General features: G+C 40.4%; 9 protein-coding genes across 14 annotated transcripts; 7 read left to right on the forward strand and 2 right to left on the reverse strand.

Moving 5' to 3' along the window:
- Positions 1-1,532: 1,532 nt before the first annotated feature.
- Positions 1,533-6,356, forward strand: LOC146655877 (visual pigment-like receptor peropsin). The gene is made up of 6 exons (XM_085428064.1): positions 1,533-1,671; positions 2,280-2,485; positions 4,292-4,391; positions 5,272-5,376; positions 5,462-5,685; positions 5,857-6,356. The coding sequence occupies exons 1-6, from the start codon at positions 1,533-1,535 to the stop codon at positions 6,313-6,315; spliced, it is 1,233 nt and encodes a 410-aa protein (XP_085284190.1). The 3' UTR covers positions 6,316-6,356.
- Positions 6,357-7,657: 1,301 nt separating this feature from the next.
- Positions 7,658-30,581, forward strand: vit (vitrin). Of its 3 annotated transcripts, XM_085428566.1 has the most exons (23): positions 7,660-7,949; positions 12,996-13,076; positions 13,286-13,351; positions 13,747-13,903; positions 13,988-14,121; positions 14,198-14,275; positions 15,950-16,126; positions 16,628-16,672; positions 17,038-17,076; positions 17,168-17,218; positions 18,029-18,091; positions 18,611-18,673; positions 20,674-20,748; positions 22,666-22,731; positions 23,165-23,227; positions 23,718-23,771; positions 24,757-24,804; positions 25,257-25,322; positions 26,840-26,987; positions 27,069-27,172; positions 27,936-28,162; positions 28,254-28,767; positions 28,931-30,581. In XM_085428566.1, the coding sequence occupies exons 2-23, from the start codon at positions 13,043-13,045 to the stop codon at positions 29,107-29,109; spliced, it is 2,451 nt and encodes an 816-aa protein (XP_085284692.1). In that variant the 5' UTR covers positions 7,660-7,949; positions 12,996-13,042; the 3' UTR covers positions 29,110-30,581. The 3 variants fall into 3 exon arrangements, with proteins under 3 accessions (XP_085284694.1, XP_085284693.1, XP_085284692.1); XM_085428568.1 differs by lacking the exon at positions 18,029-18,091 and having other exon boundaries at positions 7,658-7,949; XM_085428567.1 differs by lacking the exon at positions 23,165-23,227 and having other exon boundaries at positions 7,659-7,949.
- A 1,633-nt stretch (positions 30,582-32,214) lies between these two features.
- Positions 32,215-60,166, reverse strand: LOC146655879 (striatin-like). Of its 2 annotated transcripts, XM_085428571.1 has the most exons (17): positions 59,818-60,165; positions 46,465-46,568; positions 44,181-44,254; positions 42,292-42,370; positions 41,118-41,282; positions 40,819-40,954; positions 40,558-40,720; positions 39,720-39,830; positions 37,673-37,816; positions 37,425-37,561; positions 36,673-36,848; positions 36,139-36,186; positions 35,930-36,051; positions 35,670-35,837; positions 35,441-35,581; positions 34,737-34,925; positions 32,215-33,781 (listed from the first exon to the last, which is right to left on the reverse strand). In XM_085428571.1, exons 1-17 carry the CDS (start codon positions 60,028-60,030, stop codon positions 33,612-33,614), a joined length of 2,340 nt encoding a protein of 779 aa, XP_085284697.1. In that variant the 5' UTR covers positions 60,031-60,165; the 3' UTR covers positions 32,215-33,611. The 2 variants fall into 2 exon arrangements, with proteins under 2 accessions (XP_085284697.1, XP_085284699.1); XM_085428573.1 differs by lacking the exon at positions 39,720-39,830 and having other exon boundaries at positions 59,818-60,166.
- Positions 60,167-60,345: 179 nt separating this feature from the next.
- Positions 60,346-80,349, reverse strand: heatr5b (HEAT repeat containing 5B). 2 transcript variants are annotated; one of them, XM_085428570.1, is made up of 36 exons: positions 80,199-80,349; positions 77,742-77,906; positions 77,437-77,648; positions 76,686-76,794; positions 76,429-76,578; positions 75,683-75,854; positions 75,435-75,592; positions 75,095-75,344; positions 72,840-72,995; positions 72,449-72,699; positions 72,256-72,367; positions 72,005-72,157; positions 71,820-71,919; positions 71,592-71,701; positions 71,351-71,514; positions 71,028-71,203; positions 70,744-70,849; positions 70,459-70,649; positions 69,495-69,654; positions 69,121-69,310; positions 68,805-68,974; positions 68,563-68,710; positions 68,288-68,467; positions 67,955-68,209; positions 67,101-67,282; positions 66,948-67,016; positions 65,998-66,177; positions 65,662-65,902; positions 65,026-65,262; positions 64,684-64,811; positions 63,715-63,859; positions 63,320-63,592; positions 62,883-63,107; positions 62,586-62,737; positions 61,995-62,208; positions 60,346-61,635 (listed from the first exon to the last, which is right to left on the reverse strand). In XM_085428570.1, the coding sequence occupies exons 2-36, from the start codon at positions 77,865-77,867 to the stop codon at positions 61,328-61,330; spliced, it is 6,153 nt and encodes a 2,050-aa protein (XP_085284696.1). In that variant the 5' UTR covers positions 77,868-77,906; positions 80,199-80,349; the 3' UTR covers positions 60,346-61,327. The 2 variants fall into 2 exon arrangements, with proteins under 2 accessions (XP_085284696.1, XP_085284695.1); XM_085428569.1 differs by having other exon boundaries at positions 75,050-75,344.
- A 91-nt stretch (positions 80,350-80,440) lies between these two features.
- On the forward strand, positions 80,441-83,242 carry gpatch11 (G patch domain containing 11). Its single transcript, XM_085428574.1, has 8 exons — positions 80,441-80,602; positions 80,805-81,031; positions 81,112-81,153; positions 81,241-81,361; positions 81,448-81,538; positions 81,702-81,812; positions 82,612-82,693; positions 82,800-83,242. Exons 1-8 carry the CDS (start codon positions 80,553-80,555, stop codon positions 82,853-82,855), a joined length of 780 nt encoding a protein of 259 aa, XP_085284700.1. The 5' UTR covers positions 80,441-80,552; the 3' UTR covers positions 82,856-83,242.
- A 598-nt stretch (positions 83,243-83,840) lies between these two features.
- On the forward strand, positions 83,841-97,172 carry LOC146655882 (interferon-induced, double-stranded RNA-activated protein kinase-like). Of its 2 annotated transcripts, XM_085428576.1 has the most exons (24): positions 83,842-84,083; positions 84,595-84,721; positions 84,806-84,960; positions 85,046-85,163; positions 85,277-85,350; positions 85,470-85,619; positions 85,731-85,863; positions 87,159-87,226; positions 87,306-87,396; positions 87,529-87,602; positions 87,696-87,845; positions 87,977-88,109; positions 89,772-89,839; positions 89,927-90,017; positions 91,607-91,638; positions 91,724-91,766; positions 91,855-91,937; positions 92,067-92,186; positions 94,703-94,831; positions 95,156-95,372; positions 95,462-95,605; positions 95,961-96,062; positions 96,257-96,319; positions 96,587-97,172. In XM_085428576.1, the coding sequence occupies exons 1-24, from the start codon at positions 83,983-83,985 to the stop codon at positions 96,722-96,724; spliced, it is 2,604 nt and encodes an 867-aa protein (XP_085284702.1). In that variant the 5' UTR covers positions 83,842-83,982; the 3' UTR covers positions 96,725-97,172. The 2 variants fall into 2 exon arrangements, with proteins under 2 accessions (XP_085284701.1, XP_085284702.1); XM_085428575.1 differs by having other exon boundaries at positions 83,841-84,083; positions 84,595-84,960.
- Positions 97,173-97,904: 732 nt separating this feature from the next.
- LOC146655883 (interferon-induced, double-stranded RNA-activated protein kinase-like) lies at positions 97,905-104,835 on the forward strand. Its single transcript, XM_085428577.1, has 17 exons — positions 97,905-98,168; positions 98,698-98,798; positions 98,919-99,064; positions 99,161-99,391; positions 99,489-99,621; positions 99,815-99,882; positions 99,969-100,050; positions 100,327-100,388; positions 100,485-100,575; positions 101,589-101,647; positions 101,769-101,888; positions 102,028-102,156; positions 102,258-102,462; positions 102,929-103,072; positions 103,570-103,671; positions 103,861-103,923; positions 104,445-104,835. The coding sequence occupies exons 2-17, from the start codon at positions 98,766-98,768 to the stop codon at positions 104,577-104,579; spliced, it is 1,803 nt and encodes a 600-aa protein (XP_085284703.1). The 5' UTR covers positions 97,905-98,168; positions 98,698-98,765; the 3' UTR covers positions 104,580-104,835.
- Positions 104,836-105,265: 430 nt separating this feature from the next.
- Positions 105,266-115,403, forward strand: LOC146655884 (interferon-induced, double-stranded RNA-activated protein kinase-like). The gene is made up of 15 exons (XM_085428608.1): positions 105,266-105,583; positions 106,150-106,279; positions 106,365-106,504; positions 106,588-106,711; positions 106,815-106,888; positions 106,971-107,120; positions 107,230-107,353; positions 107,572-107,630; positions 112,406-112,525; positions 112,619-112,753; positions 112,859-113,063; positions 113,381-113,509; positions 113,825-113,926; positions 114,130-114,192; positions 114,418-115,403. The coding sequence occupies exons 1-15, from the start codon at positions 105,474-105,476 to the stop codon at positions 114,553-114,555; spliced, it is 1,803 nt and encodes a 600-aa protein (XP_085284734.1). The 5' UTR covers positions 105,266-105,473; the 3' UTR covers positions 114,556-115,403.
- Positions 115,404-124,566: 9,163 nt separating this feature from the next.
- LOC146655885 (uncharacterized) lies at positions 124,567-132,845 on the forward strand. Its single transcript, XM_085427319.1, has 19 exons — positions 124,567-124,610; positions 124,716-124,854; positions 124,943-125,085; positions 125,209-125,341; positions 125,426-125,493; positions 125,581-125,623; positions 127,008-127,171; positions 127,295-127,427; positions 127,512-127,579; positions 127,667-127,709; positions 129,094-129,257; positions 129,381-129,513; positions 129,598-129,665; positions 129,753-129,795; positions 131,180-131,343; positions 131,467-131,599; positions 131,684-131,751; positions 131,855-131,950; positions 132,177-132,845. Exons 1-18 carry the CDS (start codon positions 124,567-124,569, stop codon positions 131,934-131,936), a joined length of 1,833 nt encoding a protein of 610 aa, XP_085283445.1. The 3' UTR covers positions 131,937-131,950; positions 132,177-132,845.
- The last annotated feature ends 8,576 nt before the right edge of the window (positions 132,846-141,421 follow it).

Here is a 141,421-nt window from a genome sequence, read left to right on the forward strand (position 1 = left end):
AAAGGAGGAGATAAGGAACTACGGGCAGCTTTTAACAACCTTGCTCCGACTCTACAGCCGGTCCTGATGACTAAAAGAATCCATTTCAAATTCAATCCCCCGCATGCACCCCATTTCGGTGGAGCCTGGGAGAGGGAGATACGTTCTGTGAAGAATGCTCTGAAGAGAACCATTGGTGCACAGATGGTCACTGAAGAGGTCTTAAGAACAGTCCTAATTGAGATTGAAGGCATTCTTAACTCAAAACCCCTAGGCTATGTATCCTCAGACATTGCGGACATTGACCCCGTAACCCCAAACCTTCTCCTTATGGGCCGACATGATTCATCACTCCCCCTGGTATCCTATTCTGATTCTGACCTCCTAGGCCGACGACGATGGCGACATGCACAAATATTGGCAGATCACTTCTGGCGACACTTCATAAGAGACTATCTACCATCCCTCCAAAGAAGACCCAAATGGCAGAAGGAAAAACCAGATCTCACATTGAACTCTGTCGTCATGATTATGGATTCACACCTTCCACGAGCCCTTTGGCCTGTAGGAAGAGTGACGCGCTTGCTGAAAAGCCCAGATGACCACATCAGAACTGTGGAGGTCTTAGTACAGGATAAAACCTATATCCGCCCTGTCTCCTGTCTGATCCCCCTGCCCTCGCTTCCTGAAGAAGACTGATCCTGATCATATCAACATATTTCTCACTAGACATATGGGGGCGGCTGTTGTAGAGACCCACCTTTTAGCACATCCCAGCACACCCACTCACTTCACCAGATGCACCTTGTTTAGTTCTCTCACCTTTGATTGGGTGTGGTGCTTGTCCTTGATTGCACTCACCTGTCACACATTATATGTCACACAGTACATAAGGACTGCATTCACTTTTGGCTCACTCTTTCCTCACTTCCACACGGGGCGGCAGCTGAGCATTGGCAGTCCATGTGTGTCTTTGTTTCCTTCCTTTTTTGCCTTATTTATTTGAGAATAAAAGGAGTACCCTGAAAATAATTCTGCATTAGATGGCTGCTTTTCTTATTCTAACCGGATGAGCCCATGAAGCTGATTGCTTCAGCCCTGAACCTTCCTCCCTTCAAAACAATTCCTGTTTGGCATTCACACAAACCTGCAGGACACAATTCAAAGAAAATGCACAAGATGGCGTTTGAAATTGTTCAGCACCGCTTTGATCTCTGCTGAGGGCTTTAAGATAGCTTTGCTTGAGACGAGACCTTTGTCTTTAAGCTTTACGAAGCCACTCTGAAAATTAGACCACTGAACCTTTCCCTGTTGCCTCAAATTTCCACCCAAAACCTCTATCTTCTTAGTTGTTAAGCAGTAGATAGGATTACAGCTGCAGTCATTTGGACAGTTAGTAGTGAGGTATTAGTGACTGTGTCTAAGCTGGATTTAAAATGAACTGACCGGTCATCCCTGCTCGTGTGTCACTGCAGTGTCTACTGAAAGCAGAGGAGAGCAGGGATTTTGAAGAGGACAGAAAGAATTCATGCATAGGCATCGAAATTCAGGCCATGGAGCTGACGCTGAAGGCTTTCACTCTGAAGGTGGTGAATATTCCATGGAGGAATAATAACCTGAGCACCCTGCATACAGACCCTCCTCTGTCTGATCAAGGACAGACCATCATTGGAGTCTACCTGTTAGTGCTGGGTAAGTAAACCACCATACGCTAGAATGCAATGTTTATTTTTTGCATTATGTGTATTGTTTGCAGATGAAATATGTTTACTTGGATTGTACGTTATGCTACTGTGTCAGTATTGCTTGATATACTGTATTTCCTACATTCGCATGAAAGAGTCACACATTATTCAAGTGTCAAGAACAAAACCGACTCTTGTTTCCAAAGGCCAGTCCACAGCTGACACCCACAGTTTGGTTTGGACCGTGCCAGCTAAGATAGTCGAGAGATTTTGTGTAACACAGAGTCTGAGATATAAAAAGAAAGGGACCCTGTTGGCTTGTTATCTGACTACAGAGTAAAAGGGTTTAACTCTGAGCTTCACGGGTTATTCACACTATTGGAGTCACTTCAGGATGAGATCCAGAACTAACAGCAATGATACATGCGTACATGTTCCTATACTGTATGTAACATATTATCTAATAGTACTATACTACTACATATGATACAATATGATAAAATATAATAAAATAAAACACCATACAATGTCATATGCTACCATAAGATTTAGTATCCTATGCTATGTGGTTAATTAGGTATCCCCTGAATATTCTGTGTGCTTCCCTCCCTGCAGGATGGCTGTCCTGGTTTGGAAACAGTTTAGTGATGTTTGTCCTGTACAGGCAGCGGGCCACACTTCAATCAACCGATTTGCTCACCTTAAACCTCGCAATCTCTGATGCCAGCATTTCAATATTCGGCTACTCCCGGGGAATCCTAGAAATATTCAATATCTTCAAGGATGATGGATATTTGATCACCTGGATCTGGACCTGCCAGGTAAAAGCCAAACTCGAACAAGACTTCAAAATACTGACATTTGGAACAACAAGTCTTATCGCAGGAGCTATGACTGTGCAGAGTCACCAAAAAACCATCCGTGTGCATCTGCTGTCTTTGGCCAGCCCTCAGTTAATAAAGTACATTAAAAGAATCTGTGGAAGTGTAACAGTAAGGTGTATATGCGTGTGGGTGTGTGTACGTGAAAGGGATTATTCTAGTAGACATGTGGGCTGGAGGTTAAATCGTGATAAGATTACCATTGTGGAGGCCTTTCTTCTAGCAGTAGGGCACCTGTCAACAACCAAACAGTGAACGGTTAAGAGCTGCTTTGGTGGCTATTTGTTGAATTTTATACCTACATGCACTTATATTGCAGGATCTTATATTTAACCATTCATTTCTGTGTTTTTCTCTTCCTACAGCCTCAGCTTGAAAAGAAATATTTGTCATACTTTAGCTTGGAATTCATCCAGGATATTTTCTTGCTCGAAGCCAGGCGTGGTAGAAATTGTGATTTCCGTGCTGCAGCGAGTGAAGTCTCTGAGGAGTCATACAAAAACAAGCCGGTGTAACCAGAATATATTTTAGTCTGGAGAACGTAAACTTTAAAAATCTAAGTGAAAGAGATACTGTAACTCAAGCTCTGCTGCTCTTAGGCTTCCCTACAGTCACAGAGATGATCTCATATCTCAGTCATCCAATCTCCGGTGAAAGAGAAATATTGGGAAGGGAAGTACCCCACCTCTCTTATTTCACCTTCCCCCAAGAGAAGTGGGCTAAGGCAGGGAGCCTCAGACGTAAATAAGGGAATCAGGTAAAAAGTGACAGAAATAGTGGAGAAAAAGAATAGAAAGGTGAAGGAGACAGGCATGTGAGAAGCACATTACTGCATGGAGCGTGATGGGACATGAGCGAGCTGCAAGCTGGGCCTCATCCCCGTGTTTCACACTCGGTGGGGCAGGACATTATTAGATATGAAAGAGCCTCTCAGGATCATGTGACATTACAGAAGGAAAGTTCGGAGGAAGAAATGATGCAGCAGTGTAAAAGGTCTATGAAAGTTTACATCACCTTCTTGAGAGCCAAATAAAGACAGATTAGTTGCACTAAACTGCACTAAACCACTATTTTTATTGCAAAGGGTCCTGAAATTTTATAAGAACTAAAATGAAACATAAGATTAACGCTTAATAAAAACCATACCAATGTTAGTAAGATAGTTTTCTGCCAAATGAGGGTGAAAAAACGTGATGCTTGGAAGTAATAGGATTACATTTAAGGAAGATCAAGAAAGTAATCAGACCTCAACTGATCCCCATCACCTGGAAATGGCACAGCAGGAGCTGGGTGTTACATAGTTGGGGCCAGACTGAAACACAGTAGCATCATTTCCTTTAAGAAGAGCTGTGATTAAAAGATTCCCAAACATTGGGCTGACTGCAACAAAGCTCCATGTGTTGCCATATTTGAGAGTCAAATCAAATTTTCCTGTGATATAAGTTAATATCTACAAATTAGCAGACGCAGTAAAGATTTTCCATTTTAGCATCCTCTTATTGAACCTGTACAGCTTACATCAGAGGAAAGGCTCTGTGTCTGGAGCATATTGACCAAAAGGGAGGAAGAGCTCTTTATCTGAAGCATCTCTATCTGATAAAATCTAAAGCAAACTCGGCAGACAAAGGTCTGACATTAGACAGGCACTGGCTCTCTACCCCGAGGCGTCACTGACCACTCACAGATATTTTGAAGACGTGACATCAGAAACTACCAGTCCATCTTTCTCTCTCTCTTTCCATCCAGGTGGACGGCTTCTTCACGCTGCTCTTCGGCCTCGCGAGCATCAACACCTTGACGGTGATCAGCATCACCAGATACATAAAGGGATGCCATCCAAACAAAGGTTTACAGCTTTAGCCCAGCCTTTTGGCCTTCCTCGCATTCCAGCAGCAGTCTCTTATCTGACAGGAGAGTGTGGTGTTTTTAGTGCTAATGAAAGCTCATTACAGGCTTCAGCTGTGGAAATAACGACCACTCGTCTCCAGCAGTTTCATTTTTATTTCTCAAAGACATTATTAACTTATTTTGAAGTGAGATTTGCTATTTTGGGGGTTGCAACTGATGTTAAAAAATGCCTTAATTATGCTGGAAATTTAGTTGAGCAACTGCTTCTGCTGTCGGCGAGGGATAAAGGATTTTATTGTTTGTGGCTGCTCATGTTAACCTGAGTGTTTTTACATTTGCCGTTAAACTATGGACATTAGTGGTAAATGTGGTGTGGCACCAGCTGCGTTTGCTAAAACCTTCGCTCTTATACTAAATCTAAATCTGAAAAAACCCCACTGCATGTGTTTTTGTGTGCAAATGAGTTAGGAGAATGAAATGTGCAGGTAAACCAGTGCAGATAATACGCAAAATACAGCTCAGTATTAAAATCACTGAAATCCTTGAAAACTGCTCTGCACGTATAATATGGGATATTTAAATTAGACGTTTGCTCGTTGCCTGGAAATAGAACAAACTATTATTTTCTTCCCTTGAACACTTTATCAACAGAGGCCCTTTTCAGTCGCAGATGTCAGCAAAGGCTGTTAAAAAAGAAAAGACTTCATTGTTCAACAAAAATTCATAGCAAGTCAAAAATTCTGCATCTAACTTTTTCTGTTGCCAAAATCATGACCTTTAAACTGTTTTTAAACTGCAAACAATCCTGCAGTCAGTTCCACGGTGTGAGAATAGCAGGCTGTACTCATGTTACTTGTCCTTGCTCTGTCTTCTCGCAGCTCATTGTATCAACATCAACACGATTGCTGTGTCACTAATCTGCATTTGGACTGGAGGGATTTTTTGGTCTGTTGCTCCACTCCTGGGCTGGGGCAGCTACACAGGTCTGTTTTATGCATCGGACTTAACGGTGCTTCATGCAACATGACAACAGAGCCGTGATCTGACCTTGTATCTCGTGTTTCTTAGATCGAGGTTATGGAACTTGTGAAGTGGACTGGTCCAAAGCCAATTACTCCACTATTTACAAGTCCTACATCATATCCATCCTGATCTTCTGCTTTTTCATCCCGGTGATGATCATGCTCTTCTCCTACATCTCCATTATCAACACAGTGAAAACCACGAATGCTATGTCAGCTGACGGTTACCTCACCGCCCGCCAAAGGAAAATGGAGCGGGACGTCACAAGGGTAGGACAAAAGGAAAATAGTCGAGTCTAGTTGTGGAAGGTTTATTGAAAGGCTTGATTAGAAATGTAAAAAGGGACTCTTAAAAGGTCTACTTAAAAGCGCCCGCTCGGTCATAAACCTCCTTTCACGTTACTCAAGTGCTGACAATAGTTTCCTTATGTCTCTTTTCAGATTTCCATTGTAATCTGCACTGCTTTCATCCTGGCCTGGTCACCATATGCAGTGGTGTCTATGTGGTCAGCCTGGGGCTTCCACGTGCCAAGCACAACCAGTATCATCACCCGCCTCTTTGCCAAGTCTGCCAGTTTTTACAACCCGCTCATCTACTTCGGCATGAGCTCCAAATTTCGCAAGGATATTTTGGTACTTCTGCCGTGCGCGCAAGAGCACAGCGAGGTGGTGCACTTGCAAAACATCACGCCAAAAGCCGAGGCCCCGCCCCCGCCTGAATCACTTCCAGGCCAGAAGCTGGAAGTGAAAAGTGCAGCTGCAGAGCTGAACCAATCTGAGCACGACAGTGATTCGGGGGTCAACAGCCCTCCTCAGACTCCTCCGTCTGACCCACAGGTCTTCCACATCGACGTGCCCTCTTACACTGAAACATCAGAGTACTGGTGTGACAGGCTCTGAAGACTGTTTCCATTTCACCTCAACCAATACTTGAATTCTATGGGGAGACTGGGAGTATTTATTTATTTATTTTTTTGTATGTTATGGTCTTATCCATCTTAATAAATTGTATGTGCAACCAGTGTTAATAAATTATTTTAAGTTTCATCCCTGCTGCAAAGAGTATTTATTTCCAGGTCCTGTTAGGAGTGTTTTAACAATCACTCAAACCAAACTGGAACAATGCATGTGTTTTTTTAAAAGGTGCCCAGCTCATGAAATCTGCAGTCAGTAAAATAGCGAGACAAGAGATGCACAACAACATCTGGAAACACTGAAGTGTCCTTAACTCAACCGAAGCAATGTGATGGCACAGTATCCTACTATTTCCCCCGTGTCCCCTGAGGGCATTCATACCCTCAGATCTACCTTATATCCTGCAGTCCACACTCTGTTGAGAAACAGCGTTTTATTTCTCAGTGTGTTTACGCATCACTCACAAGGAAATGGTTTTATTTTAAAGGGGCCGATTCCTTCTCATTTCCAACTCCAAATTCTCTTCTAGAGTAGCTTTGCGTGCTTTATTATCTCATCCTCAGCCTTGCTACAGCCCCTGAATCACCCACTGTCTAAGCTGATTTAGTGCATCTTTCTTTAAGGCCACTCTCCTCTTAAACCAGCTTTCTTCTGATTTGCTGCCCCTGGCAAACAAAAGGCTTGAACGGCAGATGGATTAGGCTGCTGTCCTCACAGCCAGAGGTCTGTAGGAGCTACAGTAAATGTAGAAAAAGCTGTCTGAGAACGCTTGACTTTTTTAAAAATAATACTGAATATAATATAAGCATTCACCGCTGTAACAGTACATGCATGACAGAAAAGAAGGAAAACTTAAAAGATCAGCTTAATCAAAAGATGAGTGTTTTGTTTTGGTTTTTTAGGACAACTTTTTGTTTCTGCACGGTAATGACATGAAGGACATTTACACCAGACATTAAGAGCTAAACGGCCTCGGGCTCATTAGAGCCACCCATACCTACTGTGCTTGTAGTAAAAGTCTGTGTAGTCTGCAGTCAGTGTGTGTGTGTGTGTGTTTGTACATGAGCTGTAGGGTACACCGCAACTGCATGTCAAAAGCCGCAAACCCCCAAAGTGACAGTGGATTTAACTTTGAAGTGTTTCCCAAACAGGTGTTGATCGGTTTATTTGTGGAGGAATGATTGCTCTGGTGAGAGATGACACACTCATCTTAGGTGGTTCATTTGTCAGCCAGGTAATCGGGATGAATGAGTTTTAGAACATATAGTCAGAATCATAGTTTGTTTTTTCCCTCAGTGGGCTTACTAAGGCAGTGCGTCATTTGATTCAGAGAGAGAGAGAGAAAACACTTGTCTGCGCGCTGTCTCGATGGCCCCGGGTTACTTCTTCTGCTTGGGTGAAGAGCTGCAAGCCTGAAGTGGGACGGGCAAATAGGAGAAACTTCGCCCCCGTCCCGTTCTCCACTTTTAATGAGCGCTGCGCTCAGGCAGGAGAAAAACTCCAGGTGGAAGAGCGCTCGCACACGCGTTAAACTGCTTTTCAATGAAAGAGTAAGGATCCAGGAAACCTGCGCTGGGAATCACCCCTTTAAACCTCGGAGGATTATTATACCTAATCAGGTAAGCACACATCATTACTCAGCGAGGATGGGAATTTTGAACGCAGAGCTAACAAGCAGCTCCACATAGGAATTATTTAAACGACGCGCGTAATTGGCTTCCAACGCGTTTTAGTCCTATTTTTTTCTGTCGGGGATTTTAAATCAACATCGCATGTTATTTGATTTGATTCGATTTTTGATTTTCATGTTATTTCATGAGAAAGTTGCATTAACAAGTTGCTTGAATAAACCTAGTGCTGCTTAAATTATTTTTTTAAAGTTCTTTATTTTTTCTTTTTAAATAAAATAAAACACAAGGATCTAAGTTACCCAAGCTTTTATCCTGAAAGGAATCATTCTGCCAGAGCTTTAAATTATTGCAGCTGCAAGAATTTTTCAGCTATTGAATTACTTTCTTGTACGTTATCTTCTTATGTGTTGTGTCTTTCTGTTCTGTTTGGTTTGAAACATACTGATTAAGGGCAGGTGGTCTCTATACAGTATGTCCAGCAGCAGAACATAAACAGGCTCTGGCTTGCACTGAAGCCAGTGCCAAGAATTAAAGTAATTCAGCCTGTGCTGTGCTGGATAAACAAATAGTCAGCAGCAGCAGCAGCACAGCCCAAAAGGCTACAGAAATGACCTTGTAGAGACATGTTGGCTTTCCTTGGTGTCTGATTTTGATCTCTCTCTTATGGTTCCTTAGTTGGCTTGTTACTACAACACTTGGCACATCCAGCATGCTTACAGTACAATTCTGACACCTGTGAAGGGTGGGATTTAACACTGCCTGGCACGGGTGTGCGTGTAAATACTTTCTCGCTCTGGGCATGCAATCACCCAGGAACTTGGTGAAAGCAAGTTCTCAGCTGGTCGTGATATTTAAATAAGCCTCAGTCCCCTTTAGTGTGTACCCTTGTTGCATTTGCACAGGTCACTCCAGCCTAGAAATGTGGCACTGCTGAAATGCAGAAGTACCTTTTACTTGGCAGAAGCTGCATTAGAGGAAAAAAACAACAACTGTGTGCTTTCAGTTCAAAAAAAGCACTCTGAAGACTCAGATGCACCAGTTATAAGTGTTTGTGGTCTGTACCTATGCTTCCAAAACCTATTATGTGCTGGTCTTTGAAGTACCCACAGACAGCCACTGTTTACATTACATCCACTGTATACCTGTGCTGCTCCTGCAAAATGTGATTTTTTTTTCCTGCTTTATGCATTGTGAAAGTTTTCACAGCAGCTGAATTTTTTTTAATTTCACTAGCAACATCAGATTAGCTGGTTTCGTGCAAAACAGCTCGGCACTGTGTAATCTTGGTGAAGACTGTTCGGTGCAGGTAATCCACATTGTAGTGACAGTGTTAGTTGAAATGGACTTTAATGCCTTAAACTATGTGAGCTGTCTGAGCTGCTTTGCTTTCTACAAAGTGACTAAGGCTCATGCACAGAGCCTTTGTAGTGGCTGTGAAAATCACTTTGGTCTTTCTGTAGCTTTTTTCATACTTGTTACCATGTCAATGGTTTGTTTGATTTGTATCCCCACCCAGCTGAAATTAGATGCTGGAGATCCCAATGAACACCGAGAATATAGCTGATGCAACCTCAGAGGCAAAGCTAGGCTATTTAAATTACACATGTTTTATCTAAAGTTTAGGCGAACGCAAACTATAGGGCACTTCAGCAGTATGTAGGACAATGTGTTTGTGATTTGTCTCGATGCTAAATGTCTGAAAGTCCTTAAATAAGCATTCTCCAAAGCTATCTGAGCATGTGATAAGTTATCCCAAATCTTTGTTTATTTTAGCTTCTTTAGTAGAGAGTGTGTTTGCGTGTGTGTGCATGTGCATGTCAGCATGCAAGACTGTGTCTCTGCAAGTCTCTGAGGATTCACTATCTACTGTACAGGAAACTCCCCTAAGTGTTTGTCAAAGGATATCATTTGCCCACCATTTCATTGCCATGAAAAGGAGGCATTTAGACGCTCACACTAAGAACACAAATTCCAAATTATCATCATTTTTGTTTGTCATTCATTTTTTCCACTATGATGTCATCCTTTTTCTCAGTGAAGCATAGACATTAAATTACGTTTTTGCTTTGTTTGATTGTTTTTTTAATTTGTCGCTCTAAATTTGTAAAATTGGGAGATTGCTGCCTTACACCTGATCTGTTTGATCAGCAGTTCACTTCATTTATGAAAGCGCACTTACTCACCTCTCCTCTTACTGCAGATCTGACTCCTGCACTGTAGATGCACATATCTGTCCCAGCTTGTTTCCAGCTTCGTTTTTCTTCACTCGGGAGGAAAAATTGTAGTCCCAACTGTGCATCAGTGATCTGCCTACCTGTCAAAGCACAGCACTGTGGAAAAACCATGTCAGTGCTCATGAATGCACTAAGGAAAGATTTGGTGATCTTAGTTTTTATTCAACAAGCTACACTGTTTTGTGCCGCAACCTTTGTAGAGAGTTAATAGAGAGCTATGGAAGAGAATGGCTTGCGGTATCTTAGTACTCCAAGACTGTTGCAAGGATATTTACACAGCATACCTAAGTTTGCCTGACAAGCACATCTTTCTTTAAACATGTGATGGAAATGCAGCATAGGATGGTGCTGAAGCAGTTGATAATTCACTCTTGAGTCTGTAAGAAATATTTTAGCATTCTGGGAAAATGTTTTCTCTTTTTGTAGGACTGAGATTAAAACATTGATATCACTTTACTGCAGCATAGTCAACATCCAACAATAATTTGGACTGAAGCTGGAAGGGAAATGGGTAAGGGCAGGTTGCCTGTATATTCATATAATTTAGTAACAGCAGTTTTCTGCATAATTAGATGATCAAACATATTATATTCTGCTTATTTTGAGTATAAGCTATCTCTTATTCTTGCTGTTTTTGTCTCTGGAAAAAGGGGGGGAAAGCCTTATATTCACACTTTGTCTTTTTTGATATGAAGTTGAAATCGCATGTCATATGACTGAAAGCTTTCTATGCCGATATAATTATCTTACTTTTATGATCAGAGCATATATGGGCATATAAGTCTGTATGTATCCTATTTAATCCTTAAGAGGTGGGCCAGCCTCAACAAAGCTTTGCACAAACATTGTCACACATATAGCAATCTTTAATAATTTATGTTTTTAAAAAACATTTTGTATAAATCCCAATACTTTTGATTTTTGTATTCATCCCCCTGTGAGTGTAAAATTGTGTTCTCTGTTTGTATTTGTTTCACATGGCACATTAAACATACATAACCTAAAGATCACCAAAATTTGTATCTGTGGCAGAATTTTGTTCAAGTTATACTAAAGAAGGAATGAAGAATTTGAAAAACCACCCCAGGGCTGGCAAAAACTGCCTATAGGGTGGGTTTTTGCTGGTAAATATAAGGCTTGAGTCAACAACCAGTTAGCTTAGCATAACCACTAGAAAGAGATGGACTTAGCTAGCTAAACAAAACCCAAATTAAGTCCAGTGATAACAAGAAAATAAGGTTTAAAGACTCTGAAACTTTGCTATCACTTTAGGATAGTTAAAAAACCAGCCTGACTAAGTTCTGTGGTTCTGAGTTAACACACACACATGTTAAGCTATGCTACGTTAACCAGTAGCTAGTTCAGGCTTCATCAATTTTCATGTCTAACCTCTAATAGCAGATAACTTTCCCATGTATCAAACTGATCTTGTAGCAATAATTAAAATGTGGTTATAAAAAAATCTTTAATCAAACAAGCCCATTACCATGAAAAGGAAGAAAGCCAGAGTTTATTTCCCCGGTTCTCTACTCACAGGAATACCACCGAAGCCAAAGTCTTCTTTCTCACAGAAGCCATTTTTCACGTGGAATAGGTAAACACAGGCGTTCCTAATGACATTAAAGAAGGTTCTGTTATATTCAGGTACAGAGGCTCATTATTAAATGTCATGGCTAACACACGTGTTTACACACTATTTCATGTGAAAAATGACACCACTGAAAAAGGGTCTTTTCAGAAATGCTCTGTGAACCTGTGTGCTCAGTGTGGCCACAGTTTGACATGTTGTCAATGATACCTCAGTACGTGACCTGAGGTAGTAGCAATCATCAACCAGAGTCAGGTGTATTTTTAAACACGTTCTCATGTAATAGTAAAGTTCTGCTAATATGCAGCACTTCACTTTAAATAACATAGTTTTGACCCTGCTTTCAGAGGTCAGACATGGTGCCACCCCTGTTAAGAGGTACATTATTCCTTTGTTAAGAGGGAGACTTCAGTATGTAGTGCTGTCCCAAAGCTCTTGTACACTGCATGAACTGGAATGTTGTGCATCCTAAAGAATCTCAGTGGTGGTCCATTTTATTTTAGACCTTGTTGTTGTAGTTACCACCAGTGCGATCTTTACTTTACAGCTGACACGCAAAGTGCAGAATATCACCTTGCTTGGCGGTCCTCATCTGATCTTGTTAACGCAGGCTTCAACTTATGTCTTTACTTTGGACAGAATGACAGACACTGAAAGAAATTTTCTTCTTACTGTAAACAGACAGTGTTCCAGACAAAGATCCAGCTTGATGTGGTTGCGGCTGTCAAACAAAGCCATCTGACTGAACATATCCCCCCATTCCTATCGCATTAAATTATGTCCGTGTGCGCTCTCTAATAGAGTCTGCCTCCACGGACTTTTACATGCAGTTTTTTTTGACTGTGCGCAGATGTTTGCTGTAAATCTTGAGACTTTTCCAACTGGAGAAACTAGAAAGAAATACTGACTTTAACTAATGTAAAGTGTCTGAGTTGACTGAGACCGTGCAATGTTCATCTGGCCACCTTGACTTTACAGGCAGTAGATGAGATACTCAGCTGTTTGTGTAGTGCCACTCCATAATCGGCCTGCTGTTTATCAAAAATGTTTGAGAGGGTGTGCCTCAGTAGCATGCATTTTCTCTGCTTTGTTCTTAGCAGACACAGCATTTGTCATTCTCAGGCCTGTTGAGTGAAAGGTCCAAAGTTGCTTTCAGCAGGTAAACGTAAAGTTTCAGTTTGACTTCCTTCTTCTCCTTCTGCCCTTGCAAAGGTTATACAAGAACGTCTGACTAACGTGCTGAAACATCACTGTCCATCATGATCAGAGCATCACTCACTGCCATCTGCCTTGGTGAGCAACCCATTTCTGTGTCTGCAGGCTATACTGTTTTCAAATACATCAAGGTTGACTACTATAATATCTCCATCAGGCTTTCTGCACATTAACACCATCAAACAGCAGTCTCCTCTGTCATTGAGGTCTTGTGTGTACAGTAAACATACTGATGATTATGATCATTTGTCTGCTGTTACATGAAACTCCCTCTGCCTCACCCTCAGCGCTCCTCCTGTCGTACCAATGCTGGGCCAAGCCTAACGGACCAAAGAATAAGAAACCAAAGCAAGGTAGGCATCGTTGCCGAACAAGCCTCAGTGTCCTGCTTCAGTTAGGGGTCACTAAACAAGCAAAAATAAACCCATAATATTAAAGAATATTGTATGACTGCATTGGTTTGCAGGCAAAAAGCTGTGTGTATAGCAGCTGAGGTTAAAATTGGGCTGAAGTTGGCTTAAAAATGTGGGTTTTTACGCCAAACGTTTGTTTCTACAGCTTCTTACTCTATATATGTTAACGGTCTGAATTACATGTTGAAGTATAATCAACAAATACTTTCAAGGGACAATTTTATTCTTGATTAATCAATAAAATGTAAGTAAATGTTATGAAAGAAGCAAAACTGTCTGGAAATGAAATCTAAAAACATTATGATCCTGTCTTCCTTTTCTTCTTTCATTGACAGTGATTCCAGCTGTAGAGTGCGATGTCAGAGCAGGAAAGGTCAATCTCCCAGAGTTCATAGTAAAATGTCCCCCACGCTGTAGGGAAACCAGACAGCAAGTCTATGGGACAGGAGTGTTTGCCTCCATCTCCAGCATCTGCAATGCAGCCATCCACAGGTTAGCATTGGAGTGATGACTCTAAAAAAAATGAATGGGTGAAATCAAAACTATCATTTAACAGTAAAAAATTGGTTTCCACAGTGGCGTAATCACCAACTCAGGAGGAAAGGTGATAGTGAGGAAGATGGCTGGACAGAATGTCTACAAAGGCAGCAACTCCAACGGCGTGCGCTCTCTGTCTCTGCCTAAATGGAGGGAATCATTCGTTGTCTCGGGTATAAAGTCAACAAGGTTAAATACAGTTCTTTAGAAGTCACTCTCCAGCTAAATGCCAACTTTGTTGTGTTTCAGTGGGCAAGCCTAAGAAGGGAGTCATCTACCCATCTACTCTGGATTACGTCCCTTCAAGACCGACCTATGTGAAAACAAGTGAGAGGAGGTTATTTTTACCCTCATAGCAAGTTTTTATGTGAATTCATGTTTTCAGTGCATAAGCTGAGAGAGTTTCAGATATAGAGTACCAGAAAAAAAGGATTGGTACCATGCATTTTTTTCTGATAATTTTATTAAGGAAACTTAAATGTTTTTTGGGTAAACTTCAAAGGTTCATACACTATATTACCAAAAGTATTCACTTGTCTGCCTTCACACACATATGAACTTGAGTGACACCCCATTCTTAATTCATAGGGTTTAGTATGATGTCAGTCTACCCTTTGCAGCTATAACAGCTTCAAGCTTTCTGGGAAGGCTTTCCATAAGGTTTAGGAGTGTGTTTACGGGAGTTTTTGAACATTCTTCCAGAAGCTCATCTTTAAGGTTAGACACTGATGGTGAGGAGAAGGTGTGGCTCACAGTCTTCGCTCTAATTCATCCCAAAGGTTTTCAGGACTCTGTGCAGGCCAGTCAAGTTCTACTAAGAGTTCCTGTCACTGGAACTAAGGGGGTCGAGTCCAACTCCTGAAAAACAACCCCACACCAAAATTCCCCCCCACCAAACTTTACACTTGGCCTAACCCAGACTCATCCATTGGATTGCCACATGGAGAAGCGTGACTCGTCACTCCAGAGAGCACAACTCCGCTGACAGTGGCAGGATGCTTTTCACCAACGCTTTGCATTGTACATGGTGATAGAAGACTTGGATGCAGCTGCTTGGCCATGGAAACCAATTATATAAGGCTCTCTACAAACTGTTCTTGAGCTAATCTGAAGGCCACGTGACGTTTGGAGGTCTGTAACAACTGACTCTGCAGAAAGTTGGCGGCCTCTGCGCGCTATACGCCTCAGCATCCATTGACTCCGCTCTGTGATGCTACACGGCCTACTACTGCTTGGCTCAGTTGCTGTAATTTCCAATCACCTCTACTTTGTTATAATTCTACTAACAGCTGACTGTGAAATATTTAGTTCATGAGTGGACTTGTTGCACAGGTGTGATCCTATCACAGGACCATGCTCGAGTCATTGAGCTCCTGAGAGCGACCTGTTCTTTTACAAATGTTTGTAGAACAAGTCTGCATACTTAGGTGCTGGATTTTATATACCTGTAGCCATTGAGGTGATTGAAATGCCTGAGTTCAATGATTTGGATGGGTCAGTTAATACTTCTGGCAATATAGTGTATCACCATGTGCGATAGATGGCTGGTCAGAACAATTTAACATGAGAACTTAAAAGATTCTCAAACAAGCAGTGAAGGTACTAAATTTCTAAAGATAGATATTTTCATCTTTATTGTTATCTAATAGTGGTGCATAGCATAAATTATCTGGTAATTGTGTTTACATTTAAATACTATTTAACTACCAAAATGATATTAAAATAAAGCATGTAGAACTTTTGCTTTCCAACCAAGTCTTGCTCAGTGTTAACCCTGGTATCAAAGCATCTGTTGGCACCAGATCAATGCTTTCTGGGGACAAAAGGTTAGTAGATAGACATCCCGGCGCTTGACTTTGGCATGATGAGCTTTGCTCAGGCTGAGTGCTGCAGGCTGGTGAAGAATGTTAAGAATGCATTACAACACAGAAGTTACTGTAGACCTTCTTCCTCTCTATCCATCTTCATCGTGCACCACTGCCTTTGTCTGTTTTCTTTCAGATCAAAAGGAGACCACGATGCTTCCTCCAACATCAACAGCACCTGAACCCACCACAACAACTCCTGAACCAACCACGACCACTACCACCACACCGACTCCCACCACTGCTTCCACCACTACACCTCCACCCCCTACTACCAAGGCTCGACCCGTTGTACATAAAGTGAGGGAAGCAGGTGAATGAAGCAAACACTTAAATGACTTCTGTACCAAGAGTGAAATCGTTTGTGCGCTGCCAAGTTGACATTAACTAATAACATTAGCAGTAACTACAAATACCAGAACAAGCATTCATTAGTGTGCAGCTGACTAATAAAGTTGGATGATTGCAGATGGTAATTGCAAGCGACAACTGCAATTAAGACAAATTATATCTGCTCTGCGATGAAGTTAATATGATGCTGTTCAGTTACTAACAGCATATATGATCAGCAGACCTTTCATCACTCTCATTAAATGAAAAGATTATCAGACAGTAATCACTGAGTCATCTGCCCCGTTTTGGATAGAAATACAGCGATAGTGAGTAGACAATGCTACAGTATCATAAGGTATGTGTGCAAATTACATGGGCTATGTGCCAGACAACCTTCCAGCTATTTCTCTCCCTTTCATTTTCTGTAACATTATCTCTCTTCACTCCATATCGGCACTCCATTTGTCTTTCTTCCATCCAGGCAGCATTCACCCATACCTTGCCCATGCGGCAGCTTCAAATTCAAGTAAGTAAAAGGAAGCAAAGAGGGACTGACAATATTTGTCTTTGTGGTGTGAGGGTTTCTGGTGGTGTTGCTTAAAGCTGCTTTAAGGTACGCAGGAATAAATATTCACATAAATATTGTCTCTTGAAGCCATCAGTGGTCATGCATTCAAACCAAGTTTGTCACTGTCAGTGGCAAACTTGTGTAGTGAAGTTCAGATCAGCTAACTTGTTTTAAGTAGAAAACTTAAAACAGGAATGTTATGACTGGGGCTACTGGGTTATAGTCCATTCAAAATAATAAACAGTTCACTAATCTTTTTGGTAACTTACATGTAAACATAGATTTATGTCTAAATTTGCCCACATTGTGTCATATTGTGTTAGGACAGTCACAGAGTGGTCAAAGAAAGAGTCCCAGCCAAGGTATGTGAACACTCTCACTCAGTGTGCAGCTCATGGAAAGTCTTTCAAGCAAGCAATTCAAATGTAACTAAACCATGGCATTTCTTCAAAGTATTCAGAGGAGGTTCCTATTCACATCGAGTTCCACAACGTGCCAGTGCAGGTAAACAGATTTTTAATTTTGATGTCTTCTATCTTATTCTACCTACATCCACATTTCCTCTGTCTTCCTTTACTTTGTTTTTTCCTGTTTCCTGTTTCCACATATGTTTTCAATAATTTTCTAACAACATCCAGACCGGATTCTGCTGTCCTGTTCAAGTAATGAACTATTTGAACTGCTACTATATTCAAAGTATATTGTGTTGGAAACTATTTAGTAGATTTAAAGGACTCTTGTTTAATATGTTTACTCGCTTCATATTAATTTCACCTTGTGTTTATTGGCAAAATCCACTGGCTATCCTGACTGAGCCCCCAAATATTTTACAAGCTGTAAACTGATGGCTCAGAGGAGCCTGCCGAATAAGATGGCACAAGACTGATGCAGGTCAGCAAATGTTTTGTGGAAATTAGTGCTGTCAGCGTTAATCTCGTTAAAATGACATAACTGCATTAACGCGGCAAATCTCCGTTAGCGATTTGCCACGTTAATGCGGTTATGGCATTAACGTCATTTTAACAGCACTAGTGGAAATAAAATTATTTGCAAAGATGGACTACACAGAAAAGGGAAAAGGGGGACCCTGAACCAACCACAGAGTGGGGCATAAGATTCAGGCCTCTTTTCTAAACTAACATTAGTAAGATAAACTAATAAAACCAAACCAAAACCAGGTAACTCCGAAGATGATAGATGCCCTGAGGGGATGCGTTACAAACCTATCATATCATGAATAACATACAAATGTGGTGTCATTTTATTATATTCATGCTTTCTTGTTATATGTTTCTTTCTTCATTGTGGTCTCAGGTATACACAAACAAGAGCCAGGGTCGCCTGTCCGGAGGCAGCCATCCTCACCAGTTGGTGCAGGTCAGCCTTGTCATTAGCACCCACATAGACACATGTACAGAGCTACAAACAGGTAGGCTTGATGGAGCTGGTGGGGCTGGGGTCAAGAGAAACAGGGGTTACTGATGTCTTTGTTGGAAAAAGAATCCAGGAGAAGTATGAATGGTGTAAGTTTGACCCTGGTGTTGACACTCATAAGCTCCTGTGATCTTCACCCCAGGGTCACCACTAATCCGCTCTATCAAGCATCTCAGCTAACATTCCTTTCACCATAACTGCTGTTCTCTGCCCTCAGGCACATCCTCTTACTCATATTTTCATTTTCCAACATGAAAAGAGGCAAACGAGGAATAGTTACACCCAGCATATATCTTATTGTTTTCGATATCATGCTGTGGGCAAGCTTCAGCTTCACTCAAAGCAAAGCAGCTGGGCTGTATTTGTAGATGAAGCCCCAGAACTGAAGCGCTCTTCTTTCCCCTTTTCCCCCTTCCTTTTCCTCTCTCTCTCGTTCTGCCTGTTTCTCATTGCTACAAATAGGTTTTAACAGGGTTCAGCCTGCCCAGCCTGAGCGAACTCCAACCATGAGCCAGTCCAACCCTGGTAAGTATCTCCAGATCCAGAGTGGTAGTCCACAAAGTGCTCATGCACTGACGTAGTACATATACAGGTCAGATCAAACAGGGGAAGAACTATGGAAGTAAAACCCTGTTTGAAATGTTTTATAAAGCAGCACTAATGTTTACCGTCTGTGGGACGCTATGGTTCAATGCATGAGCCTGCTTTCTTTAAAAGAGGTGTGGAAATCAAAGATGCTCAACTTTCACCGTACCCAGCAGTAAAGAATGAAGTTTATATACCTTAAAGGTGAGAGATGATATAATATCACTGCCATGCCATATTTATGCCATATTTTCACAAAGTCCAGAATAACTTTCAGTTTGAACTAAGACCAGGATGAGAAATGTGCTCTGTCAGTACAGTAATAACAATGTATGACAGATCCCATCTGGTCTGGGGTCTTCCCCTCCCTTGTAAATACTTTGAGAAAGGGAGGGAGAGATGAAAGCAGTAGCACCAAGTGGCCTTGTGCTGCTCCCAGAGAGACGTCTGATCCAGTCCACAGTACTGCAGGACCTGGGTCCGCTGAGTAGCTTGTCAAGAATAGAAAGCTCTTTGCCATTCAAACCAGGCGAGGTTTGGCTCACTGAGCAATGTGCTTCTGTTTTTCTTCCGAGGAATGCAAAACCATGGATCCCTAAAATTATACACATTTTCCTAAAGTCCAGTTTAAATGATGTCTGATCATAAGGTTTGATGATCTGAGGTCAAACCTAAACCCACTGAGATGTTGATCAATGCAGAAAAGAGGTGTTAAGTTGGGCATTTGGTGAGAATAATGCAATTTTTAAATTTATTGAATCCCTGAGGGGAAATTCTTTGAGCTGGAAGAGGTCAGAGGTGAGGATCGGCCTCACAGCAGACCCCCTGGAGATGGCAGGGATTCACTGTCTTTCTCAAGGACACACTTGAAAGGTAGATGCTTGCTGACTTTGACATTTCGGACTATGATTTATGAGCTGAAGGATTTTCTCCGCAGTCGCTTTGCCACCCCGCTGCTTCAAACAGATGTTTGAATTTATCGGTCACACAAGTGAAAAAGTTTTGATCCAGCTGAGCCTTGTATGTGTCGGCTTTCACACCCACAAAGATCCATTCTGTCCAATGGGCCTCTTCCAACAAGTCTCATGCAGACATGTTAGTAATGCTTCAGGCATACCATACAATACCCAAAGTGAGACTGAGTGACCCCCGGGCCCGTGGTGACCGTCTGCCCGTGGTGATCGCTGAGGTGGCTATGATCTAGAGAGTTAAACTCAATCCTTATAAAGCACCTGCTTCATTAGAAAAAAATGACACTGCTGTCTGCTGTATAGCGCTGGGCCTTTGACCAGCACCAGATTAGCCTAATCTCTGCGTCCTACTATCTACACTGACCCTAGTTTGACACCAACTTTAGAATAATACTCCCACGCTTCACTGGACGGCATGCTGGGCTCTCCCAGCCTGTCCTGGTCAACAAAGGCCCTGCTTACTGGCTGCCACTGGATGGGAACCTCAAAGCCCAGTCTGTGTGTTTGTGTAAGCTGCCCATCCACCACAGAGAGGGGTTAGCTGAAGTGTGTTGTCATGGCTCAGTCAGTATAAACAGATGAAATGCACTGTTATGGTTTTGCTCCTCTGTAAGGGATTCTGGCAATGAAGCCTATTTCAATTAACCTTATGAGGCTAGTTAACCTGATCAGTGTTGTTAGCTGCTCTCTAAGTAGAAACCTTGTGTGAATGCAGAAGATCCAAACATTTTTTTTATCTTCCTTTTTCTCTTTTCCCTTAAGGAAGAAAGAAAAATTGCTAAACTTTCCTAAAGCAGGCTTTGGTCACTCAGTCTGTGTCTGAGTGGCTCCTTCATGTTTACTGTCTGACTCAAGGCTAAACATCTTGTCCAACCTCCACAAATAAAGTGGTTTGTGGAGTCACAAGTATGCGCCTCCCCGATGCTTGTCCTGAATGCAGCTTTCTAATCTTCTCACCCCTCCGTACAGCTTTACCCAGAAGGGATTGGCCACTCCCCTCTTTTCCTCATCCCGATTGGTTCCCTGGAGCTCGCCGACCAGCAGGTACCAAGCACAAAGGCAAACAGATAGATCAGGCTACATGTGGAAATCATAAATATTTTCTAAACTGACTAAACACTGGTTAGTGTTCAAAGTAATCAAGCAACTCCATCCTTTAAAGATCTCTTTAAAAAAATGTTAATAAAACCTGAAAAATCTATGAAGCACATGAATCCACTGGCTGCTATGAAAACCTTTACGTATAATGAATTTTTAAAATGATCACATTAGGTTAAAACGATTTTAGAGGTGATGATTTATAGAAAAACTGCAAAAACATGAAAGCTGTTATATTTCTGGTGGTTCACTTTGCCAAATCATACTGTTAGAATAATGAAAATCAAATCATCCGTAGTTTTATTACAAGTAATGTCACTAATTATTTGATGTAGATAGGCTCACACCTATAAATTTACCTTTTTGACTTCTTAAACATGAGTTACATTTTATGCATAAAGATATGTTTAGCCATCCATTGTTTTTCAAGTAGGCAAGTTTTTCCTTTCCTTAAAAACTAATACAGTTTTAACCTTAAAGAGTACACTGAATACAGGGAACAGCATGTTTACTTGTATGTTGCATGGACCTACAAACAATTCTATTCAGACTTAAAAACCAATTAAATGTGTTGGAGAGTAACATACTTTACTTAATTCCAAGACACTTTTACTTTGAGTATATTCATTTTATGACACTTTTACTATGACAAAGGGAAATGTACTTTTTACTCTGCTTCATTTATCTGACAGATCTACTCACTGGTTGTTTTATAGCAGATCAGGACTTTAAAATATGTTGTGATAATAATAATGGTAATAATATGGACATTTACTGCATAGAGGAAATTTTTCCAGTGCCATAAATGTCACCTGACCGTATACGGGATGGTCCACCTGCAATATTTCATCATGAGTAAAAACAGTGTATGATATAAAGATAAAACCTGATAGAGCCCAGATGTTTTGAAGGAAGGAAGGTTCAGGGCTGAAGCAATCAGCTTCATGGGCTCATCCGGTTAGAATAAGAAAAGCAGCCATCTAATGCAGAATTATTTTCAGGGTACTCCTTTTATTCTCAAATAAATAAGGCAAAAAAGGAAGGAAACAAAGACACACATGGACTGCCAATGCTGAAAGAAAACAGATTCAAGTTACTCATTACCTTAACATTACATAAAATAAAAACCCAAACAGAACCTCACCTCAGCTGCCGCCCCGTGTGGAAGTGCGGAAAGAGTCAGCCAAAAGTGAATGCAGTCCTTATATACTGTGTGACATATAATGTGTGACAGGTGAGTGCAATCAAGGACAAGCACCACACCCAATCAAAGGTGAGAGAACTAAACAAGGTGCATCTGGTGAAGTGAGTGGGTGTGCTGGGATGTGCTAAAAGGTGGGTCTCTACAACACCAGAGATCAGAGTTTTCCAGAAACATTGACATTAAGCAAGAGTAAAATGGCTTTATGCAATAATGTCATGACCAATAACTCAGTGCAGATGCCCTATTAACACACCTTTATTGATTTATTGAGACAAATTTTACATGCAGAAGGCATTTGTATCATTACCAGGAGCACCTGTTGGTGCAGGAACAGGTTGCTGTTACTCATCATGGTGCAGACTGTCATCCAGCAGTGTTCTGTGCTCTTTTAAATGCAGTCGAAGCTTATGTAAAGCTGTTACATCACCTGATGCTTCTCTTACTTATACAATGTAGTTGCATTCAATGAAACTTGCACATCAGAGTTTCAGTTGAATGACCTCGATCAACTAACTGTCAGATCTGGGGTGCCCACATGGGGTAGAATTAAGGCTGCAAATGTTCACTCTAATTAGCTAATGAGAAGATAATTATTCTGAGCAGCTTGTATGTAGCTCTTTTTTCTGCTCATGCCTCCACCTTCTCTGCTGTACATTCAGATGTAAGTTATGCAGCTCCAGACTCAGGATACGCTTGGAGTGAGACCGGCACACCTGAGGTTACAGGTAAGTCGGCTTTCTTTCTGTCTTTATTGGCCTCTTTACTGCAGGCTACTACACATTGTATGCATTTGTGTTGCATGTGCTAACGCAGCATGCTCATGTGACTGATACAGTTTGGTATCTGCTGACCATGTATGTGTTGAAATTGACTCCATGTGTAAGTACCTGCAATGTGTCTCTCGGGACATTATGTTTACATGCCATCTGCCTGCCATATGGGAGACTCTTTGAAGTGCAAAAGAGAAGAGAGCAGGGCAGGTTTATTGTGCATGTGAGAGCGAAATAATGTGAGGTGATAATTCTGCATAAAGCCATTGTTTTCACTGGTCTGGGATCGGTTGGGGAGAACATACCAACCAATCACAACCATGAAAATGTGTGCTTCTCCCTCTGAAGTTCTGTCCATACTAACGGGTCTCAAAACATCCTCCTCTAGCTCGGGATTACAGGCCTGATATCTCAGAATATGAGCGCTGGTATTATAACCTTGGACAATACCGTAAGTGTTTTCCTTTTATTTCATTTTTGGGAACTAACAAGCCTTCCGGTTTGATGTTGTTAAATGAGTGGGTTGGGATCATGTAAAAGCTGTTTTTACATGTACGGAAGTAGCTTTGTATGCAGAGCGCAGCATATTTCACAAAAATGTTGAACTTTTCATTGAAATGCTTTGAAGAACGAACACATTTTATTTGTTTTCTTTCACACTAAAAATACACTTACAATACGGCCCAGTGACAAAACACAAAAGGGCGTGCAAAAAGATTACTGCCCTGGTTCCGTCTGTTTGAAGACACAGCCGAGCATCCGAATCCAGAGGGATATGGTTTGGAAAACCGAGTGGCTTAGCCATTTTCAGGGTGTACCACAAAAATAGCACCACACATCCAACCAAATGAAACATGGCGCCAGTAAGGACAGGCTGTAATGCTATGGTGTGGTTTTGTCTTGTGTGTCATGGTTCACCATCACTGACAATTTACTTTCAGTGCAGCGACCTGCTGACTCGGATCGTAAAATAATGGATACGGCCAACACTAAAGGTGAGGAGGGGTTAGTATGACTGCAGCTGTTTGCATCCAGAAAGACATGTATCCATCCATCTATCTTTAAAAAAAAACACTTTAAAATAGGGCTGTGCGATATGACCAAAATCTCATATCCCGATATAAGAATTCTATCGTGCGATAACGATATAAATCACAAAAATGTAACATTTTCTGTAAATTCTGTGAATCTCGGGCAGCTCGACTTGCGTGAAGTGTTTCCAGCTGCGCGTCATGTAGCTGGAGTCGAGTCTTTTAACAGATGCATGAAACGATACATTTTTAGACATAAGTTGTAAAGGCGGCCGTTTTCTTTGTGAGTATTTATTACACAGGGTGCTGCGGGGAAAAGCCTGTTCTAACGTTTGAGTCTAAGGTTTATTTTTTAGCACCTGACGGCTCTTTTTTACTTCTCATCCGTAAATAGTCTACTCTTTCACGTAATTCAGTTTATTTTGAAAAGTCTCAACAGGATCTTGAGCTTTATTGTGAAAGGTTTACGTGGTACATAAACAAGCGGACACGCGACTGTGTTACCGTCTTTGTTGCTAACCACAAACAGGCGCTTGTCCGTCTGTAGTGTGGTTATATTAAATATAAGAGAAAGAGAGAACTTTAAGAAATTAATATAGCCACTACAGTGACCATCAAATGAAAAAATATTGCCGTAAACAGTTTATTTTGCGACACCACGAAACAAACGATAGCGTAAAATGAAACGATAGACGTTTTTATATCGTCATCCGATATATATCGTTATATCGAACAGCCCTACTTTAAAAAACAGAAAGTGACACAAAGTGCTGTATATTGAAACTAAATAATAAAAATACATAAGATATGTCATTAGCTCAAGTTAAAAGATGTTTCTGACTTCTGCTGTTTTCTATATGGGATTTGTGTTGAGTGTTGTGAAATTGTTACCTGCTGCTCTGCGATAAAAGCGCGCTAACGCTGAGCTTGTGTGATGTCATCTGTGCAGTGGAGCCGGTGGACGCCTGGAATCCAGAAGCGCCACCTTATGAATTAGGTAAAACAGTCGCTTTGCCAGTAAATCCCGAGTTCTCACTGTAAATACAAACCACTGTGACGCCATCCACGGAAGAGCATCTGGATTTCTGCTCAGCCTGTAATTGAAGGAGTCGAATGGTGTGGTTGTTTGAGGGTAAAATCGGTTGCTGTTTGGCTCAATATTTGCCACAACAAATACTGGCCAACATTTGGCGACTCCAGAAAATGGGCAGCTGGAAATTTTTACCAAACAAACTACTGGGTTTATTCTACAAAAGCAGACATGTGCTCTCACTCCATTACAAAGCATGAATGCATTGCCTTGGATCTTATAAATATTATTGGACTAAAAAGGACGGGTTTAGTTATGCACTCAATTATTTTTTTGTCACATTTCTTCTTTCCTGGAATAAAAGAATATAGAACATTTGTTTATTAGCTAAAATGTTCCCTTTGTTTCTTGATTTCCAGGCTTCAGTGTGAGGGAGCAAGAACCTCTCCGCAAAGCTCCTGAGCCTGTGTCACAGGGAAACCCAGGTATGGTCCCCATACTGCTTCAACGAAACTGTAGCGAGAAGTGTTTGTGTTTTTCACTGTATGCACTCTGTGTGTTTGTATTATTGAGGGATAACACACATGTTAAAGAGACATCTTTCCTCATAAAACCCCATAAAACCCTAACCCCAACTTAAATACATGTAAATGCATCAATTTTATACATTTGTGAAGTCTCCTATCCATAAAATCCAGAGCTTGTTTAATTTGGCCTTACAGTTGTGGTGCTAAATTTGGGTGTCCTTTGGGGCAGATAGTTGAAAATACAGCCCACACTTTCAGTTGCATTTTCTGTATAAACTAAGTGGCCACTTTGTTAGGTACACGTGTCCAAGTGCATATTAATGCAAAGATCTAAGCAGCCAGTCACAGCACAGAACTGCTGAGCTGAGCGCTGATAATCTATTTTCAACATTGCATAAAGTCTCTTGATCCACTGCTTCGATAGAAACACCTGCTTAGCTGCTCATTACTATAAAGATTAAATCAGCCAATCACACAGCAGCAATTCAGTGCATCTAGGCATGAAGATAAGGGCAAGACCACCTGCTAAACTGATCAGACCGAACATCAGAATGGGAGAGAGTGATTTTAAACATTGCATGGATTTTGGCATCAGATGGGCTGGTCTGAGTGTTTCAGATGATCTACTGAGATTTTCCTACACAATCTTCTCTGAGGTTTACAGAGAATGGTACAAAAGAGAGAAAATATCGAGTGAGCAGTGGTTCTCTGGGGGAAAATGTCTTGTTTATGTCAGAGGTCAGAAGAGAATGGCGAGACTGCTTTGAACTGACAAGAAGGCAGCCTAAATGCACAAAGACTCAAACCTTGAAGCAGATGGGCTACAACAGCAGAAGACCACACCAGGTGCCACTCCTGTAGGCTCAGAGCAAGAAAACGGAGGCTATAATTTGCACAAGCTCGCCAAAATTGGATAATAGAAGATGGGAAAACTGCTGATTTCTTCCTGACATTTAGATAGCAGAGCTGTATTTGGTATACAGGATATGAAAGCATGGATCCATCCCGCTACATGTCAGAAGATCAGGCTGCTGGTGGTGTAATAGTGGTGGTGGTGGTGAGGGGCACTTAGTACCAACTAGCAATCACTTAAACACAACAGTCTACCTGAGTGTTGTTGCTTACCATGTCTGTCCTTTTATGACCACAGTGTACTCATCCTCTAACACACAACATAACACACAGTGTCACAAAGCTCTAACATGAACATGACAGTGAGTTCACTGTACTCAAATGGCCTCCACAGTCACCATATGTCAATCCAATAAAGCAGCTTTGAGATGTGTTGGTGCAGGAGATTCACATCATGGATGTGCAGCAACTGTGTGATGCTGCCGTGTCAATAAGGACCGAAATGTCTGGAATATTTCTAGCTCCTTCTTGAATCTGTGTCATGAAGAATTAAGGCCGTTCTGAGTGTATAGTTGTAGCTACCTCATGATATTTGGATCTAATAACATGAATTTGTGTAACAGATTGTAAGGTGGATCTGGCCTTTCTGATGGATGGGAGCTGGAGCATTGGAAAGCGGCGTTTTAAGATCCAGAAAGACTTCCTAACTGAGGTGGCTCAGACCATCAATGCGGGTGTGGCAGGCCCCATGATGGGCATCATCCAATACGGGTAACCTCTTTGTTCTTTTTGTGTTATCTTGTACTTTGGATGACAAAAAATAGTGAAACTGCTGGTTGTCTTGTCTCGAAGAGATGACCCTGTGACAGAGATCAGTCTGAAGACTCACTCCAGCTCCAGAGAGCTGAAAGCAGCCATAGATAAGATTGTGCAGAAAGGAGGCCTCTCCAATGTGGGTAAGCGACCCTCTGCGTCAGCTGCCAGCCTACACAGCACATGCCTACAAACACAAGTGTGAAAGGGAAAGGGGTGCAATTATCGAATGGTTTACTAGCCAGGCACATTTTCACATGCAAGTATAGAATTAAATCTAAATTTGCTGCGAGACAGTGTTAGCAAAATTACAGTCCTGATCCTGTAGGCCGTGTTTTTCCTCTGCTCTGACCAAAATGGGCTCGGTTTTAGCAGCCCAGTTAAGGGGCAGCTTTCAGAGAGCATTTGCGGTTTTTCTGCTTTGGTTGGTGCGTCAGCATGCATCCACTGCCACATGTGCCTTTATGACTTGCTAAATTTTGCATCCCGATCCAAATAGTGTTGTTTGCATTTGCCCAGAAGTGCTCTCTAATCATATAACAGTGTGAGTGGCTGTAAAACTTTCTAGTCTCCAGCAGAGCCATTGTTAAGACCACCGACGAGACTGTAATAGACTAAATGATAGGTATCCACATTTTTGTGATTATGCACAGTTTGAGCTATGCATCCCATAGAGAAGCAAAATATATGTACTTTACTATGTAAAGTTTTTATATGGCATTCAGTATTTTCTGTATAAAAGTCAATTTTGTGTCATTTTATATTCTAGCCTATTATTCACATAAAGGATGAGTTTAAGCTTTGTGATGAAATGACTGTTTTTATACTCCTCAGCTTTCTGTCCCAGACTTGCATATACAATAAAACCATTAAGAATCTCCCCGTTGCCCCCTGGTGTCTTGACAGGAAAAGCCCTCCACTACATCAACAAGCACTACTTCAGTGATGCCAATGGAAACCGAGGAGGAGCTCCAAACGTGGCTGTGATACTAGTGGACGGTTGGCCCACAGACAAGGTGGAAGAGGCGTCTCGACTCGCACGCGAGTCCGGCATCAACATCTTCTTCGTCACCATCGAGGGTCCCGACGACAATGAGAAGCAGAACCTTGTCGAGGCCAACTTTGTTGACAAGGTAGGTGACACACGCCGTCTCAGAAGTGTGCCTGTGCTTCGTGATAGAAATCAAAGCAGTTTAAAGCACGGTGTGTTGTTTTGTCCCGCAGGCCGTGTGCCGGACAAACGGTTTCTTCTCGCTTCCTGTGAACAGCTGGTTTGCCCTGAGGAAAGCCGTGCAACCCCTGGTGAAGAGAGTGTGCGACACAGACCGCCTGGTGTGCAGCAAAACCTGCCTCAACGCCAACGACATCGCCTTTGTCATAGACGGCTCCAGCAGCGTGGGGACGGGCAACTTCCGCACGGTGCTGCAGTTTGTGGCCAACATCACGCGGGAGTTCGAGATCTCAGACACGGACACGCGGGTCGGCGCTGTGCAGTACACCTACGAGCAGAGGCTGGAGTTTGCCTTCGGCCAGTACAACAACAAAGCCGAGCTGCTGAACGCCATCAAGCGCATCAACTACTGGAGCGGCGGGACCAGCACCGGTGCTGCCATCACCTACGCGGCAGAGCAGCTTTTCAGCAAATCCAAACCCAACAAACGCAAGATCATGATTGTCATCACGGATGGACGCTCTTATGATGATGTCAGGGCCCCGGCACTGGCGGTCCATCGCCAAGGTCAGACATCATCTGTAACAGAATCTGAAAAATAAGGCTGAAGTTAAGGATCAGTGATGCAAACAGTTGTTTTCTCTGTTGTGTGTCAGTCGACAGTTTGGTGTCAATTACTGTCTGATGTGAAAAACAGTGTGTGTGTAATCTGCTCTCCCTTCTCATCTAGGTGTGATTGCTTACTCCATCGGCATCGCCTGGGCAGCCCAGGATGAGCTGGAGTACATCGCCACAGACCCCGACAAGGAGCACTCCTTCTTCGTGGATGAGTTTGACAACCTCTACAAATTTGTACCCAAGATCATCCACAACATCTGCCAGGAGTTCAACTCTCAGCCCAGAAACTGAGGACGTACGTGCCGAGAGGCCTGTCCGGATCCGAGGCTTTAGTAACAGAGCACTGCTGGTAAATTTACTCTGTCGCCCAGATGGCAGTGCTAGATTGGCTGCAGTGCCCCATATTTGAAGAGGGAGGGGTTTGAATGTAGGTGGGGGCAAAAATACATGAAAAATAATTTTTATCCCAAATACTCAGATGGTGCTAATGTTAAAGGATTGGCACGCAGTGTGACAAACTGACATCACAGCTGTGGTGTGGTGCCAGTTGTTTTCTGTCTGGAGACAAGTTTTTAACAGTTGGAATAGCACCAGTAAGTCACCCATTATAAAGGCTTTATAAGTTGCTACTTGTCTTATTAATGCTAGAAAATTTACTAATGCTTTACAGAACGCCTAATCTTTCATACTTGGTATGCAAGAAATCTGTTTGCAAGCAAGCATGGCTTCAGGGTACATTTTAATCCATCTACGTGCAAGTACAGCAAGACGGTTGAAAACGTGAAGTGCGACGCCCCAGTTGTATGCATACTACATGCAAAAGTAGCAAGTGGGCAAGCACAGACAGCGAGCCAAGCTGGAAAGAACAAGCCAGCATTTGGGTTGCCAGGTTGTGATATTTCCTCCTAGATGGCGCTTTATCTCCTTTAGCATGAAACCTTTGTCAAACGAGAAAAAAGCTGCACAACAAACGCTTCAATTAGCGAGTTCTCCATGTTAAGTAAATATTTAATAATCTAAAATTGTGACCTCAAACTTATAAAAGGCATAAAAGGATATTAAAAGACCATTTCCACTGCTTGTCAGGCCTAATGTTATGTTTAAAACTGGGCATTAGTACATTATTCATTAACATTAGTGTAGCGCTTTTTGTGTGACTTGTAGTGCCTTTTTGAAGGGTGACTTAGTGGGAAATAAACATACTGTAAGACTGTCTTTCTGGGGTATGGTGCTTGCAGAGAAATATAGATTTAAAGCATGCCTAGCACTTCATCTTATGGCTTAAAAACCTTCATAAACCTAATAGCGCGGTGCTTTTTACAATTCTCTGTAAAGAGAAAATACTGTATTAGAGTTGGTGCATTTTAATCTTCCTAATAGGAGAGATTTGATCGTAGGAACATTGTTTGGGTTCCTAAGAGACTAAGGTGCTGAGATGATTTTTACATGCAACCAAAAAGTGGAGGTGAAAGGCAAAGCAACAACACGGATGTGGACTTGTGTGAAAAGTAAGCTTGTTTATCTTTGTAAAGAGTGACGGCAGATCCCAAATCTGCTTCTTATCAGGAATAAAAGCAACTCATGTTAATCTTTATTTTCTAACAGTGCTCGCTTCTAATATTGCAGTTTTGTTGGAAGAGTATTTATGATTTTATCATTCTTATGCCCTGTTTGTACATATGCATATTCAAGAAGCCTATCACTAATAATGTTCAGATAATTAATCGGTATTTTTTGGGCAATTTTTAATAAAATAAAGAAAATGAAGAGAACCTAAAGTGCCTTTTTATTGCAGTGTGTTAAAACTTCACTTTTCAGTTTTTATTCATTGAAAACAAACCTCATGAAGTCATAGTGAAAAAGAACCTCTGAGGTTTTGTCACGGACATAATAAGTCATCTGATCCTCAGAAAATCTGAAAATTGTTTAAATAAACCTCAGATGAATTACAAAACAGGACATATTATTCTATGCCATTATTTATTTTGTCAAAATACAGACGTACTGTTGGAAAAAAAATTAAGTGCACTCCTGCTCCTTCTACAGGAATTAAAAGGAGAAGTAGGTGCTGCTAATCAAACGGTCATCAGCAAGTGTGAGCATCTCTGTGAAAGCAGAGGTTTGGGCAGTTTGCTGGTCTGGAGCATTCAGATGTGCACACAGTGCCACAATAGGAACGACATCAGAAATTAGTTTAAAGAAGCAATTGTTGCCCAACCTGGGATTTAATATATCCCAGATTGATGGGAATATATTATAGGCCTTTCCCAAGAAATTTCTAGTTAATCATTCTACAGTAAGAAAAGCTATTCACAAGTCGAAAACATGGGATGGCTGTGGCTCAAGAAGCAGCGCAGGTTATCTGCTAATTAGAAGTTTGGTGGTTCGATCCCTGCGTGCTCTCGTTTGCATGCCACAGTATCCAAAATTGCTCTCCAATCCATTCATCATACTGTGAATGTGTGTGACTGCTAGATAGAAAACACTTAGGTGTAAGGAAAAAAAAGTGTTCGCATGAGTGGGTGTGAATGAGGCATGTTGTGTAAAGCTGTCAATCTTCCCAGAATTGGATGTCTCAACAAATTCACCCCAGGGTCAGAGAGAGAAACTGCCAAAGAAGCTTTATGTCAGGCTCTACAGGCCTCAGTTAGCATGTTAAATGTTAGCGTTCCTGACAGTATGATTAGAAAACAGCAGGGCAAGTATTGGTTGTTTGTAAGGGTTGCCAGGAGCAAGCCTCTTCTCTTCTGAAAAGAATGTGGCAGCTTGGCCTTTCAAAATTCTGCAGAGTCAACCAAAAAACACAGTTGGTAAAAATCTCAATCAGCACTTCACACCAAGTGTCAAGCACGGTGGAGGGGTGATGAACTGTGGTTGTTGCAGGTACAGGACCAGAGCACCTTGTAGTCAAAGAGTCAATTAGGAGCTCCTCTATATACCCAAGTATGCTAGAGTTTAATGTGAGGCCATTAAACTGCTTGAGTAGGTTTTTCCTTCAGTACAAAAGAAATCCAAGCCTGCTTTAAATAAAACCGTATAGTACAGGGGTGGGCAATCTCAGTCCACGAGGGCCGGTGTCCCTGCAGGTTTTAGATGTGTCCTCAAACCAACACAGCTGATTTAAATGGCTAATTTAGCTCCTCAACATGTCCTGAAGTTCTCCAGAGGCCTGGTAACGAACTAATCATGTGATTCAGGTGTGTTGACCCAAGGTGAGATCTAAAACCTGCAGGGACACCGGCCCTCGTGGACTGAGATTATACTATACCAGGGGTGGGCAAAGTAAAAATTGAGGCTCAAGTTGAAGCTCACAGGATAACTGTGGGTATATGGAAGCTGTCTTGGATGGCTCGGGGGAGAGAAAAAAAGTCTGCAAAAAGACCAGCCTCAGCCAAATTAACATTTTACAGCAGGTTTTATTTTGAACATACTTTCATATACAAACCAGTGACTGAGAAAATGGCTCATTTGAAGCTGTACTCTACTCGTACAACATCGTAACTTTGCTTATTACCCTCCTCAGTTTACAGTAAACTGGAATTGCAGGACATTTCTCTTCCCTTGGTGTCGGATGGTCAACTCATTTCAAATAGTCCTAAAGTACTGCACTAATTTCCTGCTAAACACTGGACTACTGTAAATATCTGGACATGATACATCACATTGTAGTTAAGCATGTCCACACGACTGGGGAAAATTACATACAGTACAAGCCATTCACTTCAAACATGAGCAAACTGGCCAAAAATCAGTTAATTATGCCTAACGTTGACATCTAGAACCAAGTTTGAATTGTAATTATATAACCAAGATGGTTTACTTTGGACACATATGTTGGTAATCTTACTTCTGAAGTGTACAATTACTTGAATCTAACAAACAGGCAATATAATTAATGGTTTTTATCACTCTACCAGCTTTGAAATGCACAAAACTGATTCCCCAACCACACTTATCAAAAAGGAGCACTCAAACTCACGCTGCACAGTAAATTTTAAGACTGAATATATATTTTGTTTATTATAAGCATTTGTAATTTTACATCCAATGTTAAAATCAACAACTTTGTGACAACCAGCTCCGATTCGCCGCCACCCCCCTCCCTCCCTGTTCCCCGAAAACAAGCTTGTTAAAATAACGTTTTCAAGACCTTTTTAAAGCAAAGGCACATTTGTCAATACGTGTTTTTAAAAAGGAAAATAAAGGCAGGCCAGCAAGCAGAGTCAGTCTGGGAAGCAGACAAAGAGGAAGTGAGAGGCTTCCGTGACAGCTCCAGCGGACCTTCGGTACCCCACGTTTCTGGAACACAACAACAAAACCTGACTTGGAGTAAAGGGCCCGGACCTGGTTTTGTCTCAGAGGGAAGGTCGAGGGCCTGAGGGATCCGGGGTGAGCGTGAAACCACACGGGCAGAAGAAGAAGACAGGGCTTGAGACTTCATTTCTCCACTTCACGCTCTAACACTTGTCCTGAGCCTCCGAGCTTTCGAGGTTAAATTTGAGTCTGTATGCAGGGGCGCTGTGGCCGGTCACACCCAGGCCTGCCTGGATGGTAGATGGGGGACCAGAAGGGCAGTTCCCCTCCCGACTGGCCTCCCTGCTGACCCTTTCTATGGACAGTCACAGCCCTGCTAGTGGCTACATAGTCTGCAAGTCCGACAGGAGACCAGTGGGCTGGGTGAGGTGGGATTGGATCCCTGCCTGAAGGTCCTTCCTCTGCTGTGTCGCCATTGGTCCCTGATCACGGGAAGATGAGTCAGAGAGTGGGGCTGTGGGGGGAGACGCAGCTCCGCGTCATACAAACACCTTGGCGAGAGCGTCTGCTCCAGCACTAGCAATGTAGCATTTTGACGGATGGAACGCCACATCGTGGATCGATTCCTCAAACTTCTTTCTGTGAGCCGTGAACTCCTGGATGCAGGTTTTACTCTCCAGGTTCCACAGACGGATAGAGCAGTCGTGACCTGTGGAGAAGATGATGGGTGAGAAGAGTTGCAGAAGTGAATTTGCGCGAGTATGAACAGCTTTATGAATAGGGATGGGTACCAGTATCTGGTGCCATTATGGCACGGTAGTAACTGTAGTAACCAGACTTACTGAGATGTCATACACTTTGGATTCTAGCCAATCATTTTACCTTTGCAAGCGTAGTAGGCGGGCCCAGGTACGTATGTTCTTTTAGAGCAGAGCTACAGATTAAAAATGCCCTGGCTGTACTTCACAGCAAAAGATGCAAACTCAGCAGCAACAAGTGCTTTAAGGTGATACTGTGCAAAGGAGGTAACACCTCGAATCTGATGAAACACCTGGCGACGCATTGAGTTTTTTTAAAAGCCGAGAAATGCACTGTATTTGATAGCTTGATGCAAGACCTCACACCACATCTACTGCGGGTGTGGGTGCCTGTTATCGGACCCGGAGTTAGCAACATCCCCCAAGAACCCGAAGAGGAGAGTCCTGGCCCCTAGCCCTGCCAGTGTAGCAGAAATGATGACGGATGATGATGGCAGCAGCAGCTGTTCTTCTCTGCGTGAGTAGCTTAATGTTGTTCATGTGTAATTTACGTTCTGTGTTCTCCATTCTTTAAGCACCGGTTCGAGCACCGGCACAGTTTCAAAAGTACCGGTTTGGTACTGGTATCGGAAAACGTAAACGATACCCATCCCTATTTATGAACACTCTTATAAGTAACCCATAACAGTGTTATAGAGAATAATCCTTTAATTGTCCCACAAGGGGAAATTTGGTGAATATTTTGAGAATTCTAAACACTGTATATTTTCTTCTAACTTCAGACGCATCTAAAATGTTTCCAAGTAAATTCAGCCGACACACTGTTGGGCGAATCCACCTAATAAACCAGAAAATGTTAGTTTTGGTAAATTAAATCTAGGATAGGGAGATTCATAAGGTACTTACTGCCTGACATAAGATAAAGTCCATTAGGGTCCACTGCTAAGCTGGTGACAGCATCCAGATGGGCCACCATGGAGTGAATCAGCTTCCCACTGTTGTTGTCAAAGAACTTGATGTGTCTGTCCTCCTGCGCAGTGATGGTGATGGGTAGAGTGGGATGGCTGAGGACCTTGTTGATGTGAGAGGGAGTGCCTGTTGAAAACAGATGAGCACAATGGACTTTAAAACAGCAGCTATGAGACAGCAGAATAACTAAAGGGATGATCGGTCGGGGGGGGAAAAAAAAAAAAAAAAAAATCTCTTTTCAAAAATTTACAAAATCAGGGTTCTTGGCATAAATATAAATTATGGATTTAAATGCACATGTACAATACAATTTTAGTTTTGTAGACCTCTCATAAGTTTTTTTGATGCTGAAATGCATATTTAGTGTTGTAAAACACATATTACAAATACTAAACATTAACATCTATCTCCAGATCTTTCTAAAATTAAACTAGTTTGGACAACAAGCAACAGCAGCGTTTTATTTACTTCAGCCACCACTAGATGTTAGTAAAGACCCTTTATTATGGCCTTAACATGTCTTCAAAAATAGCTTCAACCCCTGAAAACTTTTACTGGTGATAAGCTTTTAAGGTTTTTCCTCCACCGCTATCACACTGTGCTAGTGTTGGTGTGTTAGTGACCAACAGCTCCAAACCTACCTGGCTCCAAATTGGACTCCAGACTGAGAACCAGCTGACGGGTCTCCATGTTGAAGAGGCCGATTTGCCCGTTTGTGAAAGATGTGACCAGATGAGCTGGATCACTGCACACCAGATCTACCGAGGAGGGAATTCCCAGCTCTGGTACAGGAAAAACACAAATTATTTTACCTGCTCAGTTGACAAAATGTTGAAAAACGAGGATAAGCAAGACGAGTAAAGTCAGTACTTTTGTTTTCGTTGAATACTGCGAGGGCAGGTGAGGTGGTGTTGGCGTCCCACAGTCTCACCGTCCCATCCGCGGAGCAGGAGAGAAGGCGCTGGTGTGCGCTGCTGTACACCAAACCCCAAACAGAGTCCGTGTGTCCGCTCAGGGCTCCTCGCAGCACAGATGGATCTGTGAGAGAAATAATGAAGAAGAACTCCATTCAGACATCGTGATCTGATTAGAAAACCCTCAAATTACAACAAAACCCACGAGGCTGTTACCGTATGAGTCGTAGGGGTCGATGTTGGGATTGGGGGTGTTCCAGCACTGAATAGTCCCGTCGACACCGCCGCTGAAACACTGCTCCCCTGTACTGCTCATCGCCACACTCAGTACAGCACCCCTGTGGTGTAAATCATGAATCATCTATTAAACCAGCACTAACACAAAGTTTTATTCACGCCGTGTTTTGTTTTTGTTGTTTTTTTACCTGTGAGCCCTGAAAGTGTAGATCGGTTCCACATCTAAGGACGTACTTCTGCAGACAAACAATTTGCATTTTATTATGACATACAGAACTAACCAGCAGAGAATAAATGTCAAAGACTTGATTAAATGCTTTAATGTGCCGTTGCACCACTGAGCTGACATCACACTGTTTAATTGTCTTATTCACAGTAACTGTTCCCCTTAAAAATGACTTCAGCTTCCTAAAATCCAAATCACTACCAGACTGTGTGTGGGCTGCAGAGTTGTGACACGGCAATAACAAGTCTTGGGAAGCAGTGTCGTCAGCTCTTTGTCACACATGGGATCGGTTTCCTGTGACTGTATCATGTGACGGCACGGCAACAGAGACAAGCTCACTCCTTACGGGCTTCCAGTCAAACAGACGAGCTTTTCTCTTTAATCAGCGTCGCTCTGCTGCTACAGCACGACACGCTGAGCTCAGAGCGTCTGTGCGTTTAATTATTAAAAAACAAAAACAAAGGATGAGGTGATGTCTGAGTAAAGGCATTCGTACTTTTTGGCAGGAGCGGTCTTTTGGAGGTTCCACATCTTGAGCGTGTGGTCTTCTGAAGCGGTGATCAGGACGGGCTCCACGGGATGGAAGGTCAGAGCCCGAATCCCATCAAAATGACTCCTCAGAGTGAATTTGGGGTTCCATGTTTTTCTCATGGCGTCTTTGTTGTTTCCAATCTGAAGAGAAGATGGCAGAACTCAGCATCCAATCAGCAGAATGAACAGCTTCATAAAGTATAAGCAGCAGCTCAGAGCAGAGCCACAGTTGGATGCGAAGGATTTTGTTTATTTATTAGCAGCATAAAGTAACAGTTTCATAGATTTATATATAAAAAAAAGAAGTATGATTAAAAAAAACCCTCAAAGGCAGCATAACTGTCACTATTTACTGCCTGTCATGAAAACAACTTAACATCTTTGTTAATTTTTCAGTACTTTGATAAACATCCTTTTTTTGCATAAAATAAACATCAGCCCATCTTAACACAACAAAAAAAACAAAAACTTTTGGAGCCACGTGACTTATATTATTGCAGTAAATGTGATCTAAAAAGATCTTTTATCTTTATTACATTTTGTTGGCAACAGTTTATAAAAACAGCTTTTTGATGTGTTTTTCCCCTGTGACTTAGACAATGTTGTTGCGATCAGAGAAAGAAAGCAGGATGCCACATAAGCTAACATAAGGAAGTAGTTTTCTCTGAAGAAGTGGTCCTGTGAGTCTTTGAATGATTTCTGTGTTTTCCTACTCACATCGTAGGCGAGACTGTCGGCCTCGTTGGCCACAGTGAGTCCAGCCAGCTCCCCCAGGCCCAGCTCACTCTCCATGGCCTCGTCCGTGCTCATTATGAAAGACTTCCCTGAGGTGGGCGGGAAGGTCAGCGACTCAACTGGGAAAAGAACAAACAATTAAATAAACATGCAACCCGATAACTTTGTGGGCAATTTTAGCTGATCTATTGTTTGACTTCTACATCCTGCTGGTATTTTTTCTGGAGCACCTTCATCCGTTCGGTTTGCATCGTGCTCGTTGAATCGGGGTACGTTGGGCCGGGATTGAGGGGCGGGTGCAGGCTGGATGTGGGATAAGTCCTCTGCATCTCGAAGGTTAGCCAGCATGTCCTGCAGCTTGGATCGATTGGGTCCTGTTTAGCAAGTCAGGTTAAGAGTTAAAACAAAAAACACACACATAAAAATATTTTGTCAAAAAGCTGCAACTACAGGCTGAAAGAAAGAATGCAGATAAAGACGGAAGGAAGGCAGCATTAAAAGGCAAGAAAATAAATTATAAACTCTGATTGTAAAGGAAGGAAAATGAAGAGAAGCCACCAGAAAAAACCTCGTAAAATGAGAAAAAGAGAAGTTGCTGAGGCGCATTCATCACCAAAGGGTGTGCTGTGTGGAGAGGGTAACTTCAGACAGAGCTGCGTTTTGAGGCGTGATAAATGAATATATAAATGTATATGTAGTGTTTACTGTGCAGGACTACAGGGCTGCATGCATTTCCTAACAGAATTAAACCTGATTGTTCAAGTAAGTCGTTTGACTGTTTTTAAAAGTCTCCTTGTGACAGAAAGCAAGACTGCAGGCATCAGCTTAGCTTAGCATACAGTCCGGAAAGAAGGGCAATAGTTGAGCTCAGAGCAGCTGCCAGGGAACCTGCAGAGACTTGAGGTAGTCCCTGGGGATGTGTACGACACGCAAACATGGAAGTGGACTTTATCTTCTAATCTATTTGCCTTTATACTGGGTGTAAAATATGTTATACATTGTATATATGAGGTTTCAGCAGGCCATGGGCTTGTCTATTCATTTGGGAATTGAGCCCATTTTTCAGGGTTTCTGGAATAAACAAAAGGCAATTAACAGCTAGAGCTAAATGTAATCCCTCTTTTGTTTCAACACATGTTCTGCGAGCAACCGGAGCCTGCTCAAACCAGATGGTCAATAATGAATATGCAGATATCTGTTTATATTAAAAAGATTGCCAATGGGAGGAAAGCTCTGTTGACTCTTACCTGTTGTTTTCATATAATGGTCTCTGAATGGGTCAAACTAACAAAACATAACAGACTAATTAGCTTCAGAGGTGGATGTAGCTCAGTTTCCTTACATTACCGTAGAGGAAGGGCAGCTGTTATGCTGCTTATAGCCAACAGATGGATAACAGAGTATATTGATCGTACAATTGAATTCTCAGCCCAGTAGAAATATTTCTCCCCCCCCAAATGTCAAACTACTTCTTAAAGTGCCAGATGATCTCCTCCACACAGGCACCAAAGTGATAAAGCTCCAACACAGCAGGAAAAAAAGCCAACTGTGTAAAGTGGTGTTACAGTCAAGAGCAGAAGAAAGTGAAGCAAACTTGTTGTTGATCTCATGATTCAATCACAACAGCAGGAAAGCAGAGCGTGGGTCTCAAAACAAATGTGAAATCTAAGAGCTCTCAGTGGCTGAATGGGTCTGAAGTGGGCTGCCATTATGAGAGCTGTAGTATTCAGCTGAGTCACTTCACTGAGTCACTGAAAAAAATAGCGTTTAATTGCCATCAATTTATGGCAGCGGCAAAATTACTCGTTACTGTTGCATCAACATGGCTGACAGATGAGGGTAAAGATGGTGAGGATTATGTTATTATGACTGGAGAAGATACAGAAACAGATGACTGAGGGTACTATTGCTGGCCCAGATGGGACACAGATGGACCTATCGTCACGGCTAACTCATTAATCTTATATTTGACAGTGTAGAGGAGAAGATGAATACGGCTAAAAAAAAAATAATAAAAAAAAAATGCTTAAATGGGATAAACATGCATTGAGCATAACAATGAGTTTGGACAGGAAAATGATCACCAGAAGACAGAAGAGACATCAGTTTGAAAAGACGAAGAAGACGAGAGACAAAAAGATAAATGAAACTGAGGAGCAGCCAGAGACGGAAATGAAATTTTGTTTTTGATTTTAGGCTTTTTGGCTTAGCTCAGGAAAAGTCAGGCTCTACAAAGAGAGGAGAGGGAGGGAGGCAGCATCGCCCGACAGGACTTACTCTTCACCCCCTTTTTCCCCTTGCGCTCCTTTTTGTACTGCTCCTTGAGTTTGGTTATCAGGCCCGGGTCCACGTCCCAGGCCTCAGAAATGGGAACCTGCTCGTCCTTTTCTACACAGGGAGAACAAAACCAGACCGAGAGGCTGTTGAGGAACTGGCCTGGTCGAGGCCCGATTTGCCTCGCAGGGCCAAGGCTCATGCTCTCCTGGAGGCTTCCCTCAGGAGAGCAGAAGGTCTGAGGTGAGCACCTTTGACATTACATAACTGGGAGCAGCATTTTCAGGCATCTCTTTTAATCTGCTCACGATTTCTTTTCCAGTCTATGTAAAAGTAATGGCAGGGTTGTTAATGTCATGTGGCGGGTTCTCAGTGCTAAATCTGACCAGAAAAATCATCCCATGCATAGTCTAGTGTACTGACTTTAGGTTTACAGATGACTCAACACTAAGATCTGTGGTCAGAGTCAAAGAAAACACCTCAGCATGACATTAAGCCCATTTTTTTTGATCAGTGAGATACACCGGGAACACACAAACAGGAGTGGGATGCACATTGTGGTCACAGGTTGGCTGGCTATGGGAACACACGGCGGAAAGGATAAGAAACTATGATTAAACATAAACTCCCAACATCATGACTAATGACCACAGCATGATATGTGAATGACAAGTACTCCATGAACGGTCACCAAACTGAAAACAAGATCTTTACATTTACTCACAGATAATACAAAAAGGAAACATTTTGATATCATAACTGCTCTAATTGTATCTAGTGTCTGGCTAATAGTGTCATCCACTCCAAACTCTGATCTGTTGGTGATTAACGTGTGACTCACCCCAGTCTGTGCCGTCCCCGGTGCCTCTAGTCTCTGGCGAGGTGTCCATCTCGTCAGGACTAGACAGGAAGTCGAAGCCCTTCATCACTTCCTCTGTGTCAGGGTCCTCAGTGGTGTCCATACTGGCGGGCGACGTAGACGATGCAGGCTTCTTCCTGATGATCTGCAGGGAAATCATTGCCGGCCTTTGTTAATAGTATAGTAACAACTTCTGCAAAAACACGTGAGAACAGAAGGTGGGAAGGTCGACTGGTTTCTTACCGTCCTCGATTCCACGTTAGTCCTGTCTTTCCCCTCGCTCTCCTCTTCCTCGTCTTCATCGCTGAACTCAGCAGCTGCATTCTCAATGAACTTGAAGGCTTCCAGTACAGCGCTGGTGTCAGAGAGCTCCGTTTTCCTGTTGAGTGAGAATGATTCATGCATTAAACACACAGCTGCACTAACTATGCTTTTAAAGCAAGCCTTTCAATTCCATTATATCAGCTTTATTTGACTTTCATTTTCAGTCATTCTGTGATATACAAGGAGTGTATAGACACCCTTAAAGGGTGTATGCTCACCCTCTGGTGCCCTTTGTTGTTGCGTCTGTCCCGTTGACCAAAGGCTCGGTGCTCGTGCGTTCCCCTGTCCTTCCAGCTCCATCCCCGGCTAGTCCTAGCAGTGCTCGGACTCGCTGGGACTTTACATCTAAGATGGTGTCTGTGTAGCCCACCTCCTGTAGGTACCTGGAACAAAGTAAGAGGATTTAAATATGGATGCATATGGTTTCCCCCAAGTTTTTAAGTAATATTTGTGCAGCAGTAAAGTCCTGCAGTGACGCAAAGAAAGACAAAATTAACCCGGCTGCGTTACTTTTACTGTCTTGACCTCACCATGAAAGACACAAAAGCACTTCTCGCTGTTAAAAATGTCTCTAACAGTCAACAGTCTCACCACGACAAGCTACTCATCAGATATTACACCTGCCCTGTGGGGACGCAGAAGAAGCTTTAGCAATCTGAGCGGGCGACTGAATGAAAGGGAGGGGTGTTTTAGCACATTATTGATCTGTCCCATGAAACGAACTCGTGAATAAATTGGCTGCATCATCAGGCGGCATGTTGGGGCAGATGATGTGTGAGGCTGCCTGATGGTGTCTGGTTTATTTACAATGACAGACTAGAGAGCAGGATGATAGGATAACCACACTCTTGAGTGTGCTGGGTGCACCAGAGGAAAGGAAACACACGGAGCAGGTAATGATGGCTGCTGGCCATGTGAGGGAGCCCTTTCCCACACTTTCTTTTTTGGCCCATAGTAAGTAGACTGACACAAGGGACAAATATCTCAGAGAAATGTAAGCAGAGGTTGGAAATTGATTAAACTTGATTCAAACCAACGCTTTCTGCTTATTGGGCCCATTCTACGTGTTTCTACAAAAGGGTTTCAGTTTTCTCGGTTCTGAGTTTGAACACAGTGAAGAAACAGCAGAAAAAAGGTGTGCATGTGACTCAGGGAAAGGCTGTCATGAGTTTGACGTAACTGATTTGCAATGTGCAACTGCCAGGGAAAAAAAATTGCCTCCAGCAATGATTAAGCAATTAATAAGCTTGGAAGCACACCATTCCAGTGATTTGGACATTTCAGTTCTCAACAGAAGACGTCGATTTCAGTGCAGTTAATTTTAGCGAGTTTAGTAGGTTTCTGGGTTGAAGACAGTTTTTTTGATCGAGGTTTAAAAGCGCGTGCACTCACTGTCTGAGGAGCTGACGGCCTTGTTTCCAGGACAGCTGATTGTTGAGCGATCCAGAAGTGTCGTTCTCATTGGCCTCGTCTGGAGAGAGACGAGGAGGACACAAATCAGGGCAGCGCAAACAGACATTATTTCCACTCTGTAAACACGACCGAGACATTCCTAAATCACAGCAACCATACACTCGTGTACTCAGTTTCTTTCAGTCTATAAAAGGTTAAACACACTTATAGAGAAAAGAGTATGGTTTCTCTTTGAATCGTTCCAGTGAAAACGAGTTGATTTATTAATAAACTCACTTAAAAAACAAACAAAACAAAACAGCTTTAAACAAAAATATTTACATCCTTTAAAAATTTTTGTTCATTTGACAAACTGGATTTTGATGCTGCTTTGACTTTAAAGTGGATTTTCAAAAACTCACTGTCACCAGCTTTTTCCGTGACGTTAAAGCAAAAACATTTGATGTCGTGTGATGAATTCTAACACCGCTGAAACGACTCGTCTCTGCCCCACCCGTCTCATGACATACTAGAAAGATCAACAACGTGTGCTGGTGCTTCCAGCATCCAGCCCGACACGCTCCGTCTTTCTATGACAAACAATGAAGGTTTTCAAAGCTCACTTTGATACTTTAAGTCAACAGTCCGTTGGCGAGTCAGCTGGGAATTTTGCATGGAGCACAGAGACGCGTTAATGAGGTTTAGACTGGGTGGGAGAGTGTGCGTATTTATGTGCGTTGCAGGGTGGAATTGGCAGGGCAGAGAGATGAGAGTGCCTTAAAAACTGGGTCATGCCTAATTCAAGAGGGTGATGAGCGGGCAGGTGTGCCACCACACCAGCAACACCTCCCACTTCTCGTCTCTCACTCCCCCCACCCGCCCCCATCAACCAACACCTCTCCCCTTCACCTCCTCTCATTCATCAACACTTCAAGGGCTCGGGTGCTTTGAAGAGCTCTGATGAATAGAGATGAGGAGAGGAAATATCCCAATCTGACTTAACGATGGCAGTGGACCCAAACATGAGAGGCCAATTAAACTATAATAATATAACAAGAAACAGGTAGCATGCAGATTTCAGAGTGATGCTGCTGTTAAATAAGGTAAAGGAAAACACGCTAGAGATGGAGAACTGATGCCCAGCATCAAAGATTAATTTGTGCGAATTCTTCTAACTTGGTTTTAGTCATGCAAAGAGATTTGGTTGCATTTCCCAGAATTCTTGGATGTACATTCCCAAGCATCGAGCTCATTTTCCAACAACTGTGTAGCTGCTTTCCATCAGCAGGTTGAACTAGAAATGGCTACATTTTCACATTTCTACGCTCTTAAGGACTTCTTATCTATGTTGAGCTGAGAGGGAGTTGCACCCCTCACTTCAACACTAGTAGCTTTCATTGTGTGGACTGTTTCTGTTTTGATTGTTGTTCTCACAGCATTAAAGAAAAGCAGTCATTTTCATTACAGCTTACCAAGCAGATTAACAAATAAGTTAACAGGAAAAGGAGCACATTCTCGCAGTTGTGAGGCTACGGCAAGGTAATACTTGTGCTGTTTGAAAACTCATTACTGATTTACTGTTTCAGCTCCAATTACATTGTTTCTAGAAATCGGTTTTCCAGAAACAATGTCACTGTCACCCTGAATAATCCTAACCATTTCTCAGGAACTGGTTTCTATGAAAAACCTCTAAATGCTCTAGAATGAAATATTTGTACTATGGCAACGAAACCTAATCTTTCACTATTCAGGAACTTCTGAACAGATCTATCGAGACAAACAAGATTCAACACGATCGCAGGAGCTTCACCAGAGGTATGTGAACTCAACAATCACAGTGATTTAGTGTGAGGAGGTGGAGCTGGCCGTTTGGGTCTCCATGGACTTACCCGAGTCGTAGCTTGGAGGCTTCATGTCACCTTGGTTTAACTCTGTCCCATATTTTAACTTGTGGTACTTGGCTCTGGGAGTAAAAGAGAGAAAGGAGAAAAAAGGGGGACAGAGGCAAATAAGTAAACAGGATTGATCAGAAACGGCCCAAAAAAGCTATTTAAAAAACTCATTATGCACAATATTTGCATAATAAGCTCCCAAAGTCAGCCCAGCTGCAACTTGTTCTACTTCTCACAGACCGGTTAGCTTAAACAAGAGGCACACTTGTAATAGGAACGTAAGACAGCGTGTACCGAATCATTAAATAGCATATTTCTGACAGTATATAAAACAGGACTGCTTTGAACTCGAATTTCCAGCATTTATCGGCTCATCGTAGTCTCCTGTATACGAGTGAACATATTCAAATTAAATTATTTGAATGTTTAGAGACAAATAAGGAAACAGGTAAATATTCACATTTGAGCAGCTGAAACTAGTAAATCTGTCTTTTTTTTTTTTTAAACCAAAAAAGACGACTTAATCAGTTTTCTGTTAACAAACAATTAAGTGACTAATGTTTTTTTCAGCTGTGGGGGATAATATATGCCAACTGACATAATAACCTTTTACTCTACAAGCCTTTAGGTTACAGTCGCTGAAATTTGATTTAATTTGTTTGACATTTCCAGTTGCTGTTCAAAACGGATAAACATTAATGCAGTTTACACATACAGTGATGACATCACAGTTTCAGGTGATTCAGCTTTCGCAATAATGACGTGAAGTTTCTTCCAGTGGCTTCACACGCATCCACAACAGTGGAGTCCACACAAGGAGAGCTTGTGTTCACTCATGTCTGTGATGCAGAGGAACCATCACATGAGAGCGGTGTGAAGCAACCCCCATCAAAATCTAATTCATTTTAAATTGGGTACACCCTACATTCAGAAAGCCATTCCTGATATTGCTTTGAGATACCCTCGGAGACATGACCGGTTGCTTAGCAACCAGGCATAGTGGTAGTAATTCTGGGTTAAGTGTTGCTCCAGAGGCAACGTCTGTAGTGATCTCACTGGAGAAAAGTAGACAAATACATGCTGCAAACAGCCAGAAGAAGATCTGACGCTCAAACCCAGAACGATGCTCCTCGCAGAGCGCATGGAGGCAAAATATAACTAACCTCTGAGGTGACCGGAGGAACGAGAAAGTGCTAACCCATTCTGACACCTGTCTAACTCAGTTGTGTTAAGGCCCTCATTAGCCTACACAATCTCCCTGCTCCCAGATCTAATTATGATACCTGCAGCCAGCCATTTCATTTGTTACCTACCCCAGTTTTCACTTTCTTGTGTTTAACCTTTACTTATCCAGGGAGGACTCTGCTCACTGTCTTGGTTCAGCAATGCTTCTTCAGCTCACAGGCTTCAAACACAATCAGAGCCTTCGACTGTCAGCCACAGAGCAGTTACATACATCCTGTGTGGTTGCTGAGACAGTGATCCGAGTGCCTGGCTACATAAAGAATGCACTAAATCACACTTACAAAAATCCAGAGGCCTATTTTATCAGTTTAAAGACTGTTAATTCTTCAAGCCCCGCTGGGGTAATGTGCTCGGTGGCTTAGAGACACTTTAATAGAGATGTGTAGACATCACTGACATCTCTGTTCCAGTGTGCAGCCATGCTTCAAAGAGAAAGGGAAATGCAAAGTGTTGTCACCACCACTACTACTGCATCGCCCTTTCGTCTTGGAAAGAACGTGCCAACGGTGACCTCGCCTTTGGTAGAGAGAGGACTCCTACTCCTTCCAATTCTGTCCTCCTGCTGGGGACCGTGCAGCCATGAGCATCTGACAGCATACAAAGCGTTCATGCCAACACTTGCTCTCAACTGGAGACATAACACCAGCTGGACTCGGGGGAATCTCTCTAGCACTCTGCTTCTGCTGACACCAGCTGAGACATCAGACTGGGACAGAGAAAATAAGAGGAAATTTTGGGGGGGGAGGCAAAGAAAGCCCACTACTCTTTAAGCATCAGTTTAGCTCCGTGGCTGAGCAGGCGACACGGCATATGGCTGAAACACAGCGGTTCGAATCTTTATCAACAAATCCAACGTGATGCTTTGTTGACTAGTGAGAATCTGACACAGCTACGGTACCCCTTAAAACAGTCTCAGTGGCAGGAACCTTTTTTTTTTTTATTATAAAACCTGAAAACACTGCATTTGTTGGAGACTTGCTGAGGTATGTGTGTGCTGTGGGTGGGCTGCAGAAGAAGTGGGTGGTAGGGCACTCACCTCTCTTGCTTCAGCGCATACTCGAGCATTTTGATCCTTCTGACAAGGTCTTTCTTCAAGTTCTCCTGGCCTTTCCTTTCCCCCTGCAGGAAGGCGATTTGGGCCTGAAAACACAAAAATAGGACTGTCAGTAAATAGCTGAGAGAGTCACAGTGGTTGCTTTTATAAATAGAGCTGACGTCTCAGAGGTTTTGCCATCTTAGATATTAGTTAACGACGTCAAAGAGATTTTCAGATGTTGCCTCACATCTGAAAAACAACTTCTTTTGTCAAGACTAAAATAGGATGATGTCAAATCAATGTGTGTGGCATGATGGGAAATACAAAGCCTATCTGTACTATTCTATTTTAATCTAACCTCCTCACTCCCCCCACGCGGCAACCGTCCCCCTCCCCCTCCACGCCACTGTCTCTCTTCACTAACAGGCAACAGCTGTTGACGCACTCGGTCTGAGTCAACGTTACATTACATTGCCGGGTACCACACGCGTGCGGCCATGTGTGCACACATACACACTCGCAATGACAGCGGTGTAGCATACAAACTCACGGTGTAGCATACAGTACATGAGCTGCAGCAAGGGCACTAAAAACACAATCCAGTGTGAAGTGTTTTGCTGTGTAAAGAAATTTTTAAAAGGAAAAAGAATTATCAAGAGAGGTAAAATTACTCTATATGGTTGTATTTTATGAACCTTATTATGCCTTTTCATCCATTAAAGCAAAGCTGGTATGGCTGGTTTTCACCTTTTGAGTCCACCATGCACGTCCTCATGACAAATATTTTCCTGGTGACACCGACATTAGCAGGAATCTCAGAGGACTTTGGCAGGTGTTTATGTGTCCGTCTGTGGGCAAAGTCTTTAAACCACGCAAGATACACGCACAAAACAACACAGAGGTTTATTTAAGAAGAAATTCAAGGTAAAATACAATCCAGCCTCAGTCTGATGATTTGATGACCCAAGCCTGATGTGTCTTCATCTGGCATACACAATATTTTTGAAGACAATTAGGTGATTAATTCAGAGAACTCATTGAGATTGCTGCTCAAGTAATTCCATCACAAGATGGTCTATAGTCTTTTATTATTAGATAGCCCCTCTGTTTTTATGTGGTTTTAACAAACTCAATTATTGTGAGGCTGGAGAATGAAAATCATTTTAAACACAGGAAAAAGGCTGTAAAAAGTCACAGATCCTGTAGAGAATTACAGTATCGCCTCCGAGTTTTAGCCAAATTAGCAGACGTTTCCTTCTGGTTTTGTTCTGTAATAATGCTATGTGTGTCTAGATCAAAGAAAAACGCACATTAGCATACATTTTCACTTGAAAAAAAAAAGAAAAGAAAAAAAAAGTATGCGTTCTTCCCAGCTTAAAGATTCCCGTTTTGGTTAAGCGTGTATTACATCCTTATAAATATGCCTTCCACTAAATATAGTCACAGGAGCCAAATAAAAGATAAACCAAACAGACACAGTCCATCGGACATTATGAGGTTACAGCAAGCTGGGCAAATGACTCTTAAAAGCTGCTAAAGTGTGTAAAAGCTGTGCTGTTTACAGAGAGGATGAGAATGCCGCCGTTTCCATTTCACTGCTATAATAAAATTGCTGTAGAATCCATCTCAGTTGCTAAATGATCACAAGAAAAACAAGAAGCACAAGAAGGGATTTAAGTGCCTCTGTGGAGCTAGGAGGAGATGACAAAATTAACTGGAGTAATGTTGAAAATCATTAACACAACCTGAACAGCATCATTAAGGTCGATATGTTGCAAAGAAAGATGGAAAGCAGGAGCACAAGTCTGACTGCTCCTGTGTTTAACTTCAAAAAGAAGACGACAATTCCCTCTAAAAACATCCAAGCTCACATCTTAAGGGGATGGCTATTAACTTGTTTCCCTGCATTTCACTCTACATGCAGAGGATGGTGCGAGTTTGAGTGGGTTGTATCACAGTTTCACATGGATAGCAAGTAGCGCTGCTGCAGCTACTGTTGCCTGCAGCAATGAGTCATGACAGCACTTCAATCTGCCTCGAATTATTATGAGCATTTCCTTCATCTCTCCATCACCACAGTCATCTGTAGATGAACTCATCAAAACCAGCCTGCTGTTGTGAAAGTGCAATTACACCTCAGAGTATTTGTCCTCAGTGTGACAGTGCAAACAGCATGGAGTTCAGCTAGGATCAGTCGCGTGATAATAGTGTACACGTGCTTTGCTTCTGAAAGCTGGGTAAGCAGCCACTCTACCTCATACCACTCTAACCATTATATCTACACAGTCTCCAGTTCCTTATTCAGCTTGTTTTATGTGCATTGATCGATAGCTGCATCCATAGTAATGTATTCGGGACTGACAACAACAATATTAACTTTTACTCATCCTTGAGCCACTATGGATGTTGATGGACAAACAAACAAACAAAAACTATTAAACTTTTACTTATTTTTCTCATATTCATATATTGTTATGGTGGATCCAGGTGGATGTGCATCCAGCATAGCCAGTGTAGAGAATGATGAGTGTACACGTTACACCTGGTGCTACTTCAGAGTGTCTTAGGTCAACTGAGAACAGCTGGATTTTTGGCTGGGCTAAAGCTCAAAGACGAGGATGCCCAATCTATAAAGGGCGATGCTGAGGAGAACTGCCAGCTTTAGTAACGTCATGTCACTGAAGTGTTTGTCTTGTGTTGATGTTCAGCTGAATGACTTGTTATTGCAGTTCCAGTTAAGACAAAGGCCAGAATTACTGCTCAGCTAAGCTGCTCTATAACTCAACTAAATCTTCCAAAGCACACATAAGAGAGACAGAAAATGATATACAAATACTTGCAGAATAACATTTTACTTGCTATGTTACCTTCAATATGCCCTGGCAGCAGAAGATTTATATTTCAGTCCACATTTCAGAGCTTAGACACAAGAGCTATAGACACAATTTCACACCGTTATGTGAGCAGGTAAAGGGTGTAAGATTTTCTCAGCAGTGATGCTCTGCTGTAACCTTTGATGTATGTATGGGTTTGTGTTGTCCATTCTTATCATTCCAATCAGATTCATGCTAAGACGTGGACAACAGGAGGAGGCAGGGCTGTAAAGCAACTGATTACCTGGTGGAAAACCAGGTGAGAGGGCAGCAAATTAGAAGAATGTAGTTATAAAGGACGGAGGGGAAAAAGGCTTCTTTCAAAGAGAGTAAGATCTGAGGAGATGCGCAAAGCTTCAGCGTCAATTAAATACAAATTATTTTATGCTCTGAATCATGTAAAGCTACTCTAGTAGAGTCCAAGAATAAAAACATGGAGCTGTCCAAGAACAAAACAGGCTCATAAAAAGGTTCATGATGAAAGTAAAATAATAGAGTGTAGAGGACTAGAGAAAATTACAGTAAAGTCCAAATCATACACATCACAAAAAAGACAGTAAGCCCTTATTTATCAGATGAAACACAGATTTGTCCCTGCGGGTGGACTAATGATCAGGTTTGTAGTAGAGCTGGGCGATAGAACGATAACGATATGTATCGCGATATAACTTTTACTCGATAGAGAAATTAAGCTATCGCGATAGACCTCGCCGCTCTTGTCCTCTTAAAAAAAAAAAAAAAAAAAAAAAAGGTCAGCCAATCCAAATTAAGCAGCGCAGAGCCGAACCAATCACAGCCGCAGCGTCACGTCGCGTGACTTGTTACGTACAGCACAAGTGCCAAGCCGCAGGTGTGTTTGTTTGGGAAACAGCCAGCGGGTAATGGAGGAAATGAGTGTGCCGACTAGAAAAATCAACCGAGCGTGACCGAAGAGAAAACAGATGATGGTTGCAATGCCGGAGAGATTGTCGGACGGAAAAGCCAAAGAAGTTCCGTAGTGTGAAGGTATTTCGGCTATTTCAAGTCTGACAAAAAACAGAGTAGCGTGCACTGTAAATTGTGCCGAAAGCAAGTCTGGAAATACAATAAACTGGTGCATGCGTCACACTGTGCGCCACGTTATTGTTTCGGTGAAATGAATTTCTACAATACTGTTACTGTTAATTCTACTCTCTGCAGTGTTTAAATGCTTACATACACACACAGTTACTGTCCCTCCACACATACGACTCGGTTCTGCTTCTATGCCCCAGCTTTGTTTACTTTTTCCCACCGAGGCTTCTAGACTTCTGATTGGCCAACATTTCTGCACGGTTAGGAATCTAGCGCCACCTGCTGCTTTGGCATGTTCATAGCAGCGTTTTCCTTCATTTCTGCCTTTATGTGTGGACGGGATTATTTTTTAAAACGAAAACGGAAAATCTCCGTTTTCAAAAATACCCGTATACGTGTGGACGTAGCCTCAGTCTCTGACTGGAAGCGCTAATTCGTCATTCGGCTTTTGTCAGACTAAAGTAACTGTTAAAACTGTTTGAAAAGCTCAGCTATACAACAAGGAGAGATTGAGAATTTCCTTTTAGTTCTCAGTTTATTTGATATTGACAAAGGTTAGTCAGTTTTGTCTGTTCTTCTGTAAAACAAACTAAGATTTATTTTTAGAATTAATATTTTGTTTCTAAGTGGAATTGACAATTTAGTCTGTTTCGTTTGTTCTATTTTGAAACTTAAACGCTTTAGCAGCTGCCTTTTGTGTAGTTTGCAATATTTGCCTTTATTTATCTGAAAAAGTCTCATGTTCCTTAAGTACATCTACCCTGTTGAACTTATTATGGGAAATAAATATTTAAATAAAAACAAGCTGATGATTATTTCACATTTTACTTGTGAGCAACGGCACATTTAAATCTTACAAATATAGTTATTTGGCTTATATCGTGATAGATATCGTTATCGCCTGAAATGAAAAAAACATATCGTGATATGAAAAAATCTCATATCGCCCAGCTCTAGTTTGTAGGTATGACAGAAGGAAAAGAGTGGCGTCAATGATGACTTATTAATAAATGGCTTTTGCACAGAAACACAGAAATGATCATGGGATGAGAAAGGACACAAATAAGGAATTAGAAAACTACTGCATCAGGAAAATCATCACAGCTTGGCTGGCTCTTAAAATAAGTTATACTGTTTAGACTGGCTCGAATCCAAGTATCAGTAGCGATCACTGCTTTGGGGCACTGAAACTGGATAACGAGTAAAAGGGTCCACTTACAACTTCATTAAGCTAATTTTGGAGCTATTTTCCATTTAATGGCTCTCATATCGAGTGAATCTGGTCTTTATTTGCTGAAGCAAAAAAGTACATTTCAATTAAAATGTGTCACGACTGCTTCAGTGGAGAAAAACAGCTCAATTGTTTCCACAATGGCAGCATAGGCAAGGCCACACAGTGAAGTCCTATCAGATCCAAAACGATGACAAAGTGTAAGAACAACTCCAAAGGCTGTTATTTCACTCCGGCTCAATTCACTGTCTAATGTTCCACCGCAGATGAAACTGTACATCTGTGCTGCTTGAGATAGCAAGTGGCCATTCACTCCCTTATCCACATGAAGCGCTGGCCCAGGGACCCCTGGAGTCCTGCCGTGCCAGAGATAGAGAAGAGTGCGGCTCTGTGAATCTCTGGCTCGCCATCTCTTCTCCATCAAACATTAACCTTGGGAGGAATGCAATGAGTCAACTCTGGCCATAAAGAGACACAGGAAGCATTTAATTCCCAGCCTCACACTGACTGCATTATTGCGCTGCTGGATAAGGGCTCCTTAGTGTGTCTGAGCAAGAGACATGTAGAATGGGGCATGCATCTAGAGCGCTGGGCTTTTCAGAGACAGGAAAAGGAGGCAGAAGAGATAGGCTAATGCTAGGATAGAGAGGAAAATAAACAACAGCCACTAACCTCTAGATCCTGGTAAGCAGCACTGGTAAGATGGTTGGCTAGCATTAATCTCTTCTGTTTTGAATAACTCTATTCTAAATTTAATTAGTAAAATAAGGAAACATGGACAGGTAGCAGCTTTCACTGCTACTCTACTACTAAATGAAAATATATCTAAGATACAGGTCTACTTTATTCTCTTAGAGTATTTAAAGGAGATACTGATTTTATAATCTTGCGGTATCATTTAGTTTGATGACTGTGGCTGCCATACCATTTACAAGAAAAATCATCTTCATTTGTAACCTTACCACACTTGCATGACTCTGACAAGAGTTAAAAGGTGGATTACTTAACCACACAGTGTTGGCAATGAATGAATGAAAGACAACAGAAGGAAAACAATTCTGTCAAATGTCTTCTTCCGCCTTTCAACTTCATTTTCAGTCAATGAATGTATGATGACTGCCAACCCCATTTCCACAAAATTTAATTAAACAAGACTTTCAAGTCTACGATTTGCGAATGCCAGACATGTTTTCTTCCAGACTAGTTCTGCGTCACAGTCAAAGACGTCCGCAAAACAATGAGTCTATTTAATCAACACAGTGAACAGTGTGAAAAATCCTTCAGCAAGGCTGAGCTCATCACACGAAAAAAGAAATTTGCCGGATATTAATGCATATTTTCGTGAGTAACCACATGCAAAAGAACGGCCACGCAGGCTGGACCTCCAGCCGCAGACTGAGAAGGTGGGGGCAGGGGGGTTGTGTAAATCCCACGTTTACAATTCAAACATCTTTTCTTTCAGGGAACACCGGATTTACTCTCACCATCACCACAAACTAGAGAGCAACGTGATGGCCGCCCCGATAACTAGCCAAGTACATTCCATGCATGCCATAACAAAAGTACCAAAAGGAAGAGAGGAGAAAAAAGAAAGAAAGAAAGGAGCCAAAGAACAGAAGAAGCAGCAGGACAGAGGAGCTGGGGCTAATGTAACGTGGCTACAGCAGATAAACATGAGCTCTTTGCAGCTCATCTGGAAAAGAATGAATCTTTGGTATTTGCACCTACTATTTCGAAACACAAGCCTCTCGTTTACATGGACACTTTGTCAGAAAACTATTCATACTGAAGTGCAAAACAGATATTCTGACTCAAGATGTTGTTGGTTGGATTTGCTCCAACCTGCAATGTTTACCAAATCCTCAGTTCATGTAATATTCTATAGCTACACTAAAAGGATCCAAGTTTAAGACCTTTCTGATACCACGCTGAATTATTTGGTACCCTTTCAACGTAAAGCAAAGTGTAAAGGTCACAGTCATTATTGCAACACATTTTTGCATGGTCTTTGCAAACCCAGCACAAAAAAGTACAGAGAACTCAAAACTCAGTATTGCATTGATACACAAGTAAGGAAATCAACAGCGCCATAGAGACAGCAAACTCACTGATCACTTACCGATTTGCAACATTGGGTGTATTAAAAACAATTGTGGACAGATATATTAGGAACAGTGACCACAGCTTAGATATAAAGTCACCTTTTATAAGTCCCTTTGTTGCAGTTGTACATTAAGGTTGAGTCCAGCTGAAGTATTCTTTTTACTATCCTAATGCTAACACCAGTTGCACAACCCTTTAGCCGCCTCCTCCACTCAGCATGCCAAAGGTAACTTAAGTGTTTGCATTATGACAGCTCTTTCCACACCCGCTCACTTCCAGTCAGACAGCACCTTTTAAAAGGCTGCAAACAAACTGCATATATTTCAAATTCAGAGCTCATGTGCATGAGTAGAGACTCAGAAATGCTTTGATGAGCAGCTTAGTGTTAGTCTGTCCAAACTGTGGTGTAGATTTCTGCTTATTTTTCTGGAATATCTCTTGCCTCCCACCTTTTGTACAACACCCAGAAATCAAAAGACAAATAATCAAACTGGCAGAGGCTGCTTCAAGTCAAAAACACATCGTTTTCACTTGAGCTCCATTTTACACTTAAACCATCATCAATCTCATGTGGAGCCGACACCACGGTGCTACCTCGGAGGGTGCAAACACAAGCCTTTTTTGTTGGGCTTCTTAAGGACAAGGGTGCTGCATCCCATGTTTCTGCATTAATATTGCATAAGCCTCGCGTTGCACATGCAGACACGAACACATGCAGGCGAAAAGCTACATTTTCTTTTTCAAACATCAGCATTTTCTCTGACAAACAGGTTGCACGGCTTTAAGGTGTTGTCTTTGTGGAACTGCATGTACTTCAAACTCAGAGATCAGCACAAACAGCAGCTTAACAAGGATGAAGAGTGTGATGATGTTCAAAGTCTGAAACAGGCAATTTTAAGACAGAGTTACTAAAAAGAAAAGAGCCTGTGGGACTGAAAGGTCTGTGTCGTCCCCGTTTTCTATATTACTTTGGTTTAAAGCTAGTTTGACACAGTTTTGACTTAATTTTCAGACGTATGCAGCGTTATCATTTCTTGTATAAACTATAATATGATGCAAAATGTGCTGGTGGATAAAATATGAGTAGAAGTTTTAGAAAAGTTCGACTCTAATTTGTTTTAAAGACAGGGAGAGAAGCATTTCAAATAAAAAAGGCAAAATGACAGACCAGATTACATCGCATTGTCACCACATTACATCAAGACAACAGCAATTTGATCTGGTGAGTACACCAATTTACAACTCTGACAAACTGCTGACCTCAAATTTACAATAACACGAAAGGAGGCAGCTCTCCCGCACACCCACGTAGGCAGATGAAGGCTGTAAGTGTGAATGGAGGAAGGAGAAGGGAATTAACAAGCCGACAAGGCGGTTCTGCAGCACAGAGAAGGGCTCTGGTGTCAGTCCAACGGTGGCAGCGGAGCAAAGCTCAGAGGGCCGGGCTTTAGTTAATAAACACAGATCCAGTCGGGCTCTTTCACAGGAAAAACACAATCCCCTTTAAACTACTCATTACATTACAAGGGAATATTTCATACGAGGTGTCGATAGCTGCCTTCTCAGTCTGTGAGATCTTAAAAATGTGCACAGTGTTTCTTTGGGAGCCCAAGTTTCCTCTGCCAGTTTCAGAAGGCAAGGATATTGAGAAACCGGTACTTATACTACCATATTCTTGGATGGAAGCACGTACTTTTTGTACTTTCCCACTCAGAGGCGCACACTGAGAGGGCAAAAATAGCTTCAGCTTGGGGGTGGACATAGTATCGACTCAGGAATGACGGTGACTCCCATTTCTGAATTTTTGAATGCCACGGCATGCTTGTGTAGATGTTTGTGCACAGTTCGGTCCTTCTTTTTGCTGCACCATTGAGTTAAATATGCTTCAGGTTTTGCCATTAGTAAAAGTAAACACAACATCACGGCAATAAGTCATCTACCGGAGGCAGGGTAATTCTAGGCTGCTGCCGTCCACACGGAGTGAAGTAATCAAATAGCACGAGACTTCTTATCATGGTAATCTTATTCATGGTAAAAGCTTTTGGTGCAGAAATACAAGAGATGCTTCTATACTGTGAAGACAGCCCACGTTTCAGTGTGCACCCACATGAAGCCATCCAACACCCTGTGTCACCTTCAACCTTCTCCTGGTGTCAAATTATGGCTGCTGACAAATACTTCTGGCAAGGAGATACTCCACGGAGCAGGGATTTCCCCATAACTGGACAGCTAAGGGAGCACAGTGGATGGCCTGTACAGGAAGTCATTTTGATTCAAATTCAATCATCATAACTGAAATAGATCAGCAGTAATCAGCACAGCAGGGTGATGCGAGCTAAATCAATATAGCAATATGAACACGATTTTTTTTCCCCCTTTCTAAATGACAGATCGCTCTTACAATATGAAAATTGTATGTAAAGATCCTGGTAAATAACCAAAGGTCAGTTCGGTTTACTGGCCCCTTCTCTATCATTCAAATTAAAAACCAGCTAAACTAAACAGGCAAAGCCCTCCTCTAGTTTCAGTGCCAACATAAAGCTACTCTGACCGATCCGATGGCAATTTGAGTGACTGTTCAAGCGTTCAACTGGAAAGTAATTATCAGACCACTGACTAATTAAAAAACAGAAAAATCAATCAACTCTTTTCCATGGTATATAATATCAATAAACTCTTTACACTGATAGACACAATCCATGGCTCCTATTCATGCTGGATACTGTAAAGCTGTCTTCTGGTTAATTCTATCCAGGTTTTTATAACCTATTATAACTCGGACACCAACCCTTGCAGGGACTGGATTAACAGGAAAAATAGGAAAACCGGGGGGAGCCGCTACAGCTCACCTGGTCGAGCAGGTGGCCCAGTCCTTGTTGCAGCTTCCTAGCCCGTTTTCTGACCATAATTCCTCCTCACTTTCCTGTCTACTCTACATCTATATGTGTATCAGATTACTAGATAATAACCAAATTCAAGTTTTAGGCTATCGGAAGTTACATTTTATCTTAACATGTTTCTGCAGTTGACAATAAGCATTCTGTGGTATGGAGAGAACTCAGAAAACTTTGATAGATGCATTATGCTCACAACTGCCTTAGCAAAACATTTCCTAGTGTACGCAACATTAGATTTCACTGCTAAAATAACCCTTTGACATTGTGGAAAATTATATTTTTAGCTAGCTAGCTGCATTTTGTTACCATTTCAGTCCTCGTTTGCATATTGTGGTGCCGCCCGTTTCCACTCCAGTGGCTACAGTTTTCTGCACAGGACGCTTGAGCTCCATCACTATACATTTGAAGAAATTACACTGAAAAAGTGATTTCCAGTCATTTAGGCAGGTTCATTGGTTGTTAGCTGCATCTTCAGCAATTAAAAAAATGCATGTATTTGCTGTATTTCTATTATAAACTCTAAATTGAGTATCTTTGGGAATTTTTACAGCTGCTCTGATAATAGGAAAGGTGGACAATGTAACAATCACCAGTTTTTGTACATAATTTAAAAAGATTTATTAAGTTGAAATGAAATAATGATTATTCGGAGTTATTGTCATCGACTGTTATTGCCAAGATAACATACTAAAGAATAACTAGAGCTGTAACATATGACCACCAGCTCAACAAATCACCTCGACTGAGTCAGTCCACTTCTTACCAATGATTACTTTGCTGTAGTCAAACCATGAACGTATGATGTACAACAGCAGGAAAGGTTGGGTAGAGGAGAACAGTTTCTGTGCAGCTCCAGTAAAGAGGAGTGGCTCTGAGCATGACCTAACAGGCTGGCTGGACAACATTCCTACAGTACAAGCCCTGGGTTTGCCTTCCTCCCAAACAGTGACATAAAACACAGCTCCAACTGTCTGCCATTCATTGACTACACCACCAGTAATAAAAAAAAGGAACAAGGAATCCTGAGAGGTGATGAAACCGCTACAAGTACAACCTTGTCAAAACTTGTAAAGATCTCATATAAGATTTGAGTCTACAGCTAAAAGAAAGACATTGTGCAGACAAGATGATGAACACTATGAGAGGTATGTTGCAGTCGGATAAGGTGGAGAAGAAACGAATGCACTGTTGATGCTGTGTGGTATCTTCCATCAAGGCTCTAGGTCCACAACAGCCTTTCATTATTCATGCATGTCTATTTATGCTCATTTAAATGACTTGCTATCCTTTCTTCCTCACTGTGCCTCTTTTCCTGAAAGTTAACCCATCAAGCCCCTCTATTGGAAAAAGTTATGTATATCTGTGGAATAAGTAGGTGTTCCTCAAGGGCACAGCAAGGTTACTCTCCATGTGGAAGATTTGTAATATGTTAGTCATCGTTTATAATCCAATATAGTGAAATATTACCACTGAAAGACATTAAGGTTAACAGCAATGTTCACAATAGACAAACTAGAGGATTTATTTTAACCAGATACATCCTGTGCCACAAGGATCAGAGCACAAATATGACAAATCCAAAAGTTGCCAATTGTCTGGTGTAGAAAGAATGATTTTCAAAGGATTAACCAGCCTGGGGTTACGTATGACAAAAACAAGAACTCAAACTGAGCGCGCACTTTTTGCCGCCACAAATAAACCACCTAAAGAGCCGTACAGCAGCCTCTCTGTGCTTCACCGCAGTTGTTGCAGCTCCTTCGCTGATAAGCTTGCTTCATGACAGCACACAGGAAGCTCAATACCTCAGCCAGACTCAAAGTGCCGCATGACGCTGATGACTCAAAACCCTACTACACTGATGAGGGTACGTCACCAGTTTAGAAACAATGCCGTGTCTCCCTCTCCTCCCTTTGTTAGCTGAGGTCAGTAAATCCATGGAGCTTCCTGCTGCAAAAATCACAGAAAGTTCCGTTTGGGATCCAGCAGCTGCCGCCCCACAGCCAGGTCAAAATATTGGAAAGAAAAACATCTTTTAAACATTAGGTACAGTGACAAGAGCACATCTACAATAAGCTGCCCTCTCAACTCCTAGTTAAAAAAATAGTCTGGTGGAAAGAGCCCAAAATCATTTTAAACAGACCAAAAAAAGAAAAGAAAAATCCAATAAGGCTTCGTGTATTATAACCATTACTCCTGGAAGCCAGTATAGTCAGCATGGGTTAATTATTCACCTGCATACATAGTGAGAAAATTCAAATTCTAGTCTTACTGAGAATCTCAAGAAGATGAACTTTGTCAGACATCAATTTCTCGTTTAAGCAAACTCACCACTAAAGATCCCAGCTTGCATCAGGTTTGCAGATTAACAAAATTATAGTTCATGGGACGAAAAACCTGCTTTGTTCCTAAAATAAAATAGAACAAAGCAAGAAAGTAAAATAAACCGCGAATAATTTATTCTGATGCCAATCGTGGAGATATCCCCACACATATATTTTTTTTAATTTAACCTTTATTTTTACAGGTAGCCCTATTGAGACTCAGTGACTCATTTACAAGAGAGACCTGTTCGATCTGTAAGAGAAACGCCGTGCAGTGTTTTAAATTCAGGCATCAGGAGTGGCTTTACATGGCAGCTAGCTTGCGATAAGATTCATAAACAAGACATAGTTACTGCACTCTCTTGTGTAGTGTGTGCCGTCTGTCAGCACTGGCAGCTCCCGAAAGATCAGAGCATAAAAGAAACCTGCTATTATCTCTCCACATCATTTTTTTAATGGGACTGGGAATAAAGCACGATTCAAACAAACACAGGGTGATAGTAGATTTAGCTCGAAATAGCAAGTAGCCATAGTTTACGTTACACATGAACTATTTTGTCATTAAATCTAGCAATCACCTTGGTTTTAAACTGATATATTATCATGTTGAAAAACGCCTAAAGCGAGTTTATCAAACTATAAAAGTAGAGGGTAAGTTTCGTGGTTTTCGCCACAGTAAATAGGTCGCAAACAGTCGTCGTGCAGCTGGCTGAGAGGGGCGCTGCAGCTCGTTTAGCCTCTGAACTACAGCTAGCAAGCTAACCATTAGCCCGAACAATCAAACACACAAACTCAACGCGAGTTACTAGAAAAGGCCAGCCCTGGTAATGCCGCTAATATGTTGTCGTGTACAGAAAAAAATGCAGCTTTTTTACCTGTAATTCGGCTCGTTCTACCTCCCATTGTGCCCTTTCTACTTCGAAACGGGCCCATTCGTGCTGCAGGAAGTGCAAGATCCCCGGGATACTGTACTGCGCCCTAGCCGCCTCCCCAGCGTCGCCATCGGGCAGAGGTCCTTTTCCACCGCCGGGTAAAATGGAGTTGTTATTATTGTTGAAGAACACGCCGGGCCCCGCCTGTTCATCCATGGCCGGGCTCGGTGGAAAGCTTGGTCCGTTGTCTCGCTGACTCGATGTGCTATATATCAGCGGAAGGGTAAAAACCTATTGACGGCGTTCCGTCTCCTCGGCTTGGGGGAATGAACTCACTTTCTGACAGCTAGCTGTCATCCAATGACGTCACCACAAACTCCACGCCTACAGCGAGTTGGCTGGTGGTGCTCGTTTTGCTCACCCGAATTGCCCGGACGTCCAGACCCAGTAGCAGAACTTTAGCTATAAATCATGCATTCCTATTTTATTAATCCAATTACATTTAAGTATAGTGAAAACTTCCAACAGCAATGAGGTCAAAATAAGTTTATTCATATTTTGGGAAAAAAAATGAGTGTAACATTACATTCACACAAATGTGCCAGTTATTGATGACATTGGTGAACACCAGCACATGCAGGCAGTAAACACGGGTATTTATCAGACCAAAAAAAAAAAAAAATCTATGTGATGACCAGTACTTATATATACATATATATATATTTATTTATTTGTTGATTGGTGTGCAGATAACTGGAGAGTCTTAGTGAAAAATATAATGCATTTATCATTTAGTTCTAATTTTAGTCTCGATACTGGTTTGATCAACTTTAATTTATTAGCTATGCCTTTGAGCAATTAGTAGGAAGGTTTACAACATAATTTGAGAAAATACACAAAACATAAGAAATTAAAGTAACATTCATCAGTAACAACCTGGAGACCCCAAGGCCTCCTAAAAAATAAAATAAAATAAAATAAAATCAGGGAAAATTGTAGAGCAAATATTGACTTTTTCTGGAATTTTATTTCTGCCACCTGATTTATTTATTTATTTTTTGCCCTCTGTAAGTCAAAAGTCATGGTTTGTACCTGAAAACATACTTCGTAAGTAAGTTTTGAGATGATTTTTTCAAATTTCAATTTAGCTCTGCCTGAAAAAAAAAGTGTTAGAAACAAACTTCCACAGAGAGCTGGGTTTGGTGACTTGGGGGGAACAAAAAAAAAAAAAGAAAGTAAAATGTAAATTGTGTGGTCTGGAAATGATACATTCACACAATTAAAATTTGCTACAAAATTTATAGCAAGCTTTTTAAAGTGAACATTCAAAGGCTTTCAAAGATATTTACATAAACGTTCTTTGAGTACTCGTCCATCAAAACAAAGAAGAGATGTAGAATAAATAAATGCAGTTAGAAAGCATAACTGATACAGACATGACATGTGGTACAGTGTTGAAAGAAATCCAAAGAAGAAAAGATTAGTTGAGAGTGTGCGGTGCATTTTGGAGTGTTCAGAAGAAGCTCGTCTTGAGTTTAATGGTTGGTGCAGCTTGCACTGCTGGCTGAGCTTGCCTGGCTGCAGCTTTGGCTTTGCTGCTGGCCTGGTTGGCCCGTATAGCAGATTCCAGACGGGTTTTCAGCTCAGGTGCCGCTCCAATCACTATCTTGAAGGCAGCCGGATAGAGGGGGCCGATCCGCATCAAGTTCTGAAGTGCAAACTCGTGCAGGCCTTTGGAGACTTGGGGTGCAGAGGAGATGGAATTTTCATCCAAAAGGTAAGAGACGAGAGTCGGTACAAGGAGAGCGAGCAGCTGCACCCCTGTTGAACACATAAAGCAGTGATAAGTTAAAAAATATATATATATATAATCAGTAATTAGGAGACAGTTTAAAAAAAGGAGAAGCAGAACTGTGGCCACAAATCCAATGTAATGTCATTATCTACGCAGAGATTTGCCAGATTATTAGTAAACTGAAATAAAATCGTTTTAAAAAAGTTTTTTCTTGAATGGTTAGACTAGAAATTAGAAAAGCATTAAATTCAACATTTAATTATTTATTAGTCTGATCTAGGGCAGCACAGCTAAATACTGAAGAGATCTACTTTAACAGAGTAAATGTGGCACAAAATGAACCAAATGTTGCTTCACTTGGTCCATTAAGCAGAGGAATACTTACGGTTTTGGTCTTCACCCATGCCGACCAGATTCTCCAGGACCCTGATTCCCTCCTGCACAGCCTGCAGCTCAGCAGCCGTCCCTGGGCGGCTGCGCTCCACTGCCTTCAGCTTCTCCACCATGAGTGGAGCCAGAGCGTGTATGTAGGGAGTAGAGAGGGCACGGCTGGAGTGTTGAAACACCGACAACAGCAGCTGGTAACACCGAGCCTGAACCTGTGGTAACAACAATTACATCTTTCGCTTAACTGAGCTAGACTTATGTGAACAGTGTGAAGCTGTTTTCACGCATGAACTCTGAACAATGGGAGAAGGATCCAGCCCAGGCGTTGTTCAGAGATGCCCTTTTTCACACGTGGAAATGCTACGTTTGGGTTTGGTAACAGAAGAGAGGTGCGTACAGTGCACAGCAGACCACAGCCACCGTCTAGCTGGCAAGTAAAAACCTAGTACTGATTCAGAAATTTGGGTATTCTGCACTTCCGTTAGATAATATCTAGAAAAGTTCAGAGGTACACATTTAAAAACAGATGATTTGGTTCGGTATTCAAAATTCTTTTGTTACATCTTTGTTTGTGTACATGCGAGCTTACCCAGGGGTCACTAGAGTTGAGGGCATTTCGGAAGTGGTCCATGCAGCCCTTTTGCAGGACAGTCACCCCTACAAGCTCACTGCTGGCTGACAGCAGGAAGAGTGTGATCGCTGTCAGCATACTGACCTCATCCATGTCAGGCCTGGACTCATCTAAAAAAAAAACACACAAACATGCTTTTGATTAACAGTGATATTGTGCTTTTTTTTTTGTAGACTGGCAAGGCAAGGCAAATTTCTGCTCCACAGAAAGACAAAAAGTCAGAGTCTGATAATGAATGCATGTGGATGAGCTCACCTGGCTGCGAATACTCAAGTACAGATGCCAGGCTGCTCCTCACAAGGCTGGTCCACTGCGTCTGCACGCTCTCCATCCGGGCTATTGGGGAGGTGAAGATGGTCTTAATGCTCTGGAGGGCAGCTGCCACAGGCACTGGCACCGAGTTGTCAGGAGTCTTTACTGCAGTTTCCTTCAGAACTCCGGTGACGAGGAAAAGCACTGTAGGTAGGATGGTCATGCTTCCTAATAAGGCAAAAATAAAATGTAAACAATGGGCTGAAAACCATGACGCTCATGTTCCTTTGCTACTTATCATTAATTAATGTCACAGAAATGCATGAAGCATCCATTAAGAGAGAGTATGTTACACTGAAATAGCAACTGACTGTGTGCGAGTTTTCCTTTCTTATTATGCATGGTATTTGTGTGTTGTTGCACTTTGCTTCAGGCCTCACCAGCTGGAGAGCAGAGCGAGGGCAGCTCTGCCAGGATGGAAACTGCGTTTGCCACCAGGCGGGCACTTTTTTCGGGTAGTCGCTGAGGCCTGAGTGGCACATGGCTGGGCGACTCCTTCACACGTGTATTAAGCTGGGGTAAGTGGCGGACCAGGATGAACACGAGCAGCTCCATGGCGGCGAACACCAGAGACTTGCCGGGGACGAGCTCCCCTGTGTCTCCTCCTTCTCCAAGGCTGGCCTGAGAGTCTTTCTCGCCATCTTCCTCTTTGCCTAAACCAAAAAAAAGTAATGACCGCTTAAACTACCACACAATTTGGTTAACTTCACTCTAAATATAGAAGCTTAAAGACAACATGCAAACCTTATATGCAGTGTAACATAATGTTTCTGACCTTTTGCTGTTTTCTGTCGCTGTAGATGGTCATGTGCAGCCCTGATGGTCTCCTGGACAACAGCAGTGACCTGAAGCTGGACAGCAGGTGGATCCCGGGTCAACAGAAGCCTGTGAAGCACGTTCAGGAGCTCCACAGCCAGCAGCTACAGCAGAAAGAAAAAGTAAACAACTACATTAATGTGACTGTGAAACATGTAGCACAAACTTCTCATTTCTCTCACATTTAGAATTCCAACTGTTTCAATTATGTATTTTTTTCTCATTTAAAGTAAAGTGCTTGATGCTTTGTAACTATCTGTTCTGGTTTGTTGAAAAGCAGAAAGCATGTCCACCATAGGATACAATTTCATATTTAAAAATGTGATTTTTATACTGTTCAGAAGCAATTTGTACTTCTTTGTTCAAATATCTTTATGGTTAGTGAGACGGCTGAGTGATCCCACACACTGTGCTCCAATTCAAATCCTCTGAAGTCCACACTTTGAAGCAGTCTGGTAGAGACACGTCCCTCTTCAAAGGCTTCACCAAATACAGCTGAGAAATACAACCTTCTTTTGCTGAATTTGTAGGATACACACGTGTGCCCTTTGAAGCCATCGGTACCCAATCATCTGTTCTGTGGGTGATCTTTTTCACCTTCTAAAGTCAGTAAATATCACAGGCCGGTGTTGTATTTATCAAATATTTGCAGTGAGGTGGTGCATGGTAAACAGATCACCTGAATTACACCACAATATGATTGCTGCAAGAGGTGATTTAAAGGGAAAACACTTTTTCTTATAGGACACTTGGGTGCTTGAATTTCTTTTAGTATTTTCTAATAAGTGAAAACTACATTAGTTATTTTATAGCTTAATGTGTAACTCATATATTCATATTTTACTAATGAGATTCTACAATAGTCATAAAAGTGGTTTAAAAATGTTCTCTCTTTTTTTACCCTATAATTTAAGCCCTGTGTGTTTACCTGGTCATCTGCAATATGTGTTTTAGCACAAGGAGTCTCGAGCAGAGTGCACAGGGCCCGCAGGCACGACATCACATGTTCAATAGGCTCTTCAGGGCGGGGAAAGCAGAGAAACTCTATACTGACACCTAAGAGAAAGAACACAAAAATGCTCTTAGTCTATATTCTTGCACATGTATTTTTCTTTCTACTACCATTCCTTCACAATTGGCCGGTGGTCCTACAGCTGTGAGGTGAACAAAAGCAGTTGCTGTTTTCTGTATTAGGTACACTATGAAGCCAGAAAATGGAAAAGTATGCTAAATGCTTTACACCGCAAATGTTAGCTATGCATTTGTTTACCTAACATTAGATGCATCCTGTCTTTGACAGACTCCTCAAAGGTCTTTATAGTGGAGGAGCCTCCCTGGGGGAGGCCAGGAGGCTTGGAGGGAGCTGATGAGACCTCATCCTGACCTACACCTGCTCCAAACCCAGTGCTGTTCAGCCACAGGGCTACAGCATGCAGGACAGGAGCCCAGGAGCTTCGGTAGTGCAGCCTTGCTGTATCTATAGTCTCCGGGGTATAAAATGCTCCACCTGGACACAAATAACAGATTTAATTACTTTAAAATTCAATGAGCATTTTTTACAAATATATACTCCTGCATAAAATTATTTTATTAACATGTCAATGACTTTGAAAACGGCTCCAACAGAGTGCACGAACATGTAATCTACAATCCCATTTGATTTAAGAGGTGTTTTTGTTGACATTTAATCTGACATTGTCCAAATAATGTTGAACGTTTTTGGTAATATCTGGAAAAAATAAACATCAAATGATCCAAAGTGGAACATAAGACTTGAACATTGATGCTTTAACCAAGCTACATTAAAATGTTGTGTAGAAACACCACAAGGCTATATTTTGTTTCACTGAAGATATCATATTAAAACCATATTTAGCACACAGGAAGACAGGAAAGAATCTCATACCATCGGGGGGCAGCTGACTGGAAAACTCAGCAGGCAGAGTGAGCAGAGCATAGTCTCGCAGCATGGCCAGCCACAGGCGGCTTAGTGAGGGCAGCTCTGGCTGCACCAGGGTGATAAGACTGTCAGGGGGAAGCACGTCTGTTCCCAGATCCTCCTCATCCTCGTCGTCATCTCCACTTCTGACTGGTTTTGCAGGTTTAGACTCAGCCTCTTTTTTGATCTTCATTGCCACCACATAGACCTGAGTGAGAAACCATGAGTGCACGTTCAGTTTCGTTACATGCATCATTTGATTGTAAAAAAAAGGAGCAGTTTCCTGCTCATCTTCCATCTCACCTCAGCCCACGCCTTCAGCACTGCCAGTTTCTCCATCGTGGTAGCGCTCTCACTATACAGCTGACTGGACGAGCCTTTCCCAGCCTGCACCTTGTCCAGCGACGACACAAGCAGGTTGTGGACTCGCCGCAGGTCGTTGAGGTCACTGACAACGCCACTGCCGATCCACGTACTGCACACCTGTAGTCAATGTGAGAAAGGTGAAACTGCTATGGATCTTACAGTTTTTATCTATTACAACAACGGACAATAAAATTTTATGATTCTGATTTTGATGTAAAAAATGTATTATATAACAGAGCACTTAGGCTCATTAGCCAAGCTATTAGAGGGGGTGGGAGTGTCAAACAAATGGGTATTAATAAATGGACTGACACCTTAGTGATGTAAAACTGGACCACATGTTTATAAGATTGCATTCTTCTGGGAGGAACAGCAATTAAAGTGTCAGTTCAAGGGCAGCAGCTTGTTATAAATCTGGTAGCTTATTAAACTATAAGAAAACTACAGGTCCTCTGTGACCTTCACATCCACAGATATATGTATCCTAATCCGCTTTTTCAGAGTAAGTTGTTCTCGATAAGAAAAATTAAACCCTTCAAAAAGTCTCCCAAGCAGAGAAACAGGGGAATGTCAAAGAGAGAACATCTTTTAGTAATAAGCTGACAGGCATGTTTTGTTATTTGCCCCTGTCACTCAACATTCTCATCATTCAATTAAGTCAAAAAGCATTAAGTCACAAATTTGACACTGCTGGCTTCTAAGGGGATGATGACTCACTTTGTCGTGGTAATTAAGCTGCTAACGCAGCCACAGTTCTACCATTTAACAATCAAAAAACATATTTAATGGCTGTTAATGGAAAGAAGGTTGAACACACCTCAAAAAGAGGCATAAAGTGGAATTGTAAGCAATTGAGTTGGTGAAAGAGACAGGTATGTATGGCTTACCTGGCATGCCTTTGCTGTAATGTCGGACGGCGTGTCAGGTGAAAACGCAGGTCTGAGAGCAGCTCCAACCTAAATACCCACGAGTTGCAACAAGTTTACTTTCATGCAATGTTTCTAGGTTTGGACTACGAAATAATGCAATGCTTTACTCACATTGGCCTGGTACTGTTCCAGGATAACGTGCCCCGGGAACTCGGGCTCTGGTACGGACGCAAACTTTTTAATGATGTCTTCCAAGGCCTGCAGGCCAGCCATCCTCAGCTGGTTGCTGTGGTCTGTGGCTGCCATGAAAGCCATGCGGATGAGGTCAGATAAATGGAGCACCAGCAGATCTCCTGAACGGGCAGAGATGGATGAAAAAACAACAAGGACTATGTGAGAAATACGAACCTAATTATAAACACTGGAAGGAATATGAACTCCGGGAGCAGCTACAATAATGATTTTTCCAGTCATTGTTTAGTATTTGATTTATTAATCCTTTGATGATGTGTTACACTTCAGCAAGAAGCTATAACCAGTGCTTTCTTCAGACTCTCTGCTTTAATACTTTCTTCAAGAGGAAACACTTTTGGAGTTTCAGCGTGTGCCTGCAGCGACCAGAAAGAAACCCCACATTAAATTTGGGGCTGAGATTTAATTGACTTTTAACTGAAGGGCACCTTTTGAGGGATTAGTTGGACATGCCGTCATGCAGACCAACCATCCACTGAATCCCAGTCACTCAATTTGGCTTAGCTGGTTTCAGAGCTGCAAAGTCAGTACAATGTGCTATTACGGGCAAGCCTGTAGAATAGCTCCTTATTATACAGCAAAGCTTACATAAATATTGTCTCCTATATTTACCACAGTGAACAAAACCCTCTGAACCTCTAGCTTTGTTCCATCTTTAAATGAAAGCATGTGAATAAGCAATTTCCTGTCGCACAGTAAAAGTGGCATTAATCAATCACAATTCTTTAAGTGAACTCTGCAGTAGTCTATTCTGGCAGCACAGTGAATGGTACCTTTCACATTCTTGGCCTGCGCCGAACGAGCAGCTGCCAGGTCAAAGTGTGTTTTGTCTGCATTCTCACACAGCAGGATGATGCGGCACAAACAGTCTGCTGCAAACACCCGTGTGACCCAGCGCGGCGCCACAGATGGCTTCGATTTGTCGTCTTCGCCCAGACCCGTGAACATTGTGTCATCGTCCATCTCGTCTTTTTTCTCCGAGTCTTCCTCGTCCTTTTGCACCTCAAACACAACAGCGCCCCCTACATCTGAAAGAGGACACGGGCACATTTGTGGTGAAAGATTTATAAAAGATGATTTTTGAATTTGCCGTTTTGTAGACTTACCTGTAGTTGCTGCAAGAACATCCTTGCAGAGTTTCAGCCAATGGGAAAGTTTTTCTACGGCCAAAGACGACAGCATGTGGCCGAGTGTGTCATGGATGTCTGAGCATAGCTTCCTGTCCGTCTCCCGATCCAGCATGCCAAACAGAACGCCCTCCAGACCAGTCTCTGTGATGTTTAGATCTGAACCAGAGCAAGTTAAGGCATTAGGATCCAGGTTGCATTAAGGGGAATTATTCAAACAGAATGCTCGAATCAAGTTTTGACCGTGTACTGACTGATTGCAGTGCTGTCTTTGCTGTCTCCTGCTCTCTTTGCCAGGCTCATGGCGTACTCGCAGACCTCTGCAGCTTCTCTCTGAGCAAGCTGTCTCAGGCAGGCCACTGCAGCACGACGCAGCAACAGGTGAGAGCTGCACAGGTGCACCTATGGGAACCCCAGTTCACAGCAGGAAATCAACATTCAGACTGACACAAACTCTAACTATCACATACGTACTCTAAAAGTATTTATGTCTTACACAGAGACACGGCACCAAGCTGGACAGGTTAACGTGTCGTGGAGCAAACATATGCAGCTGCTGCAAACATGAGATAGCAGCTGCCTGCACAAGAGAGTCTGAGTGGTCCTGCATTATGGCACAACCAACCAGGCAGGACGAGCGGATGGTGGAAATAGTGGCTCCATTTCCTAGCAAGACCAGCACAAAGAAACATTGTACTTAAAGACATATACTTCAGTAGCCTGCAAAGGATCAAAACCGGTTACACTGCCACCTGCTGGCTAAAAAAATACTATGGTTAATGATGTTTGTAATCTGGTTGTGCCACAGTTACCCTGCAACTCTGGTCCCACAGTAGTGATTAGAGCTCCCAGGCAGCGGCCCAGACACTGGTGAACCTCTGTGTGAGACGGGGGCACAGTGAGGAGCAGGGTGAGCACCAGAGACAGTGTAGGCTCCACATAGCCTCTGTACATGGGACCACTTGAATCCACAATTAGAGCCAGAGAGTGCAGAGCCCAAGTCTGGTGAAGACAAAAACACAGATTGAATTAATTTAGAGTGGGCCAGACCAGAATTGAAGAAAAAGACAGGGATGCATCAAAACTAGGTTTAGACATAACATTTAACAGAAAAGAAAACCAATCAAAATGTAATTTAATTATGAGTGAATATAAAAATGTACTTCTAATAAATAATTGACTGCACCTGGACTTCATGTGAAGAGCCATCCTGGGCTAGAGCCAACAAGATGCTGACACTGGTCTTTAAGTGCTGGCCAGAGCCAATTCCTCCAACATATCGATGCAGACAGCCGAGAGCCAGTGAATGGCCCGTCCTTGAAACTACATCACGAGCTGACTTCAGCCTGTAAACAGAGCAAAACAAAGACATGCATCACGTGAGTAGAGACAGATACAAAGTATGAGAGATCAACTTCAAGACAGATGAACAACAATGAAACACAAACTATAACTTTCCAAAAAGAGACATTCTGAAAATGTAGTGAGAATGTTTATTTTGTGCAATCAGGTATAAAATGACTCTCTGTCCGTCCCACTAAACGTCAAGGTGCAGTTTACATCCTTGTCTGTCCAGGCTCATTCAAGATATGTAGTGATAGACTAATATTTTTTACACCTAAAATCACTGTATTCTTAAAAACATTTATTAATGTAAGGTAAATACAGGTTATTCTGATCACAACATTGTGCACTGTAGACAATGTTTTCAATATTTATGTTATTGCAAAAATCCACACTTTTCAAACCTGGCACCTCAGAAGACTAAATCTGGCGCTCAAATCTCTCCTTCTGTCCAAAGTGTTTCTACAGATCACTAGGTTGTCATGGTAATGTTAACCACAGACCATTTTAAACAGAAAATGTTATCAATTCATCATTTTTATCCTGTTAGACACTTGTATCGTTTTTATTGGTGTATGAATTCTTGAGTTATGGCCAAAAGTAAGCTCTTTGGGCTTGACCTTTGACCTCCAAATGCTATCAAATTCATCCTCATGAATCAAACAAATCAATCAGTCAATGAAAGTGAACACTGGTGTAAAATATGAAGAAATTTTCTTTTAAGGCCTTCCTAAATATTTGATTTGAAACCATAATGTTGGACACAAAAAGCAAAGAAACAGAAATTGGAGACATGATATGCTCACTTATCAAAACTGGTCTGCGCCATTCTGGCAATGAAGGTTGCCTCTCCGACCACCTGAGCCATCCTCCCCAGGGCCTCTCCAGCAGCACAGCGCAGGATGGGATTAGGGTTGTCCAAAGCTCCCATCACCAGGGCCAGAGCTGATTTACGCACCTCCTCAGGCCCAAGAGTGCTCTTATTCTCAGCCAAACCCTACAGTTAAAGCGAAAGAGAAACATTATTTCTCACTGTAGCTATTACCTAAATGACCTACCCATTTAAGAGGATATAGAGCTTTTTTTCTTACCTTGAGGGCAGAAAGGACTGCAGTAAAGATGTTGAGTTGGACGGCTTGCTGTCGAACTCCTTTAGCCTGCTTTATGCATTCTGCAAAGTGGTCTAACATCTGCAGCCTGAATCATACCCATCAGTTAAAACACAGTATATTAATAAAAAACAGCTCAGCAACAATGCAGCGAATATAAATATATAAGGAAAATAAAGAGAGCAGCTGCAGGACAAGAAAATAAAAATAATGTTAACATGATGCAGAACCACATCAAGTCACCACAATAAGAGAGAGCGCCTTGCCTGTGTTTGAAGGAGACATGAGGGAACACCACACCAAACAGAGCCACTGAAGCATCGATAACCGACACACCCAAAGGGAGAGGTCCTGGGATGGCCTCGCCTACGGGGACGCGCAGGTAGATCGACGAGGGATCGTGCTCCAGAGCTCCGCTGCCAGACGCGCTGTTGGGCTGCAACTGTTTCACAGCAACGACACAGAAATACCAAAAGGCCAAACTTATATTTAACATTTAACGAGAGATAGTGATGACTAATCCAAATCACATACATAAAGCATCTTCAAATAAGAGCTGGGTTACTAGAACGGTCTTTTACCAACTAACCTGATCCTCTATGGACTTGTGGTCGGTCTCCTGTAGCCACGAGCCCATGAGCACGCTGTCGTCATAGTGACACAGAGAGCGCAGCAAAGACGTGGTAGTGTTGGCCGAGTTGTCGGTCAAAGTAAACTCTGCTACCAGTTCTCTCAGGAGAGCATTGAAGCTGCCTGTACGAGAGGATTACCCATTTTAAAACACCTCTCCTCAACTTATGTGAAAGCTAATGCACAAGTGACTGATTTACCTTCGTAAGTTTTTGGAGGCAAGAGAGCCAAGATGTCGTACAACCGGAGCCTCACCATAGCTGCACTTGCTTTCAGGTGGGCTCCGTGTACCTTAATGATGGCAGGGACACTGAGAAAAGTCAAAATGTTACAATCATTAGACATGCAGTCGAAAAACACACAAAAAAAATAAAATAAAAAGTCAGACATTTAAGAGAAAATTACACAAAAAAAACCACCACACTCACTGAGACATCATAGTCATGGCACATTCGATAGGAGTCATCAGCCTGCGGATTACGTCTTCTGTGAGAAGCTCGGGGCAGTGGGCCACGAAACTACGCATGGCTATAAAAGAAAGGGAACGGTTTTAGTCAACACTGCGTCTCGTAACATTTTAGGGCGTGCACACTGTGGAGGTGCAAGCCTTTACCACACAGTGCTCCAGCTCTGCCCTCCAGGGTGACCTGCCAGGTGAAGGAGTCTCCTCTGGCTTTTTCGGCTTCCAGCTCCTTCTGGGAGCGAGGAAACACGTTCCTCCACAGCAGCAGCATTTTGGGGAGATGATAGCGCACAAGGGAGGGACCTGGGAACACAAATGAACACAATGTGGTCACAAAGGTGGTGGGAGAAAGAGACGATTTCTGAAAAACTCCAAAATCAGGAAGTGTCTTTGAGGCTCACCCAAAGTCATCAGGGCCCCCAGCAGAAGCCATCCAGCCTGCGTGCGCTGCAGGGACAGACGGCTGTTCTGAGCAGCTGTTCGCAGAAGGTCTTCAGCTATACTCACCACCAACTACAAGAACAGCGAGGCTAGTCAATCAAGTCTGACATACATATGAAAGAACCACTAAGGCCAAATTCTGAGGCTACACACCTTGCCCTTGGTGTGGGGGATACCCAGTGGACACTGGTGCACGCCTCCCAGCAGAGCAGCCATCGCAAAGCTGTAGCCGCTTACAGCCTCAGGCGAACTCTTCAGGTTGTTGATTCTCTCAGCACAGCGGTCCAGCAGAGGGGTGAGCTGATAGGGTAGCGCAACGGCGACGCAACGCAAGCACCATGCAGCTGCCAAACGTGCTGCCATGCTTGGGTGCAGCAGCACTGAGGTCACGGTTTCAAGGAGTCCTGAAGAAGTGGATGTGTAATAAGTTATTTAAGGATTTCAGCCTTATTTTAAATTAGGATTTATGTCACACGAGCTTGTGTTACCAGAAACCCGAGAGTGACAACAGTGAATATCCTGTTTTGTATTCTGTTTATCTTACCTACAGAAGGCTCCTGGATGAGTGGTGAAGCTGTGGCACTCAAACTCTGAACCAAACTGCCCAGCTCTTTTAAAGCACACACCATAACATGCTGGCTGGCAGAGACATCACCTGCCCCTGCCTTGTTCTCCCCACTGATATCATTCACTACTGCCTCTGAAAACACAAATTTCAGGAAGAGAAGCGAGCAAAGCGATCTGTCAGCATGAACATTTTCTGAGTTATCACTTAAGTTTGTATTTTGAATACTCAATAATATTCAGAACACACTAATTTATAATGTGTGCATCATTGATGAAAAAGATTTATATCAAAGAAAAGATGCTTTGTGTCCATAATAAGTATAAATCACTAATGTTATTAGTATAATTTACACTAATCAGCCACAACATTAAAACCCGATATTGTGTAGGAAGTTGCAAGGTGGGGCCTCCTTACATCTGATTTGTTTTTCCGATCTTGAACTCTTTGTAATGTTTCTCAGACCATTCCTGAACAATATGCCGTGGCGGGTGCACTATGCTGCAGAAAAGAAAGCCAGCACCATCGGGGAATAGTGTTTCCATAAAGAGGTGTAAATTGTCTGCGGCTAGTTAGAATCAGATTAAAGCTATTTTCCTGCAGAAAATCAGAGAATCAAATTGCTTAAACTCTACTGTGTATCATGCTGATCCCCCTCTCTCTCTGGTAAACATCACACAAGATGTAAAAGAAAATGGGATTTCTTTCTGCTGTAGGTGCTTTCAAGAACAGACAGGACCACATGCAAAGTGTGGAGTATAGTGCCCCTGTGACCCTATTGCCAGTTCATTACTTATACCACTTTTGGTAGCAACTAACTACCAGAAACAATCCCCCAAACCTGATATTTTATAGATAATCTGATCCAGTTGCTTAGACATCAAAAAAGTCACATCTTTACAGCTTCCAACAACTTGACTTCCTGCTACAACTCGACAAGTAACATTAAGGCAAAATAATGATTTTTATTGTTGTCACCTACACTGATTTTAATGTTGTGACTGACAGGTGCGTACCGTAGCTTCTAATAACACAACAGACCCCATTAGGCCATGCACTGTTGTCATATATTTAACTAACGACATTAAACTACAGAACCGCTACATTAAAACACAGAAGAGCACACTTCAATGTACTCCAAGAGCTCTGAGGATTTGTCTCCCCCCATTCAAAAAGAAATAAATAAAAACAGGAAATGATGGCTATAATTGTGAAAAAAGAAAAAAAATGAATAGCTGATCATTTACCGGGAACTAAAATCCTCTGAGCTCTTGAAAGACAACAGTCAAGACAGATCATATGTAGAAAAAAGGTCAATAAAACGACTTGAGGAAGAGAGTATATGAAGATGCTTCTTGAACTGTGGCATTTCATTCGGACTTTAGTGTAAATGTAAACACATATACTAGATGTCCTACTTCTATCATGGCTCCCGGTAACATTTTCCCACTTATGTTTAGCTTAGACATTTCTCAAAGTCCCATTTCAAGAAGTCTCACATATCCAACTAGATGGAAAAAAATACAGCAGCAAGTACAGAGTGAACAACAAAGAACCCAGAAGAATCCAACATTTTTAGAAATTCTGTCTTAACACCAAGAAGTTCTGAAACGTACATCGGTTTAAAGGTTGCAAAGCAAATCAGAGTAAGAAACATCCTTTGTAAACGACGTATGGGTGATTTTGAAAATAATTTTGTGATGATCAAAAGCGAAAAAAATAAATAAAATAATGCAAAACACTGTGTCTTGTTCTTTTAGATGTAATCGCATCATCCTGTCGTGTGCCTTTGCATTTAGTGGCACGTGCAGTTTTTCTGCTGGTGCATGCCAGATGCTAGATGCCAGAAAAGGTTACGCTAACTGCTCTTTAGGGTTTATAAGGCAATAACAAAATGTGAATTCACAGGCAAAAAAGCCATAAAGGCTATGCAATAATGCAAGCATGAGTACTTAATATGCTGCGCAGGTAATGGATGATCTTACTGACATTATGATACTACTTGTGGTGAAAAGGGGATATGAAGAAAGAGGAAAGTAACCTCACAGGGAGAAAGCAGAAGGAAAAGCAGAGAAATAAAAGAAAAAGAGAAGCGGTCTCTGCACACAACATAAGCACAAGCCATGCAACAGATTTCAAAACTGAATGAGGAGCGAATTAAAAGGTGATAATAATGGATGAGTACTTACTCTGTAATGCTCTGAACCGTGATATTTCCCCCCCATCCTCCTTACCCACAGCCCTCATTTGCTTGCTGATGGCTTGGCAGATTTCTTTGCCGGCTGCGATTTGTGCTTTCTCTCCAAGCAAGCCCCCCAAGGTGGCGCGCAGCATGAAGGACACGCAGCGGCGCGAGTACACAGCCTCAACGTGAGTCTGCGTGGCCCGAGGGTGAGACACTAGGTCCAACACGTGCGACAGGAACGTGGCAAAGTTGCGCTCAAGCCACTGACCGCCAAGTGTTGTCACAAACACAACGTATGCCTAAGAAGAAATTAACGAAAAACACGCATGAGGTGGATGAGTCAGATGGATCGGGTTCATATTTTTAATATGTTTGAGAGTTCACCTCACCTGTGTGACGCCCACCCGCACCTCCCTGCTGACAGAGCCTCCCCCCTTCAACATCTCTCCTCCGCTCTTCAGGAAGCCAGATCCACCGCGCAGAAAGCCTGTGGCCATCAGCTCCAGCACCTCCTCCAGAGTGGCTCGCTTTACATTCTGACGCATCACTGCGAGAAGAACACGTTTAAAAAAAGAACGCGATAAAGAACAGAAGCAGTGAGCTACTCTAAAAACAACAAATCCACTCTGTAACCTACCAGCTGCTTGTTTGGGCATCAGGGCCGTGGCCATAACCGTCCCCAGCAGTTTCGCTACGGCTACCCGAACGCCATAGTTAGACCCTTCCAAGGCCTTGAAACACAAAGTAGCGACGTTCTCCAGTTCAGTGGTCCACATGAATACGGCCTCATTTTGTAGCTCCAACAGGCACTGATCAGGCAAGGAGGAAAAAAATGGGACGCTATCATTACTTTTCATATAATGTGTGTACTGGTAATATCTACTTCATGACATGAATTCAGAGGCTTATGTGCACATAATGTTACAATACACACAGTAACTTGTACGCTTTCTAAACGGAAATTGAAACAGTGTATGCGGTCGACATACATGACACAGCAAAAGCATTTAAGTCAGTGGTTTCTTCCCTTTAAAAACAGTCTGCACTCATTCTGACACACAATTGCTGTACTTGTGTCATAAAGGGAAAATTAGATCGTACTGAAAACAGTGATCACAAGTAATCATGCGGTACCTTTACTTTTATGAGTGAAACTGAGAATGAAGCCTTGCATAACGCTCCTCAGATGGGCCTTAACAACTTAAGATCAAAAACCAAGTTTAACTGTTTTGGGAGAAAGAGTTTGAAGATTACTCTGTGTGTCTTCTACGTAGCTTTTAACTTTATGATATGGAAGGCCCCAGCAGCCCACAAAATCCCCACAAAGAAGCGCAAGATAGTTGACACATTTAAAAATCTTAACTGTGTTTTTGTGAGACCGACCTTTGCTACTGCACAGCGTACAGCCATGGACCTGTCTGTAAGCAGAGAGCGAGCATTCTTGTAGATGTCTCTGTGACAAGAAGCTGCAGCTCCACCCAGTCCGCTGAGCACCTTCTGCAGACTCAGAAGGATCTCTCCTCTACCTTGTGACTACATCAATAAAATAGAAGAAAGTGACGTTACAAATCAATCCCTCCATTACTGTTCTTATACTGTAGTGTGCCTGCTCCTAGTTTCTTTACTCTCACGTGGCATACCTCTGCACTCTTTAATGCCTTTAAAAGATTATTGATGGTATCTGGAAAGGAGCTTCCCAGCATCCTCCCCATCTTCTCATAAAAAGCCCCAACACATGCCACTGCAGCACTGCAAGAAATGTGTAACAGTGCATTAACACAGCAATTCAGACAAAAATCTATGTGAAAATTCATAATTATGTAAATTAAAATATGCAATACCATGGAATACTTCATGAAAATTAATAGTTATTAACTTCTATTTATTAGACTCCTCCTTATGTTGATAAATGGTGAGACTGGCTTACATACATGAATTAGCTTTAACCTTATCTACTGTAAAATGCTGAAGGGGAAGCACAGTGGCTTAGTATGCAAAAGGGAGGCCCTGGCACGTCTGTGTATTTCACCTACCCAGAAATGAGCAGGTATGAATGACTGATGGATAAAACCCTGCAGGGCACCACTGATGCAGCTTCATCCACTGTTAAATTCCATTAACGCCAGCAAGAAACACAGCAAATCTAGTCTTGTACGCTTAATCCCTCCTTTTAAACATAAAATGTCGTTCTGCAGATTACCGTCCAGCTTAACTGCTAATACCCTTGAAGATAGGCCTACCGCACGTGCCTGGAGCTCTAAAAGCAGTTCTGAACAGCTTACATTTGAATTAAAATATGTGAAAGCTCAAGCAGACTATTAATATGCAGTTCCTGTATTTCTAAAAATAGCCAATAAAAATATACGCAGTAGTAAATAAATGGGAACTCACAGTTTTGTTGGCAAGTATGCAGGTGTGTCATCCTTGCTTTTGATGATGTCATTGCATTTATCAAGAGTCTGGAAAACAGTGAAGGTGTCACCAATGCTGTAGAGCGTAGCAAGGTTTTTGGCCAGGAGTTTTCTAGTCGGTGGTCCCGGAGCGCTGCTGATTAGTCCCGTCAGCTGTTCCACCAGCTTCTTCTGCTTCTCTTTTACATCCACCTGCATTCAAAAAAGAAGGGAAAAAAGCACAATCGAGTTACAAAACGCTTCCAATGATTCTGACTCAGAAAAGCTAAAAATCTGAATAGTCACCTTATTTGCTGCCACAAGCACTTTATCCAAAAACCGGAGCCATTCGAAGATGAAGACGGGCCTTTTTGCTTCGGTGATCTGGGCCAAAGCATCTTCATTAAGCAGGAGACTGTGAGCCAGCTCCATGGTGAGGAACCTTGAACACAGAGACGTGCGCCCTCCTCTCTGCAATGATTCACGAACACGTGACAAATTAGAGGAACAAAAAGCTTAATATACTGTTGCAACACAAGCAGTCGGTAGACCATATTTTGCTCAAACAGCTTCAGTGTGACTTGACACTGAATCTACAAGTCTTTTTGACTAAAGTGAAAGACTGGAGCACCACTTCTCTTAGAAATAATCTTAATTGGCATTTTGATGATAGCAGTAGGGAGCATTACTAGCACAAAATCTTCAATGAGTTTTCAGCTGGACTGAGTGATGGTATCAGTGTGGTAGACGTTATCTCTAACAGTGATGAATTTGCATACTGGAGTGAGACAGAACAGCTGGTGAGGAGGTGCAAAGACAACAATTTGATCCTGAGCAAATCTAAAACTAAAGGCTGTTGACTTTAGAAGGGAAGAAGTCCAACATCTTCCTTTCATTGGCCAAGGTCTGTTGAAAGAGTGCTTCCTGGGCACCACTATATGCCAGTCTTTATCACAGAACTTAAACACCAGTCTCACTGTTAACAAAGCCCATCAGAGACTCTACTTCCTTTGGCAGAAGTAGAGATGTATGGAAAATATGGGTTCAGTTGGGAAGCTGCAAACCATTATCATTATCATTATTATTATTATCTCCAACCTGACTTGGTAAGGTAGCACAACCAATCAGGACAAACAGCAGCCTGGAAAAAGTTTGAGCCTCCAACATCACTGGTTGTAGTCTGCCTTTCATAGCTCCACACTATGCCACCCGAACCACCAGGAGAGGTAGAAGCATCATCACTGTCCCCTCCTACACATCATCTGTTTAATCATCTCCCACCAGGCAAAAGATACAGGGGTATTACTACAAGAACAGAGATAGTAGCTATCTCCAAGCTATTAGGTGCTTAAATATATGCTGAACCTTCTATTATTTTTTGTTTCAATTTACCTACAGCAAGTTGTAATCATAGAATCTGAATGTATCCATCCATTCGCTTCCGCTTATCCTTTTCAGGGTCGCGGGGGGCGCTGGAGCCTATCCCAGCTGTCATACGGCGAGAGGCAGGGTACACCTTGACAGCTCGCCAGTCTGTCACACAGAGAGACAGGCAACCATTCGCACTCACATTCACATTCACTCCTGTATTCACATCTATGGGCAATTTAGATTAATCAATTAACCTTTCCCCAGAAACTGCATGTCTTTGGACGGTGGGAGGAAGCTGGAGTACCCGGAGGGAACCCACGCAAACAGGGGAGAACATGCAAACTCCACACATTGAACTCAGGACCTTCTTGCTGTGCGGCAACAGTGCTAACCACCGTGCCGCCCAGAATCTGAATATATTATGCAGCAAAACGTACACGTATGTATCATGCATTTGCAATATTAACTTAACCTCTTGCACTGTGGACTGTTCCCTTCTGCAATCTAGACTCTACGCCATTCACTAAAATCACTTTAAACATAGGTACACTGACACACTGCACTACTTTTATGGGTTGATGTGTTCAATACACGTGTACTTTGTATGTTGTGCTGTATTGTGTCATTTGATGTGTCTTGTTGTATATGCAGCTGTGTTGTTGAAATGGCTCCAATAAACTTGAGCTGTGGTGACTGTGAAGGCCACTCAGTCACCACATAACATGATCAAAATCATTTTCATGCTCATCTAAAAGTTCTATCAGCTCTTGCACCTCATTGCCACCATGGAAGAGATCATTCCTAGCATGAAAGGAATACTATATTATAGGATGAAGAGAAATACTGGGAACAGCTGTGTTGATCTGCAGGTTGGACATTCCTGCTCAGGAGACAAACTCTGTACCCAACAGCATGACAGGGCCTCTCAGTTGTCTAATTTAAATGCCTCTTCTCTAACAATACGCCTGTTCAGTCAATAAACTATCACATCCATCAGCTGGACAGGTTATAACAGCCCTATAGATGCTAAGGACCAATTATCGCCATTGGAATGCCTTCGCTGTGTTCCGTACGTCAGTAATTTTAATGTCAGTGGCTGTAAAGTTATAATAGCCGCGCTCAAGTCTCGTATGGAATAACACAAAAATATTAACACTGCAGTGATGTGTTGACAGCTGTCATCCTTCAGATGTTAATACGCGAGCTAGTTAGCAACATAAGCTAGCTGCTTCCTAAAAGGGGAAAGCTAAACTCCGCGAAACACTGACGACTAAATAGGACTTTGGCTCTTCGTCGTCATTTTTTACAACCTTGAGTTGTTCAAAATATACCCCTCAGTGACAACAAACTCCCTGAAATACGGGACAAATACAGCAAAACTGTTCATCCTACCTGTGCTTCGGTGACCCGGGATGAATGACGACGACTATGGGCGGTGTCGCTGTGAAGTTTGTCCGATGTTAAACCAAACAAATAATTTAACTTAAATCATATAGCTTGTAGAATTTTGTGAAATAAACAAAAATAGACGTGACATTAATCGAGTCCATTTCACAGGACAAACACGTTCTTTTGAAATATATGCCAAATGCAGCGGAACTGTAGACTTTGTGTGTACCTTGCAGCTACTCGGAACGTTTTTGCAAAGGAACAGAACACCACAGAAGAAAATACAAACGCACAAACCGAAGTTGTTGTTTTTTTTTGCTGTTTTTCTCTGTTTTTTCTCTCTTTAGTTTGTGCAGAATGTCAGATGAAGAAGAAGACTATATGTCTGATGCATTTCTTAGCAAACTGTAAGTGTTTTGGCTCTGGTGTTTACTGTAAAATGTTCATATTGACAACAATGTTCGGTCAGTGCCATGAAACTGTTGTTGAATCGAGTATATTCCGATATTGAGCTATAAAAACAAAGAAGCAGGGTGTCGTTGCTCTCAGAATAGTTATCGGTATTTTTTACACCCGTGTAACGTTTTTCTTTGTCCCTCCGACTGTCAGTCAAGATGTGAAACCGGGAGTCAGCATGGTGAGGCGGGTAAAAGAAGCAATGAAGAGGGAGGAGAAGCAAAAGGAAAAGAATGTTAAGAACCGTCAGAAGAGCTACAAGGAGCAGGAGAGCGAAAGCCGAGAAGTGGCTTTACAGAGCTCCATCAGCAATGAAAACAAAGGGTTTGCACTTCTGCAGAAAATGGGCTACAAAGCTGGGCAAGGACTTGGGAAGCAGGGCAAGTTTGTTCTTCGCTAAATTGTGAATTTGCTTTGCATTTGTAGTGTGCACTGATGTTAATCTTTGTTACCCCTATAGGAGCAGGAAGAGTTGATCCAATCCCACTAAATATCAAAACAGGTAGGAAATGTTATTTTAAAATGAGTATTTAGTGATGTTGTGTACAGCCTAGCTGAATGATTGCAGCACTTTTCTGTTTATAATCAGACAGAGGGGGTATTGGAATGGAAGAGATGAAGAAAAGAAAAGCTGAAGAGGAACTGGAGCATTATAGGCAGAAAGTACGAGCCAAACAACAGAATGAGACCAAATCTCTGGAAGATTTCAGGTGAAGCATGCAGCTACCTCTAAACGTTGTCCCCTCCCCCTCTTATAGTCTGTGTTTTTAACTTTTTCCTTTTTTTGCGTTTTCAGGTCAAGAGTAAGGACGGAAAGAGAGGAGCGAAAGATTGAAGGAGACCTCAGGAGGAGTCAGCGAGCTTGCGAACAGCTTGACAGTCAAAAGGTGGAAAGAATTATGAGTATAGCTCCTTATGGACTCCTCTGCACATCACAGTGCTAGTGTTAGTAGCAGGTCTCTCTCTAATCAGTCTCTTACCAGTGAAAGGAGGAAAATTATAGACCACTGACACAAAGTATCTCCTAGCTGAGGTTTCTTCTCTTTTCAGGGGATAACTGCTCCGAGAGAAGACTGGTACTGGCCTAAAGCAAACTCTGATGAAGAAGAGGACGATCTTAAAGAGGAGGATGAGGATGAAGAGGAGGTTACAGAACTCACTGTAAGTATTTTATTTTAGACAATCAAAATTAATGTATGTTATTCATAGTTGGGGTTTTTTGTTGTTGTTTTTTTACCAAAACAGCAATTGTGGTACTGTCTGAGGAAGTGCAGAGCAGTATGTGTAGGACATGTATTAGGATAGCAAGATGATGTTGAGGTGTACAGTGGGAGTGACAGATTTGTTCAAGATGGGGGTGGGATTACATTAGGGATTGGCTCTGAGCCCCCTCTTGTTTGCAATGTGATGGGCAGATGATGTCAGACAGGAGTCTCTGTGGCCTATGATATTTGCAGATGACATTGAAATTTGTAGTAGAGAGCAGGTAGAAAAGCCTGGAGAGGTGAATGTCTCTCAAGAGAAATGAAAGACAGTGGATGCAAGACAGAATACATGTGTGTGAATGAGAGGGAGATGGGTGAAAATGCAAGGAGTAGCTTTAGTGAAGATGGATGAGTTTAAACCATCAAAATCACCAGACAGTGCACAACAGAGGTGAAGAAGAGAGCATAGAGTGCATTGGATGGAGATCAGTGCTGAAGTGTGTTTTCTAACAGAAGGATAGCAGCAAGAGTAAATGAAAAGATGGTAGGAAGACCTGCTATGATGTGTTGAATTAATGAAAAGAAATATTTTCAATTAAATTTTCATATCTAATACTCATATACTCTGGATTAGAAATGAGTACATCAGAGGGACAACTCAGGTTGAGCTGAAAAAACATAAATGCATCTTATAGGATTTAATGGCAAAATTATCCCAATGAATATTAAATGTGATATGTGGTTCTCTGTTGCAGTCTTTTGATAAACTACAAATTTTGACATCCTATTTGAGAGGAGTCCATTTTTATTGCATATGGTGTGGGACCACCTATAATGGTAGGTGTGATGTCTTGTCTTTAGTGCTGTAGCTTTTAAGGTTCTTTTGTATTGCCATTGCTCATACTGTGTATGTGTATATAATGTATTGATTTCTATTTTACAGATGAAGAGGACTTGTGCGCTAACTGTCCTGGGGATACAGCAGCAGACCATGAATAAAATGAATGAAAACCAGTCTGCACAAGTTTCCTGTAAAGAGAAAAAAAAAGTATAAATGTTTGATCATAAAAATATTGTGTATATGTGAATGCACTTTGATATGTGAGTCAGGTTCATCGGACTACAAAAACAGCCAAGGCAATAAAGTGATCAGAAATTAAGTTCTTTAATCATCCAGTTTTAATCTGCTGTCTTTCATTGAAAGACCATCAAGTTTGTATTTGTTGTATACATTTCTGTTTTTTGGGTTGTTGTTGTTGTTTTTTTTCATTTATAAATTAGGATGTCTTTCAATATTTCTATTTTATAAAGATGAATACAAATTGTGTTACATATTTCAAGATCAATTGTATTTATCTGTCTTCATTAAACGTTTTAAGAATGCTACCATTTTGACTTTTTGTATATTCTATGATTTGTTGTGAGTTTATATCAGCCATACTTCTTTTCATTACTATTACTTTAAAAAATTCTGATGCGTAAATTGGGCAATAATAATAATAATTTACATGTCTGAAATACTTAAGGATTTTTGGTTTATATGTTATTGTCACTATGACATCGCCACATCTCTACGTTTGGCGCTTGACAAAAGAACTACAGTTCCCATGAAACTTAGCGATGGGAGCTGCTCTTAAACATCTTGGGACATGTAGTCATTCAATCCTAACATGCGTAAGTTTAAAAAAACACGAACAGGTAATCATATATTACTGACGTTAAAATTCCGAGCTTTAACATTAGTTAAACTACAAAAAACAATCTAAAACAACTATTGATAAAGCAAACAGCTATTCTCCCAAAACAGCATCGTTGCTACTCAGTTTTCCTGTACTATAACTCACACTTTCTCTGTTGTTATACTTTATTTTGATATCTTCCACCCAACTCTGCTAGTTTCAGCGTACAGCTTCAAACCATTTCTTTTTTTTATAAAACTTTACTGAACAAAACGTGGTTGATATGTCGGACATTACTTGAAAGCACCATGTGACGTTTACGGAGAAAACGAAACCTAAACTGACATGGAAAGGAAAAACGGAAACCATGTTTTATTTTGAGATTTGTACTTTGCTCTCTATTTTTATGAATTTTGTGTAAATATTCCGACTCCCGACAAACTTAGGATGGAAAACTACATAGCTAAGTTAAACGAGTATGCACAGAAACAGCGGCTGGCGCTCCAGTTTGTGGAGGTTGGAGCTGCTGGCCCTGACCACATTAAAACGTAAGTTGAACATAGATGGGATCTGCGACCTGGGATGTCGTACGAGTACGTGTGTATTTTTGTAGGATAGACTCTTCAGTGAAACCGTAGTAGGCTGTATTTTCGCTCACTCGCTACCAAATGCACGTTTGTGTACAGTAAATGTATTTTGTACGTCGCTTTAGTCCATTTACTAAATGTCCACAGGTATGTTGATCCTGCAGTATCTTGCTAGTGTGTTGTTTCCACACTTAAACTTTGTCACTCTGCACGCAATTGTAATATTTTGTTACAATTCTTTGTTTACCTCCTACCGTACAAATAAAACATTCCAACCATATGTTAAAAACAGAATATTTTTGAGCAGCAAGTTCTGTGGTCCTGAGTACTTTTTTGCCACGTGTATATAAAGATACAGTAACAGTGTTCCAATTTTTAAAGCTTAAATTGGCCTCCAGTTGTAGAATGGCATATTTAATATTTTGTGTGGGGAAAGTACACTAGGAGTTTACTGTATTTGTCTGTTCAACAGATTTACTATCAGAGTTGTTCTGAATGGTAAAGCCTATCCTGACGCTGTTGGAAAGAACAAGAAGGAAGCCAAGCAGAACGCTGCTAAAAATGCATTGGCAGGCTTGTTGGAGGAATCAGCTGATACTGTAAGATCATTGCACCATTGTATTCACTCACTGTATGTGTGGACATTTGTTTTAATCTGCTGTGTGTTTGTTGGTTACAAACAGACAGAAAATGCTGCAGAAGTTTCTAATACATCAGTTCATCAGAGAAGTGGCAGTAACATCAAGTACACCTGCTGGCTTAATGAGTATGGTCAAAGGAACAGGGTGATTGTAAGGCCCGTGGAGGCTGCCAGACCTGGACCAGATGATGAAAATCAGTAAGTCTACATGATGCATCTAGTTTTGATTGTAGATGTGAATAATCTATTTGAAATCTATTTAATATTTTTCTTTTAATGTTAGATGGTGTAACTTTTTTGTTGGTGACAAGGAGTACCCGGCAGCTTCCGGGAAAACAAGAAGGGAAGCCAAGGAGGAAGCAGCCAAGCTTGTATATCACGATATATGTGGCACTTTAGAGGTAACTAATGGAATATACTGATTGACTTGACATCAAAGAAAACTGGATAAATGGTTTAAATATTTTCATGCATGTTCTAGTAGCATGTTGTTCACTTGTACTTTATATTCCAGACTGGAGATGAGAAAGACATTTTCACATCAAGTCAGCAAAAGGAGGAAACAAAACAAAATGTTGCAGATGTCTGGTGAGTTGAAACAGTGTTTCTTTTTGATGCTTTATCCCTGTGAAGCCTTTTTGTAAACTATGTATTGTTTAAAGTGGTTGAAGTTTCAGTTTTTATGTATTTTTTCTTTGATATTGTAGCCTTCAGATAAAGAGTTTGGCTGTGAAACCTGAAGATAAAAGGTTTACAGAGGTAAATTTCATAGGTCTTGTCAACCACTACTGTCAGAAAACATCCTGCTCCCACACGTTTATTGAAGAGGATATATGTGGACCGCCTCATAATCGACAGTGAGTGTGACCGTCCCCTTACCAGCCATTATAGACAATTTCTGCTAAATGCTGGCTGATGTTTAACAGTTGGTAAATGATGTAAACCAGTTTTTCACTGTTTCACAACAGATTTTCCTACAAATTAGTCATAGATGGCAAGGAATACCCTGTTGGTGAGGGTAACAGCATCAAGGAAGCCAAACAAAATGCAGCTCGATTAGCCTGGTCTGCTCTTCAGGAACAGTCAGACTGGGACAGCAAGGTATTTAACATTTTCTGTTAAGTTAAGAGTACTTTATTGTCTGCCGTAGGGGGAAATCATCCTGGATCGGCCAGCTCCTGCATTGAAACCCCTCCCACACACACATAGTAATAAAAATCAAAGCATAAACCCTAGTTGGGCACACTTTTATAAATACAGACCTTAGAATGCATAAATAATTAAATAAATAGTTGAAGTAGTAGTAGAGTTGTCCTTCAGTCATGAGCTGTTCATTTATCAGTTTAACTGACAAAGGGACAATTGAATATTTGTAGCAGTTATACTGACACAAAGGGAAGTTGTACCTCCTAATAAAATATTGTGGCCTATCGAACCGTAAAAAAATATCTTGGGGAATGTTTATGTTCCTATAATTTTTCCTGCTTTCCTGATTGTTAGATTTCCAAACCTGCTGTCATAGCCTAAGAGACTCTGCAGTAGACAACTGATATAATACCAAAACTAAAAACTCTAAGTCTCCGGGGAAAATGAAGACACTGATAGATTCTCATACACACATGAATGTCCTATGGGTTCTTTTGATATTAAATACACTGAAGAAAAATATAAATGCAACACTTTTGTTTTTGCTCCCATTTTTCATGAGCTGAACTTAAAGATCTGAAACATTTTCTACATACCCAAAGGACCCATTACTATCAAATATTGTTCACAAATCTGTCGAAATCTGTGTTAGTGAGAACTTCTCCTTTGCCACAGGTGTGGCAAAGTTTGTATGTAGAAAATGTTTCAGATTTTTAAGATCAGCTCATGAAAAATGGGAGCAAAAACAAAAGTGTTGCATTTATATTTTTCTTCAGTGTATTTTGGCCATTTAATAGATTGTTGATGTTGGTATTTCCACTATGCACACTATGGTACCACCCCAGGCTCACACTGTCCCCAAAGAATAGTGGGACCCTAGCCTGGTATTTTAGATGCTGCATACACTATTTACATCATTTTATTGCACACTTGAGTTTGAGTTCCCCTAGAAACAAAATTCAGGCGTCCATCTCTGTGTATGTTCACCTAATCCTTTTTGCATGTAATGGTTGAGTAAGCTCTTGGCCTCATCGTAACTTTTTATTATGGAGCACTCTGTCCTATTTGCATATTAAAGTGTTTTCCTCAGATAATTCTTGTAGTATTCTGCCTATTTTGGAGATTTTTCATCAGTCAGATTTTGATGGCCTTACTCGAATAACTAAATCAGAATTTCTTCTGTATGATCATGCAGACTATAATGAGAAGGGTTGTGTTTAACAGCGCCACAACCTCCTTTGTGTTTTCAGATAACTATCAAGTCAGCTGTGTCAGATGATAGAGCACCGTCCAAACTGTCCACACCACCAAGCACACTGTAAGGCTGAGCAGTACTGTAGATGGTAACATGTAATGTTGAAAATACCTATTAATTAGGCATTTTATTTGTCTCAAAGGGACTCTGGTTGTCCAAAATCAAGTAGCAGTACAACAACTACAAATGACTCAGTTGTTTTCTCCCAGTCATCTAACGCTTCCAAGGAGCAGGTTGGTTATATCCCATTCTTTCATCCACTCCTGCCATGGTTCACCAGTTTGTAATGTTGAGGCTGTTGCAGAAGTTTTTTTTAAATTACTGGATTAAATAAAATCAGTTTAAATGTCCGTTCTTGTTCTAAGATCATCGATCTAAAACACGGTGGTTCTTCAAGTCACAAAGGAGTAGAAATAAATCAGAATCATGACGACAACTGGTGAGGACAAACAGTTGCAACAAATAGTTTCAGTTTCAATGTTTGGATTCTCTTTTGTTGGTAAAGTTCTGAATATGTGGCTTGTCTTTATAGTTCTAAGACAAAGAGCTTGATGGTAAAGAAAGAAGCTGAAATCTTTACAGAAGAGAATTTCATAGGACTCATCAATCTCTACTGTCAGAAAACAAAGCATTGCCATGATTACGTCCTAGTGAGCAAATGCGGTCCACCACATAATCCTCAGTGAGTATGACTTAACCTTTTTAACTAAATACACCTTATATAGACTAAATCTATATGTGTGTATATATAAAGCTATTTGTATGGCACAAAACTCTTAAACCTGTTGCTGCTGATATTGTCTCCCTACACAGATTCTTCTACAAAGTAGTCATTGACAACAAGGAATATCCTGTGGGTGAGGGTAAGACTATCAAAGAGGCCAAACAAAATGCTGCTCGGCAGGCGTGGTCTGCTCTTCAGGAACAATCAAATTGGGATAGTAAGGTACTTAATGATCTTTACTTAATGATTTTTGTTTTTATCCACAACCTTGAAATCTTCCATATTCCTCATCCAACACACTCTAGCTTTTTAATTCCTTACTATAAAGGCGGTAAAAGGGTTGCACTACTAAACTTTTCTCAGCATCATTCAACAGAGATGCTTGTGAGAAAGCAAATGTCACACATTTCATTTATCTACCTGCTCCCTACTTGCTGTGTACACATGATGTGTGATGTCAGATTGCATTCACTTCTAATGAGTGGGCATCATTCTTACTGCTTCAAACCCACTTATGCGGGAAGCTCGACTAAACCAAACTGTATTTCCAATAGTGCAAACTAGTCTGAGGCGAATTATTTCCTGCTAGTTGTAAGGTCATAAAAGAGAGGACAGCCAAGTATTTTGTATTGTCCTTTCTCGCTAAGCTGCCTGAACTTCGTGTGTTAAAACAGCTTGAAAAGTGTAAGCTCAGTGTTACAGACAGGGAAGCACAATTTAGGTAAAGGAACAATACTTCATAATCATAATTTTTATAAGTGTCCAAATATTGCTGTATCTCAAAGATTGGATGATGCAGAAATATGTTCCTATCAAAATCATCAGGTATTATTGTACTTATTGAACGTTTTCTTTTTTTTTAAAAAGCATGTGTTTCTAAAGCATACGACCAGATTTGCTAAATAGAGCAAACTAGTGTGTGAGAGCAAACCCCAAATAGAGCTCATAGATGTGGTTAGTTTTAAAATCACGGTTGTTTTCTAAACGTAGGTGCAGTAAGTTAATTTCAAAATCGAGCCCAAAAAAAAAAGGCATGCTTTTTTTGTCTTTTCTTTTTTTAGCGTTATTGGTACAGTTATCAGTAAATGGCATTTGAAAACATTAGTAAATAAGTGTATGTGCTTGATTTAAATATTTTCTTCTCTATGTTTTGCGCTTTGAGAACAGACCTCACAGATTTACATATGCAACCAAAAACAGTCGCAAAAAGCAGACATGCTAAGAGGTTAAATGTGAAAAATATCCAAAAAAACACCTGATGTGGGTTCCAGGATGCTAACATGCTTTTGAAGCCACTGCTGTACTTTACAGAAACCATACAGAAAGTGATTATTGCTGAATATTTTATGTTGTATATTAACCTCCTGGGACCTGGCATCCACATATGTGGACATCACATTTTGAGTTGTCTAGACCAAAATACAAAATTTTGCTCTACAAGGGCCTGATTTCCACTTACGAGGACATTATACTGCCACTGTTCTATCGAAATTTAAAGCGAATGTCCTCATATGTGGCTCTAAAAATCAGAAAAAAAATCATGTAATTCTTTGTTTTTGCATTTCCCAATCAGCCCAAATAGCAAGGAGAAATTAAAAATGCATGCCATGAAAGAGTTCAGGTGTTAGGAGGTTTAAATTATAGCTAAAACTAATGTTTTCAAAAACATTTAGAATTTTTCTGACAGTCTCATTTTAAACGTACATGTATGTGGTTAACCAATGGTTAATTTTGCAGCAGCCAGATGGACAAATAGTAAGGGCGTGTCGTGCATGTTAATAAATATCCCCTGCACTTACCAACAATCATATTATTTTACATTAAAGTGTCCTACTACCAAACGGTGTCTTAGTGTACAGCTGAACATTTTTTTGTTTCTTTCAGCTGGTTTCTTGGTCAGCTGTGTCAGATGATGTTACACCAGTCCAGCTGTCCAGCCCAGCGAGCACACTGTAAGGCAATGGAATGAGCAAGCACACCTAATACTTAAGTTTAATGTGGAGAAAACTGCATGAATGTATCTTGCTGTATTTTCAAAGGATCCCACATGATGCAAAATCAGAAAGAATACCAATGACTTCAAGTGACCCAGTTGTTTCCCCAAAGGTTCAGAGACCTTCCAAGGAACAGGTTTGTTATCCTCTGTGTCTTCTATATCTTTTGTTGTCATGTCCTTTGATACTAACACGGTTATATTAGGATGCTTTTAATTATTTAGCTCCAGTTCTACACTCCTAATTAGTAGTTTTCATAATTGCAATAACAACTTTTCAATAATAATGGGTGATGTATCTATAGTAATATCAAGGTATGAAAATAGTTATTTATTAAAAAATGTGATCACGCAAACACTACATATTGGTGATCATGATCTATTAAAATGTGACAAATGCATTTGACAGTCTTCATAAATTAAATAAATGAAAAACTGATCTGTTTTTTTTTCTCAGTGAAGGTTATTATAGTCAGCTTAAACTAAAATTAGATGTGAAAAAACTGAAATAAAAAATTAAAACTAGACTTTTTTTTTTAAAGTGAAGTGAAATGATTTTGCACAGTTAGGGAAATAAAAAGCTAAACTAAAATACAAATATAGAGGAAATATCTTTAGTTTTAGTATTTAGTTTGTTTAATTCAATCTGCCTGATGAGTCACTGGTGTACATGTTTATTGAGACCCTATATGTCTACAACACTGTGAGTCAACTGCTTTCTTTTTTTCTTGCAATACCTGCACTGATTTTCCTAAATCTTGCCTCTGACATATCCCCTTGATGCAATAATAATTAAAAAGAGTAAAACAAGAACATTCACTTTGGATACTAACTGAAACTAAAGTGAATTAAAAACAAAGTCAGAATAAAATAAAAATTAAAAACTAACAAGAAAAAAAACCCCTCACTAATAACTCCGGTCTCAACGAATGCATCTTAGATTTTGTATGTGTCAATTTCATTCATCGCTTTCTTTTTTGCTGTTCCTGTTTTTGTTTTGTTTTTTTGTTTTTGTTTGTTTGTTTTTTAACATAAAACTCACAGTTGTATAAATAAGTAAAATTAGAAACAGAAGTTCAAGAAAAAATGCCAATGATAGGATTTGCCTTGGGAAGGTAAACCCATGTTGTTTAAACCTCTGAATCCTACAGTCTGATATTCTTTTCTAATTAAAATATAAATGTGGTAAAATCTGTATCACTGCAATACTGGCCAATGATTTTGCACACTGCAGATTTTCCTCACATCAAGCAGGTGGATAATTATGCAAATCTCCTATGAGTAATTTTTACTAAAGGGGATAATATTAGCTAGAAACGGGCTTAACTTTTTCCAAGAATTTGAAAAATAACTGACAATATTATTTTTTCTTGTGATGTTGTTCAAGTATATAATTTTTATCTGTAGGAACTAATCCAACAAGGCTCAACTATGTACTTGTACAAATGAAGGAAAAGTTTCCTTGGGATGATGTATGTGGAAAACATACATAAATATATACATTCTATACAGACAAGAAGTTAGCTAAGGCTCTGGGCAGAAATTGAGTGTGTATTTGTAAAATAGCACCTTACAAACTCTTACAAACTTTCAATACCTGATGATTGACATCAGTGTTTCAAACTACTATTAATAATACCATTTAATAACTAAGTTTGTCTTGTTTGTAACAAATGTTTTGCATCTAATTTAGCCTTATTTCCCCCTTTATTTCTCCCTTTTTAAGGATCAAAATCCTGATTTAAAACCAAAAATAAGGTAAGTCATACTTTGAAACCTGTTGTAAACATCGTTGTGTAATATTTCATCTGACATTATTGCTGATGATGATTTTCCTGGTTAGAATTGCAGCAAATTTCGGTAATGTTTCCAGACACAAAAAAAAGGTATGAAGGACTCACAGAAATTCTGAGTGTTTTCAGTTTTTTGTTTAATACTGGAATTTCAATATGCTGACTTTGCATTGTTTTTAAGGATTTGCACAACTCTGATCTCAAAGAAAAGAGTAAAGAAAGAGGTTCCACCGAGAAAACATCAAGTCAAGTAGTACAATCGAGGTATTAAAAAAACAACAACAACACTACAATGTACTGCTATCATGTTTTTACTACAGTTTATAGTTAAAGGAGAATTTTCTCTTTGTTAGCATTTGTCATTAATAGTAACACCTATGTTAATCTCTACAGGTTTACACTGGAATTCGACTCTATAGAGCGCCTTGGTAAAGGAGCCTTTGGTCGTGTTTATAAGGCAAAACATAAACTGCTGAATAAATATTATGCTATTAAAATTGTTCGCTGCAAAGAGTAAGTAAATATTTAATATAAATATTAAATTTTGTTTATGAAAAAGGTGAATTCCCACTAGCTCTGTACAGGAGATTTGAGAGAGATCTCTTCAGTCTTTCCAAAGCCTCCAATATCTTATGCCTAACAATCTTAGCACACTAGTAGTATACAAGAGTATACAGTAAGGCGGGTGGCAAATTTACTGTCAACTGTTTGGGGATATTTTGCATCTTTTGTTTTTCGGTGTACAAATACATTTACAGTGGGGCAAAAAAGTATTTAGTCAGCCACCGATTGTGCAAGTTCCCCCACTTAAAATGATGACAGAGGTCAGTAATTTGCACCAAAGGGTACACTTCAACTGTGAGAGACAGAATGTGAAAAAAAAATCCATGAATGCACATGGTAGGATTTGTAAAGAATTTATTCGTAAATCAGGGTGGAAAATAAGTATTTGGTCACCTCAAACAAGGAAAATCTCTGGCTCTCACAGACCTGTAACGTCTTCTGTAAGACGCTTTTCTGTCCCCCACTCGTTACCTGTATGAATGGCACCTGTTTGAACTCATCATCTGTATAAAAGACACCTGTCCACAGCCTCAAACAGTCAGACTCCAAACTCCGCCATGGCCAAGACCAAAGAGCTTTCGAAGGACACCAGGAAAAGTATTGTAGACCTGCACCAGACTGGGAAGAGTGAATCTACAATAGGCAAGCAGCTTGGTGTGAAAAAATCAACTGTGGGAGCAATCATCAGAAAATGGAAGACATACAAGACCACTGATAATCTCCCTCGATCTGGGGCTCCACGCAAGATCTCATCCCGTGGGGTCAAAATGATCATGAGAACGGTGAGCAAAGATCCCAGAACCACACGGGGGGACCTGGTGAATGACCTGCAGAGAGCTGGGACCAAAGTAACAAAGGTCACCATCAGTAACACACTACAACGGCAGGGAATCAAATCCCGCAGTGCCAGACGTGTTCCGCTGCTGAAGCCAGTGCATGTCCAGGCCCATCTGAAGTTTGCCAGAGAGCACATGGATGATACAGCAGAGGATTGGGAGAATGTCATGTGGTCAGATGAAACCAAAGTAGAACTTTTTGGTATAAACTCAACTCGTCGTGTTTGGAGGAAGAAGAATACTGAGTTGCATCCCAAGAACACCATACCTACTGTGAAGCATGGGGGTGGAAACATCATGCTATGGGGCTGTTTTTCTGCCAAGGGGACAGGACGACTGATCCGTGTTAAGGACAGAATGAATGGGGCCATGTATCGTGAGATTTTGAGCCAAAACCTCCTTCCATCAGTGAGAACTTTGAAGATGAAACGAGGCTGGGTCTTCCAACATGACAATGATCCAAAACACACCGCCCGGGCAACAAAGGAGTGGCTCCGTAAGAAGCATTTGAAAGTCCTGGAGTGGCCTAGCCAGTCTCCAGACCTCAACCCCATAGAAAATCTGTGGCGGGAGTTGAAAGTCCGTGTTGCTCGGCGACAGCCCCAAAACATCACTGCTCTCGAGAAGATCTGCATGGAGGAATGGGCCAAAATACCAGCTAATGTGTGTGCAAACCTGGTAAAGACCTATAGTAAACGTTTGACCTCTGTTATTGCCAACAAAGGTTATGTTACAAAGTATTGAGTTGTATTTTTGTTATTGACCAAATACTTATTTTCCACCCTGATTTACGAATAAATTCTTTACAAATCCTACCATGTGGATTCATGGATTTTTTTTCACATTCTGTCTCTCACAGTTGAAGTGTACCTCTGGTGCAAATTACTGACCTCTGTCATCATTTTAAGTGGGGGAACTTGCACAATCGGTGGCTGACTAAATACTTTTTTGCCCCACTGTAGGTTTTTGATGTTTTGTTTTTACTTAACATCCATCTGCAGCCTTCATTTTAGCATCAGTAAATGAATTAAGGTGCCAAACGTCTCATCACATTACTGTTTTACACGACTTTGTGCTACTGTCCGCTAATGCTAATGTACCTTTTTTTTTTTTTTAGCATTTGGAAACATTTTTGATAGAAATAGTGGAGAGAGGGAATAATACAACGAGAGAGTAACGCAGCAAATGATCCGAGCAGGAATTTTGTTGTTTAAGGCATTTATCTCCATGTGGTATGCAATCTATCCATTCTAGTATCAGGTCACCCATTAGTATCTAATGTCTTCTTACTTCATAAAGTAATAAATAAACCAATGTTTCTTATACAAAACTGACACAGAATTTTTTTGGGTTAGTTGAAAGTGTACATTCCTCAGTTGCAGCTAGCTTGCTACTTAAGGTTAGTTCTGTGCGTTACATATGCATTTGATGGCTACATCATAGCACAATGACAGCCTAAAGCTATATGAAACTTAGAATTCTTCTGAAAGTGAGGGAGTTGTTATAAGTCTTCACAGAGATACCTTACAGTATTGTTTCCTGATGTATTGAGTCCCTCAGCTGGAAAGTTACAGATGCTTTAAAAGAGATTTAAAGTTTATTGATATTTCTTGTACTTCTTATAATCAGAAAGTCTCTAAGGGAGGTGGTGGCATTATCAGACCTCCATCACACCAACATTGTTCGATACTACACCTGTTGGATTCAGGATTTAGAATACCAAATGGACAGTACAGGCGACACCTACAGTACTTCGCAGTAAGTCACATTACTTCATTATTAATATTATTATGTCTTAACATTGCATCACATGTGGTGTAAATGACAGAGGAAGCATTCACTTCACACTTTAGTTTCTTGTCTGTTACCTTGATGTACATTTTTGAAGACTGGACACATGTTTTCTCTTTGTGGCTAAAATTATACTAAAATTAATCAATATTACAGTTTATTATAGCAACACACATTGCGCCACAGTTTTCTGTCTTCTTGATTTTTACAGTAGTTTACAGAGTGTTGCCTCACCATTGAGGATAAAGTAAAGGTTCATAATTCCTTCATTTGTGTTTTTTTATTTTCAAGGTCTGCTAGTGATTCATCTGAAAAGTGCCTCTATATTCAGATGGAGCTGTGTGATACTAAAACACTTAGAGTGTGGATAGACGAGAAGAATACTCAGAATGTGAAGAAATCTCTGCGAGACTCAAGGAGAAAGGAAGAGAGCCTAATCATTGCTCAGCAAATAGCCAGTGGAGTCGAGTACATTCACTCAAAGATGCTCATCCACAGAGACCTGAAGGTGAGACAAAGAGGAGAAGACGGTTGTTTGTTGCTGCACATCTCATACAGAGGTAGACGTTTATTTGTGCCTTTTCTTAAAATGTATAGCCTGCCAACATCATGTTTGGACGGGATGGAGAAGTGAAGATTGGAGACTTTGGCCTGGTCACTGCTGAGATTGACAATGATGCTGAGAATCTACTGGAAAGAAGTGCTTACAAAGGAACACCATCTTATATGGCTCCCGAGCAGGTTGAATAATCTAAATTGAAATTTAGTGTCTTACCCATTAATAAATATTAGGTAGTAAGAGAAGACATTAAAGACACTTTTTTTAAAGGTTGTCAACACCATAGGGCAATGCACCTTCTTTCTTGTACTACTAAAAAACTATTTTACTACTGTTGCAAGTAAATAGGAAAACCATTTAAATCAACTGCCTTAAAACCAAAGAAGCATTGGGTTGACTATTAAACTAGTTTCTAATGCCCAATGTCCTTAAGGGTTAGTCCACCCATATTGAAAAGAGATAGTAAAAACCTTTTTTTGTCTTCTATTATTTACTCACAAAATTGGCCGTTTTTTGTTTTTCTCTTTTTAATGACAGAAAAGCAAGAGCCATTACGACCGAAAAGTAGACATATTTGCTTTGGGGTTGATATATTTTGAACTTCTTTGGAATCTCCCTGTTGGCCCTGAAAGAAAAGCGGTGAGTTTTTCCAAAGCTTATGCAAAATGTTGCTGCAAACTTGCTCTGTTAATAATGGTTTTCTCAGTTTGTGTCATAGGAAGCAGAATGTTGATATAAATCAAATTTAATGTGTATTATTTTTTTTATTTAATATTGTTTAATAAATGAACAGATCATCATTTTTATCCCTTCTCTCATTATATAAATGCCAGGTTTGGGACAATGCCCGAAGCCAGAAACTTCCTCAAGGGTTTTTGAATAATTTTCCACAAGAGGTACATCACCATTATTTTAAGTTTACTATATAAACATTTCCAGCAATCATCTATTTCCATCAAAGGATGAAGAGCCACAACTGTTGATCGTTAATAGCAAAAATGACCAAGCAGGACTGTCTTAGAACCTGAAAGTTTTCTTTGTTTAATTTCCCAAGTAAAGTATAAATGTGGCAAATAATATATACTGGACTTTCACAATAAATGACAGCATTGATTGATATTGATATTGATTTCACACTGTTTTCTTCTTATGTCTAATTGCAGCATCAAATCATAAAGGCAATGCTGTGTGCGAAGCCAGAAAACCGTCCGGAAGCAAGTAAACTAAAGGAGGAGCTGAAAGAGTACTCTGATGCACTTTTAATGCAAAAACAAATGCTTCGAAATAGTAACACAGTTTGACAGTTATAAGGACTTTAATGAAAAGTCTAAAAAAGAACACTCAGTTTAGTCATTTCATGCATGACTGTATTCAATACAAATCATGTCATGCAGTGCATGTGTGGATGTTTTGAATGCTTTCTTTTCATGGTCTGATGCATCATCAGATATAGTTGTATTTATGGAGTGCTTGGTTTAAAGAAAGGCTGATGAAGTGATTCATGTTATAATATATGAATGAAATACAAATTAAATTTGTGTCATTATTCACTTGTTGTCTACACTTATATAAATTATTTGTTTTATCCTGTAATATTTTGTAATAAAAGTGATGTCATACTTGTATAGTTTTGTAAATAATAATAATAATAACAATAATAACAATAATAACAATAATAATTAAAAACGAAAAAAAAAGAACTCCAGATGAATGACTGCAATGTGAAATAGTGCAATAAAAAACGTTACAAGGTGACTTGGGTTCATCCTTTCAGCTGTGTGGAGGGAGTAGCATGCTGGTTATGGTAGTTTCCATACAGTTGGGCCACTTTGTATTACAGTAAGTGGTTTAGGGTGTCATGTGAGTAATTTCATCCATTGAAAGATTAAATATACTGGTAAGTGAATAAATCCTTCTCTCAGATTTTTATTGTGAAGTCACTGCGTACGATAGATTTGCCATGGAGTACTGCAAAACTGAATTTTGAGTCTTCCCATGATGGGTATTTCTTCTTTACTCACTTTCTTTTCACTCTCTGTTTATACACCACTCTGCATTCAGCCATTGGTTATTTATTTATTTATTTTTTATCTCTGGCTCTCTTCCATAGCCTGTCTTTTATCCTATCATATACATAAAATTTTGTTTAATTTTCTGGATCAAGAAACTTTCTTAAAACTTTTTTTCCAATATAGAGAAAGCAGCTGTGAGTGAATCGGTGACTCGCGATCTTCTAACATGCCAGCTTATACATGTAATGACAAGACATTTCTAATGTTTAATTGCCATTTTTCATGCGTCATTCCTATTGTGCCATAGTTTTCTCCTTTCCCAAATGGATATGAACATGGGCAAAAATAAATAGACGAGTGGGAATGGACAATGCGTAGATTATAGTTATGTTATTGCAATTATTTTTTTTATTCGATTTTTCTTTAATACTAAGTTTTAATGCCTGCCAAGGTGTGGACACTGGGACATGACGTTTCCACTGACGAATCGAAACTTAAAGGCGGCTGAATCCGCTAACGCGGTTGCGGAAACGTGGAGGCAATTTTTTTAAAAAGAGATAAAGAGATACTATTGTACTTTGTGACTTGTCACAATTATTCGCAATTCTGAACTCTGATTGCAACTCCTTCGTCATTTTGGGGGGAAGTGGGACACCATGTAGTTCTATAGGGAATGAGCTACACAGGCTCGGAGGTGAACTCGAGTAACTTGGCTCTACAGGCCACGATCACGGTAAGTTGTATTTAATATTTAAGTGTGTCTATGCAATAGCACACTTCTTATCAATCGTCGGCTCTATGATTTTATGTAATATTTTTGGCTCGTGCAATTGGTGCTACACTCCGTTACTCCCTGTTCTGTCACCATTCTTTCATTTCTTCTGCTGACAAAGACGTATATATAGTGATGTAATTTGAACATCTAACTAGTAAATGAATAACAAGTCATTTGGTCTATTGACTATTACTCTGACTGCTAATTACTGTTTTCCGCGACAGTGAAAAAAGGTTTAAAGTCATTTTCTTCACAAACCAGTTGCACAAAATAATATTATTCAAGTGAACGCAACAGTGACCAATTAGAGCATCTAAGGTTATATTTCAGGAATAACTAACATGGCTGGAATAACGTGCTTCCCATTTTGGTATCTTTTGCATTACATTACAGTAGTTGATACGTCAACTAACTGGTATGTATTTTTATGTAGTTAAAAACTTTATTACTTGCCAGTATAATCAAAGCTTTGATCATTTGTCATCAGATTTACCACCTCTAAGCAGCCTGAAGGAAGTGAGCCAAACAGACCACAACAGGAAATACTCTGCAGTAATGGATAAAGAGCAACAAGCTCCAGTTGATTCTGTAAGATCATGATGCAGTCTTTGCTGAACTAAAGTATACTAGGTTGCTTATTATGTTCAAAATGAAAGTGTAGTTTACAGCTGCAAGTCTAACTGCTTTTTATTGATGTCTTTGTTTTAGATGGAAACAGAAGATGAAAATCCAACTGCTCCACTTATTCAAGCAAATATTTCTGACTATGTAAGCTGGATAAATGAATATGGTCAGAAGAATAAGATCATCATAAAGCCTAAGGAGTCAATAAATATACACAAAAGTGGTTTTCCGTAAGCCTCCATACATCGTAGAAAATATTTTTTTTTAAATATATTTTTGTTTTTAAAAATAGAAAAATTAATGCATAATGTTGTATGATGTTACAGAAGATGCTGTAGCTTTGTGGTTGGTGGGAAGGAGTACCCAACTGCCTATGGGAAAAATAAAAAGGAAGCTAAGGAGGAAGCAGCCAAGCTAGTATATCAGAGCTTGGGTGTAACATATAAAGCTCACAAACCGACAAATTTCGTTGGACTTGTTCACAACTACTGTAAGAAGACAGGGCGAATCATTGATATTATTGAAGTGAGAAGATGTGGCCCACAACATAACCTTGAGTGAGTATAAGTGAATCTTTGGAGGGTGAATAGAAGCTGCAATAACACTTAGTTGGGTAATAAAGTCTAAAGTAACATATCTTTCCTGGTTACATAGGTTTTTCTACAAATGTGTGATCAACAAGAAGGATTACCCTCAGGCTGTAGGTGGCACTAGCAAGGAAGCCAAACAAAAGGCAGCTCAGTTGGCCTGGTCTGCTCTTCAGGAACAGTCTGACTGGGACAGCAAGGTATTTAAATGCTTTCAGCATGTTATTGTCACTTAGGTAAGAAAAAAAAATTCATATTCATTACAAAACATGTGCAATGTTCTGCTAAAATGTCACTTTAGCAGAACATTGCACAGTTTCATAAAGCTTGCACTCAGCACTTTTCTAAGTTTGATAACTAATGTTGAATGTCACATATTGTGCTTATTTTAAGGTATCCTACAGGTCAACCATGTCTGAAGACAGTGTTTCAACAATGCTGCCATCCCCAGCATCCACAGTGTAAGCAAGTATTAACATTAATGGTAGAGTATGTGGTAAAGTTTAACATGTATAAAACTACACAAATGGCTCTTTTTAATTTTAAGGGAGGCCTTGTCAGAAGTCACAACAAGGAGTGAAAGTGAATCAGTATCAATCACTGACCTATCGAACTTGTTGGAGACTAAGGTCAGGTTTTTTTTATGTTGCTTTTAAAATTATAAAAGAATTCATAGAACTTGAAGTTGACTTTTTTAGACTAAAACATATCGGTGTATCTGTGGTGTCCCTCTTCTGGAATTTAAACCCATAATCTGACAGTAACGCTAAACAGGAGAAAAATGTTATAAAAGCATAAAATACTAGGATTGCTTTTTTTTCTCATTGGTGAGGTGAGTGCTTCCAAAGGCTAACATATTTACAAATCAAAACAATTTCATTGGAAAATTGTTTTTGTTTTTATAGATGTCCCTCATGTCAACTTCGTCTGTAGACACTCCACCAACCAGGCTGTCAACACCTTCACTGTAAGAAACTCTAATACTAGTAGTAATACAACTACTAAGTCAGACAGTTGTGTATTAGGAAAGCAGCACTCATGTACTCTTGTTGTATTCTCCAAGGGAGTCTCTCGAAGCGTCTTCAAAAAGCATGCCAACAAGTACGAGTGACTCCGTTATCTTCACTGATTCATCACACCCTTCCATGGAAAAGGTCTGTTGCTTTAAACACAGAATTTGTTGAAAGAAAGAAATCCCCACTTTATAATCTGTATACTATGCACTGTATATTATATGGCATATGGTGAATATGGGGTGGACGGTGGAGGGCTTGACTATGGGATAAATGGTCAACTGCTGGTCTTTAGATCATGCACAGTTGTAGTTAGAGGTTTGTTTGCATTCTTATGAATAAGTTGGACTTATTTCTAGTGGCTGCTGGGCACTTTCACGTCTCTCACCAGTTCTATTCATAACTTTCATAGAAAGATGTTCTAGGCACAGTTAAGAGTCATAGCATGTCAGCCTTCGTGGCATTATGGGAAGCTGTTTTTGTGTCAGAATTTTTTGCAAATTTGTTTAGTGTTTAGTTCTAGTTCAGTCACTTTATTTCAGTCAATTAGTGTGCAATCATATTTTATTCAATGTAAAGTCATTACATTTGTACTAAAAATCATAAATGTGTATGGCAATCTATAAATGTCATTAATAAATAAGCAAATCTGTGTTCAGATCTCTAAACCTACTGGTATTTGTAAATGGATTGTAAAATATGAATTGAATTTGGCTTCAATAGCTTAAAATATGGACATCAGTTGTGACTCAAGCGCTTTGGCTGTTTACACAGAATATTTGCTACCCCTGGGTAGCAGATGGCTGGTAGAGAAGCTGTTAATGCGATATATTAATGCGACAGTAATGCAACATCTGAAAGTCAGTCTCTGCAAGCCCAAGTTCAGGGTTAACAAAGAAGTTAGAAGAAAATCCAAATGTATTTCCAAAGCGCCACAAACATTTACAGCTCTGCCACATCACAGTGTAGTTAAACAGAAAAAGACGGGTAACACAGCATGTATTTTCCTTTTTTCTTTTCTTTGATATGTTTAGCTAAGCCCAAACCGCCAATAAAAGTAATTGTATTTATTAATTAATATGTTCAGACATCAGACATTTTTTTATACTAATGATAATAATAACCATGTTATGTCCTTCTGTGTTTTTTTTCAGGACGCTAACAAAAACAAAAATACAGACAACAGACCAAGTGACACATCTGGCCAATCACAGTATGAAAAAAAATTTCATGACGTTTATACTTGTGTGGTCAGATTTTTGCATCCTCTTTTTTTCCAATAATTTACTTATTTTTTCACATCTTCATCTAATGAATGTTGTTTATCTCACTAGGTTTACTTTAGACTTTGATTGCATTGAATGTCTTGCTAAAGGAGGCTATGGTCATGTTTTCAAAGCAAGAGATAAACTGGTGAAGAAGTATTATGCTGTAAAGATTGTTCGCCACAAAGAGTAAGTCATATGCACAGTGTATATTTTCAAAGTACAAATGTTTTGCATAAGCAACATTCTAATAACAGAAACCGTGAGTATGTATGTATGTATGTATGTCTTGCTTACTGAAGCATTTCTGTGTTTTCCTTCTGATCAGAAAAGCTCTAAGAGAGGTTGGGGCATTATCAGACCTCAACCACTCTAACATTGTTAGATACTACAAGTGTTGGCTGGAGGATTCAGAATACCAGTGGGACAATACAACTGACAGTTACAGTACTTCCCAGTAAGTTTTGTTCAGTTATTTAGTATTGTGCAGTTTTGCATTTCTATGCTTAAAATGAAGACTTGATGCTAATTAGATTTTTAATCTTCCTTTTTTTTTAGGTCTAGTAGTAATTCATCACAAAAGTACCTCTATATTATGATGGAGTTATGTGACGACAAAACACTTAAAGACTGGATAACTGAGAAGAATGAGAAAACTCTTGAAGAGTCTATAAGAAGAGCAGAAAGTCTTCCCGTTATGCAGCAAATAGTCAGTGGAGTCGAGTGCATTCACTCCCACAGACTCATCCACAGGGACCTCAAGGTGAGACTCAAGATTACAGGATCACAAGCTTATGTTGCTGAGCTAGCTCACATTTAAGTTTAAGTTTTTCCATTTCCATATTCTTTAGTATCCTTTTTGTGTGTTTAATGGAGATGCACACTGCTGCTATTAAAGTATTGGTGTGCTTCTTCTACTTCACAGTAAACCCAGTAGACAGGAAATGACTGAGTATTAGGGCCACATTAAGAAAAACATTATTAGTGTTGATTTAGGGATTAAAGTCAACATTACAAGGTGGTGATAAGTATAAGAAGGTTGAAGAGATGGCGCAGCATCAAGGAGAAATACTAGAAGCAGCCAGTGCTATGCCGCAGCCTCTTAGTAGATGCACATATGGTGTAAATTTGAAAGATTTCTCGTAGAATCACCTGAGCTTATTCACTCATTTCTGACTACACGAGGCACTAAATGCTCAATGTTTAAATTTTGCTTTTCCAATCGTCAGCCTACCAACATCATGTTTGGAAAAGATGGAAAAGTGAAGATTGGAGATTTTGGTCTAGTTGCTACTGAGACTGATGATAATGATGAAAATCAGAGTGAGAGAACAGAGAAAACAGGAACCAAGTCATATATGGCTCCCGAACAGGTGAGGTCTCTGTAAACAAATAACCTTTGATTTCTTTTCTGTGTTTTTTTTATTGTTGACAGTATTCAATGATAGCTATGTGCTCAACATTTTCTGAATCTATTCAAGTTTCATTACTTTCTGCAAATGTTCTTAAAAATGACAGAATCTCCTGTTCTTTGTGTTTTTTTTTAAAGATGTTTACAAATTGAAAAGTTTTTTTCTTTCCATTATCACCACCTCATTCATTCGCTGTAAAACTCTTATTTCATTCCAGATAAAACCATCTCTTATGATACATGCTAAGATATCTTTTTTTAAGTGATTGCAGCCAGATGGGGTTTTTTTCTGGTTTCTACTTTTAATTTTAGACTTATATACCATGGTCTTAAAATTTAACTACAACTTGAAAAAAGTGAAATCCACATAGATTAGCTTACCACAACCATATCTTATAATTTAAACACTCACACTGAGTTAAGGGGTGTGTAACACATTATGTTTTTGTTTTATGACAGAGGACCAAAACAAGATATGGCTCCAAAGTGGACATATTTGCTCTGGGACTGATATATTTTGAACTCCTTTGGAAAATCTCTTCTGGGCATGAAAGAGGGAAGGTGAGTTGGTATAACAATTTAATAGTTTACATTTTAAAATGTTTACTGGTAGCTTCCTATCAGTGTTAATGTGTGAAGAATATAATGTATAGAATTGCATACTTAAGTTTTGCTTTTGTTTTTCTTGTGATGATTTTCTGTCAAGTCAAATAACATGTTTTTGTATCCTTTTATCATTATGTATACTAGATTTTTACAGGTGTCAGAAAGCAAATTCTCCCTGAAGAATTTACACTGAAGTTTCCAGAAGAGGTATAATTCTTATTTTTTTCACTTTCACATTTATAAACCACTTTAAAACAACATAACAGCTGACCAAAGTGCTGTACAAAAAAAAAAAAGATAAAATAGGAAAACAAGAATAAAAGAATAAATCGGCGAGCCTGCCTGACCTCCAGAGGCAGCTCATTCCACATTTTAGGTTCCAAAACTGAAAAGGCTTTGTCTCGAGATTTAGAAAATGTCTTCGGGACAGTCAAAAGCACCTGTTTAGCTGATCTAAGAGCATGTGATGGCATGTAAGGGTGAAGCAGCTCAGACAAATAAAAAGGGGGAAAGACCATTAAGAGACTTAAAGACAAATCAAGGAATTTTAAAATGGATTTAAAACTTAACAGGAAGCCAATGAGGGACTCTAAAACTGGAGCCATGTGTTCTTGTTTGCTTGTACCAGTTAAAAATCGTGCAGCACGAATTGGCTAATTATTTGTACTGATAATATATATTCATGTTGATACAGAAAGTAGCTGATTTTTTTTTAATGTGTTTTGCAGAACCAGATAATCATGTCAATGCTGTGTCCGAGCCCAGAAAACCGACCTGAAGCAAGTACACTGAAGGCAGACCTGGAACAGTGGGCTCAAACATTAAATGCACAAAGAATGCACCTAGAAAATGTAACTGATTGATCAGCACTTACTAAGTGACATAAATACATCTTTTGTTGTGTTTTTTTTTCATGTCATGTCTTTTTTCATGTTTCAATGTCTTTGATGTACTGTTTTTTATGGCTATAGCAGTTATGTTCAGTCACTTTTTACAGAAAGTAGGAATCATGTTCTGTGGAAATGTGATTAACATATTTAAACTGATGAATTATTACAGCCTTTGCTTTGTAATAAATAGACTGATGTGGAAAATAAAATAACGACCAACCAGGGTGTAATGGTCATTTGTCTGCTGTACAGTTTTTGTACATGTTTTACTACATAATTTAGTGAGTGGGTCTTGACAGGTACTGATAATTTGCTTACACTTTACATTAAACATAAGTGCGTATGGGATTTTTTTATTACCACATGCAAAATGTGCACTCAGTTTGGGAAAAATCCCATTTTATGCAACAAGTTCTTGTCAACATTACAAGCTGGAAGACTATTTTCTTTGCAGTGCACTTTTGTTCCTTTTTATTGCTTCCCACAAACTAAAATTAGATATACCTTTCAGCATTACCAACACGGCCCACGAAGACTTATTGAAGAAAGAAACGAGCTTGGAGAGGGTCCTTTAAAAAAATGCAGAGGCTTTCTCTGCACACCGCAGGACAGCTGAATGTGCTGCGCATTTCCGTACACAGAACGTCGCTAATGTGCGACAAGTTGGAGTTGGTTTCGACTGCTCTGTTACCACGTAGGGGAGGACGAAGAAACCGAAACTTACTGATGCCTAAAGTCAGCTGAATCGAAACAAACAATGGACATACTTGACCGCAGTCGGAGAAGGAAGATGGAAGTGGGGACGCGAGCAGTACTGTGAGCTTTGTGTGCTCTCACCGGGATTTTATTACATTTGCCGAGTCATTAATGATGGCAACTAAAAACTACGTAGCTGAACTAAACGAGTATGCGCAGAGAAATCGCTTGAAGCTGAAGTATGAGTACCTTGGCTCTGACGGCCCAGACCATAATAAAGTGTGAGTACATTTGTAGTACCTGAGAGCTTTGAGCATTATAATATATCGACGATAATAGAAGCATTGGGTGAGATGAGTGTTTGATAGCACGGTAAGTCAAAGCTAATCAGTACAGTTTAAGAAGAGGACTAATGTATCTTATCGGAAAAATGCACAAGTAATGATGGTGACATCAAATACAGACTGGTGTAGTCGTAAGCCTTTATTACCTTGCAGTTATATTTTAAATTAATTTTAATCTGTCTTTCAATTACAGGAAATAATAGCTGTTAGGCCCAAAGGCTCTATAATGGCGCTATGCTTTGCCAAATCTTTATTTCTAACTAGTTGAATAGTCATGTTATTATAAAGAGCCCAGCAAAGCACTGGAAACCCGTTTTAAAACTGCACCTGCTTGTCTGTTGCTGTATATATAGGATGTCTTACTATATATATATTGCATATACACGCAATTTACATCTCAAGTTTCATCATAAAGAAATATTGCCTCCCAGAGGTTAAAAGTGGAAGGAGAAAATTCAAGTTATTTCTTGCAACCTAACCCTAACAGGTCATTTCCTCTACAGATTTAGCCAGAAGGCGATCATAGATGGTAAAGACTACCCCAAAGGTGTGGGGAAGACCAAAAAAGATGCAAAGCTTAAAGCAGCTGAAAATGCTCTGAGGTGCCTGCTGGATGGTAAATGTCAGGACTTGGTAAGTTTATTTAACTTTAGCATGTTGGAGAAAAATAAGTGGTGCATGTGCCCATGGTGTTTGTTTGTTTTTTTAACCTTAACAGACAGAAAATGCAGCAGAAGCTTCTACACCAGCTGAGACAGATATCAACTTCATATGCTGGCTCAATGAATATGGCCAGAGAAACAGGTTGACTATAAAGCCTATGGAGACAACAAGGCCTGGACCAAATAATGCTATCCCGTAAGCCTCCTGACTGTTTCTCAATTATAGCTATTCTGTGCTCATGTAAAATAGATTAAATAAATGTTATTTTATGGCATTAGGTGGTGTAGCTTCATGGTTGGTGATAAGGAGTACCCAGCAGTCTCTGGGAAAACGGCAAGAGAAGCTAAGGAGGAAGCAGCCAAGCTCGTATACGACATAATAAATGGCAACAAAACTACAGATGTAAGTTATAGTTCAGTCCATGCCATTCTAGCTTGATCATAATCCTAAAACATAAACATTTTAATATAACCACATTAAAATTGTACTTTTTATATTTTTCAAGACTGCAGATGAGAATCACAGCGATGGATCAGGTCAACAAAGTGAGGACTTGAGTGAGAATGTTTTTGATCTGTGGTGAGTAATTAACAATGGTGATGTATTGTTTAATCGTGGCATCTGCATCATAGTAAAGTTTCTTACTGCTTGTTGTTTACAGTACTACAACAAAAAACCTGACCGTGAACTCTAAAGACCCCAGCTTAGTGGAGACAAATTACATAGGACTTATCAATGACTACTGTCAGCGAGAAAACTGCTCCTATACATTTGTTGATGAGAAAATATGTGGCACACCTGATAAACGTCAGTGAGTATGCCTGACGTACTGGACTCTGAATACACACTGCAGACACTGGATGCTCATGACTGATGTTCAGTAAACTGTTAATGTACTGTTCAACTTCTTTGCATCTCAGATTTTTCTACAAATTACGGATTAACAACAAGCAATATCCTGTGGGGAAGGGGAAGAGTATCAAAGAAGCCAAACAAAGTGCAGCGCGACAGGCCTGGTTTGTTCTTCAGGAGCAGTCAAGCAAGGTGCTTATATTTTTATCTTTACTTTGTCTCATCAGATATAGTTGATTAAAGGTTCCAACAGACAATCTGTTCTTTACAAGTAATTAAAAGGACCAGCTTGGAGGGATAAACTTACTGATATTACTAGATGTGGTTGTATGCCCTAGTTCTTAAAGAGTATACAGCTGATCAGAGCAAATTTTATCCTTTTAATCGATGTATGCTTTTTATTCTTTAAGGAGGATGCCAAAGACAAGAACGTGGGAAATGGCCAGAATGAGATGCCAACTGTATCACGGTATTTTAAATAAGGAAAAAGAAATAGTACTAAGAAACTGCTATTCTGATTTAACTCATGTTTTTGTTGTATTATGTCCTGAGAGAAAGGTTTAAATCCATCCATCCATCGGCTTCCGCATATCCTTTTCAGGGTCGCGGGGGGCGCTGGAGCCTATCCCAGCTGTAATAGGGCAAGAGGCAGGGTATACCCTGGACAGGTCGCCAGTCTGTCGCAGGGCCAACACACAGGGACAGACAACCATTCGCACTCACATTCATTCGCACATTCACACCTAGTGACAATTTGGATTATCCAATTAACCTATCCCCACAAGCTGGTTTAGACTATGGTCTTAAATCTCCCTCGCTGCTCCATGATAGACAGAATCAAGCATTCTGAGCATTCTATATACTGTAAATCAAATCCCCATAATCAAGTACAAACATAAAGGTGAAAACAACAAGTCTATTTCTTGCCTCAAAAGATTAATAGGACTTTCAGATACTTACTCAGTCTGTACAGTTCTTGCTGTAGTGATATTATAACCCAGATTGTTTATATATAAAATTAATAACAGTAGCACTTTAACCTTCCATCAGTTCTTTTGTTACATTAAGGGAGGTAGCAAGTGATTTATTCTATCCTTACACACTGATAGTTGCAAGATAAATAACTTTGAAACCATTCAGTTTTTTCTAACAACACTGCACTGACAAGTCTTTACTTTAAAATTTCATAATAAATGGTGTCAAATACCTCATTTAGATCAATAAAAATAGCTTCACAATGTTGCCTGTTATGTACCAAAAAAGAAAAGTTTCAAATTATCTGGACCTCTTGATTTCCTAGAACCTAAAACTTTGAGGGTTTTGTGGACATCAGATGCTCGTTAAAGGAACCAAACATGTCAGCCTTGCCAGAAATGTGATTTTAGTCTTTGTCTATATGTGGGTGAGGTCTAGACCAGTCCTTCAAATTTTAAAAGGGTTATTGATATTATTTTAAATCTCCATTAGACAATGATCTGCTTTGGCTTTTATTTTGTTTTTCAAGTTAACAGATCATGCAGGGAAATTAATTAAATTCAAGTCAGTGCCGTTTAAAAAAATCCAGTTGATTTTTTTTCAATGCTTTTGTTTTAAAACCACCAAAACAAAGGAAAAGAAGAAAATGAAAGTCTAATCTTAACTTGAATCCATAACAAAGGCCATTCGAGATAACCACTCATTCAAACCAGTTTGTAACTTGTTTTATTCATACAAAACTTTATGAATCTACAAAGAAAGATACATTTGAAGAAAAGGGAAAAAACATACCAGCAAATAGCTAGTGGCGTTGCTCTCAGTAAGAATCAATATTATGTATATAATTAGTACCTCATCAAAAGAACAAATAGAAGAAGAAAAACAGAGCTCAGCTGATACCTGTAAATCTTAGCCTAATCACAGATGTTATCAGTATCTGCAGTTTTTCAAAAAACAAATTGGCCAATGAGAGTATCAGTTGGGCTCCAACATATTTGTTGTGAACATCTGCTTAGAAAAACTCTTGCGAGGTTATCAGTACCTCTCCCTGCCTTTTGTCCATTTTAATTTGCAATTCATTGACTGGGGTTCATTTGCAACTCACAGCAAACTTATAATTAAATACACTTTACATAGTGATAAAAAACAAACAAACTAATAAATCATTCCTATGACTGACTATTTATTTTAAGAACTCTTAAACCTAGCTGAAAGGTAAATATAAGGAATAGATTACCATCACAAAGACTGATCAGGAATCAGAATCAGTAATCAGAAGGGTTTTATTGCCAAATGTTGAGCAGGTTTACAACATTAGGAAATTGCTGCGGTTGTCATGGCTCGGCTGTGTGGCAGGCAGGATGAGGACCCAATCGCAAAACTCACAGACTCAGGGGATGAACTCAAAAAGCAGCTTTATTGCTGACAAAAAGATAATAGGAGATACAAAACTAAACTGGGAAAAACTAACATAAAGCTCACCAGGAAACACAGGGGGAATCACACACAGCATGAGGGAGAACGCGACACAGAACTGAGGGAGACGCAGACATAAATACACAGAGGATTAACGAGGGAAGTGGGAGCACACGGGGAGCACAGGTGACACTGATAATCATAACAAGACACGGCAGGAGTGAACGCAACACTAACGGGAGACGGGCAAAGTAAAACAGGAAGTACAGAGGTTCAAACAGGAGGAGAGAGAGCACGGGGAGAACGCAGACATAACGGGCTGGGGAAAACATAGAATAAAACACAAGGAGGGGAGACGAGGGCTCACAGATACATAGAGGGGCACACAGGGAATAAAAGTCACAAGGGGAAAACACATAAGGAACAAAATACAAAAATACATGAAAACTAAGAATACTGGGCCAACATGGCCCAGGACCATGACAGCGGTGCTTCAGTGCAAACATACTGTCATAAATGCTTAAATAGACATGAAAATAAAAATAAGAATTAAAAGAATTAAAAGCACATGACAGTGCAGTGTCATGTGTTTGTGGTGCGAACAGTCATACGGTTATTGTTCATGTGTCCAACAGCAGAGGGGAAGAAACTGTTCTTATGGCGAGAGGTTCTGGTGCGAATGGACCGGAGCCTCCTGCCTGAGGGCAGCAGGTCAAACAGACTGTGTCCAGGGTGAGAAGGGTCAGCTGAGATCCGAGCTGCACGCCCCAGTGTCCTGGAGGTGTACAGGTCCTGCAGAGATGGGAGTCTGCAGCCAATCACCTTCTCAGCAGAGCGCACAACACGCTGCAGTCTCTGTTTGTCCCTGATAGTGGCTCCAGCGTACCACACGGATGATACAGAGCAACCTAAAGCTGGCTGGCTAAAAGTGCTTTGCTCTCAGAATGACTTGTAGTAGTGAGTAGTTGAAAGGTTGATGTGCACTGGATCACAGTTTAAGGCATATATTTCTATTTGTGATGAGGACTAAGGACAAAGCACTTCTTTTCCACAGTAAAACTGTCTCATGAAAAAGAAAAGGAAAAGACAGAGTTTTTCTAACCCCATCTTTGCACTAAATCATTCACTGAAAAGCTTTTATAATGCTATGATCATAATATAACTTGGATTAAAATAATTCAATTGATGAAAGATTTTAAAGATTTTTCTGGACACTTTCAACAATTTTAAAGAGATTTAGAGAGTTGCAGTCAGTTCCAGTTGAAGTCCCTCATGAGAAATATTTCCTGAAGACTGAATTTAGATTAGCACTTCATTAAAGAGGTTAGCACACCGTTGACAGCTGAGGGTGTTTTATACTAATCAACAACTAATGTAGATTTTTTTAAACTATCAAAACCTGAAATTGCTTACTCAGAGAGAGGCAAAATTTACATAGAATTTGTGTTTGACAAATATCGCAATCTCTATTGATAACACTATTGGTAATGCATTGGTTTAACAAGGTTTCAGGTTAAACATTAACATTAGCATCAGTAGAATGTGTCCACACATGAAGCAAACTTATTTGGAACATAAGCTATGTACATTCAAGTGAGGCCTTATCTAGATTTAAAATCCAGAGGAGTGTTAAACCTTTCACTAAAATTGGGGCCAGTATTTGGTTTAACATTCCCAGAAATAACAAGTAACAGAGCAGTTGAGCACCTCTGCTTAAAAGATTTTCTAGGACATTATTTTTTATTATTTAAATCTATGATAAAATCATGGCATCTGTGTGAAAGAAAAGTAAAATTCTCCTGAAGGACCATGACACAAATCATACGGGTCAAGTCTACAGAGGAGAATAGTATGGGGATAGGTAATAGAATAGACCTTTATTATCCCACGGATGATAAATTTGGGTGTTACACAGCTTTTATAGCAGGGGGAAATATAAAATATAAAAGGAAGACACAAAGTGGTCCTATATACATAATCAACTGAAGATCGTATATAATGTACAGAAATATATATAGAAAAAATTGTACGGAGATATGTATAAAATGTGCAATGAACAAACAAACTGATGAGTAAGATAATCAAAAGGATGTTAAACTGTGTTATAGAGTCTGACAGCTGCTGGTAAGAATGACCTGCGGTAGCACTCATTCCTACACTGTGGGTGTAAAAGTCTACTGCTGAATGACTCAATGGTCTGAGTCCCATTAGCTGTACATGATCCATTTCATACGGTATTACAATTTAAGAGCACTGAAAAGGAGTCTCAGCCTTTGTGATGGCGTTAACTACAGATCCACAAAAGTAGCAAACGCAGGTCGGAAAGGAGCAATATCATTTATGTATTCTTTCGTGTTGGGTTTTGGGCCCGTCAGGCATTTTGCCAGTCCAATTCCAGAAGGTGAGGAGGCATCATGGCCAAAAAGTCACTGTTGCACAGACCCCTGTGGTCATTTATGCAAGTCTACCTTTTTTGTATGAGAAAGGAGGATTTATCCTTCCTTTAGAAGGAAACATCCGAATTGGAAACAGTTGTTTCTTATGGAGCTACAGCTTGACATAGCTTGAGGTCAACTTGGAGAACTTTTTAGCTTCAGCAGCAATCTAATGACCACAGTCTAATTATCAGTTCAATGCAGGATTTTTAATTATTAGTCAAGGGTAAGTGTCAAGTAACCGTGCCGTGTAGAAAAACCTGCCAAAATCACTGGTAGTTTTCAGAAACATCGAAATCAGTCAGCACACACACAGACATGCTGCCATCTAGGATTTTGATTTCTGAAGTTTATAAGAGCTTTCTGTATTTGATCATTACGTTACATTGTTGCATAAATGTGTTGTTGCTGTCCACAGGTTTACTTTAGAATTTGAACCCTTGGAGCATCTTGGTAAGGGGGCCTTTGGTTCTGTTTACAAAGTAAGACATAAACAGTTGAAGATAGAATATGCTGTGAAGGTCGGCTGCTATAAAGAGTTAAGTATGCCACAGTAGGATTCCAGCATTCAGTGTTATATGTACAGTACTTGTGCACTTTCTGTACTGACACTTTTCTTATTGTGTTTCAGAAAATCTCTTCGAGAGGTGAGAACATTATCAGACCTCTTCCACCGTAACATTGTTAGATATTACACGTTCTGGATGCAGGATACTGGATACGAGTGGGACCTTAGAGACAGTTATGACAGTTACGCCTCTTCACAGTGAGTCCTGTGGACCTACTTTTATATATTAACTTTTTGTTAAAAGGTTAAAGTTAAATATTTACATCACTTTTTCCTTTTCTTTTTTTTTTTTTACATTTTTAGCACTGCAGATAACCCCGAGACAAAGTTCCTGTATATTCAGATGGAGTTATGTGCCAAAAACACACTGAGAGACTGGATTGATGAGAAGAATAAAGAGAGTGAACAAGACTCCAAGCGAAGAGAAGAAAGTCTGAGAATTGCTCAAGAAATAGTTTGTGGAGTCGAGTATATTCACTCCAAGAACCACATCCACAGAGACCTTAAGGTGAGACAATGCAGTGAATTTCAAGACAAAATAAAATTGTTCTGCTGAAATTAGAAGGTACTTCAAGTGTGTGACCCCTTAATGTGTCCTCTGGTTTACTATGACAAGGGTCTTTAGGCGCCCTGAGACACATAACAGACTTTTGTTGACTATTTTTAAATCTGCTTTTAGGGCATTCATGAAACTATCAAACAATAGATTGTGCAACATCATTGCTAATTTTTTGGTCCCTAGAAATGATCAAATAAATAAACATAAATATACCTCTTTGATAATTTTGCTCAAACATACCTCATGTTCTTCTTTTGAATGCAAAGCCTGCAAACATCATGTTTGGAGTGGAAGGAGAAGTGAAGATTGGGGACTTTGGTCTGGTCACCAGTGATGATGATGATGAAGAGAGAACAGTGTGCAAAGGAACTCCATCTTACATGGCTCCTGAACAAGTGAGATGGTCTATACTGACAATAATGTTTACTTCTTGTGTTTCATTGGTTAACAAATAGGATTTTATAATTGGCCTAAGTACTACATGTGAGCCTTTCACACTTAAAGCTCAGTCTCACCTCTCTTTAGTGGTGAAAGCTGTAAAATCATCAGCTTTTCTTCCCGCAGAATTTTATTTGACCCTCAAATTTAAGCAATTAAACTGAAAGATGAAAAGATTTTTTTAATTCAAGCATAACTGTAACATTTAGCACAGTGATTGAGAAAAATATGACATCAGATACATTTGTCCTTTGTCTGTTTGTCTATCACAGAAGACTGAGAGGAAGTACGACAGAAAAGTGGACATGTTTGCTTTGGGGCTGATATTCTTTGAACTCCTTTGGAAACTTTCTACTTACTCTGAAAGAGCAAAGGTGAGATTCACTGCAGTCATGTTAACCATTGTGCATATGCATGGAGTTATTATATACCAATAACTAGGTACCTGTAGGTTGTTTCTTCTGGCACAGCTTTTTTGTGTGTTTTAAATATTTTCATTCTTCAAACAAGTGTAATTGGAACAATTATTGTATAAACTAACGTCCTCTTTCTTCTTTAATCACTTCATTAACACCAGATTTGGCCTGGCGTCAGAAGGCAGAGGTTCCCTGAAGAGTTTTCAGTGACTTTTACCAAAGAGGTAAATTACCATATTCATACTATGCTTACATTTTGACAGGATGGTCATCAGCAGAGTAGTGATAAAACTTACATTAAGTGGTTTACTCAGTTATAAAAGGTCCTCTTTGATCGCTGAGTTGTCTGGACACAACATATGCATTTTTTAAATATATTTATTATTTATCAGAGGTTTCACTGCACAAGACATTACACATACACTGTGTTTTTTCTTGTTTTTAAACAGAAGCAAATTATTAACTCATTGCTGTCTGAGAAACCAGAAGACCGACCTGATGCCAGTGCCGTGAAGGCAGAGCTTGAAGAGTGGACTCAGATATTCAGCACACAAAAAGCATCTCGCCAGGAAAATCAAACTGTCTGATAGTCACAAGAGAAAAGTTTCAAAAGTCACAGGAGCCTTTACAAATCTGTCTTGTTGCATCTGCTTAATGAAATGATTTGATGTACCGTGTAATATTATGTTGGGTAACTGTTAACGTGCAAAGTTAATATATGGAAGAGGTCACATCATGATTCCCGGCTATTTCAGGGAAGTTTGTATTGGATTTGGAAATGAAATGTGAAATCATGATTTTAAAATCTAACTATTCAAATCAGTTTCCCGGTGTAGGTCGTCACTTTGTAACTGTTGTTAACCTGCTGCTGTCCTGAGGAGGAGGAACTGTGATGCTACGTGTACTTCTGATGGATTCATGTTGAATGTCAGAGATAAAAAAGCACACTCCATGTGGCTCAATTTTAGAAACTTTCCTAAATGTTTTCACTCATTTTTAACCCATGAAATACAGTTTAACATTTTTTTTCTTCCATTTTTTTCTTTTGTTCATTTTAATCTGATTGATTGCAATATCAGTCAGCTACGTGTGACTTGGAACAGCAGGAGAAAGGTCATTAATACTGTACTAGAGGGTTGAAATAATGAAAAGGTGTATAAGAAACTGAACTAGTAAATGTCTCTCATTTAACTCTGATTGTTCTTGCAGAAGCACTTGGTATATAATAATTACCAAAGATTTTCATTTTTGGTATTTAAATAATGAGCAGAGTGGCAGCAAGAATCAACACAATCAACTCACCATTGCAGTATTATTTTAATTCAGTCACACTGGAGGGTTTCCGACTATGAAGAGCTTGTTTAAGGTTGTACCACAGCATCTCAATCTGATTAAAGTCTGGACTTTGACTGGGACATAACAAAACTTTCCTGTTGTTATTTTATAAGCATTCAGAGGTGGATTTACTGGTGTGTTTTGGATGTGCTTGAGTTTTGAGGCACAAACTAATGGGGGACATTCTCCTTCAGGATTTACTGACAGAGAGCAGAATTCATGGTTCCATCAATAACAGTAAGTCGTCCTGGAGCAGCAGAGCAGCCCCAGACCATCACATGACCACCCAGGGATGGATCTAAAGAAGGAAATCAAGTGGGGGTGGCAAAGTTAAAGCCATTTTTTTAACACATGTGCAAGTGGTTACATATGGTTAAAATGATTCAAATGCAGTAAGTATACACGTTTTTCATATAAATATTGTCTATAACCTAATTATTTTCTGTAGCCCACATAATTAAACATTTTAGTTACATAAAACATGCGAATTTTGATTTTATGTACTGTAGCCTGTATAATAAATAAGTATGTAGCCCAATAAGTATACAATCCAGAAAGCTACACAACATGGGTGGTTCATTTATAAACACGAGTCTAACTTAAGTTTCACACTTTTTTTGTTAGCAAAAATCTAATTGTTACATGCTTAAATTTACACAAAATGTCAGGAATCTGCACTGGCATGAACAAAAATGTAAACCTAATTTTTCATGATTTGTTCACCCTCTGAGGTCCAAAACATAAATGGCCATTTTGGACTCCTTTTGATTTTACATTTGTATTACACCTTCAAATTGCTTTATTTATTTATTTTTTCCTCACCTTGCTTTGTGTTATTCTTTTCAGCACAACCTCACAAGTCTGAATTTTTCTTTTTGCTATGTCAGCTTAAATCAGTCATGTAATTTGGAGGTACAGCACACAGAGGGTTAATAAAACCTTGATTCTATTTCTGGAGTTTAACAACAAACATTTTTCCACCAACACAAAAGGGGTGTTTTTGTTTTGTTTTTTAATTTTTTGGTCATAAGCAGGGAGTGCTTGCTACCGCTGTCCTTAGTAAACGTGACGAAAGTATTCAGAAAAAAACACCATGTATATATATTTTATCATGACTTAATTTAAAAACTGGTATATGTCACCTTGTTGCTTTGTCATCTTGAATTGGTCATGTGATTGGCTTACCACGACTACTTTATTCTTCCTCAGTCAAACAGCAGTCAACAGAGGTGGAGGATAGCGGATATATTGTACAACAGATGTTAAAGATCGAATTGACAGGCAGGAGGAAAACAGGAAGACCATAGAGAAGATTCATGGATGTAGTGAGAGGCGACATGCAGAGGGTTGGTGTGATAGAAGAAGATGTTTCTGACAGGGGTATGATGGAGTCAGCTGATCTACTGTAGTCACCCCTAAAGGGCAACCAAAAGAAAAAAAACATTATAAATATAAATAAATGCAATTTGAATCTTTACTGAAGCTCAGTATTTGACACAGAGTTCAAGTTCACTGCTGTAATAACTAATAATGATTACTATAATATTGGCCATATTATATTTACATTACCAAAGTGAGATGACCTTAGTCTCATGAACAACATTAGCTAATTGTTATTTACTAACTAATCTTATATGACTGTTCAGTACAGAAATGAAGCCCAACAATCATGTTTTTACAGTCCTGTGGTCTCAGCCTCAGATACTCAACAAATCAAAGTGATGCCATGACAAAAATGAATGAACAAAAAAACATTTTTTGTCCTTCATTTCTGTCAAACAATGCTGTATGAAACGTTACTCATGGTTAGTATGGTTGTTAGGCAACCTGAGCAGCGCAACGAAGGCTAGACCGTCCCATTTCACAAGCCTCTCACCAGAGGTGGGACCAAGTCATTGTTTTGCAAGTCTCAAGTAAGTCTTAAGTCTTTATCCTCAAGTCACAAGTCAAGTCTCAAGTAATGTCAGGCAAGTCAGAGTCGAGTCTTAAGTCACTGGTGTAAAAGTCCGAGTAAAGTCACAAGTCTGAAATTTTGAATTTCAAGTCCTTTCGAGTCTTTAAAAAAAAAACGAAAAAAGCATGTTGCAGTTATGCTAAATGTAAATATTAGACCATGTAATTTTTAAATCTGTGTTTTTCTCAACACATGACGAAATAGTGAACGTAGAAAATATACACAAATTGTGAAATTGCACCTCTTTAAAATGCAGCTCAATTAAACCTAGCTCCAAGAATAATTTTCACCGACAGTTCTGAGATAAGCTGCATGTTATTCTTGGATGCGGTTGTAGGACCAGCTTTAAAATCGCATGACAAAAATATCATACACATTTAAAAAACTGCATCACCAACGTAGCCTGGACAACATTTGCTAGTTAGATGAAGTCAGCTATCTCATCGTAGCATATTTATATGCATATTTATAATTATACGCTTCTTGGAGTGAGCGCATACACTCATGAAAGTTTAGTAACTTCCAGTCACTGCAACAAGCCCAGGTACAGTTTACCGACGGATGGGTACAGGACCTTGAAATGCACCGTGTAGAACGAAAGACCATCGTACGTATCATAAGTTTACCAGTCTCACAAATCGTCGTCATAAATACACATTCGTTAACCGTTTATTAATATAACCTTTGAGCTCAATGGTAATTAATTAGCAGTGGAAATAATTTCTGGTACGCGTTACAGAAATGTAGCAGTGACAATAATACTGTATGCTGTAATCGTACTGGGCAATTAGTGATACAAAAAACCTGTTTTATCCTGTGAATAAAAGTATATGTTTTTGTCAATGTACCATAATAACAGAAGCGAAACACAATATTGTGTCAGGACAATTCACTATTTATGCACAATAAATAAAGGAGCATAGCGCGACAATTTCTGTTCAGCGCCAGACTTGCTTGTAACCTATATCACCAATTATGTTAAGAAAAATGACGCATTAACTACTACAGCAGGCTGACCTTTGTGTAAATGCTTGGAGCAGACTAACCTGTGAGCTGGAGGGTTCTGGGACGTTATAATTGGTCTTTGAATGGCTGCAATCCAGGCCATCCGTCGCCTCTTTGTTACTTCGGAAACATGGCTCGAACAATTTCTCTTCAACGACGTAATCCGATAACAACTGATCTCTTTACCCGTCGGCTTCCCGTGGCTGTCATGCGACCGGCTATTGCAGTTAATAATACAACGGCTTCTTGACATTTTTGTGTTTCTTTTTATCGCTGTGTAACTGATTTCAATTGAAAGCCTGCGTACGCTAGTACCTCTTGCCACGAGTTCCCAGAATCCTTTGCGATTTTACCCCTGAATGACGTCACATTTTCAATCTCTATATAATATGCATGTTAAATTTTATATTTGGGGTAAAATATCAAGTCTTTTCAAGTAAACCGGTTCAAGTCCAATTCAAGTCCCAGGTCATTGGTGTAAAAGTCCAAGTCAAGTCACAAGTCTTAGAACATTTTTTCAAGTCAAGTCTAAAGTCATAAAATTAATGACTCGAGTCTGACTCGAGTCCAAGTCATGTGACTCGAGTCCACACCTCTGCCTCTCACTTCCGCACTTCCTGGTACACGCCGTAACTAGTACACGAACTGCGCTTACTCCAGAGCGTGAAGTCGCTGGATTGGGACACAGCCTTTGTGAAGAAACTGTAAGTTTGCTTTTTTCCTCCTTTAACAGTTTGACTCTTTGCTTCTGTGATGTCTGGACCAGATGTTCAGCTCTTAGTTCAGGATAAACTTTGATCACTGTTGTGTTTGAAGACAAATCCACATGATTATAAATTATTGATTGATTTGAATCAAACAGTTTTATTTTATTCGCGTGTTTGATTGATTACTTCATAAACAAACGGTGCCTTTTTATTTCTTGGAACGAAAACATTGTCTCACTATTAAATCACATACATCAGTGTCCAACTGTTTTCTGTCAGGCCTTTCAAAATAAAATGACATAAACGTTAGTTGTAATGTATTTGATTGCAATCGGGTTATAAATCATTGTGTTCCTGTTTGATTTGCATCAAAGAATCAGCCAACAAACTGGAGTAATAGCCTCTGAAAATCTGAAAACAAAGACAAAGTTGCTCCACACTGATAGGCCCAGATGAGGCACATCCTCATTTTTCAGGTGTGAGTCAGACAGTCAGACAGTTGAAACCATATCAACAACAATCTTTATTTATAGAGCACATTTAAAAACCAGCGGTATACCAAAGTGCTTAACATAAGAGACAGAGAAGTAACACGAGTATTATAAGGCCTTAGCAAAGTATCAAATATACTCACAGGTCAATGCCACTAATACACAGGGGTAATATAAAATGCATATCAAATAAAAACATAATTAAAGCGAAAGCCATAAAAAAAAAATATATATATATATAAGGAAAAATAGAGTAAGTCTAAGAGTCAGGTGCGAGCATTAACAAGCAGGAAAGGCGAGATTAAACAAATAGGTTTTTAACCGAGATTTAAAAGATTGGATGGAATCGGATGCCCGGATCACAATCGGAAGGTTATTCCACAACTCTGGTGCAGCCAGGGCAAACGCCCGGTCACCTCTAGACTTCAGCCGAGATCTAGGCTGCACCGAGAGTAACTGAGTAGATGATCTTAATGCTCTGGCAGGAACATACGATTTAAGGAGTTCATTAAGGTAGCTCGGTGCTGTGTTGTTGGTAATTTTTAAACGTAAGCAGCAGTATTTTAAATTGGATGCGGTATTTATGTCAAAACAACTTAGCTCTTATCATGTTCCTGAACCTCCTAAGCTGGCTCTCTGAGAGGGTGCTCAGGTTTTTTGAGAATACCAACACAGAGTGGAAAAATCCTCTCACTCCCTCTTCTCCCAGCTGGCTGGGTCACTTAAATACTCAGCACCAATCCATCTGTCAATCTCCTGCATCCTCCCCTCACTCGTAAACAAGACTTGAGATACTTAAATTCCTCCACTTGGGTAGTAACTCATTGGGTATTCCACCATTTTGGGTGCTGAATCTCATTTCCATAACAAATGAGAGGTGAAGGCCACCACCTGATGAAGCCAAAGGAACCACACTAACTGTGAAAAGCAGAGATGACATTCTGAGACCACCCAAGCGGAAACCTTCTGCCACTTGGCTACACCTAGAAATTCTGTCTATAAAAATTAAGAAGAGAATCAGTGACATAGGGCAACACTGATGGAGTCAATCACCCACTGGGAAATAGTCTGACTTTTTGCCAGCAATGCGGCAAAAAGGCCACAAAACACATGTAGAGTGGTTGGTGAAACTCACATGCACCTAAGTATCCTTGAGAGAATAAAGAGCTGGTCCAGTGACTGGGACGAAAACTCCGTCTTTCCTCCTGTATCCACAGTCAACTGATACTCTCTTGTTCTTTCAGATGAAAATGCCCTCTCGTTTTTTACAGATAAATGATGGCGACGTCTGTTCCATCACAACTCCTGGAAATGCTGGAGAATCTGGGAGAGGAAGAGCTGAAAAGTTTCCACTTTTACTTGCAGAATGAATCTGTAGATGGTCTCCCAACCATCAGAAAGTGTCGTTTGGAGAATGCAGACAGGATAAAAACAGTAGATGTGATGATACAGAGTTATTCAGATGATGCACTGAAGGTGGCAAGGTCGATAATTATGATGATAAATGGTAAGTGAAAAAAAGACATGAAAACAACAAAATAAACACAGGTTTATTTTAATAAGCATGTTGAGAGTCAGGTTGTGTCAGTTTATGTTTTTAAATTTCTCACGTTTCTCCTGAATTAGAGGAAATGTCCTAAAGGTTTTTTTGTTTGTTTTTTGTTTAAGCCATGCAGGTTATTTCTAGTTTTATTTATTTTTCACCAATCCCAGTTACTCCCTTAATAAATAGCATGCCATTAATTTGTTAATTGTCCAGCCAAACTTTTAATACATTAAATAATAACATTTCTAAAAAGATTATCCTGTTATCCCTGTTTTACCTTCACCTCTCCAAAAACTGCATCAAGAAATTCACACTTTTGATTTCTGATATTTAAGAAATTCATCTTGCTTTTAATTTCATTTTCATAAACTGACTTTCTTAGAAAACATGCTATACCCAATGTTATGTTTTTACTTTGTCTACTTTTTATTATTGAGCTTAAATAAAGTTATAAAACAGTTAGTTCAGTGGTTCTTAACCTGGGTTCGATCGAACCCTAGGGGTTCAGTGACTCAGTCTCAGGGGTTCGGCAGAGCCTCCGCCATGACATGCATGGTTCATTTTGTGCACCAGTAAAAAAAATCACATTTTATTTTTCACTAAAGAGGGGTTCAGTGAATGCGCATATGAAGCTGGTGGGGTTCGGTACCTCCAACAAGGTTAAGAACCACTGAGTTAGTTACTACTGCAGTTCTCTGTGCTGTACATAGTTAGCAATTCAATTGAAATACCTTTTTTAGGTGTTGCCCACTGACTAAATATTTTTCTTTCTATTTTCTTTTTAAATTTAAAAATTAAGGAAGGGTGCTGAATAGTGGTCTCACTCAGGGCAGCAAAGTAACCCAGAAACGGTAAGTAAAGTTCAAAAATCCATTTTCTCTGTCACTCAATAAACTTCTCAGATGCAGACGTGGACAAAATCGTTGGTACCCTTCAGTCAAAGAAAGAAAAACTCATAATGGTCACAGAAATACCTTTAATCTGACAAAAGTAATAATAAATAAAAATTCTATAAATCTTAGCCAATGAAAGTCAGACATTGCTTTTCAACCATGCTTCAACTGAATTTGACAGGTACAACACCTGTACGTGCTCACTTTCAGTTTCATTTGTTATAAAATGTGAAAATCCGCGTAGGCTACGTGAAAACGAAACCTATACATACTCAAGCTAGCTCACTCAAAAGCAGTCACAGAGACAGGGAGGAAGAAGAAGACAAAATTTAATCTTGGGTGGTGAAGCGTTTTTGAGCCTTAACATGTGGAAATACATAAAGACTCAGCAGGGATGAACCGTTTCTGAGCAGACACGATATTTGTGCACCGCCAATTTAAGTTTGCCGATGCAAAGATTTTTCACTAGAAGTGACCAGAAAGGACAGTATGAGTAAATCAAATGAGTAAATCAGAGGGACAGGGCAAGGTTGAGATGGTTTGAACATGTACAGAGGAGGAGGATAGTGGATCTACAGTGGCTTGCAAAAGTATTCGCCCCCCTTGAACTTTTCCACATTTTGTCATATTACAGCCACAAACATGAATCAATTTTATTGGAATTCCATGTGAAAGACCAACACAAAGTGGTGTACACTTGAGAAGTGGAACGAAAATCATACAAGATTCCAAACATTTTTTACAAATAAATAACTGCAAAGTGGGGTGTGCGTAATTATTCAGCCCCCTTTGGTCTGAGTGCAGTCAGTTGCCCATAGACATTGCCTGATGAGTGCTAATGGCTAAATAGAGTGCGCCTGTGTTTAATCTAATGTCAGTACAAATACAGCTGCTCTGTGACGGCCTCAGAGGTTGTCTAAGAGAATAATAGGAGCAACAACACCATGAAGTCCAAAGAACACACCAGACAGGTCAGGGATAAAGTTATTGAGAAATTTAAAGCAGGCTTAGGCTACAAAAAGATTTCCCAAGCCTTGAACGTCCCACGGAGTACTGTTCAGGTGATCATTCAGAAATGGAAGGAGTATGGCACAACTGTAAACCTACCAAGACAAGGCCGTCCACCTAAACTCACAGGCCGAACAAGGAGAGCGCTGATCAGAAATGCAGCCAAGAGGCCCATGGTGACTCTGGACAAGCTGCAAAGATCTACAGCTCAGGTGGGAAAGCCATTGTTAACAGAAAACCATAAGAAGTTCCGTTTGCAGTTTGCCACAAGCCATGTGGGGGACACAGCAAACATGTGGAAGAAGGTGCTCTGGTCAGATGAGACCAAAATGGAACCTTTTGCGCAAAATGCAAAACGCTATGTGTGGCGGAAAACTAACACTGCACATCGCTCTGAACACACCATCCCCACTGTCAAATATGGTGGTGGCAGCATCATGCTCTGGGGGTGCTTCTCTTCAGCAGGAACAGGGAAGCTGGTCAGAGTTGATGGGAAGATGGATGGAGCCAAATACAGGGCAATCTTGGAAGAAAACCTCTTGGAGTCTGAAAAAGACTTGAGACTGGGGTGGAGGTTCACCTTCCAGCAGGACAACGACCCTAAACATAAAGCCAGGGCAACAATGGAATGGTTTAAAACAAAACATATCCATGTGTTAGAATGGCCCAGTCAAAGTCCAGATCTAAATCCAATTGAGAATCTGTGGCAAGATCTGAAAACTGCTGTTCACAAACACTGTCCATCTAATCTGACTGAGCTGGAGCTGTTTTGCAAAGAAGAATGGGCAAGGATTTCAGTCTCTGGATGTGCAAAGCTGGTAGAGACAGACCCTAAAGGACTGGCAGCTGTGACTGCAGCAAAAGGTGGTTCTACAAAGTATTGACTCAGGGGGCTGAATAATTACGCACACCCCACTTTTCAGTTATTTGAAAATTTGAAAGTTATTTGTAAAAAATGTTTGGAATTATGATAAATTCGTTCCACTTCTCATGTGTACACCACTTTGTATTGGTCTTTCACATGGAATTCCAATAAAACTGATTCATGTTTGTGGCTGTAATGTGACAAAAAGTTGGAAAGTTCAAGGGGGCCGAATACTTTTGCAAGCCACTGTACTGTACAACAGATGTTAAAGATCGAATTGACAGGCAGGAGGAAAACAGGAAGACCATAGAGAAGATTCATGGATGTAATGAGGGGCGACATGCAGAGGGTTGGTGTGATAGAAGAAGATGTTTCTGACAGGGGAAGATGGAGGCAGCCGATCTACTGTAGTGAGGGCAGCCAAAAGAAAAAAAACATTTATGCAATCGAGATTCAGTTTTTCACACAACTAGATATATTGCTTCCCAAAGGCTGAAACTTGCAGAAGAACACCTCTGGGACATTATGTTTCAGTGGATCTGTTACCACCAGGTTGCGCCTCAAACTGTCCAGGAGCTCAGAGATCTGGTGACCTAGTCCACATGTGAGAGGAGAGCCCAGAGGACACCAGCCGTTGTATCATTAGGAGCATGATGTTGTTCGTGCATAAGAGCATACAAACTACTGAGTTCCATTTTGAGTCGCTGCAGTGAAACTTCAGTAAGTTCACTGGCGTGCTGCATTATTTTTTCACTTAAATTTTCTGCATATCTATGAATTCAGCTCATCAAATGATGTGGCATCCTCTCGTTCTTAACACCTTGCCCAGCCCACATCAGTATAAATATGCAGCATGTTTTTTTCCTTTGAGACCTGGTGTATTTTCAAATTGTTCCTATACTTTATTTGAGCAGTATATAACAAAGCTCTCATGTCTTTACAGATTCAACCCGAGTCCAGTCACAGATGGTAAAGCCTACCCCAGTGGTGAGGGGAAGACCAAGAAGGAAGCAAAGCAAAATGCAGCAAAAAATGCTCTGGAAAGCGTGTCTAAGCTTGGTCATCGGGATTCAGTGGAATCTGTAAGATAATGTTCATTTTTGCTCGAGAGAAATGAAAAACCAACCTGGGGCAATTGTCTCTCTGATGCATTTCTTGTTTTCTTGACAGAGAAACAATGCAGCTTCAGTTCAGATGGTTCTTAGCTTTACAGAGACAGATTTCAAAGGCCTTGTTAACCACTATTGTCAGAAAACCAAACGTTCCTATTCATATGTTGAAGTGAAGAAAGATGGCCCGTCTCACGTTCCTCAGTGAGTATACGCCAAACTCTGTCCTTTCAGTTGAATCTTCAGACACCAACACCGGACTGATGTTCAACAATATTAAACTGTCAATGTAATGATCTAAAACATTCCCATTTTTTCACAACACAGTTTTTTCTACAAATTAATAATTGACGACAAGGAATATCCTGTGGGTGAAGGGAATAGCATCAAGGAAGCCCAACAGAAAGCAGCAGAGTTAGCCTGCTCTGCTCTTCAGGAACAGCCAGACTGGGACATCAAGGTATTTTCATATATTTCATCTTAATTAAATGCTTCCCTTTGGAGGAAATAAGCATAAAATAAAGGATTTTGCTGTGTGTTTTAGGTGTCCATCAGGCCAACAGCATCGGAAGATGGTGCTCCACCTGAATCATTAGCCTCATCAGTTACACAGTAAGGCACTTACTGACACCAGCACTATATTATAACTATATAAAATGAGCATAGCATGCTAACAATGCCCCTCTTCTTCTCCCTAAGGGAGTCCATTGAGTCCTCATTGCAGGGCCTGACTATAGACCAGGTTTGTCATTTCTCATAATATTTAGTAAAAACTATGATACTGAAAGATTAAACGACATTTATAAAAGCCTACTAAATTTAAAAAAAAAAAAAAAAGCAATGCAACACTAGTGAGTATCATTAATCTTCTCTCATAAGTGGAAAGATGCGAAGTTGGTGTTATATTCAGAGTCAGGACTTTTCCACATTTAAAATCTATAAAATATCTTCACTTTATTCCCTAACAATGCTGTTGAAAATGAGAGCAATGAAAACAATACAAGGAACACATCAACCGAGTCAAGGTATGAAAAGCCTTTGGTGCAAGGCTTTAATATAAATGATGTACAATCATGTGCAAGACACTGCTTTTCACCTTCATGCCTAAACAACTTTGTATTTGCCTGCAGATTTTTATCAGACTTCAACTCTATAGAGCATCTCTTGCTGCAATACTAGGCCGGATTGTTAACTTTACTCCTGTTGTAGGTCTCATCATTGTTGCTGATGTGACCTACCACAGTTGTGTCATCTGCAAATTTGATGAATAGGTTGGATCTATGTGATGGTGTGCAGTCGTGCATCAGCAGAGTGAAGAGAAGGGGGCTCACCACACATCCTTAAGGAACCCCAGTGTTCAGTGTTTTAGTGCTGGAAGTGTTGCTGCCGACCCGTACTGTCTGCTGTCTTCCTGTCAGGAAACCCAGCAGCCAGTTACACAGCGAGGTGGTGATGCCCAGCAGATCCAGTTTGTGAATGAATTTATGGGGAATGGTCGTGTTGAATGCTGAACTCAAGTCTATGAACAGCATTGTAATGTATGAGTCTTTAGTGTCCAGATGTGTGAGGGCTGAGTGAAGGGCAGATGAAATTGCATCATCGGTCGAGCGGTTTGACCGGTATGCGAACTGGTATGGATCCAGGTTGGGGGAAAGAGAGGTCTTGATTTGATGCATGAGTAACCTTTCAAAGCACTTCATAATGATGGAGGTGAGTGCGACAGGATGGTAGTCGTTAAAGACAACTTCTTTGGTACAGGAATGATGGTGGAGGCTTTGAGGCAACCACAACCTGGCTCAGTGATGTATTAAAGACATCTGTGAGATCCACAGCGCAGTCTCTCAGTGCTTGTCCAGGGATGTTACCAGGACCAGGGGCTTTGTGGGTACTGATCCCGAGAAGGGATCTCCTCATACTGTCTGGGGATAGTGTCACCACCCAGTTGTTGGAGGGGGGAGTCTTCTGTGCAGGGGCGGAGAGAGAGTCTTCTGCGCAGGGGTGTAGCTCTGTGCCTCAAAGTGAGCGAAGAATTGGTTTATTTTTGCCTAACTAGAACATGCTTGAGAGAAATGAAAAACCAACCTGGGGCAATTGTCTCTCTGATGTATTTCTTGGTATCTTGACAGAGAAACAATGCAGCAGAAGCTTCAGTTCAGACGGTTCCTAGCTCTGAGGACACCAGCTTTACAGAGACAGATTTCAAAAGTCTTGTCAACCGCTATTGTCAGAAAACCAAACGTTCCCATTCATATGTTGAAGTGAAGAAAGATGGCCCGTCTCACGTTCCTCAGTGAGTATACGTCAAACTCTGTCCTTTCAGTTGAATCTTCAGACACCAACACCGGACTGATGTTCAACAATATTAAACTGTCAATGTAATGATCTAAAACATTCCCATTTTTTCACAACACAGTTTTTTCTACAAATTAAAAATTGACGACAAGGAATATCCTGTGGGTGAAGGGAATAGCATCAAGGAAGCCCAACAGAAAGCAGCAGAGTTAGCCTGCTCTGCTCTTCAGGAACAGCCAGACTGGGACATCAAGGTATTTTCATATATTTCATCTTAATTAAATGCTTCCCTTTGGAGGAAATAAGCATAAAATAAAGGATTTTGCTGTGTGTTTTAGGTGTCCATCAGGCCAACAGCATCGGAAGATGGTGCTCCACCTGAATCATTAGCCTCATCAGTTACACAGTAAGGCACTTACTGACACCAGCACTATATTATAACTATATAAAATGAGCATAGCATGCTAACAATGCCCCTCTTCTTCTCCCTAAGGGAGTCCATTGAGTCCTCATTGCAGGGCCTGACTATAGACCAGGTTTGTCATTTCTCATAATATTTAGTAAAAACTATGATACTGAAAGATTAAACGACATTTATAAAAGCCTACTAAATTTAAAAAAAAAAAAAAAAGCAATGCAACACTAGTGAGTATCATTAATCTTCTCTCATAAGTGGAAAGATGCGAAGTTGGTGTTATATTCAGAGTCAGGACTTTTCCACATTTAAAATCTATAAAATATCTTCACTTTATTCCCTAACAATGCTGTTGAAAATGAGAGCAATGAAAACAATACAAGGAACACATCAACCGAGTCAAGGTATGAAAAGCCTTTGGTGCAAGGCTTTAATATAAATGATGTACAATCATGTGCAAGACACTGCTTTTCACCTTCATGCCTAAACAACTTTGTATTTGCCTGCAGATTTTTATCAGACTTCAACTCTATAGAGCATCTCTTGCTGCAATACTAGGCCGGATTGTTAACTTTACTCCTGTTGTAGGTCTCATCATTGTTGCTGATGTGACCTACCACAGTTGTGTCATCTGCAAATTTGATGAATAGGTTGGATCTATGTGATGGTGTGCAGTCGTGCATCAGCAGAGTGAAGAGAAGGGGGCTCACCACACATCCTTAAGGAACCCCAGTGTTCAGTGTTTTAGTGCTGGAAGTGTTGCTGCCGACCCGTACTGTCTGCTGTCTTCCTGTCAGGAAACCCAGCAGCCAGTTACACAGCGAGGTGGTGATGCCCAGCAGATCCAGTTTGTGAATGAATTTATGGGGAATGGTCGTGTTGAATGCTGAACTCAAGTCTATGAACAGCATTGTAATGTATGAGTCTTTAGTGTCCAGATGTGTGAGGGCTGAGTGAAGGGCAGATGAAATTGCATCATCGGTCGAGCGGTTTGACCGGTATGCGAACTGGTATGGATCCAGGTTGGGGGGAAGAGAGGTCTTGATTTGATGCATGAGTAACCTTTCAAAGCACTTCATAATGATGGAGGTGAGTGCGACAGGATGGTAGTCGTTAAAGACAACTTCTTTGGTACAGGAATGATGGTGGAGGCTTTGAGGCAACCACAACCTGGCTCAGTGATGTATTAAAGACATCTGTGAGATCCACAGCGCAGTCTCTCAGTGCTTGTCCAGGGATGTTACCAGGACCAGGGGCTTTGTGGGTACTGATCCCGAGAAGGGATCTCCTCATACTGTCTGGGGATAGTGTCACCACCCAGTTGTTGGAGGGGGGAGTCTTCTGTGCAGGGGCGGAGAGAGAGTCTTCTGCGCAGGGGTGTAGCTCTGTGCCTCAAAGTGAGCGAAGAATTGGTTTAGTTTTGCCTAACTAGAACATGCTTGAGAGAAATGAAAAACCAATCTGGGGCAATTGTCTCTCTGATGTATTTCTTGGTATCTTGACAGAGAAACAAGGCAGCAGAAGCTTCAGTTCAGACGGTTCCTAGCTCTGAGGACACCAGCTTTACAGAGACAGATTTCAAAAGTCTTGTCAACCGCTATTGTCAGAAAACCAAACGTTCCCATTCATATGTTGAAGTGAAGAAAGATGGCCCGTCTCACGTTCCTCAGTGAGTATACGTCAAACTCTGTCATTTCAGTTGAATCTTCAGACACCAACACCGGACTGATGTTCAACAATATTAAACTGTCAATGTAATGATCTAAAACATTCCCATTTTTTCACAACACAGTTTTTTCTACAAATTAATAATTGACGACAAGGAATATCCTGTGGGTGAAGGGAATAGCATCAAGGAAGCCCAACAGAAAGCAGCAGAGTTAGCCTGCTCTGCTCTTCAGGAACAGCCAGACTGGGACATCAAGGTATTTTCATATATTTCATCTTAATTAAATGCTTCCCTTTGGGTGAAATATGCATAAAATAAAGGATTTTGCTGTGTGTTTTAGGTGTCCATCAGGCCAACAGCATCGGAAGATGGTGCTCCACCTGAATCATTAGCCTCATCAGTTACACAGTAAGGCACTTACTGACACCAGCACTATATTATAACTATATAAAATGAGCATAGCATGCTAACAATGCCCCTCTTCTTCTCCCTAAGGGAGTCCATTGAGTCCTCATTGCAGGGCCTGACTATAGACCAGGTTTGTCATTTCTCATAATATTTAGTAAAAACTATGATACTGAAAGATTAAACGACATTTATAAAAGCCTACTAAATTTAAAAAAAAAAAAAAAAGCAATGCAACACTAGTGAGTATCATTAATCTTCTCTCATAAGTGGAAAGATGCGAAGTTGGTGTTATATTCAGAGTCAGGACTTTTCCACATTTAAAATCTATAAAATATCTTCACTTTATTCCCTAACAATGCTGTTGAAAATGAGAGCAATGAAAACAATACAAGGAACACATCAACCGAGTCAAGGTATGAAAAGCCTTTGGTGCAAGGCTTTAATATAAATGATGTACAATCATGTGAAAGACACTGCTTTTCACCTTCATGCCTAAACAACTTTGTATTTGCCTGCAGATTTTTATCAGACTTCAACTCTATAGAGCATCTCTTGCTGCAATACTAGGCCGGATTGTTAACTTTACTCCTGTTGTAGGTCTCATCATTGTTGCTGATGTGACCTACCACAGTTGTGTCATCTGCAAATTTGATGAATAGGTTGGATCTATGTGATGGTGTGCAGTCGTGCGTCAGCAGAGTGAAGAGAAGGGGGCTCACCACACATCCTTAAGGAACCCCAGTGTTCAGTGTTTTAGTGCTGGAAGTGTTGCTGCCGACCCGTACTGTCTGCTGTCTTCCTGTCAGGAAACCCAGCAGCCAGTTACACAGCGAGGTGGTGATGCCCAGCAGATCCAGTTTGTGAATGAGTTTATGGGGAATGGTCGTGTTGAATGCTGAACTGAAGTCTATGAACAGCATTGTAATGTATGAGTCTTTAGTGTCCAGATGTGTGAGGGCTGAGTGAAGGGCAGATGAAATTGCATCATCGGTCGAGCGGTTTGACCGGTATGCGAACTGGTATGGATCCAGGTTGGGGGGAAGAGAGGTCTTGATTTGATGCATGAGTAACCTTTCAAAGCACTTCATAATGATGGAGGTGAGTGCGACAGGATGGTAGTCGTTAAAGACAACTTCTTTGGTACAGGAATGATGGTGGAGGCTTTGAGGCAACCACAACCTGGCTCAGTGATGTATTAAAGACATCTGTGAGATCCACAGCGCAGTCTCTCAGTGCTTGTCCAGAGATGTTACCAGGACCAGGGGCTTTGTGGGTATTGATCCCGAGAAGGGATCTCCTCATACTGTCTGGGGATAGTGTCACCACCCAGTTGTTGGAGGGGGGAGTCTTCTGTGCAGGGGCGGAGAGAGAGTCTTCTGCGCAGGGGTGTAGCTCTGTGCCTCAAAGTGAGCGAAGAATTGGTTTAGTTTTGCCTAACTAGAACATGCTTGAGAGAAATGAAAAACCAACCTGGGGCAATTGTCTCTCTGATGTATTTCTTGGTATCTTGACAGAGAAACAATGCAGCAGAAGCTTCAGATCAGACGGTTCCTAGCTCTGAGGACACCAGCTTTACAGAGACAGATTTCAAAAGTCTTGTCAACCGCTATTGTCAGAAAACCAAACGTTCCCATTCATATGTTGAAGTGAAGAAAGATGGCCCGTCTCACGTTCCTCAGTGAGTATACGCCAAACTCTGTCCTTTCAGTTGAATCTTCAGACACCAACACCGGACTGATGTTCAACAATATTAAACTGTCAATGTAATGATCTAAAACATTCCCATTTTTTCACAACACAGTTTTTTCTACAAATTAAAAATTGACGACAAGGAATATCCTGTGGGTGAAGGGAATAGCATCAAGGAAGCCCAACAGAAAGCAGCAGAGTTAGCCTGCTCTGCTCTTCAGGAACAGCCAGACTGGGACATCAAGGTATTTTCATATATTTCATCTTAATTAAATGCTTCCCTTTGGAGGAAATATGCATAAAATAAAGGATTTTGCTGTGTGTTTTAGGTGTCCATCAGGCCAACAGCATCGGAAGATGGTGCTCCACCTGAATCCTTAGCCTCATCAGTTACACAGTAAGGCACTTACTGACACCAGCACTATATTATAACTATATAAAAATCCTTGCAGCACTGTGTACAGTGCAGGCTATGAAGTAATTGTATCATCTTTTTCTAGGAACAACAGTGAATCATCTTCACAAAACACCAGATTTGGCCTGACGTCAAAAGGCAGAGGTTCCTCGAAGAGTTTTCAGTGACTTTTACCAAAGAGGTAAATTACCATATTCATAACGTACTTAAATTTCGACAGGATGGTCATCAGCAGAGTAGTGCTAAAACTTAGATTAATTGGTTTACTCAGTTATAAAAGATCTTGTTTGATCGCTGAGTTGTCTGGACACAACATATGCATTTTTTAAAATATATTTATTATTTATCAGAGGTTTCACTGCACAAGACATTACACATACACTGTGTTTTTTCTTGTTTTTAAACAGAAGCAAATTATTAACTCATTGCTGTCTGAGAAACCAGAAGACCGACCTGATGCAAGTGCTGTAAAGGAAAAGCTTGAAGAGTGGACTCAGATATTCAGCACACAAAAAGCATCTCGCCAGGAAAATCAAACTGTCTGATAGTCACAAGAGAAAAGTTTCAAAAGTCACAGGAGCCTTTACAAATCTGTCTTGTTGCATCTGCTTAATGAAATGATTTGATGTACTGTGTAATATTATGTTGGGTAACTGTTAATGTGCAAAGTTAATATATGGAAGAGGTCACATCATGAATCCCGGCTATTTTGGGGAAGTTTGTATTGGATTTGGAAATGAAATGTGAAATCACGATTTTAAAATCTAACTATTCAAATCAGTTTCCCGGTGTAGGTCGTCACTTTGTAACTGTTGTTAACCTGCTGCTGTCCTGAGGAGGAGGAACTGTGATGCTACGTGTACTTCTGATGGATTCATGTTGAATGTCAGAGATGAAAAAAGCACACTCCATGTGGCTCAATTTTAGAAACTTTCCTAAATGTTTTCAATCATTTTTAACCCATGAAATACAGTTTAAAATATTTTTCTTCCATTTTTTTCTTTTGTTTATTTTAATCTGATTGATTGCAATATCAGTCAGCTACGTGTGACTTGGAACAGCAGGAGAAAGGTCATTAATACTGTACTAGAGGGTTGAAATAATAAAAAGGGTGTATAAGAAACTGAACTAGTAAATGTCTCTCATTTAGCTCTGATTTTTCTTGCAGAAGCACTTGGTATATAATAATTAGTGTTGGGCAAGTTACTTTGAAAAAGCACTTAATTATAGTTTCTAGTTCTTTTAAAAAGTAACCGAGTTAGTAACTGAGTTACAATATTCTAAAAGTAATTAATTACTTGAAAAGTAACTATTGCGTTACTTTAAAAAACGTTTAACCCTCTGGGGCCCAGGGTATAATTGGCCATTTTTAACTACTTTTGATTTTCCCTCCACATTTTACCTTTAAAAACTATTTACTTTGCCTTGTTTGGTATCATCCTTTCAGCACAACCTAACATGTCTGAATTTACGGTTATGTTTTCATTTTGACATACTGTATTAACTCAATTGATCTAAAATCAGACAAAAACATAAAATCAGAGTAGAAAAAGTTATATTTTTTACTGTAACAACCACAAACATGTTTAATGAATCATATTTCATAACTTTAAATGCAAATATAAATTGTCAATTTTAAAATCCTATGCACAAGTTTTGCAAACAACAAAGTTATTTGCATCCATTTAACTTTTACCTTGACTTTTTAAATAATCATTTCAAACTATTTACAGAACAATCCGCTGTTCTGCATTCAATAAGATGCCACACAAATTATTTGTGCCACTCCAAAAAAGTACTTTCTGTCCACTATAAAGGAGAAAATCACAGCCTGATACCTGCAGGTCTGACAACAGCAGGTGTATCACTCCTGTTTCTACCAGGAGACAGCAGTGATAATAATTACCAAAGATTTTCGTTTTTGGTATTTAAATAATGAGCAGAGTGGCAGCAAGAATAAACTCAGTCATGCATTTTTGATAACTGGCAATGAGTCACATAACTGCAGAGGAATTTTGACCCATTCTTCAATGCAGTGTTATTTTAATTCAGACACATTGGAGGGTTTTCGACTATGAACGGCCTGTTTAAGATTGTACCACAGCATCTCAGTCGGATTTAAGTCTGGACTTTGACTGGACCACTCCAAAACTTACCTTTTGTTATTTTATGACCATTCAGAGGTGGACTTGCTGGTGTGCTTTGGATGACTGTCCCATTGCACAATCCAAATGTGCTTGAGCTTTGGGGCACGAAATGATGGCCAGACATTGTCCTTTAGGATTTACTGATTGTGATGGCCAAACCCATGGTCACACTCTAAAAGTCGGTAACTCTTATGTATTCTTTATTTTTTCATTTAAAATAACACACTTAAGTTTGCACTAAGATTATTGATTGGTTTAAATACCTTGGTTCTATTTGTAAGCGCGCACATTTATTTTACTTATGTATTCATAACATTCCATTACTTTTGTTTTATTTGTGACTGATCTATTTCTTTTACCTGTTTCTTACCTGCCATCATTCCTGGGAGCTGCCAGAAAAAAAGATTGTGGCCAGGGTTTAAAGCAGTTATATACAAAGAGGGGATGGTTGGACCACACCACCACTTCCTGCTGAAGGGGGAAGAATGTGTATTTTCTTTCATTTAAAAAAAAAAAGCTTTTGTATTTAACTAAATATTTGAGTTTAGGTTTAGTGGTTTTGATTTTCTTCTTTGGTGTTTAGTTTATTAACAGACTGGACTGTGCTCCATTGTTTTTGTTGTTTTCGATTGGTTTTTGTTTAGTTGTGTGTTGTGTCCAGTGTTGGGTAAGTTACTTTAAAATAGTAACTTAGTTACATTACTAGTTACTTCTCTCAAAAGTAACTCAGTTACTTCAAGTTACTCGTTACTTTCAAAGTAACTAGTTACTAGGGAAAGTAACTTTGGTTTTACTCAGAATTCTCTTGTTAATGTGTTGCTTCCATAACTTTGCCAGTCTTCTAGCTTGCTTACTTGCCACAAGTGCACTGTGCCACCTACCAATAGAAAGGAAAAGATAATGTGCATATTTCCACGAGAGAAATCCCACGCCTGGACCGTCATTGACTGCTGCCATGATTCTAGCCTACGTCACAGCGTCATGTGCGCCTTTTACATCCAACACAAAAACTGCAGTCGTGGTGCTTTCGATTGTACTCAGAACTCGGAAATTCTGCCTTCTGAATAGGAAGATGTTGGTAACACCAGACTGCAGATGAGCTGCATACAGGGCTGGACTGGGACAGAAAATTGGCCCGGACATTTTGACTAGAGACCGGCCCACCATTATAGGAAAAATCATAAAGCCTTTGAATGAAAACAAACGCTGTTGTGACAGTGATGTACACTGTTTTGATGGTATATATGCATCAATCTATCAATCGTTTTGTTGTAAGATTCAGATAATTATTTTTTAAAAGCTAGATATTTTAAATGAGAATAACATAGAAATGTATTTCTTTGTGCCCACCTCTCCCTGTTAATGCCCTACCTGGCCCCCCTGGCAAAACTTTGCTAGATCCGCCCCTGCACAGTTACCAGCTGTCAGCTACCTAAAAAAGGATCCTGGTGTTATTTGTCTCTCAGAAACAGTTCATAACTTCCCTTCAACTCATTCATGTCACCTAAAAGGTAAACCTGTTTCTCCATCACCTGTTCAGCTCTGATGATCCAGTAAGGACATCTCCTGGTTTCATCTTCATGTTTCCCTCTCACCAGATAAACAAACCGATATCATGACCAGCAGCTTTTTTGCAGCTGTGGCTCCAGCAAACATCAGCTGATACTAGAAATTAATATTAAATTCTAACAACAGCTGATCAAGCTTAAACATGCTGCTGTTGTTTAGCGCGACATCCGCTGGTTTCCTCTTTCGGCGCAAAGTGAGCGATAAACAAACAAGAGAGCCGATCAGCTGATCATTGATCAGTTTTCATGATTGAAATAGAAACAGGAGAGGGAGGGGGGAGAATGAGAGGAGAAGAGGCAGCTGTGCAGCAAAGACACAGAATAACTCCAGCTTTGTGCCTTTTTCATTGTAGCTGAATTACGGGACAAACTGTTCCTTTTCACCTCAATAAGAAACGCGTAATATTTTCTCTGAATACCAGACGGGACGGTTGGCAACTCTAACAACTTATGAACAAAATAAAGTTCAACAACATTAACTTCATAGCACCCACCCAGCTGTATAGAAACTCCGTCATGCTAGCTAGCACGCAGTACGGAAAAAGTCAGAATAACGAAAATACACTCCCTAGCAGATCATTACATGGAGAAACCTTTGGAATGCAAGCATGCTGATCCACACAGGTATGCACACAGGTGTACACATGGGTATTCACAGACGCGGACTACAGCTTTCTTAGCTGCTGCCTCAAAGCACACTGTGTGCTGTCTACCTTGCGTGCTGCACAATATCGTTTATTATTTAGTAACTATTGATATCTACTGCTAGCTAGTTTATTGTGATGGTGGGTTTTTTTTCTTATTATGTTGCTCTTTGTTGTTTGCTGTCTCCTCTGTTTTTTTTTTCTCCATACAGGTGACCCAGGAGTTTTGTTTTGTTTGTTTGTTTGTTTTTTTCTCTCTTCCCCCCCTTCTCACCGTCTCTTCTCCCCTTTGGTTTTCTTTCTTTCTCTCCCCCTCTTTCTTTCATTCTTTCTCCCTGTCCTATCCCACAGTCATGTCTGTCCCGTTTGTAGCAACTGAAAATAAAATAAATTCATAATTATAATAAAGGTCAATCAAATGGACCAATATGGCAAGGCCATGATGATCCACTTGGTAAAATAAATCCGCTTGGCATCTTTCTTGGCCTCAAGACAACAATTCTGATGGCTATAGATCCAAACGGGACAAAAAAAAAAAAAAGAATAACGAAAATAAACTCCACCTAAACTTGGTTTATATCTGACCCAGAGAGACTGGAGGTCATAACTTCTTACCTGAAGTTCAGTTCTCTTTTCCTTCTGCGTCCCCTTTCTCCAGCCCGAGAACGTGTTGCTTTCTCTCATCCACCTGCTGGCCTCCACCACTTGCTAATGTTACTGAATCTGTGGAAGCTCCGCGATAGCCACCACACGAAGTAACGAGTAACGACCCTATCTAAATCCCAGTAACGACTAACGCGTTCCTGATTTTGGCATAATAACTAGTTACCGTGCTCGTTACCACAATAATAACGTAGTTACTGTAACGCGTTACTTAATAACGCGTTAGTCCCAACACTGGTTGTGTCATAGTGGTCTGATCAGCCATTACCCTTGTATTTCATTTCTTGTTTTATGTCCGTATGTTTGTTTGGGCAGTCGTTGAGTTTAACTTCACAGTTCTTTGCCTGAGTTTAGTTTTGTTTCTTTGACCTCTTTTATGAGCTCAACATCTATTGTTTGTTAATATAATATTTCTGGTTAAATAAATGAAAACCCTCTTTTTCTTAGAATTCCCGTGACGACTCCTGCTTTTTCAACTCGGTCCATCGCACTGATATAGAGCAGAATTCACAAGTCATCCTGGAGCAGCAAAGCAGCCAGACCATCACACAACCACCACAATGTTTGACTAATGTTAAATTTGTTTGATCTTAAATATTTAGTTGTGACAAATATTCAAAACACGAGAAGTCAGGAAAAGGGCAGATACTTTTTAAAGCACTTTATATTTACTCTGGTCAGCAGACAGTAATGAGAGAAACCTTAAAGCCACTTATGGAATATCCTTTCCTTTACCACCCTGATAGCATGATGGCATCACAAACCTATCAATAAAACAGGAAAACTACTGCAGGAATTTCATTTAGCAAGCAGAAGCAAATAAGTAGGTTAATGCCATTCAAACCTGGCCTGCAGTCATTAAGATGAGCTCACAGAAACACCAAAGACCAAAACATAGTGTAATGTTCTTGGTTAGACTAGTAGAAGTGATCAGGAAGGAAGGACATGGATACATGTTTTATTTTAAACAGAAGAGCATAACAGTAACCAACTTTTTCCTTACTCATCAGGGATCATTTAAGGATTTGTACTGAGCTCTCTGCTGAGATCTTTCATGATGTTCATGATGCAGGTTTTCCAGTATTGGTGGAATGATGACTTTTTGTCCCCAAAGAATAAATCTTTTTTCTGCTGACAGCTGTTGTCTGCGTACAAAATAAGGCTTAAGTGCTTTATCTTGCCCACCGCCGTAGGGTGATGCATCACAAACTAACTTCAATGGCAGATTTGTGCTGTAATGCACCAACACTTTGTTTTGCAGCAGTAGACTTTTTGCATCTTTAAATGCCTTTGCACATTCCATGGTCCAAAACCATTTAGCATCTTTTTCTCAACAGGTTATGCAAAGGCTGAAGAATCTTGGGTGGATTTTCCAGAAATTCACTGGAGTAATTTAGAAGACCCAAGAAAGACTTCAGTTCAGTGACATTTGTTGATTCTGGTGCACCAGAACTGCTACTTTTTCCTCTAAAGGATGCAGTCCATCTTTCTCAATATGATCTCCCAGGTACTCCACACTGCTCTGAAGAAGATGGCACTTGGAAGGCTTCACTCTGATGCCATGCTTCTCCAGATGTGTGAATACTTCCTCCAACCTTAAATTGTTTCCTTTCAGATGAAGCAGTGATGAGAATGTCATCCAAAAAGCAGGTCACATGATCCATCCCTTGAAGGATTTGGTCCGTCACAGACTGGAAAAGAGCAGGAGCACCGGAAACACCATAGCTGAGGTGACTGTACTTATAGACACAGTTGTGTGTGTTGATGACCAGATACTTCTCTGACTCTTCATCTAATTGTAGCTGCTGATAGGCACGAAAAAGGTCAGGTTTAATGAAAGATCTTCCTCCAGCTAAAGTAGCAAACAAATCTTCAGTATTAGGAAGTGGATATCTCTCCTCTTCAATACACTGGTTGACACTGACTTTGTTTTAGCCAACTGACTGATTTTACAGGAAAATGAGTGACATGCGTCTGATAATACTTGTCTGATAACACCGACACAGCTGCACCAGCAACATGGTGGTGTTCTTGTTTCCCAGTGCAACATTCACTGTGTATCCGTATTCACTGGAGGTGATGGAGTAGACTGAATATACTCCAAAAAGCTCAGCTTCATCATTCCTACTTAAGCATTCATCCTGTGTTTCAACATACTGAGTTTGCTGATTTTTTTTAATTTCAACAAGCACGTGCAATGTGTCCTATTTTTGCACAAACATGACACTTTTCCCTTTTAAATTTGCACTCATGTGCTGAATGTTTTCCCCCACATCGATAGCATGGTTGCTTTGATCCTGTGTATTTTTTAGGTCCCTTCAAGATGATTATTTTGTTATTACCCTCTTGTCTGTTCTGTCCTTTCCATGCTTTGTTGGAAAAATTTGGAGCATTTGTCAAGGCATTTGCATAGTGATGTTCATGGTGTCCTGAGAACTCTATCGTATTCTTCGAAGCAAGTTCATTTTATTCGTCAACACGACCCACATGCATTGCCATGTTAGCTCCTCAATGCTACTGCTAAAATCTATTTAGTTGCAGAAGAATACATCTTTTTTTCTTACGTTTGAACACAGTCCCTCTACAGCAGAGGTCTCAAACTCTGGTGGCAGTGGCGTGTCTAGAAAAGTTTTGTTGGGGGGGCCAGGTAGGGGCACAGATTTGGAGAGGGGTGGCAGGTGTAATTGGCAGATAATGTTTAAAAAAAATTCTACCAACCGTTAACCATAATTCAATAATCCTGTAAACCTAATAACTGAATGCACTTTTAACTCTTATTAGAATGAGATTTTAACCACTACAGTGCAAAGTTTTTAGATACTGCGTTGATAAAGTACAAGAGATTTAATCAGTGCTTTGTCAGTGTTTACTCAGCATTCAAGGACAGCAATATTTGCATAGTATTTTTACTGACATATAGTGCACATATGTTTTGGGCAAAAACATTTTTTAATATTAAAATATGAACATTTGTAACAAACAATTGACAAATTAGCCAATTCCAATGTAAAACTTTATCTGCCTGTTAAAAAAAGAAGATAATCTTCTCACAAACTGGTGTTTGATTTTGAAACAGGAAAAAAGTGGAGAAACAACTGAAAAGACTAACATTTGAATAAAACCTGAAAGCAAGTAAATACTTTCTATGCTGGCTTATGGTCAACTTTGGTAATATTGATAAAGAACAACACTGGCTGATGATGAAATACAGTCAGCTGGCATGGTGACACTGCCAGTATTAAACTGCAGGGCTGGACTGGGACAGAAAATCGGGCATTTTGACTAGAGACCGGCCCACCAGGTATAGGGCTTTGGAGCGTGATGTCACGGGGGTGGGCGTGGAAAGGATTTTGGCCCGATCCGCCATTTTGGGGGTCTAAGTGTGGTCGGCTGCAATGTTCGATCGCACGACCGGCACGGGAATAAGCTTGAAAAGGGTTTATCTTTTAATTCTTTCCCAACCTGGAAGCAACATGAGCAGCTCGTGTATCGATGTTACCAAACGAAGGCGTCCAGCCTGGATAGCAGCTGTGAGACGAGCTGACGTGCAGCTCTCTTCCATCTCCAAATATCTGTTGGTGCTCCAGACATTTTCATTCCGGTAAGTTCTCAATATGTTCATATCTCTCTTTATAGCCTATTAGTTTTATTTTTGATGCGCTCTGAGGTCATAGCAAATTAGAACAAACAGCCTACTGAGTGCAGAACTACCTTCTATTTATAGAGTTGCTAATTATTTGGCATTATTGCAGCAAACCAGCCGATGAAATGGATGAAACATCGTGACTGGTTTCCAGCGCTACACGAATTAGAATTAGAATTAGAATTCAACTTTATTGTCATTGCACATGCACAGGTACAGGGCAACGAAATGCAGTTTGCATCCATCCAGAAGTGCTTTAGTGATATAGATATATTACAATATATATTAGCAATAATATAGATATGTGAGTATATTACAGAAATGGGTCTATTATGGTATGTTATAATGTACACGGTATGAAGTATGTTGTGAATATTCTATAACTATAAGTATGTACAGGCTGTAGTGAGTACAAGCTATGTACAGGATATGAACAGGATATAAATATGAAAAACTATACAGAATATGAAATAAATAACTTTACAGAATCTGGGATATACAGCTATACAGAAATGGGAACTATGCAAGTTGTAAACAGTTGTAGGATTAAAGATTATCGAATGTACAGAATGATTATTTACACAGAGCTATACAGTAGTGCAGTTAAGATAAGTGAGGGTGTAGATAGTTTCTACAGAGGCTATATAAAGTGCTAGTGGTTGTGAGTGGTGGTTCAGTCCATGTTATTATTGTGTTTGAGGGTACAGTTGTCCATTGTGGGTGTGTGTATGTTCAGTCCATGAGTTTAACGTGGGTCAGATGTCAGGAGGTAGAGTTCAGGAGTCTGACAGCTGTGGGGAAGAAGCTGTTCCGGTACCTGGTGGTCTTAGTCCGGAGGCTCCTGTGGCGCCTCCCAGAGGGCAGGAGGGTGAAGAGTCCATGTGATGGGTGACTGGGGTCTTTGATGATTTTCCCAGCCCTTTTCAGACACCGCTTCCTGTAGATGTCTTTTATGGCAGGAAGTGGTGCTCCGGCGATGCGCTGGGC

This window comes from Rhamphochromis longiceps, linkage group LG13 (assembly GCF_057381845.1).
Source record: "Rhamphochromis longiceps isolate RC_006_pf linkage group LG13, R_longiceps_female_GT1.1, whole genome shotgun sequence".
In the NCBI taxonomy this organism is placed as follows: domain Eukaryota; kingdom Metazoa; phylum Chordata; class Actinopteri; order Cichliformes; family Cichlidae; genus Rhamphochromis; species Rhamphochromis longiceps.

Bases quoted from the DNA above. Each gene is read 5' to 3' on its own strand.
- gpatch11 (XM_085428574.1), top strand. From the start codon at position 80,553: ATGTCAGATGAAGAAGAAGACTATATGTCTGATGCATTTCTTAGCAAA. The intron at 80,603-80,804 runs GTAAGTGTTTTG...TCCGACTGTCAG, and splicing joins GATGCATTTCTTAGCAAACT to TCAAGATGTGAAACCGGGAG. The intron at 81,539-81,701 runs GTGGAAAGAATT...TTCTCTTTTCAG, and splicing joins AACAGCTTGACAGTCAAAAG to GGGATAACTGCTCCGAGAGA.
- LOC146655882 (XM_085428575.1), top strand. From the start codon at position 83,983: ATGGAAAACTACATAGCTAAGTTAAACGAGTATGCACAGAAACAGCGG. The intron at 85,164-85,276 runs GTAACTAATGGA...TTTATATTCCAG, and splicing joins ATATATGTGGCACTTTAGAG to ACTGGAGATGAGAAAGACAT. The intron at 85,351-85,469 runs GTGAGTTGAAAC...TTGATATTGTAG, and splicing joins CAAAATGTTGCAGATGTCTG to CCTTCAGATAAAGAGTTTGG.
- LOC146655884 (XM_085428608.1), top strand. From the start codon at position 105,474: ATGATGGCAACTAAAAACTACGTAGCTGAACTAAACGAGTATGCGCAG. The intron at 112,526-112,618 runs GTTAAGTATGCC...ATTGTGTTTCAG, and splicing joins AAGGTCGGCTGCTATAAAGA to AAAATCTCTTCGAGAGGTGA. The intron at 113,064-113,380 runs GTGAGACAATGC...TTGAATGCAAAG, and splicing joins ACATCCACAGAGACCTTAAG to CCTGCAAACATCATGTTTGG.
- LOC146655877 (XM_085428064.1), top strand. From the start codon at position 1,533: ATGGAGCTGACGCTGAAGGCTTTCACTCTGAAGGTGGTGAATATTCCA. The intron at 1,672-2,279 runs GTAAGTAAACCA...CCCTCCCTGCAG, and splicing joins AGTCTACCTGTTAGTGCTGG to GATGGCTGTCCTGGTTTGGA. The intron at 2,486-4,291 runs GTAAAAGCCAAA...CTTTCCATCCAG, and splicing joins CCTGGATCTGGACCTGCCAG to GTGGACGGCTTCTTCACGCT.
- vit (XM_085428566.1), top strand. From the start codon at position 13,043: ATGATCAGAGCATCACTCACTGCCATCTGCCTTG. The intron at 25,323-26,839 runs GTATGGTCCCCA...TTTGTGTAACAG, and splicing joins TGTGTCACAGGGAAACCCAG to ATTGTAAGGTGGATCTGGCC. The intron at 28,163-28,253 runs GTAGGTGACACA...TTTGTCCCGCAG, and splicing joins AGGCCAACTTTGTTGACAAG to GCCGTGTGCCGGACAAACGG.
- LOC146655885 (XM_085427319.1), top strand. From the start codon at position 124,567: ATGTGGCATCCTCTCGTTCTTAACACCTTGCCCAGCCCACATCA. The intron at 124,611-124,715 runs GTATAAATATGC...ATGTCTTTACAG, and splicing joins ACCTTGCCCAGCCCACATCA to ATTCAACCCGAGTCCAGTCA. The intron at 125,086-125,208 runs GTGAGTATACGC...TTCACAACACAG, and splicing joins GGCCCGTCTCACGTTCCTCA to TTTTTTCTACAAATTAATAA.
- LOC146655879 (XM_085428571.1), bottom strand. From the start codon at position 60,030: ATGGATGAACAGGCGGGGCCCGGCGTGTTCTTCAACAATAATAACAAC. The intron at 39,831-40,557 runs GTGAGTCACACG...CTCCCTGTGTAG, and splicing joins CGGGGACGGCACAGACTGGG to AAAAGGACGAGCAGGTTCCC. The intron at 35,582-35,669 runs GTACTGACTTTA...TTCCTGTACCAG, and splicing joins AGTATTCAACGAAAACAAAA to AGCTGGGAATTCCCTCCTCG.
- LOC146655883 (XM_085428577.1), top strand. From the start codon at position 98,766: ATGGATAAAGAGCAACAAGCTCCAGTTGATTCT. The intron at 99,065-99,160 runs GTAAGCCTCCAT...ATGATGTTACAG, and splicing joins ATACACAAAAGTGGTTTTCC to AAGATGCTGTAGCTTTGTGG. The intron at 102,463-102,928 runs GTGAGACTCAAG...TCCAATCGTCAG, and splicing joins TCATCCACAGGGACCTCAAG to CCTACCAACATCATGTTTGG.
- heatr5b (XM_085428569.1), bottom strand. From the start codon at position 77,867: ATGGAGCTGGCTCACAGTCTCCTGCTTAATGAAGATGCTTTGGCCCAG. The intron at 69,655-70,458 runs GTGAGCATATCA...CTCTGTTTACAG, and splicing joins GCGCAGACCAGTTTTGATAA to GCTGAAGTCAGCTCGTGATG. The intron at 68,468-68,562 runs GTCAGTACACGG...GCTCTGGTTCAG, and splicing joins CAAAGACAGCACTGCAATCA to ATCTAAACATCACAGAGACT.